Genomic DNA, 116,946 nt, shown 5'->3' with positions numbered 1-116,946 from the left:
AAAGCACTGAGCAGGGACCAGGCAGCTATTACTTAATTACCCTGAGGAGTTAGAGCCAGGGGTCTTGGGGCTGGCGCTGTGGTATAGCAGGTAAAGCTGCCGCCTGCGGCACCGGCATCCTATATGGACGCCAGTTGGAGCCCTGGCTGCTCCACTTCCGGTCCTTCTCCCTGCTAGTGCTTCTGGGAAAGCAACAGAAGATGGCCCAAGTGCTTGAGCCGCTGCACCCATCTGGGAGACCTGGAGGAAGCTCCTAGCTCCTGACTGGTAGCTTTGGGATCTGCAGGGGAGAAGGCCCACACTTCCGGGAATGGAGAGTCCGTACCCCCACTTCCAGGAATGAAAAGTCCTTGCCAAGGTCCCTGCAGGCACCTTAAAGGTCAACCAATGAGGATCAGGCCCGCCTCAACCTTTAACCCCCACACCCTGTACCTGTGTAAGGAGCCCTCCCAACCTCTGACACCTGACTTCCCCGGCCCCGCCCTGTTGGGCTGGGAACCTCGCCCAGGAGTGGAATCCCAATGAATGCCTGTAAACTGATTGATCTGGCTGGGAAGATTTGTTTCGCGCTGGACACCTTGCACTGGCTTTAGGTTAGCCCAGCCCTGGCCATTGTGGATGGAACCAGCAGATGGAAGATATCTTTCTCTTCCTCTCTGCTTGTTTCTCCTTCTCTGTTAACTCTTTCAAATAAATAAAGCTTATTTTAAAAAAATATGGTCAGAGATCTTATAGATGGTTTTGGGATTGAGAAGTGTTTTTCATTCTTGTGCTGATCTTTGCCCTTCTTTGATTGACCAGCAATATCAGGTTCTTTCGGGAATTTTGATGATGGCAAAATACGCTCCAGTTAGGGGGGCTTGTAGCAGACGGGCCGGTATTTTTTACTCAGGGCTTGGGACTCCCAAAAAAACCCTTGAAGACCAAGATCTTGGTCTTGAAGACCAAGATCCAGCAAGATGTCAGCTGGAAAAGAGGTCAATGAACTCACAAATCTTGTGATGTGGGACCCTGTGGGGCAGCAAGACTCAATGTCCCATTCCCTCAATTAAGTGAATTTAAGAAACAGTTGATTTGCAATCACATTGAGGCCGGGGAAGTGAGTTCTAATTTTTATTCCAGGCCCTGGAGAAGCAGTCTAACTACAGGCACATATGCAGCGCACAAAGTGGCAAACAAAGCTTTAAAAGGGAGAATGCAAACACGCACGCGGGTGGGCAGGGTGAGCAGAAGGGTCCTCGAGGAGAAAAGGGTGGGAGAGGGGAAGTAGAGAGGGTTGGCTTCAGACCCTGCTCCCGGCCCGCTCTGCACGGAGAGACGGCTCGGTTCTGGGGTCCTGGGCTGACTGTCCTGGGTCAGCAGAACAAGTAACCCTTAGGGCTACGGGAGAAGTCGGAGTGTGGGAGACTAAAGCGTGGTAGCAGGCAGCATCGACAGCCAGGCACGGCAGAGGGGCTCAGCGTCACATCCCCGTGAGCTACAAAGGAAGACAAAAGGGTCCCGGCGATTCCACCCTCCACTTAAAAGCAAGAAGCATGCCCCATGCTGTGAGCTCCCTGCAGAGGTAACCAACACCGTGCATGGCTTTGCATTGCCTCATTGACGGGGGCAAATGGGAGCACTTAGATTCCCGTTCGCCTGGGAAGCATAGTCCTAGGGCCTGCACTTTTGCAAACGACCGGCAGCCACCGTAAGCCTGAGCCTGAACTCAACAAAACAGCACGGACCCCGCCTAGCCACCCTCGCTCTCCAGGGTCGGCTGGCGGCGCAAGCGCAGTGGGTGCGGCGGCGCCGGCCAATGGCGTCATCCGGAGGCGCGGCCCGGGTGCCCTTGGCTGAGGCGCGGCGCTCGAGCCTGCACTTTCAGCGCCCGGAGCGGACGCCGGCAGCATGAGCGGCTGCGGGCTAATCCTGCGCACGGCGGCGGCCGCGCGAGTCTGTCGGGCTCTGGTGGCCTTCACGGAGAGCCGGCGCCCGCTGCGCACCAGCCCGCGGAGCGCGACTTTCGCCAAGGAGCTCTTCCTGGGCAAGATCGAGAAGGTAAGGCGAGCCCCGGGCCGACCGCTGCTCGCCGGTCACGGCTGGGCCGGAGCCCGCAAACGTGCCCGGCCAGATGTTCCCGAGGGGCGGTCCGTGCCGCAACCCCGGGTTCCGAACCCGCCGGAGCCTTCCCAGGGGCCGGGGACGGGTCCCCGGGCGGAGTGGCTTTGACAAGTCCCCGCGGGTTCTTTCAGGGAGTCTTGGGAGAGCCCTGGGGAGAGGTCACCGAGCCACGCTCACCCGGGCTTTGCCGGCCCCCAAATGTGCGGGTTTTGCTTGTGGTACCTGAATCCCGCTCTGCCCAGGGCGCTCCTGGCACCTGCGGGGCCCCCCGGGGTTTCCCTCTGCGGCTGAGCCCTAGCCCCTCGCCCTGCCATTCAAGTTCTTCCTGAATCTGGCTCCGAGGTGCCTTCCGCCCCCTCCCTTCCGAGGATTGCACCACGCCCACAGCAACAATGTGGCTGCTGAACACCATCCTCTTTTGAAGACTGAGGTTTGATCTTATCTCTGTGACTTTGAGCCTTGTCCCATTCGGCCTTAAAATGGAGCTGGTGGGTGTGTGTACCTCACAGATGTGTTGTAGAGCGACAGTAGGGTAGATAGTGCATGGAAATTCTTCAGCTACAAGGGGCTCATTCATTCATTCATTCATTGATGCCTCTGCTGGTTCACTCCCCAAAATGCCTGTAATGGCCAAAGCTCATTCTCGGTCTCCCACATGGGTGGCAGGAACCCAGTTGTTGGAGTTGTCACTGCTGCCTCCCAGATCTGTATCTGACCACCTTTAGGCTCACGCACAGCTCCTCCTCTGGGTCAGGCCTCCCTCAGCATTTCTGGGTCTTTAGTAGGAACAGGGCAGCGACTATTAGCCTTTTAGAATAGAAAGAGAACCCCAGGTTATTGAGGCTGGTGAGCATCATTCTGCCCTTAGTTGGGGCAAAATTATAGGAAGGAGTGCCCCAGGGGCTCCTGCAGGGTTGAACGGGAGGCTGAGTCAGTGAGATTTGGGCCTCTCTTCTTATGAGCAGCCTCAATCAAGTTGCCTGGCTTTGATCTGTCTTATGTGACTTCTGCCCTAGATTTATGGGAATAACAGGTCTCCTTGCTTTACAAGTTTGAAAACTGTCCATTGCAACTGAGTTCCCCTCCCGTGAGGCACACCTGTCAGTTTTTGACCATTGTTGTCCAAGAACTCTTTCTCCCTGGCACCCGGGGCATCTCCCTGTAGCAGTTACCCTTTGGTTGTGGTCCAAGGCCACCAAGTTACCAGGCTGTCTCTATTCTGTCACGTGGCCTGCCCACCGATGTCAGTGATTATCCCCCATCTCCTCCCATAGCCATTGCCCAGCTGACCAACAAGGCTAGGGAAGGGAGTGTGAGGGGGCAGTCGCCTCTGTTGGGCGGAGACAGCTTTGTCTCCAGAGGCTTGAGAGTGGTGACAGGTGTACCTGCCTTTCCTTCCAGACCCCCTTAGTAGAGGGTTGTGATAGAGAGGCAGGACACCGCTAAGTCTGCTGTCGCTTTTGGATAGGGTAGCCCCAATAAGCCTGCAGTCCTGGGGCCAGAGAGCTGAGGACAGATTGGGGAGTACGGTGCTGGAGTAGACAAGTCAGGTGGTCAATGAGATGTGCAGAGGCTGGGAACAAGGATGAGGACTTCTGTGACAACCTTCCTGAAGCCCTGGTGCCATGAGGACAGGCAGGGCTCCTGGGGCCTGGCAGCTTATAATAGGCACCCCCAAGTCCACTTCCTGGTGCCATGCTGGCTGCCGAAGGGTAGTTGGAGTCCCAAGGCCAGAGGGGCTTTTGATACTGTGGAATGCTCTCCAGGGCCAGCAGGAGGGAATCCTGGGCTAGTCAGGGATTGGAAAGAGACTGGCAGCTAAGTCACTTTCCAGGTCACCAGGTGGGACAACAGTGGAGCCAGAAGCTGAGAACACTTACTTTATGTCCTGGGGCACGTGACCGCAGTCACCTTCTGAGATAAAGAGAATCATCTGTGGGAGAGAACCGGACGGAGAGGGATGATGCAAGCTGCCCAGTCACCTGCGAGGAGTGGCTGTGCCAGGGTGAAGTTCAGGGCGATGTGGATCCACAGCTGGGCTTTGCTCTCTGATCCCACAGCACAGGGAGTGGCTGCAGCGACTGAGGGCCAGAGGCTCCGTGGTCAGATCTGGCAGCCACGCCGTGCTCCTGTCAGCAGCACCATTTTTAACTCAAAGTAACTGATGTAGGATTCTCTCCATTTTAGAAAAGACCTTTCTCATTCCGCCTTCCAGGATTCTCACAAGGAACTTGAGTCAACAGGAGCTTGGTGAGGTGAAGGGAGGTGGCTGCGGCCGCAGTTGGCAAGTGGCAAATCCAGGACCAGACTCAAGTCCTGGACTTCCTGTTCTATGGGACAGTCCTCATCACTTGTTATGGATAAGGAAAGTGGTGTGTGGGGAGGAAGATGGCCCTGGGACAGCCTGCATCTTAAGCGCTTGGTGTAGTCTTTATAACTGCAGTGAGTTGTGTCCTGCTGGCCAGATGAGGAATCTAGGATGCCCTTTTCTTTCCCCTTTCACCAATATTACTGCAGTAGGGGCTGCTAGGTATTAAATTTTCAGAGACTGGTGTTGTGGCACAGTGGGTTAGGCTGCCATCTGTGATGCTGACATCCCATTTAGGCGCCAGGCTGAATGGCTGCTTCATTTCTGATCCAGCTCCCTGCTGATGTGCCTGGGAAAGCGCTGGAAGACGGTCCAAGTGCTTGGGCCCCTGCCACCCACGTAGGGGACCTGGATGGCCTGCCAGGCTCCTCCTTTCAGCCTGGCCCAGCCCCAGCTGTTGGGGCCATTTGGAAAGTGAACCAGCAGATGGAATATTTGCTTTCTCCCCCCACCCCTTAACTCTGCCTTTTAAATAAATAAACAAGTCTTTTAAAAACTAACTATTTTTGTAAATGTTTATCATTTTTAGAAAGGAGTTTTCCCGTTTCCGGAAGTTAGCCAAGATGAACTTAATGAAATCAATCAGTTGGTGGGACCCGTAGAAAAATTCTTCATGGAAGAGGGTACGTATGGTTTTCCTTCTCATTGCCGATCTCCATCAGCAGAGCCATGATGCTGGTGTTTCTTTTAGAAGCAGCACACTGTAGGGGAAGCACTTTCGAGAGTTGTGAATGAGGGAGAAGTCAGTTTTATCAGAGTATCTTACTTTGGGATCATCTCAGTTGCTGATCCATTACAAGAATTCCAGTTCACTGCTTCTAGATGTGTCCGTGATAAAGGGCCACTTGTAAACATTTCCACGTGTATTGCAGACTTACATAAATTATAATGAAAATATAAAATGTCAAAATAACTGCACAACTGGGATGAAGAAAGCCAAGGACACACAGCCCATGCCAGTGAGTCCTGTGCAGTGTGAGGTTGCTGTAGGCGCTGCTGGAGGTCAAGCCTGGTTTTCTGTGTGGCCTTGTTGGGAACCAGTCATGGTTGGAGGACCTGTGGCACCTGCAGCCCTCAGGTGAAGGAGCAGCATTCTTGACTGCAGGGCCCCTCACTTGGAGTGGTTGGGGTCCTTCCCTGAGAGTAGGAGGCCACCCTTAATGGGAGCAGCTGCCCCTCCAGGAAGGGCCATGCAGAGTTCCCTGATGGCGGAATCATAGCAGCATTTCTGCATCACTGAGGATCCCAGAGAGCTTTGGTTTATGTCCATTTTCCCTGCCAATGTTTGACCTTTTTGGAATTAAAACTGAGAGGTTTAAAAAGAATACCATATATGTCATATATGACTTCATTTAAAAATAATTATAAACCCTTTATATGTTGATATAAACAATTTTTTTTAACGATTTCTTTATTTATTTGAAAGAGCGAGAGAGAAAGAGGGGTCTTCCACCCATTGGTTTGCTCCCCGGATGACCGGAGCTGGGCCAGATGGAAGCCAGGAGTCCCATCCAGGTCTCTCACGTGGGTGGCAGGGGCCCAGAAACTGGGCCATCTTTTGGTGCTTTTGCCCAGGCCCTTAGCAGGGAGCTGGATTGGAAGTGGAGCTGCCAGGACACAGATGGCGTTTCATACCTGCTATGCCACAGTGCCTACCCCATAAACTATTTTTAATAAATTCTTTGAAAGCTAGTGGAAAGAGTGACATTGTTTTTTGTTTTTGGTTTTGTTTTTTTTTTTTTTTGGTTTTGTTTTTGGTTTTGTTTTGTTTTGTTTTGACAGGCAGAGTGGACAATGAGAGAGAGAGAGAGACAGAGAGAAAGGTCTTCCTTTGCCGTTGGTTCACCCTCCAATGGCCGGCGCACCGCGCTGATCCGATGGCAGGAGCCAGGTACTTATCATCCTGGTCTCCCATGGGTTGCAGGGCCCAAGTACTTGGGCCATCCTGTACTGCACTCCCGGGCCACAGCAGAGAGCTGGCCTGGAAGAGGGGCAACCGGGACAGAATCCGGCGCCCTGACCGGGACAGGAACCCGGTGTGCCAGCGCTGCAAGGCAGAGGATTAGACCCTAGTGAGCCGCGGCGCCGGCCAAGAGTGAGATTGTTTTACTAATCTTTTTAATGTTTGTCTTATGAGATCACAGTTAGATTCTCATCTGTGTGTTTTGCTTCTGTATGTCATGTAGCCTCTGGAAGAGTCTGGTATACATTTTTTGAGAGAAGTAGAATCAGAAACGCAAATAGTGTCTTGCTGTTACCATTAGGATACCTTTGACCCTGTGGAGGCCATTAAGGCCACTCAGGTGCTTACAGACACTTTGAGAACGCCTGCTGTATATGTTACTATGTTGCTAGTTTTAAAAGTTTCCTAGTTGAGTATCAATATCTTTTGTTATTTAGAAACACTTGTTTCTGGTTTTTAGTGGCTATCTTCCTTCTTCTGTGTACCTTTTTTTAAGTTCCTTAGTCTCTTTTTCTTTTATTTAAACTTCTACTATCTGGTTTGTCAGGGGTATATTTTTTAAAAATTTATCAGATATGGGCCGGCGCCGTGGCTCACTAGGCTAATCCTCCACCTGTGGCGCTGGCACACCAGGTTCTAGTCCTGGTTGGGGCGCCGGATTCTGTCCCGGTTGCTCCTCTTCCAGGCCAGCTCTCTGCTGTGGTCCGGGAGTGCAGTGCAGGATGGCCCAAGTCCTTGGGCCCTGCACCCCATGGGAGACCAGGAGAAGCACCTGGCTCCTGCCTTCGGATCAGCACGGTGCGCCGGCCGCAGCAGCCATTGAGGGGTGAACCAACGGAAAAAGGAAGACTTTTCTGTCTCTCTCTCTCACTGTCTACTCTGCCTGTCAAAAATAAATAAATAAAAATTTATCAGATATGACTGACTTTCAGTATATTGCACAAGAGAAGAACCATTGACATAACCAAGATAATGCACTTGTCTATTATCTCTAAGTAGTTTCCTCCTTTTCATTCCTTCCCTGTCCCCAGGCAACTGCTAATCTCCTTTCTGTCATTGTTTGTATTTTAGCTTTTATTTATTTATTTTTTATTTGACAGATAGAGTTAGACAGTGAGAGAGGGAGATAGAGAGAAAGGTCTTCCTTCCGTTGGTTCACCCCCAAATGGCCACTACGGCTGGAACTGCGCCAGTCAGAAGCCAGGAGCCAGGTGCTTCCTCCTGGTCTCCCATGAGGGTGCAGGGGCCCAAGCATTTGGGCCATCCTCCACTCTTTCCCGGGCCACAGCAGAGAGCATCAGTAGTTCCTTACTTTTTAATGCTGTGAGTATTTCTTTGTAGGATTTGTTTAGTCATTCACATGTTGACAATGTGGTATTGTCAGATTGTGGCTATTCCAAAAGAAGTTGTTGTGACTGGAGCTTGCCTTTCTCTTGAATGGATACTAAGAGTGTGGTGTCTGGATCCTGTGCTAGGTGTATGTTTAAGTCTTTACAAAACTGCAAAGCTGTTTACCAAATTAGCCTCCAGTTTATGTCCCCACCACAGTGTATGCAGGTTCCAGTTGCCCCACAGCTCTACCAGTCTTTTTGGCCATTTTATTGTGTATATCAGGCATCTCATTGTGGCTCTGATTTGCATTTCACTACTGGCTAATGCTGTTGGACACCTTTTCATATGCTGATTTATTACTTGTATTTCTATTTTGCTGAGGTATCTTTCTTTGATAGATTTTAGTTATCTGTTTGAGAGATGGAGTTACAGATAGGAAGAGACAGAAAGGTCTTCCGGCTCTGGTTCACTCCCCAGACGGCCGTTTCCCATCTATTATTAAGGGATATCTCTCCAGTTATTTAGGTCTTTTCCCTTTCAGCGGTGTCTTACATGTGTAGTTAGTTTTTCATTTTACTTGAAAGACAATGAGCCAGAGACCTCACATCTACTGGCTCACTGCCTAAATGCTTGCAACAGCCAGGGCTGGGATAGGCTGAAGCCAGGAGCCCAGGACTCCATCCAGGTCCCCCATATGGGGGAAGGACTGAAGTACTTGGGCCTACATCTGTTGTCTCCCACCCAGAATGCGCATTAGCAGGAAGCTGGAGCCAAAGCAGAGCAGTCAGGACTTGAACCAAGCTTTCTCGGATATGAGATGCAGGATTCCCAAGTGGTGACTTAAGTTACTCTGCCTATTCTACCCTTTCGCATTGGTAGTGATTGTGTTAGAGTTTATAGGATGTCTTATCAAACCTGTCTTCAGCTAATATGCCATTTCACTTGGAGTGTAAGAACAATACTGTGTTTCCACTTTCCCTACCTGTGTGCTGTTTTATTTTCATTTTTCATTTATTATAAACCCTGCAATACTTTACTTTTTTAAAATCATGGTCAAACATACCATACAATTCTGCAGTGTTAAGTGCATTTACAGTGTTGTACAATCATTACCACTGCACATTTCCAGAATTTTATCATGCCATTATTTTTCTTTAAACTGGTTTATCTTCTAGAGAAACTTTCAAGGTAAGAAGCAGTCATCCGGTGGTTACCAGTCTAGTTGCGTTTCTAGAGGTCTTCATGCTGCTGGGTGGGACGGATTTTCTTTGGTAGTGTTGCTTTTCTCTGGGGAAGACGTCCTTGCACGCTCACGTCCCGCAGCGCCACAGGGAAGGAGCATTGTCGCTTTTCCATGTGTCACCGAGAGTCCCGGCATCAGAAAGCTTTCTCTGTTGAGAGTGCCTTCCGGCTCGTGCTGTTTCCGCAGAGAAGCCAGCAGCTGTTTTTATCTTCATTCCATTGTACGTGGTGTCTCTCATGTGTCTGGCTGTTTTTAAGCATTTTAGGGAACTTTTTTTTTCTTTAAGATTTATTCATTTATTTGAAAGAGCTACAAAAAGAGGGTGGGAAGGAGAGAGAGAGAGATCTTTACTCTGGTGGTTCACTCTCCAAATGGCCACAGTGGCCGGGGACGGGCCAGGCCAAAGCCAGGAGCCTGAAACTTTATCCAGGTTTCCATCGTGGGTGCAAGAGCCCAAAGACTTGGGCCATCTTCCTCTACTTTCCCAGGTGACTTAGCAGAGATCTAGATCAGAAATGGAGCAACCTGGGGCTGCCGCTGAAAGAAGCTCCTGGATCGTGGCTTCGGATTGGCACAGCTCTGGCCGTGGTGTAGTAAGCTAAGCCTCCACCTGTGGTGCCAGCATCCCAAATGGGCGCCTGTTTGAGTCCCGGCTGCTCCACTTTCGATTCAGCTCCCTGCTAATGGCCTGGAAAAACTGCAGAGGATGGTCCAAGTGCTTGGGCTCCTGCACCCAGACCTGGAAGAAGCTCCTAGCTGTGGCCATTGTGGCCATTTGGGGAGTGAACCAGCAGATGGAAGACCTCTCTCTGCCTCTCAAATAAGTAAATAAATAAATATTTTTTAAACATTTTAAAACTTTTGACTCTGGGATTGTATAATATGCAGAAATGGTTGTTTACTTTTATTTGTATTATCCTAGCTTATATTTTGTTTAATTGCTTCTTATTTCTTCTTCTTATCAGTGGACTCTCGAAGAATTGACCAGGAGGGAAAAATCCCAGATGAAACTTTAGAGAATCTGAAGAAACTGGGGCTTTTTGGGATACAGGTGCCAGAAGAGTATGGTAAGTCAGGGAAACAACCGCTCCGCTGCTCGGCGCTTGGGCACACTCTGACGTCTGTCCACAGGGTTCTGTTCAGAAGGGGGCTATGAGATGCAGCATCTCCACGGTCCAGTGGTATAATTGCGGGTGTGAATCAGTGTCCATCTTTACAGGGGGCTCAGTACAGGGTGCTGGCTGGTGGGTGTGTGCCGACCAGGGACCCATAGGGGTGAAGAGCTGTTGAGTCTTGGCGCTTTGTTTGTCTGAAGTGAATAAGGATCCTGATGTGATGTTTGTGGTCCATGCATTCTTAGGCCACGTGGGGATGTGGTGACCTCAGAGTTGCACTGACTGATTTCAGAAGTGGAGCTGCTAGAACTTGAACCGGTGCTCATATGGGATGCTGGCACCACAAGTGGAGGCTTAACCTTCTATGCCACCACACTGGCCCCTGTTACACTGTTTTAAGCTGTTAAATGAAAAATCATCTTTGTTATCTTGTGAAATACCTCCCACTACACTTCAAGCATATGCAAAAGGATGTCTCTACACCAGACCTGGTGTAGTGATGCTGCTGCCACTAGTGGTGGGAGTGCAGCACAGACCTGTGCAGGGCAGGTGCAGGTTGTTTGCGGTTTCTGTACACAAACAGCTGCCTCCAGGCTGGTGGGAGTGGAGGGAGAGAGCTGAGGCTTGTATAGTTGTGACTCAGCGGTATCAGAGGTATCATTTGTCATCATGTGTAGTCATCTGAATATTAGAAAAGAAAGGAAGTGTAGGGTAGAGCTGGGAATTAGTGGTTGGTTAGTTTGTCATCTGCTTAAAAAGCAAGTGCTAGCGACCAGCGTTGTGGCATAGCAGGTTAAGATTCCCTGTGGGTGCCAGTTCGAGTTCCAGCTGCTCCACTTCTGATCCAGCTCTCTGCTAATGGACCTGGGAAAGCAGTAGGTGATGGACCAAGTGCTTGGGCCCCTATACCTACATTTGGAGACCTGGATGAAGCTCCAGGCTCCTGACTTGAGCTCTGGCTGTTGTGGCCATTTGGGAAGTGAACCAGTGAATGGAAGATCTCTCTCTGTCTCTCCCTCTCTCTCTGTAACTCTGTCTTTCAAATAAATCTTTAGAAAAAAAAAAAGAGCTAGTATTTAACCTAGTAGTTGAGACACCTGTGTCCCACATCAGAGTTCTTCGGTTTGATTTCCAGCTCTGACACTAACTTTCAGTTTCCTGCTAATGTAGACTCTGGGAGGCAGCAGTGATGGCTTGAGCGGTTGGGTTCTGGTCTCCCATGTGGGAGAGTTGGGTTGACTTCCTAGCTCCTGGCCATTGCCGGCATTTAGAAAGCATCTGGGGAGTGAACCAGCTGATGAGAGCTAGCTCTTGTTCACTTGCCCTCTCTCCCTCCCTCCATCCCTCCTTTTCTCTTTCTCTCTCTGACTCTATCAAATAAAATTTTTAAAAAGAACTTGGTGAAATTAGAAATGACAGTATAGCATTACATATCCAGTTAGTATTTAATATATACTATCCAGTTAGTAATACTATGTATTACATCTTCAAGGCCAGTGCTGTGGAATGGTAGGCTAAGCCTCCACCTGTGGTGCTGGCATCCCATATGGGCGCCAGTTCCCCATATGGGCTCCAGTTCAAGTCCTGACTGCTCCTCTTCCAATCTAGCTCTCTGCTATGGCCTGGGAAAGCAATAAAGATGACCCAAATCCTTGGGCCCCCGCACCCATGTGCAAGACCCAGAGTAAGCTCCAGGCTCCTGGCTTCAGCCAGTCCAGCAGCCATTTAGGGAGTGAACCAGCAGATTGAAGACCTTTCTCTGTGTCTCTCTCACTCTGTAACTCTACCTCTCAAGTAAATAAATAAAATCTTTTTTGAAAAAAAAAGAGGGACCCACAACATAGACCTTATTGCTGCAGGATGTTGACCAGCATCCTGGCCGGGAGTCCAGCAGACACTGGTAGAAGTCATTCACAGCATGCTACATGGTCTTATATATTTGTTTGAAACGCAGAATTACAGAGAGACGGAGACAGAGATCATCCATCCCCTGGTTTGCTCCCGAAATGGCTGCAACAAGTGGACTGGGCCAGGCTGAAGCCAGGAGGCAGAAACTCCATCCTGGCCTCCCACATAGGTGGCAGGGGCCCTAGTACTTGGGCTGTCTTCCACTGCTCTCCTAAATGCATTAGCAGGAAGGTGGATTGGAAATGGAGCGGCCGAGGCTTGAACTGACACTTGTGGGATGCTGGTGTCGTAGGCGGTGGCTGCCACAATGCCAGCTCCAGCATGATAGGTGGTTTCATTGTGTTTAGGAGTCTTTATATTCAGATATGTATCTACATGTGCCTCTGTGCCTAGAAAAACTCTGAAAGGAGGCACAGAAAGAGTCTTCCTGAGTGATAGAATGTGGGCAACTTTTATTTTCTTTTTACCTTTTTGTATATTGTGAATTTTTTTCTTTTTAGTTGGTGGTCTGACATTACTTTATAATTAGAAAAGCATCGGTCTGCCCATACTGAGCTGGACTATGATGTTGCTGCTCTGTGTCTTGTAGGTGGCCTTGGCCTCTCGAACACCATGTATGCACGGCTAGGGGAGATCATCAGCCAGGATGGCTCCATCACTGTGACCCTGGCGGCGCACCAGGCCATCGGCCTCAAGGTCAGGCGGCTGGGGTTTCTGTGTGAGGGCCTTGCTCCCTTCTTTGAGAAATGGTCAGGCCTGATGCCTCAGGGTCTTGGAGGAGCGTGAACCCAAGCTGCTCTTGCAGGCCTGCCTGCAGTTCTGGTTATACCATGTGGTGCCCAGTCCCTGCCCGCAGCCTCTATTTGGCTCACATGGGCAGTGGTCCTTGGTACATACTGTCCCTTGCCTTTGAGTCTTCCTCCTGGTCCTGTTGTCCTTCACATTCAGGGCCCAGGTCTGATGCTGCTTTCACCTGGGGCTATAGGGGCTATAGGGACCCCCTGCTGTTTGCACATGCCTTCCTCAGCCTGTTGGACACCAAGCATGTGAGGGCAGGTGCAGGGTGATACAGCTCTTAGTAGCAGTCCCATTACTTGGATTATTTCTGCTCAGTGCAGATGGCAAAGAGCTGAGTGAGCAGCACTCCCGAGAGCTTGAGTCCTGGTTGCAGTCATGTGGTGAACACAGGGGACTAAGCCACTTGCACTGGCTGAGAAGTGGACAGCACAGCTCTGGTCTTGATCCAGCACCTTCTGCATGCTGGCTGTGGTTCTGGAAGTCCTGTGTTTTTGCGTGCCTTCATCCAGCCCACCCTGCCAATGGGTAGGAATGCCCCCAATCATAGATGACAAGATGGAGACTCAGAGAAGGGACGTTCCTTGCCAAGGCTCCCTGGCCGGGCCGTGGAGCAGCCACCTTGAAACATCTCAGACGCTGACTCTGAAGCTCTGCTGATCTTGCAGGCTTGTGACCCTGGTGTGTGTGCGGTAGGGGACCCCCAGTAGCCTGGCTGCACATGTTCTGCCCGAGGCTGCCAGCTCAGTGCTCAGGGGTTCTTCTCTTACGTGGAGTAAAGATAAATATTTTCTGCACAAGGTGGATGTGTTACATGCATGTGTCATGATTTCCGTCTAACCCATAGCTGAATTAGGCTGCTTGTGTTTCATTTAGGGGATCATCTTGGCCGGCAGTGAGGAGCAGAAGGCCAGATACTTGCCCAAGCTGGCGTCCGGCGAGCACATTGCAGCCTTCTGCCTGACCGAACCAGCCAGGTCCGTGGCATCCTGTGCCTCTCCCAAGGTTCCCTAGGACAAGGGACTGCTCTGCTTGTTGAGTAGCTGCCTTTACTTCCTCCCTACCTGAAGTCTTCCGGAGAATCAGCTCAGAAACTTCTCACCAGTTCTCTCTCTGGACCATATTTCTTTGTCCCTGGAAGACTGTGAAGTGAGATAGTGTACCTGACAGCAGCCATTGCGTCAGCTTTGTGGTTTACAACACACCTGTGTCTTTAGGCTACAGAGTATGTGGGGCAGGTGGCACTGCTCCTCTTACAGGTTAGAATCTGAGGTCCATTGAGGCTGTGTGGTCAGCCCGGGGTCACACAGCAAGGACAGCAGGGCTGGGACTGGCTTCTGCTGGCCAGTCCCTCACCTGGACATGCTCTCCTGCTTCCCTTCACCTGGAACCTGAGAACACGCTTCCTCCTGGGGTGCCCTAGCTCCTCCTCAGCAGCTCCGAGGAGCCAACGTAGAGCACACATTTCCACATTTAAACCTAAGCCTGCGCTGTCTTCTCTGCCACCTGCGTTCGTGAGTGAAGTTGTACTGGAACATGCCCATCTGTTTACAGAGGCGGCTGCCGTGTTCCAGCAGCAGGGTTAAGGAGGTGGGCAGGCGTCCTGTAGCTTAGAGAGCTAAACATATTTACTGTGGGACCTTTTTTTTTTTTTTTTTTCCAAAATTTGCCAAGTCCCGGGTAAATTTCTGAGAAGCCTCACTTTTCAGGCCCCCAAACCATTCTAATTTATTTATTGCCAGTATCTTTCTCTGTCAACTGTGTCTTTCTCTCTGCAGTGGGAGTGATGCAGCGTCCATCCGGGCCAGGGCTGTTTTAAGTGAAGATAAGAAGCACTACATCCTCAACGGCTCGAAGGTGTGGTCACAGCCACACAGCCTTGTCAGGGCCTCCGCCCTGACCTTTGCTGCCACTGTGTGACTGCAGTCTGTCCGTCATCTCTTGACCCCTCCTTGCATGGATGCTGCCCTGTTTTGGGAGAAGGGGGGAGGGCAGACACTGTGCTACACTGGGTTAAGCTGCCTTTTGGAATGCCCACATTCCACATCAGAGTGCCTGAGACTGAGCCCCTCCTGCTTCAAATCCCGCTTCCTTCTAATAAACACCCTGGGAGGTGGTAGCAGCAGGTGGTGGCTTAAGTACTTGGCAGACCTGGACTGAGTTCCTGGCTTCTGGCTTCTGGCTTTGGCCTGGCCTGGCTCCACCTATTGAAAGAAGATGGTAGTTGTCTGTCTGTCTCTCTCTTTCTCTCTTTTTCTCTGCCCTTCAAATAAATAAAAATTAAAAAAAAAAAAAAAAAAAGGTGGATTGTGGTGCAGCTGGTTAAGCCACATTCTGCAGTGCCTGCTTCCCATATGGGTGCCAGTTCCAGACCCAGCTGCTCCACTTCCAATGCCACTGCCTGCTAGTGGCCTGGGAAAGCAGTGGAAGACGTCCCAAATATCTGGACCCCCATCACCCATGTGGGAGACCTGGAAGTGGAGCCTGGCTCCTGGCTTCAGCCTGGCCCAGCCCCGGCCGTCATGGCCATTTGGGGAGTGAACCAGTGGATGGAAGATTTCACTCTCTCGCTCTCTGTCTCTTCCTCTATGTAACTCTGACTTTCAAATAAATAAATAAATACATCTTTAAAAAAAAAATAGAAGAGATTGAGGCTCAGAGAGGCTGAGTGACGTGTCCAGGTCCCATGTCTTTCTGGTGGCAGGGCCAGGACTGGAGCTCCAGAGTCTCCATGCTTCTGTAGCGCCAGCCCCTCCTTGAGCTGCGTTGTGGGTTGTTGTTGTTGTTGTTGTTGTTTTTGAGACAGGCAGAGTGGACAGTGAGAGAGAGACAGAGAGAAAGGTCTTCCTTTGCCGTTGGTTCACCCTCCAATGGCCACCGCAGCCGGCACGCTGCAGCTGGCGCACCGCGCTGATCCAATGGCAGGAGCCAGGTACTTGTCCTGGTCTCCCATGGGGTGCAGGGCCCAAGTACTTGGGCCATCCTCCACTGCACTCCCTGGCCACAGCAGAGAGCTGGCCTGGAAGAGGGGCAACCAGGACAGAATCTGGCGCCCCGACTGGGACTAGAAGCCTAGTGAGCTGCGGCGCCGGCCGTGGGTTTGTTTTTAATTCTTCTGGTATGCAGCATTTGAAATCTACGCGAGGGCTGGCCGCAGTGAACATCCACATGTCTGGCTGCCAGCATCAGCAGTTATTTTGCTGGGTCCCAGAGCCAGCCGTGTCTCTCTTGTCAGTGGCACCACGTCTGGATTGCGTCTGTGACAATGTCAGCAGGTGTCTAAAAAAAAAAATAAAAGCCATAGTGCAGTTATCACATTTAAAAAGCTGATAGTAAATTTGCTGTCTGGTCGTTGTTCAAGTTTCCCTGATTGTCTCATTCCTTCTTTTGTTTAGCAGTTTGCTTAATCACAATCCAGAGAAGTTCTATACATTGCAGTTTTTTGAACTCTTTCTTTTTCCTTCTCCTATTCCTTCTTTCTTTCCTACCTCTCCCTCTTCTTCTTTTAATTTCCTTTTTGTTAATTGGCAAGCATTATATGTTTTTGTTTTTTAAAGATTTACGTATTTATTTGAAAGGCAGAGTTACAGGGAGGGAGAGTGAGAGGCAGATCTTCTGTCCACTGGTTCACTCCCCAAATGGCCGCAAGACCTGGGGCTAAGCTGGGTTGAAGCCAGGAGCCATGAACTTTTTCCATGTCTCCCATGTGGGCATAGGGGCCCAAGGACATGGACCATCCTCCACTGTTTTCCCAGGCACATTAGCAGGGAGCTGGATCAGAAGTGGAGCAGCTGGGACTCAAACCAGTGCCCATGTGGGGTGCTGGCATTGCAGGCTGCAGCTTTACCTGCTACACTAAAATGCTGGCCCCCCCCCCCATTTTCTATAACTTCTTGGGGATCCCTTGTAAAAATGAATCAAATTTTTTGGTATCAAAATAAACTCACCTTTTAGTTCAATTTTCCAGAAGCTTTTGAAATACCTCTGTATGTTGTGAAATGATTAAATCTCTTCTTTCTGAAGAACTTGCTGTCAGAATGGACATGTAGAAGACACTCATGTCCCACATCAGAGTGCTTGAGTTAAATTTCCAGCTCTGGTTGCCGGTTCCAGCTTCCTACCAGTGCAGGAAGCTGGTGATGGCTCAAGTAATTGGGTTTCTGTCACCCACATGGGAGACCTGGATTGCATTCCTGGTTCCTGACTTCTATCTGACCCCACTGCATGTCTAGCAGAAGTTGGATGGCAGCAGGAGCTCACCGACAGCAGTGGCGCTCAGGTGTCACCTAGGAGTTTGGTTTTCTCCAGGGTCTTTTTACTTTCTTTCCTCAGGTCTGGATCACTAATGGAGGACTGGCCAGTATTTTTACCGTGTTTGCAAAGACTGAGATTGCTGATCCTGATGGCTCAGTAAAGGACAAAATCACAGCATTCATAGTAGAAAGAGACTTTGGTGGAATCACTAACGGGAAACCTGAAGATAAGTTAGGCATCCGGGGCTCCAACAGTAAGTATTCGGGGTGGGGGAGGGGTGGGGGGATACTAACCCACTGTTCCACCCAAGTGTCAAGATAAAACGAGATTTCAATAGTTTTGGTTTCAGTCATTTTAGCAAATCAGATTACAAATGCTAAACACTTCTGTGGCAGGATGGATGAATTCCTTCACATTGATTCATTAATTCAATAGACATTGACTGTGTACCTTTCCGTGCACTGAGCTTTGGTGATTTCAAGGTGAGGGACACTAGATCTGTCAGCTTTGCGGAGAGGCCATCGTGGGCAGGAAGGGCAGGATAGCGAGGTGCCCTAGGTTAGCATCCTGTTGCAGGAAACCCAGTGTTTCTACCCAGAACCTCCTTCCCCTCGCTCTCGCTCTCGCTCCACTAGCCCAGGCTGACCTGTCGTTGCTGGGGAGCGACTCTTCACTGAGCCTGATGTCCTGCAGAAGTTGTGCTCAGCTGCCCAGTGCTGCCAGAGAGTCCTCATGCCACTGTCTCCTGCGTCTCAGAATGTCCATCCTGGAGGGGACTACATGCTGCCCTGGGCAGCTTCAGGCCCAGTTCTGGGTGTGGCCGCGACCTCAGGGATCCTGCATTCTGGAAGGCAGTATCTGCCATGCCAGCTGCTCCAGCTTTGGGAGACAGAGGGCTGGGCTGTAACCCGAGTCTCACCTGTTAGGAGCCGTGTGTCCTGGAACAAGCTGGTTTGCTTCTCTGTGCTGCAGGTCAGCAGGAGGGGGGTAAGAGAACCTTCCTGTAGTGGTGACTTGAGGAGGAAGTGCCACAGTGTGTCAGGTACTCAGTACGCAGAGATACGGCTCTGACCTGTCCCCACGTGTCTTACCCAGAACGACCAGTGCTGCCTGTTGAGTCCTCAGAATATGCCCCCAGAGGAAGGGGCACGCGCACAGGCCTCCGCAGGCCTTCGGATAGGAAAGAGCCTGGTGGCAGGTGGTGGGGACAGATGGGGAGGGAGGGAGCTGCAGGGGCACAGTCCACCCTGGAGTCTGACCGATGGGCCTTGTGCAGGGGCCTCGCGAGTGGCACAGTGAGGTCGGAGAGGGAGGTGGGATCCTACTCACACCCTGCAGCCTGTGGGGGAACAAGAACCTTTGGCAGAGGGACCTGGTCTTGCAGCCCGAGTACTATATACAGGCCTTAAGCATGACCCTGGTAGTGGCCAGTGAGGTGACAATTTCATCCTGCTCCCCCCAGACTGTTGGGACACAGTTGTAGAGTAGAATAAAAAATCCGCGCCGCAGTTCACCCCCACCTGGCCTGGCCACCCTTGCGTCCTGAGCTTTTCTAGCCTGAGCCCTCGTTTTCTCTTGTGCCTGAGGGAGTGCAGGCAGAGAAGCACCACACGGTGATAAAATCTGACAGTGCAGAGCGGGCTCATGCCTTACAGAACTCTCGACCCTGCAGCTTATAGGGTTTATAAGGGCAAAATCCACGAGGAGGGGAGAGGAAATACATGATAAGGCTTATGTGGAACTAATATCACTTATGATCTTAGCGATACCAGTTACAGTCTTAACATTAGACCCGGGCTTGGGCAGTCATGCTAGACAATTTTGATGCATTCTGCCAGGTGGGATGCAGTGTACTGTTGTTATTGTCTAAGTTTTAGGCCATAGTTAGTTTCAGATTAACTATGGGGGGAGTGCTTTCTCAAGATGGAGTCTTGGGTGCTCTAAAATGGAGTCCCTACTGTCAAGATGTCCCTTTACTCCAGGATAAATTGCAGGAGTTGCTGTGTTTAAATGGCAGAATGTGCAGAACCCTTGTTAGAGAAAATCCCACTCAGCAGCTGCTCTGCTTTCTTCCCTCCTCCCACCACGCCATCCCCTCCAGCGTGTCCACTGCTGCCCACCACGCCGTTCCTGTTGGGGCGAGTACATTCTATTAGCACAGCAGGTCACATGGCCAAACCTACCATGAGCAGACAGGGAAAGGAGAGTCTACTCCTCCCTATGTTAGGAGGGACCTAGAGCAACATCACAGGGGTATGACCGTGTTAGAAGGAAGAGTGGGGACGGACGAGCCCATCTCCCTGTAGGCCTGAGGGAATCCTGTTCCAGTCAGCTTGGTTGGTCTGTTTCTGGCTCGTTCTCATCCTTTAAACAGCCAAGAAATGTCACTTAGAGAAGCTGCCAGAGCCTTGATGAAAGTATTTTCCTCCGCCCTCCGTCTCCCTGCCACAGTATCATCTCCTCTTGTTGAGACTCTGTCTCCCTAACCAGTGTGAGTCCCACAGACACGGGGCCTTTGTCTCTGTCCAGCCCTGGCAGGCGCTGAGTGAGTGAGTGAGTGAGTGACTCGCATGCCTGCTGGTCAGGTGCGCAGTGGCTTGCCGTTGTCAGCTGAGGTCCTCAATTTCCTATGTTTCAGCTTGCGAAGTCCATTTTGAAAACACCAAGGTGCCCGTGGAAAACGTGCTTGGAGACGTCGGAGGCGGGTTTAAGGTGAGTTGCCAGCCGCAGCCCCAGGGAGTGCTGTGCAGTTTCAAGGGGTTCAACTTATTGGGCCCCCTGTGAACACACAACCTTGGATCTTCTTGCTGCCAGATTTATTTATTTATTTATTTGCACATTGAGAGATCACTTATGTAACATAAAATTCACGGTTTTAAAATGCAGTCCTGATTGGATTTTAGTGTATTTGTTTTGTGACAACAGATCACCTGTGAATGATTTCCACCGTGCCGGACACAAATACAGCAGCCCCGCCCCTTACCCGTGGCAGCCACTGTTTGTTTTACTTTGCCTCTGTAGTTTGTTCAGATTCCACAGCATGGAAGTATAGATAGTATGAGGTCTGTGGTGACTGGTGTCGACCTAAAGAAAGTGAGGCTGTTTGAAAAACCAAAGTTGGAGTTCACTCCAGAGTGCTGGGTGAGGACCTGAGCCCAGGAGGAAAGGTTTTCCGGTGACCTGTACGGCTGCTCGCGGGCCTGGGTCCCTGGCAGCTGTGCATCGCCTTTCCCAGAGTGATCCGAGCCGGGATCACTCCCCGCAGTGTCAGTGCGCATCGAGTTATTTGGGATATTTGGTTATGGCCTTAGAGAGACGGACACTTGGTAGAGAAACACGGCCTTCCTTCTGATGCTGTCTGTGTGCTGGAAGACGCAAGCACACGGCCATTAACTGTCGCCTGAGGTTTGCCCGGAGCTGTGAGGCTCACGTGTCCACCCCGTTCACCGTCTGCCTTAAACTGCACGCAGGACTTCTTCAGTCCTGGGCTGAGAGGCTGGTCTGATTCTGCCGACTCTGGGAGACCCTGCTCCACGGCCTGCTCCCAGCAGAGAGCCCAAAGGCGTCATCTGAGTCGTGCAGCTTTTGCGTTTGGGCTCGCACTTCTTCCCCTGGCAGCCTGCTTCCCGGGGCCCTCCACGTCGTAGCAGGGACCGGCATGTCACTGCCTGTCACGCCTGACAGTAGAACTCTCACTTTATTTGCCCGTTCTTCAGCTGAGGGCACGTTACTGTGGTCAGTAATGCTGCCGTGAAATCCACATTGCAGTTTTTGAGTGGGAAGTACGTTTCCGTTCTCCTGGGTGTACACCTGCAGCTGCACCACTTTCACTCTGTCAGGCGCGTGTGAGGGTCCTGCTTTCTCATATTCACCAATGCATGTTAGTGCCCATTATACTTTATTTTTTTAAAATATGTATTTATTTATTTGAAAGAGCTACACAGAGAGAGAAGCAGAGAGAGAGAGAGAGAGGTCTTCCATCTGCTGGTTCACTCCCCACTTGGCCGCAACAGCCGGAGCTGTGCCAGTCTGAAGCCAGGGGCTTCTTCCGGGTCTCCCATGCAAGTGCAGGGGCCCAAGGAGTTGGGCCATCTTCTGCTGCCTTCCCAGGCCATAGCAGAGAGCTGGATCAGAAGTGGAGCAGCTGGGACCCAAACTGGCACCCATATAGGATGCTGGCACTGCAGGCGGCAGCTTTACCCACTACACCACAGCACCACCCGCTAGTGCCCATTTTAAACATTGTAGCCATCCTGGTGGATGTGAGGTATCTCACTGTGGGTTCATTTGCATTTCCTTCATAAGTAGTCACATTCAGTGTCTTTCCTTGTGTTACTGTATGTCTTCCTTGAAGAAACATCTATTCAGATCTTTTGCCCATTTTTATCTTGGGCTGTTTGCCCTGTCTTGATTTACTGCGTGGTGCTTACAAGTAGCTTTACCTTGTTGAACCCTGTGCACCTTGGCTGTGAAGCAGGGACCAGAACAATCCCTCCCTGCCTCCCTCCTTCCCTCCCTCCTGGGGTGTTAGGAACATCAGGTAAGGCTCAGAATAGAATGAAGCATCTGTAGCCAAAGCTCCTGGCACCTAAGGTTGCTCAGTGAATGTAGAATGAAAGTCTGGGGAGGCAGGAGGACAGACAAGGAACAGGCTGTGCGTGGTGACAGCTTTATTATTCGTGTGACCCGGGTGTCATTAGAGAATACGGACAGACGGGAGACAAAATTCCCGGAGCCTATTGCTTCGGAAGAGACTTGGCGCTCTTCATACTTCTGGTGCTTGTCTTTTAGGTAATACACCATGTAAATGTGGATGATGTGTCGTCTATTATAGCCTGCATTTATTTACTTATCAGTAAATCAGCCATCTTCTGGTACTGTTGAATATGTATATTAATAACGTTGAGTACTGTAGAGAATTTCTCCATGTCACAGTTCATTCTTATTACTTGGCATTTGACATGGTGTTCATTTCTTCCAAATCCAGAACCATATTTTGTGACATATATCCTTGGATATTGCCTTGCACACTTCTCTATTTAAAAAAAAATTTTTTTTTTATTTATTTGAAAGAGTTACAGGGAGAGAGGCAGAGACAGAAAGAACAAGAGAGGTCTTCCATCCGCCGGTAGTCTCCAGATGACCTCAATGGCTCAGACTGGGCCAGACTGAAGCCAGGAGGCTGGAACTTCATTTGCAATTCCCATGTGTGTTGAGGGGCCCAAGTACCTGGGCTGTCTTCTGCTGCTTTTCCAGGCACATTAGCAGGGAGTTGGGTTGAAAGTGGAATAATCAGAACTCGAATCAGCACCCTTGTAAGATGCCAGCATTGCAAGCAATGGCTTAACCTGTTGTTCTGCACCACCCCTTGTCTGATTATTTCTTGAGTTTAAATACCACCAGGGGAATTACTGGGGCATGGGTCTGTGACCTTTGTCTTCTTAAGTGCCCTTGAGCTTTCTGGATCTCTGCAGGTGGCCATGAACATCCTCAACAGCGGGCGGTTCAGCATGGGCAGCACAGTGGCCGGGATGCTCAAGAGGTTGATTGGTAGGTAAGTGGGGGCCAGGGGCCCTCTGCTACCCCACTGCAGCCTGGGAGACGGCCATCCCCTCCCTACTGTGCCCCCGGGGGATTGGTGTCTCCTCTGGGAAGCTTTGATGCCCAGCACCCCTTCCCCTTTGGGTGGCTGAGCTGGGCCACCTGGCTGGGTGGTCAGCACTGGTGGAGCATCTGATCCGTGGTTCAGAGCAAAGAAGGTCCTCCCCAGGGCTTGTATCTCAGCGTTCCTGTTTCTCCTGCACACAAAGGGCAGGGGCGAGGGAGGACGTCCTGGCAGGGGCAGGGAGGGGCTGCTGCTGTGACCCTCCCAGGTTCCCGTCCCAGAGGTGACTGGCCTGGGATCCTCCCCTGTCCCTCAGCTTGGATCTCCCTTTGTTCTTTGCTATCAGCACATGGAAAACCTACATTTTCGTTTGCCCATGAACTTAAAACAGCCCATCACCATTCTCATGGGATTGACTGCACGGAGCAGGTTGCTTAGGAACTGCGTGTTCCTTAGTGCACCGTACCTCTCGGTCAGGACAAGATGGACGCACACAGGCTTAGTCTGGGGTTTTCCTGCATGAGGCCTCTGCTTCCCCATCTGATAGACCCCTTAGTGTCCGAGTTGGGGCTTTCATGGTCAGCGTGTTCTCCAAAGGAGGCAGAACCTCTGAGGGATTCCCACAGCCCAGAAACGTGCTGACGCAGGGACTCATGCTGAGACCTCTGGGAGACTGGATCACGCCTGTGGGAGCATTTGGCAGCAGCGGGGGGGGTTGCAGAGCTCAACTATATGCCTTCAAGCCCAGGCCCTCCTGCCGTGCACGTGAGTACCCGTGCCACGCCTGGGCCACTCCACCTCTGTGTGGCACTGTTGGCCCTAACTTTGTGCGAGGCATCCCTCACCTTCCATCTGGTTTCATCTTGGCAGCAACTCAGTAAGCCGGGCAGTGTTCAGGGAGATGAGCGTTTCGGCCGCCTCCTGCCTGCTGAGGATGGTGCAGGATTCTAACCCAGGTCCCTGACCACGGCCTACTGTAAGAGGGCTCTAGTTGTTGGGGTATTGGTCTCAGCAGACACCTGTCTCCCAGTTGCTGCCTGAGTGTCAGAAGGGTAATGGTGATAGCCTATGAGACCATGCTGGCCAACCAGAGATATTCTGGTTCTTTGTAACAACTCTGCTCTTCTGCAGAAATGACCGCTGAATATGCCTGCACGAGGAAGCAGTTCAACAAGAATCTCAGTGAATTCGGATTAATTCAGGTACTCATGCTCACGAGTGCTGTGCTTCTTGACTTCACTTTGTAGACACGCAAAGTGTGCTGTCTGCCCTCCCTGCACCTGTGACTCCCATGCGGGGCGTGCAAAGATGGCTGAATAAGGTTTGATGATGAGGTCCCTTCCTTTTATTTAAGCATGGGTGTAGTTCACTCTCCCCCACCCCTTCTTGCTCTGTGGTTGTTTTTTTTTTTTTTGGAAAGAGTTATGGAGAGAGAGGGAGAGACAGAGAGAGAGGAGAGAGAGAGACCTTTCATCCAATGGTTCACTACCTGAATGGTCCTGGCTGAGCCAGGCTGAAGCTGAGAGCCTAGAACTCCATCTGGGTCTCCCATGTGGGTTCAGGTGCCCAAGCACTAGAGCCACTTTCTGCTGCATTTCCAAGTACATCAGTAAGGGGCTGCATATGAAATGGAGCAGCCAGGATATGACCCTGCTCGCATAAGGGACACTGACATTGTAGGTGGCGTCTTAACCCACACCACAGCGCCAGCCTGGGGCACGGCTCTCCTGAGCGGTGAGCCCTCTGACGTAAAGGCCTGCTCGGCTGATAGGCAGATTGGATCTCAGCTAAGCAGATGACTTGATGGGTGTGTGTGTGTGTTTAATCCTCCAGGAAAAGTTTGCACTGATGGCTCAGAAGGCCTACGTGATGGAAAGTATGTCCTACCTCACCGCGGGGATGCTGGACCAGCCCGGCTTCCCCGACTGCTCCATCGAGGCCGCCATGGTGAAGGTAATCCCGGCGTGAGAGCCCGGGAGCCGGTGCAGGAGGGACTCAGAAAGGCTCCGTCGCCTTGGCCTCCAACCGCGGGGCTGCCTCCTGCCTCCCTCCCGCCTCCCTCCTCTTGTCGGTTCACGGGCCAGCTCCCAGCGGGCTCGTGTTTACGACGCACCCCGGGGACCGCACCCCAGGGGTAGGCAGGCCCTGGGGTCGCGCAGGGGAGAAGCAGCAAAGCACAGGCCCGGCCGTGCGTCGGTTTGCAGGCAGCACGGTGCTCCCCAGGGCGGCGCGGGGCAGCTTTTCCAGAGGTCAGTGCTCAGCAGCAAGAGGAGACGTAGCCAGCCATTGCTGGGACGTCACAGCAGGGCGTGGGGCAGCGGGCTCGCTGGGAGGGACCATCTGTTCCCCCTACTTCCTGGTCCTGGGCTTCCTCGTGTGGGGTATTTGCAGTGGGAGATCCTGGGGCTTTCTGTTGGTGTTCGTAGGCAGGGCTCAGTGTCAGGTGGAATAAGTAAGATGGCTGCCCCACTTGGTTGCCCTGAATCATTCCCGCACTGGGCTCCGACTTGGGCTTGAGAGACTGGGTGGGAGACGCCCAGTGCAGGGCTCGCCCGGGCGGGGCAGGGCCTTCTCCCTGGAGGTCACACGGTTCCTGGCGCTCAGTGAGTCCCCTGTGGGTGAGTCTGTGTGTTGGTTGTGCCTCAGCCATCACCAGCGCCCACCCACGGAGGCTGTGCCTCTTCTGGGTGCCAAGCCTGGAGCTGAATCCGGCAGTGTCTCCTCCCCCAGTCGCTCGCGGTGTGGAGGGACAGAAACAGGGCCTGGCTGCCGGTGCGAGTGCAGAGGACGAGTCCCGGGTGGTGGGGCTGGTGCGGCTGGGCTTGCTGCACGAGGTGGAACCTTTCTTCAGTGGGAACTGAAAAACAGGAGCTGACGCAGGCATGGAGGCGGGCCCAGAGGTGTGGAAGGCCAGGGCAGGGATGGGCACCGCAGGCCGGTGGTGGGGTTGAGGAAGGCTGAGGACTTCCGGTCATGCAGCCAGTTCCTCCCTGGGTCAGTGTCATCCCAAAGCCCAGTCCGTCTCAGCCACCGCGCTGCTCCTGGTGCCTTGGCCGCTCTGCTGGGAAGGGATTGGGCCCCGGTGCCCCTGTGCTGACCTCTCCCTGGGTCCCTGCAGGTGTTCAGCTCAGAGGCCGCCTGGCAGTGCATCAGCGAGGCCCTGCAGATCCTCGGGGGTTCGGGTTACATGAAGGACTACCCGTACGAGCGCATGCTGCGGGACTCCCGCATCCTGCTCATCTTTGAGGTGAGTGCCCGGCTGTGGCCCGCTGTGGACCCCTGCCGATGCCCTCCCCTCCCCTCCTGACCCTCCCTGTCCTGGGGATGCTGCTGAGACCCAGCAGGGCCCCGGCGCCCAGGCTAGCCTGTGTGTGCTCACCCTGGACCCTCTCACAGCCCTGCTCAGCATGGGGAGAGGACTCCACGCAGGTGGCGCAGCTCACTCCTCAGCTCTCCCAGCCCGGCCCGTATGCCCAGGTGGCCCGCTGGGGCTTTTCCTTGCCAGGAGGCGTCTGACCTGAGGGGGTGGGACAGACATCTGTGGGAGACTGGGCTTCCAGTCTCAGCTCTGGCTCTGCCTCAAATGCACATTGTCTGGGTCTTGGTTTCCTTCCCAGTCAGCTGAGGCCATGTAGCAGGGCCCTCTGCTCTCCCAGGCCTGGTTCTCTAATTGCCGCCCTCCAGAGTTCACACTCCTGGTCAGGTCACTGAGCATGTGTGGGGCAGGGGTGGGGCCTCCCAGATGACCTGGGGATGCCAGGTCCTGATGGGGCAGTGTTGCTGACAGAGGGTGCTGGGACACAGGTACGATGAGAGCCAGGTGAGCGACTGTCCAGACTGGGCAGTGGTTCTGTGGAACTCTTGCACTTGGTCCTCAGGGGCAAAAGCACCTTGGGGAAATAGGCCATGCCAGGGCCAGACGGGACTTGTCCAGCACCAGGCGACTGGAGTGAGGGAGGAAGACGTGAGAGCAGCGGTTGGTCCTGCAGCTGGTGCAGTGGGCAGGGGGTGGAGCCCTGAGGATGGTGGGAAGGCTGAGATGGCAGCCAGAGGAGGGGGAGTTACTCAGTTGTATTTGTGGTCTGAGAATTTGCCCAGGACCTATGTGGAAAGAGACTGGTGAGTAGATGGCCAGGACTGAACCTTGGCCGGGAGGGGGTGGGAGCCGGAGCCACCAGCCTAATCATGAGGGGCATCCTTAGACTCCAGTCTTGAGTCCAAGCTCCTAGGCTGTCACACGCAGGGGCGGCCCCAGTGGCTGCTGTGTCCCCAAACAGACCCCGTGGGTCATAGCCATCTCCTCCCCCTTGGTGGACAGACCTGGTGTGGGCCAGCCTGAGTGGCCGCTGCCTAAGGGCAAGGATGGTTCCAGTCCTCCCAGGAGAGTGGGGTTCCTCTGTGCCTGGGAAGAGTGGTCAGCAGGGGGTCAGGAGGCCCGCCAGGCCATGGTCAGAAGGCACAGAGCCTCCCTGTGAGGCAGAGGCTCTGCCTGGAGACCCCGTGCTCAGAGCGCTGGGCTCTGCCTGGAGGCCTCCACGCCCCTGCTTCCTCTCCTGTGGGAGCCTCACTGCCCGTGGGGCCAGCCTGGCTGCAGGGTAGAGTCCTCAGTCCCTGGTGCTGGTTGTGTGGCCTGAGCCTGGCCTCGGCACCTGTCTGTCCCACAGTGCGATCGTGCCCAGTGGGCCAACAGCGGGGTGTGGCTGCCCTGGGGACTCAGGCCTCTATCCGGAGCTGGGGGTGGATAGGGGGCTCCCCAGCAATGCTGTGCCAGTATCAGTGTCCCTGTCTACCAGGAACTCCGGGTTCCATTTTTAAAAGGAGGTATAGCCCTGGAGGGAGGTGTTATCACGGTCATGAGCAGTGGTGGGTCCCAGTAGGAAGCCTGGGCCATCTGGTCAGCTTGCCCCTTTGTCCCCATGTTTCTGAGCCCTGGACACTGCGCTGCTTGGTTCCTTCCAGTCCTTGCATTGCCCTGCCCTGTCCCCACGGGGTGGTCTCTGATGTTCGCATTGCTGCCCTGTCCCCACGGGGTGGTCTCTAATGTTCACGTTGCTGCCCACAGGGAACCAACGAGATTCTCCGGATGTACATTGCCCTGACTGGACTGCAGCACGCCGGGCGCACCCTGACCGCGAGGATCAAGTAGGTGTCATTCTCTCAGGACCAAGTGGTCCACCTGCCCAGCAGAAGCCCACCTGGGGCAGCAACAGGAAGCGGCTTCCCTGGGCTGGGAGGGGTGTGGGCGGGAAGAAGGCGCAGTCTCGCTGTGCTCACTGCAGGCTGGCTGCAGGGCGGGGGCAGCCTGGGCTGGTGAGTAGGGGCCCAGAGAGCCAGGGGTCCTAGCTTGGCCTCCACCCAGGGGTGAGAGGAGGGGTGGGAACGTCTGGCCTGTGGCAAAACCATTTGGTCTGGCCCTGCCAATGCAACTGCAGGAGGAACTCGGTATTCAGTAATAAATTTGTAATAGGCCAGTCTTTAAGTTGATGATTTTGTGTGGCCCTCGAATGGTGTCACAAACATCCTTTGCACAGAGAGCATTCCTTAGCCCCCTGGAACCCTCTCTTCCCAGTAGCTCCCCTTTCCCACACTCTGGGGCTGGTTTCTCAGAAGCTGAGGGAAGGTGTCCCTCAAGCAAGTGCTGGCCAACATGAGATGGGCACGTGTCTTCTGTACTCCCTCCGCTTGGACCCAGGGGCAGAGCCATCAGAAATCATTGCTGGTGCCCACGCACAGGTGCTCATGGCATTTGGCGGACTCCTTAACAGGGAGCCAGCCAGGAATCCAGTGTGGCTATGCACCCTGTGGACAGAGCACATGTGAGCCCCTGGAGGCAGCTGGCCCTTCCCTGCCAGGCTGAGGGTGTTGGCCTGCAGCCAGAAGCCTCCCAGCCAGCCTGGGAAGGCCATGGAGCTCCAGGGTACAGAGAGACCACACTGGTGGGCAGTGGGAGCTGGTGGCGGTTCCTCAGCTCATAGGACTGTGGGCTCTCTGCAGGGAGCTGAAACGGGGCAACATGAACACAGTTATGGAGACCATTGGCCGGAGGCTTCGGGACTCCCTGGGGAGAACTGTGGACCTGGGGCTGACAGGCAATCTTGGCGTTGTGCATCCCAGTCTTGCGGTGAGTGGGCGCAGCGGGTGTACCTGCTTATCTGGTGCCCACCTGCCGGATGTCCCTGTCCCAGACAACCTGTGCTGGGCTCTAGGCCCATCAGGGGAGGTCGGGGAGGACCAGCTCAACCAAGGTTCCCAGGTGTCCCCCACCCACCAGTCTTGCCCATATCTGGGCCCCTCACCTTGGAAAATTGACCCAGGGTGATAGTGGGGGCTTAGGCCTCAGAGCCCCAGGCCTTGGAGCCCCGGGCTGTGTGCCATCCAGGTGGGACCAGTCTGGGTACCATGGGCAAGGAGGTGAGGTGAGTCCTGTCTCCTGGCCTGTAGGACAGTGCCCGCAAGCTCGAGGAGAACGTGTATTACTTTGGCCGCACTGTTGAGACGCTGCTGCTACGCTTTGGCAAGGTAGGCAGGCCCCTTGGCCAGGAAGCCAGTTTGTGCAGGGGCTTTGGGAGCAGGCCTGGGACAGGCCTCTGCCCCACGGGTGTGGCTGCATCTATGCTGCCAAGCAACCACTCACCTGCTGGGTGAGCTTTCCAGGCTCTTCTCCCTGGCACCTTTTAGGTGAGGGGAGGGCAACCCTGCCTGTGGCCCAGCCCAGTTTCTGGACCTTGGCCGTGGCCCCTTCCCGAATCTGCACAGAGCAGAGAACAAGGAAGATGGAAGGTTGCTGTGACCCCACCTCCTGCAACCCTAGGGGAAATGGATTCTGGGCCCTACTTTACCCAAGAACAGACTTCAACAAAGCCACGTGTGGGGCGAGGGAGATGGGTCCAGGGGAGGCAGCAGGGCAGGGGCAGGCTCTGCACTCAGCCCTTGTCTGCAGACCATCGTGGAGGAGCAGTTGCTGCTGAAGCGTGTGGCCAACATCCTCATCAACCTGTACGGCATGACGGCCGTGCTGTCCCGGGCCAGCCGCGCCATCCGCCTCGGGCTCCGCAATCACGACCATGAGGTGAGGCCCTGGCAGCCCTCTAGCTGAGGCTGGGAAGGGGGCGCTGTCGGGGAGTCCCAGGAGGCCACGACCACATGCTGGTCACTGAGCGGGAGGGGGAGTCCCAGAGACCTGCAGGTGTGGCCTGGGGGCGCTGTGCTCGGCCACTCCGTCATCTCCTGCCTGAGAGAAGAGAGGGGGCAAGGGGCAGGGCCCCCAAACAAGAGCTCTCAGCCCAAATGCCTGTCCATGCTGTAGGGAGGTGGATGAGGGCACTGGGCAGGCCCTGTGCACTGGGCCAGGAGCCCCCTGTGGCCAAGAGGCTGCAGCTCAGGCCGTGCCCCAGCGCTCGGTGCTCAGGCTTGCTGACCTCACTCCGGCAGGTCCTGCTGGCCAACACATTCTGCATGGAAGCTCATCTGCAGAACCTCCTGAGCCTGTCTCAGCTGGACAAGCGTAAGTGGGGCGGCCGCGGGGAGCGGGGGAAGGGCCTGGCTCCGGGGAGCTGTTCCTGGGGCCTGCTGCCTGCTCACAAGCTTCTGCCTTGAGGAGAGCCTGCGCCAGGCCTGGGCTTCTGTGCGACAGCACCTGCACGGCAGAAGCACACACAGGTGAACCTCACCTGTCACCTGTCACCTGTCACCGTGGCTATTCTGTATGGAGCAGGGCCCTCACACACAGCCTCTGTGCTGGCCCTGCTGGCGTCCACTGAGCAGGCCTGCCGCATTCTTGTGGCTACCTGGGAGGGCTCACACTGCACTGGACTCAGGAGACAGCATTTACCCAGCTCCTCCACCCCTGCACCCCAGCCAGACCGCACCACAGCTCTGCCCTGTCTCAGGCCCTGGCCCTGAGAACATGGGTCTGTGTGCCTGCTCCTGTTCGCCTGTGGTGTGCTTCCTCCTCCTAGCTACTGGCCTGGAGACTCGGATCAGCCCTGTTGCCAAGGATGGGGAGAGGCTGCTACCGTTGTGTCCCTTGATGTGGAGCGTGGCTGCCCTCTGGCCTACAGGGCGGTCACGTGCTGTGGAGGAGGATGTGCCTTCATTGAGACGCACAGACTGGGGGGTTTTCAGACAAGAACAGGATGAGGCCTTTTTATTCAGAATGAAACCTCTGTCCCTTTTCCTGTGGCCCAGAAGCGTCCCTGGGTGTGGAGGAGGGGCGCCCGAGGCTGCCTCACTGCGGGGGCTGACTGCCAGCGCCTGGCTTGTTCCACGTGATCACGATACAGAGAGATGACCGCCCTCTCTCTTCCCTCCCAGACGCACCAGAAAACCTAGATGAGCAGATTAAGAAAGTGGCCCAGCAGATCCTGGAGAAGAGAGCGTACATCTGTGCCCACCCTCTGGACAGGGCGTCCTGAGGTGCTGACAGCTCCCCCTCCTGCCGCTGCCCCCAGGCCATGGCCAGTGCTGCACACCGCTGTCTCCTGCCAGGAGGTGGAGAACTCTGGGTTGCCTGGCTGGAACGTTCATACCCAGGCTGCACCTGGAAGGCTCTCTTCTGGCCAGAGGAAGTCCTGCCGCTGTCCAGCAGGAGCCTGGCTTCCACATGGCGCGGGACAGCTGACACCTGCGATGGTTTAGAAGCCACCACAGGGGACCTGGGGCTGTGCTGCCACCTTGCTGCCTGGGGCTAGCGGGGACCTGTGTCAGGTGTGAAGAGCCCTTCCTGTGAGACCACACGTTGACAGCTGTGTGTGTGTCATTCACTCAGACTAGGAGTGCAGTGCAGTGACAGCATGTACCAGGAGCCAGGGAGTGAAGAACATAAAACATCCCGATGTGCAGGACTTCGCGCTCTGGCTGTGCTCATCACGAGGTTCCTGACTCCGCCTTTAGTGCATGGACCACCTTTGTCCTCAGCCTGAGCACTGAAGGGCTGGTGCCCAGTGCAGGGCTGCGGGGCCGCGGGCCATGGGCTCCTTCTCTGGTGACGGGGGACCTGCTGCCCGGTGCACAGCAGCATCCACCTCTTGCAACCTGGGGCTCTGCTCCCCGTGTGCGCAGAGGTCACGGGGCGGCTCTTGAGGTGGCAGCAGCAGGCGCTGGCCTTCCCTCGGGCTCCTTCCTGCTGCTGCTGGCAGCTGGGGGTGCTGAGGCTGCAGAGCCTGCTGTGGGTGCTGCCCTGAGGGGGAGGCAGGCTGGGCTCAGACTCCTCTACGCTGTGAGACTGCGCACGGGCCACTAGGTGGGAGCACTGAGTTGGCCTGGTGGGGCTGGTGTGCTCCCAGGGTCTGGGTAACTTTAATCTGTTTTGTTTTGTTTTTATGATTTATTCATTTATTTGAAGGGCAGAATTAAAAAGAGAAAGAGAAGGAGACAAAGTAAGATCTTCCATCTGCTGGTTCACTCCTCAAATGGCCGTGGAGCTGCACCAATCCGAAGCCAGGAGCCAGGAGCTTCTTCCAGGTCTCCCACGTGAGTGCAGGCGCCTGAGCACTTGGGCCATCTTCCACTGCTTTCCCAGGCACATTAGCAGGGAGCTGGATCAGAAGTAGAGCAGCCGGGATGCTGGTGCCACAGGCAGCAGCATTACCCGCTATGCCATCGCACCGGCCCCACCGTAACTGTTTCATCTTAAAGAGGAAAGTTGGGGGCCGGCGCTGCGGTGCTGCTGGTGAAGCCACCACTTGAGGCCCCTGCTTCCATGCTGTTCTGGTTCCAGTCCTGACTACTTTGCTCCAGTCACCTCTCTGTTCATGTACCTGGGAAAGCAGCACAAGATGAGCTGAGTGCTTGGGTCCCTGCTGCTTATGTGGAGACCTGGATGGAGTTCCAGGCCCTTGGCTCCAGTCTGGCCCAGCCTCAGCTGCTGCGGCCCTGTGGGAGTAAACCAGTGGATGGAGATCGATCAAGGGATCTCTCTGTCTCTCTCTCTTCTCCCTCTCCCCCACCCCACCACCTCCCTCCCTCCCCAGCCTTCCCTCGCCCTCTCCTGCCTTTCAAACAAACAAATAAATTTTTTTAAACAAATCAGTTGATAAATACGGTGACACTGGAAGTCATGTCCCAGTGAAGCCGGAAGTTCTGCTTTCGGCTGGGAAGCAGCGGTGGCAAGGAGGCACTGCACAAACAGAGCTCCTGTCTCCTGTGGACAGTGCTGTGGAAAGGAGGCTGCACAGAGCCAGTGTGCAGGGGAGGCTGTGGAGAGGCTGTCAGACCCTCCTTCCTCTGGGCAGCCTCTGAAATGGCTTCCCTCTGCACCCGGTGCAGGGAAGGCCCTCATCAGCCCAGCGTCTCCGTGTGTCCAGGTGGATCTAGGAGGCCCAGTGGCCAGTTTGGGTCTCCCCCTCTCATCTGCAGTTTCAGGTTTCTCTCCAACCCGGTGAGAGAAACCTGGGAGACCTGGATGGAGTTCCGGCCTCCTGGGAGGCTATGGCTATTGTGGCCTTTTGGAGAGTGAACCAACACATGGAAGATCTCTCTTTGTCTCTCCCTTTTTGTTATTCTGCCTTTCAAATTCAAATGAATTTGAAAAAATTTAAAAGTAAAGCTTGGTGTCTCAACATGAAACAAATCCACTGATCAAGTCTCCCGAACATCCAAAAGCTTGTAACACAGAGTAACAGGTCAAGGACATTTCCAGACACATCTGGGGACTGCGCAAAATGATGCAACTTTCAGAAAAACCACCTGGCAGTAGCAAGAGCCTACAAAAAGTCCCCACTCACAAATCACTCAGGACGTGGAGCAAACAAAGGGTCCCAGGGTGGATTTACCTCGGCACCTCCGCGTCCAGCCAGGAGAGGGCGCCGCGGAGCAGCCTCAGGTGCGCGGGCTGCAGAGCCGCTGGGGAGCGCGAAGCTGGTTAGGAGCAGGGCTCCGGGGCAGGGAGCTGTGCTGGCTGATGTCACGTTCAGTGTCGGGCACCTGACACTGTAAGATCTGCGCCTTTTCCGTGTTTCGGCGGACACAGTCATGTCCCTTCCACCCCAGAAAGGGCATTTGCATCACCAGCAAAGTTCCTTCCTGTGGCAAGATGGTGGGTGATTTTTGCTTCAGCTTTGTGAAATATCTGAAATGGCTCCAACAGTACTGACTTCAGCAAATTGAGGTGTTTTTGTTTTCCTCTGGGGCCTGGACTGTCCCCCATACCAGCCACTTCCCATCCTCCAGCTCAAAACAGAGGGGCACAAGGAGACGTCTGACTCTGCTCACACTGAACCTTAGACAAAAACCTTGTGGATCCAAGTGGAATAGTTTCAGGGCTGCCCGACAACAGGCACACAGACAGGCCTGATCCCCCACCCCAGGCATGGGGAGCTGAGACAGCCAGGGGTCCTCTGGCGGCTGCACTGTGGAAAGCCCTGCGCATGACTGACCCAGCGAAGTCAGTGTTCAGAAGATTCCGTCCGGGAAAGCAGCTCCCGTACGATGGGGATGCGGTAGGGGTGGGTGTCACTGTCACTCTTACCTGAGCACCACCTTGCTGTAATCAGAGTCCTCTGTGAAGTCCAGAGCCACATGGAGAACTGGTCTGCTGGTGGGAGGGGCCCAGCCCTGGCCAACTGCAGGAGAACCCCCCTCTGCTGCAGCTCTCCTGAGCTATGGTGGCGGACCCCCCACTCGTGCCTGAGGGTCGGGTGGCCCGTGTGCCCTCATCCACCCCACCATGCCCGGGGCTCACCTGCACACCCTCTCTGTCAGCCTGTGCTTGCTTCTCTTTGCTGTGCAGTAGGAGCTTGCTGGCGATCGTGTTGTGTTAACATCTGGGTCCCATTGCAGTCACTGCTGTAGGACACAACACCCTGCACGCAGGGGCTTAAGACAGCGGCTCCTTTGCTCTTCACTCTGCAGTCTGGGGAGGGCTTGGTGGCAGCAGCTTGTGTCTGCTCCACACAGCGTCAGCCCAGGTTGCTAAGTGAAGTCTGGAGTCTGGCTCTCAGGTTTCTGAGGTTGGACCTGGCTGTCAGCGGGAAGTGCAAGCGGGGCAGCTGCCTGGGCCTCTGCAAATGGCCGCTCTGGCTTCCTGGCAGCATGGCGGCCGAGCACGTGCGGTGTGTGCCCCAGAGGAGCGAGGCGGCTGTGTGTAAGATTTATTTATTTATTTGAAAGGCAGAGTTACAGAAAGAGGGGAAGAGACAGATCCGCTGGTTCACTCCCCAAATAGCCACATCGGCTAGAGGTAGGTGGGTCCAAAACCAGAAGCCAGGAGCTTCTTCCAGGTCTCCCACATGGGTGCAGGGGCCCAGGCACTGGGCCATCTTCTACTGCTTTCCCAGGCACATGAACAGGGAGGTGAGCCCGAAGTGGAGCAGCCAGGACTGGAATCAGTGCTCATATGGGATGTTAACGTCACAGGCAGTAGTTTTACCCACTACACCACAGCACTGGCCCCAGATTCTCATTTCTGATGTGTTCAAAACTGGTGGCTGTATACACATACAGAAGTGGGCATTGGACCTTTGTCGTGCACCCACGGCCTCTCCCCCAGCTTGGGGAGAGATTGGCCATGGTCCCGGGTGATGACTGATCCAGGACCCTTTTGGGGGAAAACAGCCACAGCTACTAGGGGGCCTCGAGGAGCCAGAGCCCTGACTGCCCTTACTGAGGGGCCCAGGGGCAGGTGCATCCTAGTAGATGCGCCGTGGGCATCTGTCTTAGCACTTCGGGTTTCTAGATAGTGGTCCCTAGGCTACTGGGGCTGGGGCGTAGGTGGGTGGCAATGGCTGGCTGGCCCAAGCCCCCTCCCACGGGACGTGCTGTCCTGGCACAGCTGTTCTCTGCCCGGTTTTCACACTGGCCGAGCCCGAGCAGTACCAGAAGGCCCCAGCAGGTGTGCAGGATTCTGGAAGGGCCATCCCATCCTCTGGCCCGGGAGGTGTCCCTGGGAGGCTCAGGCCCTGGGTTCCGCCACTGAGCTCTGGGACCCAGAGTGGATCCTGTAAGAACCCAGAGCGTCAGTTTTCCCCACAGCCATGTGGGTGTGGAACCTCAGCTCCTGTTTCCCTGAGCCAAGAGCCGAGTGGGACCACGCTCCCTCCACAGAAAACTTGCCACGGCTCCCCAGTGCCACGGGCTGCCTGCCCTCCAGGCCATGTAGCAGGGGCCTGGCCCAGGCCTACAGCATCATCATCCCTTCCTTGTGCTGTGGGTGAACCTGTGCCTGGCTGGGAGACTGCCTGCCTAGCCCATGCAGGAGGTTAGCAGGGCGTGGCACACCATGCCTGCCTGGATGGCCTGACTGCTGGCAGGTGGCAGGAGCCCCAGGCACATCCCCCACCCTCCCACCCCTGTTGAAGGGTCTTGTAGTTGCCAATCAGGTAAACAGCTCCGGGTGTGGCCCAGGCCTATCGAGACCACCTGGAAAGCTACTAGGCTACGTGACCTCCAAGCTGATTAGAGGAGCAGAGCGGCACCAGTATTGGCTTTACCCTATAGAATTACTGTGGCCTTGACTTAGCTACGCCCCTCTGCCTGCCTTTAAAACGTGTGCTTGGCTGTTTATAAACAGACACGTTTGCAGAAACTTGTCTCCAGTGCTTCTTGTCGAAGAACTCCGTCGCCCCACCATCCCACAGTGCACAGGCCTTGCAGGATGAGCCTCCACTGCACTTGCCCTGGGCTTCCTCCCTCCGGGCCTTTGCACCTGCTATTGCCCTGCCGGGCACGCCTTCTCTGGCGCTCACTGCCTGGCAACCCCAACCTTTGGCTCTAGTCACCTGTGCCGGGGAGCCTGCACCCGTGCCCCCCCCCCCCCAGCCTCTCGGCTCTTTGCTGCGTGTGCTCCTCTGCGTCGGAGCAGTAGCCGGCCTCTGGGGGGGGGGGGGGGTAGGTGCTGCAGGCGAGCCCAGGCCTTGGAGTCAGGCAGTCTTGGTTCCCCTCCAGTGCGGCTGCTAACTTGCTGTGTGGCCCTGGGCCATCGCTTCACCTCTCTGAGCCGTGTGCTCTCTCTGAGTTGGGGCTCATGCTCTATGCTGGGAATTCTCGCCCTCTCCTAAGCACATCAGCGACAGAAGCATTAAGCCCAAGGAGGGCGGCTGTGGGCGATCTGACTTGGGGGCGCCCAGCCCTTCCCCTGCGGGGAGCCAGCAAACTCCTCTTCCTCACGCTGCAGGGCAAGGTCGGGCGTATACAGCCGGCGCTGCCGTTCAGAGCTGGAGCTGCTGCAAGACCGAATCGTTGAACGAGTGCACGAGTTAACGCAACTGGGTTCCGAATTTGGAGGCACCTGCTTGATAGACGTTCAGAGAAAGCCCCGCCTCCGTCTCCTAGCAACACCTAGCACCGCCCCGACCTCAGCCCCGCCCCCGTCTCCTAGCAACACTCAGCACCGCCAGTTGCTAGGGGCCTCCGAGCGTAAACGGACGCGCTTCTAGTTCAGGCCGCTGCGGAGCTGATTTGGGAGCTGACGCCGCGGTCCGAGCCCCGCCGCTGCCCAGCGCGGCCGCTCGCAGGTAGCTCAGGAGCCCGGGAGCCCCGCCCCCAGCCCGGCTGCCCCAGCCAGGTGTCCCTTCCTCCCCGGCCTGGCCTCCAGGGCCGGCTGCCGTCGCAGCCTCAGCCAGGGTCCTCCTGCACTGACCCCGGGGCCCTTTCCCGTCGTCTCGTCCCGCCCCGGGCCTCGCCGGCCCTGACCTCGCCTGGGGCGTGCAGGGGCGGGGCCCTGGCCTGCGGGGCCCTCCCCCAGACCGCAGGCGCCTGTGGCCGCAGCTCCCCGCCCCTCGCCCTCCCGTGCTTCCCGGGCACTGCGCCCACCTGGGGCAGGCGTGGCAGCACGCGGACGCCCACTCCGGGGTCGTGAGAGGAGCAGCAGCTGGGCTTGGGCCGGAGAAGCTGGGGTTGCTGTTGCCCGAGAGCGCCGCCCGCCGCCGCCCTCTGCGTCCGGGAGACCTGCCGCGTGCCTGGCAGGCAGAGATGCGGCCTTGGCCCGGACGGGGAGGGAGGAGAGGGTGAGTGTTCCTGGGAGAGGCAGGACCTCCCTGGGGGGAGCAGAGGGTGGTGCCGGCCTTTGTCTTCCCGCAGCCAGGAGAGCAGCAGGTGGGCCGCCCTGCAGCCAGGCCAAGGAGGATGTCTCTGCATTCTTGGGACAAGGAGTATGAGGACAGGACAAGCTCCGAGCCCACGTACTCCATCGCCAGTGTCTACCAGTTCGATGTCGACGAGGACCTGAAGGGCTCCGAGCGCCAGGAGGGCAGCGAGTACTCGGAAGAGCCTTCCAGCACCTTCCATTCCGACGTGCCCCACGTGGTCCCTTGGAAGTTAATCATCTCCTTGGCCTTCCCTGCGCAACTGAGTAGGTGTCAAAGCGGAGTGTCCCCACCCTGTGCAAATAGGGCACCCACAGGTGCCTGCTGGGTGGGCCCATGCCAGCCGGAGCAGAGGAGACCTAGGGAAGACATTTGGGGAAGTGGTTAAGACTCCAGCGCCACCTCCTGGCTCCAGCTTCCCGCAAATGCAGACCCTGGGAGGCGGCAGTGATTGGATTCCTGCCCCCAAAGCAGGAGACCTTGAATTCCTGGCTCCCTGCTCTGGCCTCAGGCTTGGCCCCTTGAGGGGCATTTGGGGAATGATTGATGAGAGCACTCTCTATGTCTCTTCATTTTAAAATGAAAAGAGAGGCCAGCTTTTTGGCATAAAGTGTAGAGACGCACCCTGCAATGCCAGTATCCCTTATGGTTGCCAGTTCCTGTCCTGGCTGCTCCACTTCCCATCCAGCTAGCTCCCTATTAATGCACCTGGGAAATCAGCAGAGGATGGCCCAAGTGCTTGGTCCCCTGTTTCCATGTGGGAGACCCCTAAGAAACTCCTGGCTTCAGCCTGGCCCAGCCATGGCTGGTGAGACCATTTGGGGAGTGACCCAGTAGATGGAAGATAGCTCTCTGTCTCTCTGTCTTCTCTTGTCTTGGCTCTGGGTCAGGCAGTGAGTGGTCTTTGGGCTTCACATTTTTAATCTGCTGAGCTGGCGAGGTTCTGTCTGCTCAGTACTGAGGAAGAAACCGCAGTTTAAGGAGCTGTTTCCGTGAGCTGGTGGGCAGCACCTGGTACCTTGTGTAGAAGACAGTTATCTCGGATCTGGTAAACCAAAGTCGGAATGCAAAGCTGTAGCCCAGGGCCAGCGCCTCGGCTCAGCCGGTAAAGGTCAGACACCAGCATCCCATGTGAGCGCTGGTTCAAGTCCTGGCTGCTCCACTTCTGATCCAGCTCTCTGCTGATGACCTGCCACCCATATGGGAGACCCGGATGGAGTTCCAGGCTTCAGTCTAGGCCAGCCCTGGCCATTGGAGCTATTCGAGTAGTGAAATAGTAGATAGAGGATTCTGTCTGTCTCCCTCTCTCTCCCTCTTTCTTCCCCCTTCTGTAACTCTGCCTTTCAAACAAATGTCTTAAAAGAAAAAGCTGTATTCCTTAGCTGATGCCACAAAATGCTGGAAAATAAACCCAAACAAGCCCCAGACCTAGCGGTCCCCAGCAGCACTCCTTTCTCCTGCCTGTGCACCTGGCTCATGTAGGCTGGGCCCTGGACAGGGCCCTCGTGTCTGTGATTCTGCTCCTGGCGAGGCCAGCCCAGGTCCCTTCTCACAGAAAGGCGGGCACAGGCCCACAAGTTCTCTACAAATCTTGGGGGCTTGCCACCTGCTAATGATAAGGACTCCCCAGGCCTCAGCAAAGGAAAAAGCAGTGATTAACTCTCCAGGAGCCCTGAGGGAGGGGGGACAGGAGGTGGGGAAAGGACACATGGAATCTCCAGCTGTGGTTGAATCTGCAGAATGGACCTGGTGGAGCATTTTGTACATTTCTGTGCAAAACAGGCTGCTCCAATAGGAACGCCATGGTCGGTGCAGCTAGCATGTGTCATTAGCATACACTTTCAGTTCCCTGATTGGTTGTTATCCCTGCCTTCTGATTAGTTTTTTAGATTGATTTACTTATTTGAAAGGCAGAGTTAGAGAGAGGCACAGGCAGAGAGAGGGGAAGAAAGAGAGAGGTCGGTTCTCCATCTGCTGGTTCATTCCCCAGATATGGAAGGCCTGTGGCTGGCTAACCGAGGATGCTGTAAGCAATCAGCTGAGCTGTAACCCAGGGAGTGGTTGACTGTGCTGTGGCCGTTGGAGTTGTTTTCTGCTCCTCACCTCTGTTCTGCAACTGCTGTCTGAAGGTGTCGTTGCCCCAGGTTCTCGGGACCTGCCTGGTTCTCACAGTTGCCCCAGCTGTGAATCCTGTTTCGTTTGATTTTGCCCAGATGAATTTTACACGATGTACTTGGCCCAAGGAGTTTGCTCTTTTTTTTTTTTTTTAAGATTTTATTTATTAATTTGAGAGGTAGAGTTACAGACAGTGAGAGGGAGAAACAGAGGTCTTCCCTCCACCAGTTCACTTCCCAAATGGCCACAACGCTCCGAGCTGGGCCAATCCAAAGCCAGGAGCTCCCACACAGGTGCAGGGGCCAAAGCACTTGGGCCATCTTCCACTGCTTTCCCAGGCCATAGCAGAGAGTTGGATCAGAACAGGAGCAGCCAGGACTAGAACCGGTGCCCATATGGGATGCCAGCGCTGCAGAGGATTAGCCTACTGTGCCATAGCGCTGGCCCCAGGAGTTTTCTCTTTTAATAAAAGCAGTGGTTTATTTAAGAAAAGTGACATGCCACTTACTCTGTTCTGCAACTTGGCTTTTAAAAATGGGACGTCTTCAATGTCTTCAAGGAAACAGACACCTGCTTGTTTTTCTTTTGCTGTTGTGTTGCCTTGTGTGTCTCTCACTGACCCTGCCTCTTCCTGGTGGACACTGAAGTCGCGTCCAGTTCTGCCGTTGCACTGCCTGTACGTATGTTTTTGTGCGTGTGTGGATGTGCACTTGTGTAGCCTGAATTCCAAGTGGCGGGGTTGCTGGGTTGAAGGAATACGTCTAACTTTTGTTAATAGATAGCCTCCAGTTGCCTCCCGGGGGTCTGCCCTCCCATCTGTTAGCCCACTGGCTGGCCCACTGGGAGCGGATGACACGGGGCCATGCAGAGCTGCAGGCTTTCTGGGCACGTACACCATCAGGAGAGTTCCAGGGCCGCCTCCAGAGGAACTTTATTCGGCACTCTGCACAAATGCTCCCTGTCCCTGTAGCACAAAATTTCAATACAGCAGAGGCCTGCTGGGGGTTAAAACCTTGAGCTTTAAAAATTACAGCTTTAGAAAAATAGTAACTACAGTCTTAAACAGAGTCACGTTTCTGTGGAACGACTTGGATTAAATATCCAGGGCACAGCAGAGACCGAGAGGTTAAAATGAACCTCGTTCATCTTCATCTTCTAGGTCATAAAGTGAAATACACGAGGCTGATTGAAAAATACAGGAAGCACCCTCGCCTGGAAAACCCAGCTGTGAAGGCTCATCGCTTCTGTCACATTGAGTATTTCCTGCTGCCGGACGACACGGAACCCAAGAAGGTTGACTTGGTGATTTTCCCAGCAGTGGCCAAGGTGTTCCTGGAGTCGGGAGTAAAGGTGTGTGGCCTCGCGTGGGCTCCGACACCGGGCACCTGCAGCTGTGCCTTCACCCTGAGCATCCTGGAAGTGCAGGCTCTCGGGCCCCACGAGAGCTGCTGAGTGGGAATCTGCACTCGCCTGAGACTGCCAGCTGTGTGGCTTTGCTTTTCTTTTTTAAGTTTTATTTATTTATTTGAGAGGTAGAGGCACAGACAGAGGGAGAGACAGAGAGAGAGATTTTCCATCCACTGGTTGACTTCTCAAATGGCTGCAATGGCCAGAGCTGAGCCGATCTGAAGCCAGGAGCTTCTTTTGGGACTCCTACGCAGGTGCAGGAGCCCAAACCCTTGGACCATCTTCCGCTGCTGTCCCAGGCCATTAGCAGAGAGCTGAATCAGAAGTGAAACAGCTGGGACTCGAACTGGTGCCTGAATGGGCTGCCGGCACAGGTAGATGCTTGACATAACACCATAGCACCGGCCCCAGCAGAGGGCTTTGATGCTCCTCTTTCCCAGGAACCCCGAGCTCCGACAGGACCCACTACATAAAGACCCATTCCTGCTGTGTGTTCCGAGCCAGGCCTGAGGTCAGACAGGTGCACGGTGGGGCACTGGCTCCGCTGCTGATGCAGCTCAGGCTGGCCGGGCGTGGAGGTCCACACCCTGCTGCCTGCCCTGCCGGTCACGGCTAACATCTCTGAATATTGTCCCACACAGATTGTGAAGCTGTGGGAAGAAGGGGACAGAGTCTGGGTGTCGTGGACCCAAACGTTCAACATCAATGTCACGAAGGAGTTGTTAAAGAAAATAAGCATTCACAAGATAACCCTGAAGCTCTGGAACACGAAAGACAAGATCTCGAGGAAGGTCCGGTACGGCTTGAAGACCGCTGGTTCTTTGGACGATTTAGGATCTGTCGGTAAGCCAGGTGTTCCAGTTATTTGCAGTGTCTCTAGAAACTTGTGGCTTCCCACTATGGACTGGGTCTTCCTCATCCACAAATCTGAGTGCTCCAAGACCTGAAACTCTGTTGGCGTGGACATGGTGCATGCGTGGAGAATTCCACACTTGCCCTCATGTGATGGGTCATGGTCCAAACACAGGAAGACCCGAGATACCGAACAAAACTGCTGCATGTCCAAGATGCCTGTGACACATCTGCGGGTTTGTGTTTGGACGTGGGTCCTGTCCCCAGAGTATCTCGGGAGCACACATGCTAATGTTTCCAGATCCCCCCAAAATCATAAACTAGGAGCATTTCTGGTCCCAAGCATTTCAGGTCGGGGGCACCCAGCCTGTGGAACCGAAATAGAGGCTGGTTCTGTCTCGGTGGCCTCTGTGCCTGACAGCCCAGCAATGCCACTGGAGGATTCCAGTCCTGGGTGGGCAGGGTCTGTGCCCTCGCCTCCTGTTAGGCCCCATGTCCACAGGCAGCCCTGACACGGCCCTGCACCAGAAGCCTGCCTCCTGGCCAAGTGCCGTGTGCTCACTGCACAGCAAAGACACCAGGAGACAGAAAACTGAAAAATGTCACTGTGGTCCAGGTGATGACATTCACTTGTAGAAATACGGTCTTGGCCAGTGCCACGGCTCAATAGGCTAATCCTCGGCCTTGCGACGCTGGCACACCTGGTTCTAGTCCCGGTCGAGGCACCGGATTCTGTCCCGGTTGCCCCTCTTCCAGTCCAGCTCTCTGCTGTGGCCCGGGAGTGCAGTGGAAGATGGCCCAAGTGCTTGGGCCCTGCACCCGCATGGGCAGCAGGAGGAAGCACCTGGCTCCTGCCATCGGATCAGCGCAGTGCGCCGGCCGCGGCAGCTGTTGGAGGGTGAATCCAACGGTAAAAGAAGACGTTTCTCTCAGTCTCTCTCTCTCGCTCACACTGTCCACTCTGCCTATTTAAAAAAAAAAAAAAAGAAGAAGAAAGAAAGAAATACGGTCTCCATATCAGTCTCTTGTGCTCCCCTTCAAGGAGAGAGCTGGGTGGGTAGACACAGACTTCGAGGGTGGACCAAATTCAGCCCTGTCTCCATCTTGTACCAGCGGTGACCTTGGTCATGGACCTGAAGATAAATTCCTCAGCTTCAGAAAAGGGAAACTAGACTGCACCTCCCCCCGCCCTGCCCCCCCCCCCCCGCCCTGCTGTGTCCTGCAGGCAGGTTGGTGGGAGTGGTCCGTCAGGGTACAAGCAATAAGGGGGGGGGTGCATATGATTAATAGGAGAATTTAAAAACAAAAACAAGATTCTGCCGATTCAGCTATGACATGGCAGTGCTCTTAGGATGCATCTTGATGTTTAAAGATGTGAAAAAGTTAAGAAAATGTGCGCTAGAATTGAGACGTTGATCTGTTGATCCTGTCGTTGGCTTCCAGACAAGTGTAATTACCCTCAGTTATGGCCTGCAAACAGTTCTATTGCTTGTTTGAGTCACAAATCAGAACCTGGTTTTGTGTGAGTGAAAAACCTCGGTTTCTCCGATTTCCTAGTCTGCCTTGCTTGGGATTTGTAGTTTAGAAAATGTTCATTTATTTGAAGACAGTGACAGAGTGAGAAAGCAGAAGAGCCCTTTTCCACCCACTGGCTCACTCCCCAATGCCTGTGACAGCTGGGACTGGGCCAGGCTGAAGCCCGGCGCCTGGAACTGTGTCTGGGTCTCCCATGTGAGTGCCAGGGACTGAGACTTGAGCCGTCACCCGCTGCTTCTCGGGGTGCCCATCCACAGGAGCTGGCTGGGAAGCAGGGGGCGTGGGACTGAACCGGGCACTTCATTATGGGATGGGTCTCAAGCAGTGGCTTAACCCTCTGTGCTAAGGTCCACCCTGGGCCTTGCAATTTCAAATCTTTGATTAATCCAGGCTTCCTTGTCCTGGGCACTGTTGATGCTGTTGGGTCAGATGCTTCCGGGTGGGGGTGGGGGTGGGGGAGGCTGTGCTGTGGCCTGCAGGGTGTTGAGCAGTGTCCCGGGCTTCTACCGACTGGACGCCAATGGTAGCCTCCCAGAGTGGCTGTCAGTTTCCCGCAGGCCCTGCCAGGTGTCTCCCCTGTGGGGCGGGGATGATGGCCCATTGCTGACAATCACTGGTCATGTCTGAACAGCTCAGGAGAGTTTCCTGTGTGAGGGTGGGCTCCAGGGGAACTCTGTCCTGGACCTGTGGGCCCTCAAGTGGGGCCTTCCCAATCCTCCTGCCTCAGTGTGCAGTCCAGGAGCCACTGGGCGGGAATTTCTGGCTGACACCCGTCTTGTCTGCAATAGGCTCCCGTCAGAGCGGGGGTGCCCGGGCAGGGGCTGTGAGAGCAAGGGTGATCGGGACAGGGAGCGGAAGGAGTTCTCGCCCTGCAGAGAGAGCCCATGGACCTTTGGCTGTGATCCTTCTTGAAACCCCAGCGCCTGCTCCTCTCAGAGAAATGCCTCCAGCCTGGCGCCGCCGCTGCCTCTCATTTTAATACGTGTTTTCCTCATTAAAACAACAGCGCGTGTTCGTTGGCTTTGTAAGACAAGTTACTAACAGACTAGTGAAAAGAAGCAAACATTGAGAGGACGCAGGGGCAGCAGGTTAGCAGCCCCGTGTGACATCCCGTCTGAGTGCTGGTTTGAGTCTCTGCGGCTCTGCTTCCCATCCAGCTCCCTGCTAATGTGCTTGGGAAAGCAGCAGCAGACGGCCCAAGTCCTGGGGCACCTGCGCCCCTGTGGGAGACCCAGATGGAGTTACATTTCCTGGCTTCAGCCTGGCCCAACCCCCGCTGTCACAGTCATCTGGGGAGTGAACCAGCAGATGAAAGATTTTCTCCCCCCCAACACCAGCTCTGCCTTTCAAATGAATACAATAAATCTTCAAGTATAGAGAATTGTTCCAACACAAAGCCATTTAAAATAATTATAAAAAGACGTTTTATAGAAATGCTTGTCTGTCGTGAGTGTGGACAGTGCCAAGGGTGTCCCGAGTCACAAAGAGAACAGGAAACGTATCAGGATGCAGGCAGGTCGCCTGCCGGTCAGTCGGCTTCCGGCCTCCTGGCCTTGACTGGAACATCCCGACGAGAGGGACCGTTTCTCTTCTCTGCTCTCTGCCCATCTGCTTGGTTGTCAGCGGTGGACAGAGCTGGAGTCAGCGTTGGTCCTTCCATGGTTTCAGTGCTGGGCACCCGGCACCTGGCTGGTGGCCCCCTCCTGTCAGTTGTTCTCTGGCAGTTGCTCTCTCCCAGCTGTGTCCTCCCCCAACTCTGGCCCTCTCTGGACCCAGATCCTTTTCCATCTGTGCTCTCTAGCCACTCTTACTTCTTTTTTAAATAAATTGTTAATTTAATTGAGTCAGACAGAGAGCTCCAACCCCACTGGTTCACTCCCGGAGAGCCCACAGCAGCCCACGTCCGGGCCAAAACCAGGAATTCCATCCAGGCCTCCCGAGTACCTGAGCCATCAGCACTGCCTCCCAGGGTGCGAGACCGCAGCAGTCTAAAGTGGGACTAGGGGCTGGCGCTGTGGCAAAGCGGGTAAAGCTGCTGCCTGCAGAGCCGGCACCCCGTGTGGGCACCAATTTCAGTCCCAGCTGCTCCACTTACGTTCCAGCTCTCTGCTATGGCCTGGGAAAGCAGTGGAAGATGGTCCAAGTCCTTGGGCCCCTGTAGCTTTGTGGGATACCCGGAGGAAGCGCCTGGCTTCAGATTGGCACAGTCCCAGCCATTGCAGCCATCTGGGGAGTGAACCAGCGGATGCAAGACTGACCTCTCTCTCTCTGTCTCTCTCTGTCTCTCTCTGTCTCTCTTTCTCTCTCTGCCTGCCTTTCTCTCTGTGTGTAAACTGATTTTCAAATAAATAACTGAATCTTTATTTTTAAAGTGGGACTAGGACATCTTAACAGCCATGCTCAGTGCCTGCCCCTTTGAGTTTCTTATTTTTTTAATATTTATTTTATTTATATGAGTTACAGAGAGAGGTAGAGACAGAGAGGTCTTCCCTCTGCTGGTTCACTCCCCAGATGGCCACAATGGCCAGAGCTGTGCCGATCCGAAACCAGGAGCTTCCACTGGGTCTCCCATGTGGGTGCAGGAGCCCAAGGTCTTGAGCCATCTTCCACTGCTTTCCTAGTCCATAGCAGAGAGCTGAATTGGAAGTGGAGCAGCCGGGACTCAAACCGGTGCCCATATGGGATGCTGGCGCTGCAGGCCGGGGCTTTAACCCACTGCATCAGAGCACCAGCCCTCTTTGAGGTCTTCAAAAGAGGGAGGTTGGGGAAGGTGTGCTGGCTGCACCCCCTGGCCTGTGCTCCAGCACACACAGCATTGAAAGTGAGGCTGCTCTCGCACCTGTTCAATTGTTATGGGATTTCATCCAGGACACAAGATCCACACCACAGTTACACACGAGCTCCTCAAGGCAGTGTCAGCCCCGTCTGTCAGTGCTCCAGGCCCTGCCCGGGATAGATGCACTGGGAGCCTCGGGTTGTGGCCGCCATGTCTCGACTGTTGATTCTTGCCTTTGACCCTGGCGCTTCATGGCTTTGTGACTTTCCCTGGCTGTCCAGTTCTGTAGGGGAGCAGATGTGGACTTCTGTGTCTGATTTCCAAGACCTTTTATAATGTGCTTCCCAAGGCTCCTTAATTTTTTTAAAGAATTATTTATTTGAAAGGCAGAGAGAGAGAAACAGATAGACATCTTGTATCCCCTGGTTCACCCCCAAATGGCCACAACAGTTCGGACTGGACCAGCTGAAGCCGGGAGCCCGAAACTCCATCCAGGTCTCCCATGTGGATGGCAGGGGCCCAGACACTTGGGCCATCTTCTGCTTTCCCAGGCGCATTAGCAGGGAGCTGGGATCAGAAGTGGAGCAGCTGGGACTTGAACTGGTGCTCTGATAGGAGGTGCTGACGTTATCCACAGCTTAACCCCCTGTGCCCCAATGCTGGCATCCAGGCTCCTGTCAACTCCTCCCACCTTCACATCCTGGAGAGCTTCCTGGTCCCTGAGGACACCAAGTCCTCCTCCCATGGGGCCTGCCTGCAGCAGCCGGCTGTACTGCTGGGCTCTCTGTCTCCTCTTTCTCCTGGCACTTTATCTGTTCTTCAACACTGGGTACAGTTGCACCTGTCCCCTGCCCTGTTCTTGTAGCTTTTGTGAGCTCAGTCCATTCGCTCACTGCCTCCCTAGGTTAATGGTTCCACACAGGCCTGTGGTGGTCAAGGCCCCACCCTGACAGTAGTGAAGGCATGGGAGTGTCCGCTCCCTCCCCAGTCACAGGAGGCTCTGGTTCTGGCTTTGCAAAGGACCGGGTCTGTGACTCAAGTCCCTGAGCGTGAGATGGCTCTTGTGCGAACTGGGGCACGTGGCAATCAATGCCTGTCTTTGGTTCCTTAGCCTAGGAGTTGGTGCAGACTCTGACGATTGGTGCAACTCCAACTGTGTTGACTGCACAGAACAACACAGATCAAGTTTGGAGGCAGCTGTTGCCAGTGGAGGGCTGAGAGCCCGTCCCAGAGCCACGCACGTGGTTTCCCTGCAGGTTTCTGCTGACGCCTCCCATGGCTTTAGCTCCCTCCTGGGGACGTGGCTGCCATGAGGTAGGCGGTCGCCTGAGTTGATGGTGTTTTGTCCCGCCTCCTAGAGGAAGTGCGGCGATTGGTCGTGAGCCAGCGGAGTCTGTCTGCTACGGGCTCGGAGAAAGCCAGCGCCATCAGGATGAGCTGGGAGCAGGAGGACCCTCCAGATAAACAGGACAGAGCGGAGAAGCACTCCAGGTGCCCACACGGTGAGTGGAGACGGCGTGCATGACCGCGGCGGGGAGAGCTGTGTGTGGCGCAGGGCTCTGGGGTCATTGCCACCCAGCAGCTACCAAGGACACGGTGCTGGCCCGGCCCGTGCTGCACCGCGCTGCGAGGCTCGCCCTGTGTGGTGAACTCGTTTCTTTGCTGAACTTCTATTTGTCTTGTAAGTCAGAGACACTTTTTCTGACTGTAGGAACACACCTGTGTGGTACCTGGAGAATGCAGTGGATTCAGAAGAGCGTAGACCGAGCAGGGGAATCATCGGGGAGCCGCCGATGCAGCGTTGTGGTTTTCATAGTAATCGGCGTGTCTCTGCCTTTGCTCTGGGATCTCTGACACAGATGAGGGTATCCTGGATGCGTATTACGTGTCCTGAGGGTATTAATCTGCCATCGTCTGTACTTTGCTGTTTGATTAAAGCCTTTCCTCTTTCATACTGGGTGCGTAGTAGTCGTCTGCTGATAGGACGGTCACTTCCTCCACCATCCACTGTCTCCACTGGGAACGGGGAGACCTCGGCAGTGACCGCAGCTCTCTGTTTAACCGGCCTTCTCTTCTACGGGGCGCTGCCTAGGAACCCGAGGCCTTCTCTGGCCTCTCGTGCCCACCAAGCCAGTCTGTGTATTTGTCACTCACTCACTCCTACGCTCGAGACTTTTGTACGGAAGGCTTGTCACCTGCCGGGCTTCTCCCTGGAGACTGACCTTACAGAACTAGAGGGAGGGGCTCATTTTTGAGTGATCTCCATGGAATGCGAGGCTAGGAGACATTTGCTGCTGTTTTCAGGTTCTCGCCAAATAGAGGCTGAAAGTTCTCCCAAGAGTTGCGAAGAACACGAAAAGTCCGCCTCAAGGTATGGTCTCCCACGCGCGGGTGGGATGGAGCCGCCTTTCCTTGGTGGGCGGGAGGGGCCTCTGGGCCTGGCCCTGAGATCAGTCAGGGGAGAGTTCGCAGCAGATGAAACTCGCATGGAATGAAAGGAACCGGGAAAGGGAGCTGGAGCATGCGCATGCGCACAGGGCGGAGACCAGGCACCTGCGTTGTGTGTGCATCGCTTCCGCTGTTTAACACTCCCCGAGCGCTCTCAGCGAGGGCCTGTTTCTCTGGCCATTTTCCACACAGGTGGCTGAGTGCCTAAGTGATTTGCACAGTCACTGCTCTGGGATTCTGGGGGCCCCCTGGGTCTGCCGTGCCTCCTCCTGTGGGAGCAGCGAGCTGCTGTTAGGGCTCCTGCTAGGCTGAGAGAAGGGGGCGCCTGGGAGCTGTGGAGACTGGGGAGAATAGGAGCCCCGCTGGTGTTTGGGGAAATGGGACGGAGAGAACCAATGCTGGTTGTTAAAAACTGCTTTGGCTTTGAATTGGCGCATGGATTTGGGAAGAACTGACATTCTCCCATTGTCAGGTTCTCTCTCCATGATCGTGGGGTCTCCTCTCCCTGAATTCACATCCTTTCTATCGCTTAAAGGTTAATTCACATCCTTTCTATCGCTTAAAGGTTACTGTTTCCTTCTATGGATGTTGTGGATAATTTCTCTAAGTGAATCCTCAGGTGTTTCCAGTTTGGGTGACTTTCCTAAAAATATGAATGCACTTCAACAAGTTCACTGGAAAATGGCATTGAAAGATATGTTTATTTTTGTGCAAAATATTTTGAAATCCTTGCATAGAGAGGGTCTTTAAAGAGTTCATGAAAAATATGTATTAAAGGAAAATAGGGATTTCAGAATTGTTTCACACCCAAATAAACTTCTAAAATATTTATTTATTTATTTGAAAGGCAGAATTAGGAAAGGCGAGACAGAAGAGAGCTTCCTTCCACTGAATAACTACCCAAATGGCCAAAGCCAAGAGTCTGGGTCTCCATGTGGGCACAGAGACCCAAGCACTTGGGCCATCTTCTGCTGCTTTCCCCAGGCACATTAGCAGGGAGCTGGATGGGAAGTAGAGCAGCCAGGACTCCAACTGGCACCCTTATGGGATGCTGGTGTCACAGGCGGCAGCTTAACCTGCTATGCCATAATACTGGCTCCCAAATAAACTTTTTTTTAAAAAGATTTATTTATTTATTTGAAAGTCAGAGTTACACAGAGAGATAAGGAGAGGCAGAGAGCAAGAGAGAGAGGTCTTCCATCTGCTGGTTCACTCCCCAATTGACCGCAATGACTGGAGCTGTGCTGATCCGAAGCCAGGAATCAGGAGCCTCCTCTGGGTCTCCCATGTGGGTGCAGGGACCCAAGGACTTGGGCCATCTTCTACTGTTTTCCCAGGCCATAGCAGAGAGCTGGATTGGAAGTGGAGCAGCTGGGACTCGAACTGGCACCCATATAGGATGCCAGCGCTTTAGGCCAGGGCTTTAACCTGCTGCGCCACAGCGCCGGCCCCTCAAGTAAACTCTTAATTCCGTTTTCTGTACTTTGCTGCACATTTTCTGTACTTTCTGAAGTCCCCTCATGAATTATTTTGCATTACACTTCCCAGTTTGTCAGATGCTCAGATGTGCACATGTGATCTGCAGATGAACCGCGTCAGCCTCACTGGGGCGGTGGGAGGAGTGCAGCCTCCAGGCCTGCTGCAGGATCACCTGCATCGAACTTGACAAGACCCCCAGGGATTCACATGCGACTGAAACTTGAGAAGCATTGAGTTAGAGGAATCCTGTGTCATTAAGAAAAAATCTGCTGTCATTTAGTACAGTAAAGACATTCCCAGGGCCAGCATCACGGTGTAGCATTTGGGTACAGGTTCAAGACCCGGCCGTTCGACTTCCAATCCAGCTTCCTGCTAATGCTCCTGGGAAAGCAGTAGAAGATGGCCCAAGTCCTTGGGCTCCTGCACCCAGGTGAGAGACCCAGATAAAGTTCCTGGCCCAGCCCCAGCCGTTGTAGCCGTTTGGGGAGTGAACTGGCGGATAGAAGATCTTTGCTCTCTGCCTCTCCTCCTCTCTCTGTAACTCTGCCTTTCAAATACATAAAAAAAAAATCTTAAAAAAAAAAAAAAAAGAAATTCTCAGATCTGGCCCTTGATTTTTTTCATTAACTTTTCTTCGTGACTTTTCTAGGGGGAATAATTCAAAGGCACAAACTATGCCCCTGCCAGAGGTAACCATGATGGAGATCAATGAAATAATTGAGAGATCGTCATTTAGCAGCTTAGACAGGCAGCGAACTCAAGGTAAGTTAGGGGTTGTGGAAGCTTGTAACATAACGAGACTTGGAAAATAATGAGGCATTTCGGATTCAGGGTATTTTGATGAGATTCTTTGATATTTGGCCAAATGTTACTTGAAGGTAAGTGCTAGACACACTTTCACGGATCCATCTCATCCATTCATCCATCTCCTCTGTCCATCTGTCCGTTAGTCCCTCCATCTGTGTCTCCATCTTCTCTCCCTCTATCCCATCCCTCCCTCCTTCCTTCCTTCTCTCCATTCTTCCACCTGTCTTATCCCTCCTCCCTCCAGCCATCCACCCCTCCTCTCCAATATAACCTTTTTTTTGACAGGCAGAGTGGACAGAGAGAGAGAGAGAGAAAGGTCTTTCTTTTGCCGTTGGTTCACCCTCCAATGGCCACCACGGCTGGCGCATTGCGGCCGGTGCACCGCGCTGATCTGATGGCAGGAGCCAGGTGCTTCTCCTGGTCTCCCATGGGGTGCAGGGCCCAAGCACTTGGGCCATCCTCCACTGCACTCCCTGGCCACAGCAGAGAGCTGGCCTGGAAGAGGGGCAGCCGGGACAGAATCCGGTGCCCCAACCGGGACTAGAACCCGGTGTGCCGGCGCTGCAAGGCGGAAGATTAGCCTAGTGAGCCGTGGCGCCGGCCTCCAATATAACCTTCTCTTTCCTCCCTTCCTCTCTCCCTCCCTCCGTCTTATTCCTCCCTCCATCTGTCCATCCCCCGTCTCATTGCTCCATCCATCCGTCCATTGTCCGTCTAAGCATCCGTATCCATCTGTCCATCTCCTCCATCTCCCTCTCTGTGTCCGTCTCATTGCATCCACCTCATCTCGTCTCATCTCACTGCCCATCATCCCCTCTGTCCATCCGTCAGTCTCCTCCATCTCTTCCCCCCAAGTCATCCATCCGTCTCCTTCCTCATCCCTCCCTCCCTCTCTCCTTCCCTCCCCCCATCTCATCCCTCTCTCCACTTCCGCCATCTTCCATTCACTCGCCCTCATGATCCCATCCATTTCCCCTGCCCACTTCCCCCCCTCCTACTCCTCCACTTGTTGGGGTTATTGATCCATGGTATTGTGTATATGGGAGCATGAAAATGTCTAATGGAAACTTTCAAATAAATTGCAGTTTTGGTGATAGATGCTATGATGGGGTAGGTACATGGGATGTTGGGGGAAGCGTAAAAGAGTGAGTGTTGGGTCCAGCGTTGTGGCACAGCGAGTACAGCTACAGCCTGCAATGCCGGCACCCCTTACGGGAGTTGGTTCAAGTCCTGGCTGCTCCATTTCTGACCCGGCTTCCTGCTAATGTGTCTTGGAAAGCAGTGGTGGATGGCCCAAGTCCTTGGCTCCCTGCACCCACGTGGGAGACCAGCAGGAAGCTCCTGGCTCCAGTCTGGCCCAGCCCTGGCTATTGCAGTCATTTGGGGAGTGAACCAGCAAATGGAAGATCAGTGTCTCTCTCTCTCTCTCTCTCTCTCTCTCTCTCTCTCTCTCTCTCTCTGCCTTTCGAGTATGTATGCATCTAAGAGTGAGTGTTATGGAGGAACTCTCCATGAAAGACAATAAACTGTTTGCTTCTGGTGGACTGAGGCCAGCGCATCCCACGTCACGGGACCCAGTCATGCAGTAGCGTGTGGTCTTAGCTCCCAGACTGAGTGTCCCCAGACACTGTTCTCGTCCGTGGTCCACATCCGCTCACCAAATTCTCACTGAGTGGTTGGGTTTCTAGATAATTCGAGGTAATTCTAGATCACCTTCAGCTGGAACTGCTACAAATCATTTTCTCCTCTCTCAAATAGTGAGTTTGATCTTGACCCTGGGCTCGTTCTAGTTCAGCCGTCTGAGGCCATGGAGAGCAGTGACTGCTCTGGTGAGGCCCTGGGGGTGCGGAGATGCAAATGAAGAAAGCCCACTCTTGCTTTTTCTTTTTTAAAGATTTATTTATTTCAATGGCAGAGTTGCAGACAGGGTGAGAGAGGGGAAAGAGAGAGAGCTTCCATCCACTGGCTCACTCTCCAAATGACCTCAATGGCCAAGACCAGGGCAAGGCAAAACCAGGAGCCATGACCTCCATCTGGCTCTCCCACATGGATACAGGTGCCCAAGGACTTGGGCTGCCTTCCGCTGCTTTCTCAGATGCATTAGCAGGGAGCTGGGTCTGAAGAGGAGCGGCTGGGATTCAAATGGGCGTTCACAGGTGATGCCGGTGTCGCAGGCGGCAGCTTAACCAGCCACGCCACAGCGCCGGCCCTATTCTCCTTTGTAAGGTCCTTACAGACAGTCCACAACGTCACACCCGAACCCTCTGAACTCCTCTGAGTTTCCTCCTTTTCATAGTAAACGGCCACTACTTTAGAAATGTGCTAGCATCATGATGAGGTTTTTGTTTTCAAGTCATCTTATTAAATCTTGAAGTAAAATTCACAGAAAAATATAACAACTGTGTACCTACTATTGATCTTTCTATTTTTCTGTTTCTTTCATTTTTCTTTTTTTTTTTTAAGATTTATTTATTTATTTGAAAGTCAGAGTTACACAGAGCAAGAAGGAGAGGCAGAGAGAGAGAGAGAGATCTTCCATCCACTGGTTCACTCCCCAATTGGCTGCAACGGCCAGAGTTGCAGCAATTTGAAGCCAGGAGCCAGGAGCTTCCTCCGGGTCTCCCACACGGACTTGGGCCATCTTCTACTGCTTTCCCAGGCCATAGCAGAGAGAGCTGGATTGAAAGTGAAGCAGCCAGGTGTCGAACCGGCACCCATGTGGGATGCCGGCACTGCAGGCACTGGCTTTACCTGCTGTGCCACAGCGCCGAGCCCTTTTTCCTTTTTGTAGGAAAGAGAAGGGCCTGGGTCAGTGTCAGCCCCTTGGCTGCTATCTCTTTGGGGCCGTGCCCATCCCCCACATGGAAGTTTCTCTGCCCCCCACTCTATCGCACATTGGCCCGGCGTTGCGTTGGTTTTTGCTTCCCTGAGTCGCAAAAATGATCCAGTGTGCTTACCTCCTTCCTGCAGCTCATCCTGTCAACACAGTTCATTTCTGAGGTTGACTTGGGTTCTATACAAAGGGTCTCCAAAGACCTCAGGAACAGTTCCTGTCATGGAGAAAGGATGCGTGAATTAAGAGAAAATTGCACCAAAATAAATGCATGCTGACTTGGTGCCTCAGAGTAGACCACGTTCCGGCGTGTTCTAAGTGGGGGAGACAGCCCCTGCCTCCCGGGGCGTGCAGAGCAGGAAGTGAGCAGGTGCATGAGTGCCGAGCTGGGAGCCACCTCAGATCAAGAGGAGGGAGGAGATCTCCGTGCACACAAACTCCTGACCGTGAACTTCATGATTCAGTGGTGCGAGGCCAGCTGAACCGAGGCTCAGAGCAGTCTGGGGGCTCTCACAGAGAGAGCCCCTCTCCTTTTAGGAGGGGCTGGGCAGGTTCCAGAAGCAATTTTGGTCAAACCTCAAAGCAGGAACCTCAGCCTGCCTCGGTGGCTTAGGGCCAATGTGGGGAAGCAAGCTGCAGACGGGGCGGTGCGGTGGGGATGGGAGGAGGACCCACTCTGTCTCTGATGCCCAGACCTGACACTTGCCTGCCATCTGCAGTTTTCCCCTTTTTTTATTAAAAAAAAATTTTTTTTTTTTTTTTTTGAAATTTACAGAGAGAGAGAGATCTCCCAACCATGGTTCACTCCCTAGATGGCCATAGCAGTCAGGGCTGGGCCAGGCTGAAGCCAGGAGCCGGGAGCTGCTTCTGGGTCCCCCACACAGGTGCAGGACCATCTTTTGCAGCTTTCCCAGGCCATAGCAGAGAGCTGGTTCAGAAGTGGAGCAGCCAGCACTCAAACTGGCGCCCATGTGGGATGCCGGTGCCGCTGGTGGTGGCTGTACCAGCTACACGATGCTGGCCCCATAATCTGTGTTTTTGTGCTTCTGCAGTTTGCTGGGAATACACAGCAGCACAGGAACACCCCTGCCTTCTAGATGCTTCCAGAACCTTCCCAAATCTTGGAAGCTCACAGATTGACAAAAGGCAACCTGGACTCAGTCTCTTCTGAGCGTGTGCGTGTTTTCTGTGACTTCACAGCTAGAGGGAAAGATTCCGAAGGACAGAAGAAAAGCCAGAAGAAGAAGCCTCCGTCTGGGATGGAGGAGGCGGCCGGCCGGAAGCTGGTGGGCCACTGGAAGCAGAGCGCCTTCTCCATCCAGCTGGCGGTGATGCCGCTGCTTGCCGGTAGCTAACTCCATTCCCAGCAGTGTCCGGTGTTCTTGTTGCATGGGGCTGGCGTGTCCACACCCCGATGTTCACGGTGGCTGGGCCCCTGCTCTGTGGCTCCTCATTCCTCTGCCCAGCCCCTCAGGAAAGCGTGTATGTGGGGTGGGGGTGGGGGCTGGGGGAGATCATTGTCTTCACTGAACAGAGGAGCCCATAAGGCCCGAGAAGCCAAACACGCAGCCCAGGGTCACACGGCCGATGGTCAAACCAGGGCGGGAGCCAGGGCTCCTGGACCCCGTGGTGCGAGGAGCCCTGTGCGTGATAAGTGTCCTCCTGTTGTCTGCCAAGACGACACTGCTCCCCAGGAGCCCTTGCTGCGGGTGCTGCACGGCATCTGGGCGAGGGAGCCAGGTTTCACCGAGAGGTGGACATACGTGCTGCGGGGCTGTGGCACACGCGTTCCAGCTGCTGTGACTGACTTCCCATATCAGCTGCTCCGCTCCTGATCCAGCTTCCTGCTGATGTGCCGGGGAACGAGGCGGAAGATGCACCGACTGCCCTTGCCACTGAGTCGGGAGAGCAGCCTGACCCAGGCCTGGCCAGTGTGGCCATCTGGGGAGTGAACCAGCAGATGGAAGGGGTGTGTGTGTGTGTGTGTGTGTGTGTGTCTGTCTGTCTGTCTGTGTTGTCTATGTCTTTCTCCCCCCACCCCCATCCTGACGGTCTACCTTTTAAATAAAAAGGGAAAAAATTCACATAAAATGCATATTATGAACAAACTGCATGGGTTTCAGCATTGTTTTGCACCAAATGTATCTTTAATTTCATTTTCCAAGACTTTTAAAAAAAAAATTTTTTTTGACAGAAAGTTATAGACAGACAGAAAGGTCTTCCTTCTGTTGGTTCACCCCACAAATGGCCACTATGGCTGGTGCTGTGTATCCAGGTGCTTCCTCCTGGTCTCCCATGCGGGTGCAGGGGCCCAAGCACTCAGGCCATCCTCCACTACCCTCCCGGGCCACAGTAGAGAGCTGGACTGGAAGAGAAGTAACTGGGATTAGAACCAGCACCCATATGAGATCCCGGCACCACAGGCAGAGGATTAACCAAGTGAGCCATGGCACCGGCCTCCAAGAAGTTGTTTTTTTTTTTTTTTTTTTTTAAGGTTTATTTTTACTTTAAAGATTTATTTTATTTTTTTTTTTTTTTGAAAGACAAAGTTACAGAGAGGCAGAGACAGACAGAGAGGTCTTCAATCCGCTGGTTCACTTCCCAGATGGCCACAATGGCCAGAGTTGCACCGATGCGAAGCCAGGAGCCAGGAGCTGCTTCTGGGTCTCCCACGTGGGTGCAGGGGCCCAAGGACTTGGGCCATCCTCCACTGCTATCCCGGGCCATAACAGAGAGCTGGATCGGAAGAGGAGCAGCCAGGACTACAACCGGCACTCATATGGGATGCCACGCTTCAGGCCAGGGCTTTAGCCCCCTGCACCACAGCGCCGGCCCCAAAGATTTACTTATTTGAAAGGTGGAATTAGGGAGAGAGAGAGATCAATCTTCAGTCCATGGTTCACTCTCCCACTGACCTCAACAGCCAGAGCCGGGCTGATCCAAATCCAGGAACCAGGAGCTTCTTCCAGGTCTCCCATGTGGGTGCAGGGGACCAAGCACTTGGGCCACCTTCTACTGCTTTCTCGGGTGCATTAGCAGGGAGCTGGATTGGAAGTGGAGCATTCAGGACACAAACCAGCAGATGGCAGCTTTACCTGCTAGGCCACAGCTCCCCCCCACCCCCGTACCCAGGAACTTTCTGACATCCCCTGGTCCTTGCGGCAGACTCTGGTCTTGGCCGTGAGGCTGTGCAGTGGTGGGGTTTGGGGTGTTCTGTCGGCCCTGTTACCTCACCAAGGAGAAAACAGTCAGAAAGGGGAAAGAACCCTGACAGGGCATTGGTGGCCTGGTGGGGGTGCGTCTCCAGCCGTGTGCGATCTGTTCTGTCTGTAAACCGCACTCCCTGCCGTCGGGGACACTGTTGGTCTCTGTCCCAGTGGGAGATGAGCCACACTTGCGTTTGGCTCTGATGTGCCGGTTCTGCTCTCCGGCACCGTCTCTGCCCTCACCATTGGCTCACAGCTGTCAGAGCACACGCTGGCAGCGCTTGTCTGTCCTAAGGGGATGACCTGGAACAGCACAGCCCACCCGTGCCTTCTGTGCTGACCCGGACAGTGGCCTTGGCCCCCGGGGATACTGAGCACTTGGGATGTGTCATGTGGTGAAGGAGCTGCATCTCAAATTGTGTTTTAAGTTCGTGGAGCTACGTATGGCCAGTGGCTACTGTAGTGGTTCTGGAACCCCCAGGGGAGCTTTTAAACCTCCCAGTGGGTGCTGGCGCTGTGGTGCAGTGAGTTGACGCCCTGGCCTGAAGCGCCGGCATCCTGTACAGGCGCTGGTTCAAGGCTTCGCTGCTCCACTTCTGATCCAGCTCTCTGCTGTGGCCTGGGAAAGCAGTGGAGGATGGCCCAGGTCCTTGGGCCCCGGCACCCATGTGGGAGACCAGAAAGAGGCTCCTGGCTCTTGGCTTCCGATCTGCCCAGCCCTGGCCATTGGGGCCATTTGGGGAGTGAACCAGCAGATGGAAGACCTCTCTGCCTCTCCTCTCTCTGTGTAACTCTGACTTTCAAATAAATCTTAAAAAAAAAAAAAAAAAACACACACCTCCCAACGCATAGGCCACACGCAGGTCTGTTTCGTCAGACTGAGGGGCCCCCATGCGTCAGCGTTCCTTGCTGTGTCCCAGGTGCTGCAGGAAATGCTTAGAGTGCTCGCTGGGAGAGGGCTATCGGGAGTGAATCGGCACAGTTGAGCTGGTTTGGGAGCTCCCTTTGAAGTGTGTGGAACCTTTTTCATGGGCTCCCTCTGTGCTTCGGGGGCTGGCAGGGTGGAGGTTTAACACTGTGTGTGTCCCCCAGGGTGGCAGACCATCATGAGTCGCAGCAGTGAGAAGTCTGCCAACGTCTTGGATTGCCTTCTAACACTGAGGACGGAAGTTCCCATCATGACCGAGGAGCAGAAGCAGGACTTAAACCCCCTGATCATAAAGATTGAGAGCGCCTCCTGCCTTCCGTCGCAGCCTGTGCCCATTCCCGAGCTGGAGGTGAGAAGCAGCCAGGCCGGCGGGCGAGGGCTCCTCCTCCCCCCCAGCAGCTGCCCCGCACCCAGCACCCTGCTGCCCCCATGTCCTGACGTGAGCGATGTGGTTAGCGTCCACACTTGACCATTTAGGATCCCGCAGTGAGACGTGAAGTGCTGAGGGGCTGCAGCACCCAGCTCAGTGGCTGCTCCTTGGGAACCCGCGAGGGGCAGCAGTGCTGCTGATCTGGGAGTTGTTTCTTCCCTCTCCTGATGGGTCCCTGTCTCCTGCATTCCCTGTCTGTCTTTCCCTTGGTTTCCCCTGTGTTTTTTCTGGAGCACAGCTTGGAATAGCTGTGCTTGAGTGAAGGTTGTTGGGAGACGTCTTTCCTGAGATTTTATGTCTACAAATGTCTGTGTTGTACCCTTAGATTTGATTGATAGTTTGGCTGGGTATACAATTTCAGATTAAAAATGATTGTGCTTTACTGTTTTGAAGGCACTGGTCTGTTCTTTTCTTTTCTTTCTTTCTTTCTTTCTTTTTCTTTCTTATGTTCTTTGGTGGATCTTTGTATGTAACCTGTTTTTTTCTTCTCTTAAAGCTTGTAAACTCTTTTTTTATATTTTCTGGAATTATTATTTGTGTGCCAGTCTATGTACATATGCATAATTTAATTTTGAAAAAAAGATTCATGGGAACTTGCAAAGACACTGCAGTGAGGTCCTGTGTACCCCTCATGCAGCTCCCCATGGTTAATGTTACATAACCAAAGCACAGCGTCAAGATCGGGACACTGACAGGGGGCCAGTGATGTATGTAGTTAGGCCGTTTTAGATAGATTTTATGTGCTCTGCAGACTAACTGCATTCAGGATACAGAAATATTCTGTTACCACGAAGATAACTCTTAGGGCATCCTCTTACAGTCCCAGCGCTGCCTTTACTACATCCCACTAGTGCTCACCACTAAGTGGTTCTCCATCTGTGTGATTTTGTCAGTTTGGGAATGTTATTGTTGTGGATTGAACTGTCTGTTCCCAGAAAGATCCACTGAGCTCCTAAGTCTCAGTACCTGAGAATACGGCCTGGGGCAGGAAGAGGGTCTTTACACGTACAGTTCAGGTGACATGAGCTCGTTAGGGTGGGCCCTGACCCAGTATGACTGGTGTGCTATGAAAAGGGGAATTTGGACATTAGAAGCAGGTGTGCACGGGGTAAGATGATGTGAAGAGATGTAGGGAGAATGCCGAGTGCCAGGTGTGTAGGGGAGTTAGGCTGCCACAGCTCAGGAATGGTCTGGGGCTAGCAGAGTTCAGAAGAGGCCAGGAAGAACCTTCCCTGGCACCTCCGGGGGAACACGGCTCTGCCAACAGCCTGATTTCTGACTCCTAGCCTTCAGAAATGCTGGACAATCAATGTATGGGTTTTTAAAAATACCTTTTTGACAGCATTCTTATTTATTTATTATTTTTTAAAGATTTATTTATTTGAAAGGCAGAGTTACAGAGAGACAGAGAGAGAGGTCTTCGATCTACTGGTTCATGCCCCAAATGGCTGCAACAGCTGGAGCTGCACTGATCTGAAGCCAGGAGCCTTCCCTGGGTCTCCCATTTGGGTACAGGGGCCCAAGGACTTGGACCATTTTCTTCTGCTTTCCCAGGCCACAGCAGAGAGCTGGATTGTAAGAGGAAGAGCCAGGATTTGAACCGGCACCCATATGGGATGCCGGCACTGCAGGCAGTGGCTTTACCTGGTACATCTCAGTGCCAGCCCCATAAATACTTTTTTCAAAGATGTATTTATTGATTTGAAAGTCAGAGTTACACAGAGAGAGAAGGAGAGGCAGAAAGAGAGGTCTTCCATCTGCTGGTTCACTCCCCGGGGGCCATAACCCCAGAGCTCTGCCAATCCAAAGCCAGGAACCAGGAGCGTCTTCTTGGTCTCCCACGTGGGTGCAGGGGCCCAAGGACTTGGGCCATCTTCTACTGCTTTCCCAGGCCATAGCAGAGAGCTGGATCGGAAGTGGAGGAGCTGGGACTTGAACTGGCACCCACACAGGATGCCAACACTTCAGGCAGCGGCTTTACCCGCTATGCCACAGCGCTGGCCCTCCCATAAATATTTTCTATCAGTGTGGGACTTGGCTTTAGTTTTTTTAGTAGTGTTTTTGATGAAATCTGGCTTATCAACTTTTTCTATTAATCATCCTTATTAGATCCCATTAAATCTTTCTCACCCCAAGTTCATGAAGACCTTCTCCTGTGCCTTCTGGCAGAAGATTCCCTGTGATTTTAGCTTTAGTGTTATCTCTGTGATGTGCTTTATTGACCACAATAATGCTGTATTTCTCTATTGAGAGCTGCTTTAATTTCCCTCTGCATTATCTTTTAGTTGTCAGTTATATTTAATTTCTTCATAAGTATTTTCTGTTTTTATGCTAACGTAAATGGTAGTGTAAAAATTCTACTTTAAACTGTTCTTTGCCAGCATATAGAAATATAAGGAGTCTTCAAAAAGCATTTGGGAAATGATTACTATGGAAAAACTATGTTTGCGTTTCAGGGTTTTGTCAGCACGAAAATTAACTTCTCCTTTAATTCCGTCCCTATGAAGTTTCTGAAGTACCCTCCCCCAGGTGTGGGAGGACACGAGACCTGTCTGTGCGGCCCTCCCAACAATACTAACTCGTATGAATTGAGCCCTTGTGTCCCGCCAGCCCCTCCTGCCACGCACGCGATGCCGTCCTGACGATGACCTTGCACTGGGGGCACTCCTGGGGGCCTTGTGCAGAGGAGGGCGCTCAGGCTCCCAGGCCACAGGCAGTGAGTGTGGCCCTGGGATTTGCATTCCTCCTGGGGAGCCTCACTTCCTGGGGGAGCGGAGTGGCTGCGGCCGCAGCCAGGTGACCGGCTGTCACCCTGCTCTCCCGTAGAGGCTGTGTATGCCTGTGTACTGCAGGTACCAGTTCCACGACACTCCGATCCACACGACCGAGGGGGAGCCCCACGCAACCCACATTCATTTCCAGGATATCAACGTCGTCTTCCTCGGGGCGATGCACCCCAGTGACCTGAGGGAATACCTGGAAGGCCCCCCCATGGTGGTGGAAGTTCATGACCGGGACCGGAAGTCGGAAGACTATTCGCAGAAGCCCAGTGTGTTTGGCGAGGACCCCCTGGATTTGTACCTCAACCTGCCTTCCATAATCTCCCCTAGAGAGACAGAGGACAACCCATTTGAGTCCCAGAAGAAGATGTGGGACCCTTACGGGGTTGCCCGGGTCAGTTTTGCTGACCTCCTTCTGGGCCACAAGTTCTTGGACCTGGATGTCCCTATCCACAGCTGCGAACCCAAGCTCATAGACCCCAGGGAAGACAGTAGCCTCAGGAAGGTTGGGGGGTTCCGGGTCCCCAAAGATGGCCTCCACCATGGCCCAATGCCCATGGGCAACTACCTGGATGCTGAATCGCAGCTGAAGCTTCGGGTGGACATCACAGTGCCACTGAAGGCTGGGGCCAAAGCCTCCGACCTGGACCTCCTAGGCTCCCCGTTTGGCCGCATCGTCATACTGTTGGACCACAAGAAGCTGTTCCTCCTGCACAGCCTGCTGGAAGACATCACCATGGTCAACGCCAAGGCGCTGGACCTGGGCTCCTACCCCGTCAAGAACATCCAGCAGATCCTCTCGGCCTTCAAGGTGCGGGTGAAGATCCAGGAGCAGCAGCACCTGGACGTGCTCACCGGCTTCCACCTGCTGGATGGGGAGATCCACCTCTTTGTCCTGGAAGGCCTGGCCGACCAAGGCCTGAGGCAGCTCTGGGAGGGCCTCCAGCACCGGTACGTGGCTGGTTTTGCATTCTGCATAAAGGTGATAGGTGGATGGGGCTGGGCGGAGGGGTGGGGGTGGGGGCGAGTGGAGAGGTCTCTTGAAGCCAGTCCAGGATCAGTGTCGTCAGCTGTGAGGGGGAGAAGTTGGCTCCGTTCCGGTGTTTGATCAGGGATTTTCCCAGGGCTCAGTGAGTGGGCTGGAGGACGGGGAGAGGGGATTGCCTTTGGTGGAAGTGAGGAATGTGAGGGTCTGCTGAATGCAGAGGGGGCTCTGGATGGCAGAGCCCAGGGTCACCTCAGCCGTAAGGGAGCAGAGCTCTCTGTATTGTGTTTTGACTCAGCGCCGGGAAGACGACTGGGATTCTTTGGAAGGAACAGGGCCCTCTAGGCTGTGGGCAGCTGCTGTTTCCCAGATACCTGCAGGGGCACCGTGGTGGCCGCTTGGCAATAATTCTCTGCCTCTGCAGTTCACAGGTGTCTTAGTTTGGGAAAATAGAGTCTCCCTCGTTTCCTCTGGAGGGCCCCTCTGCTCTCAGAGTGCAGGTGCCCCAAGCCCTAGATGTTGATGGCAGGGAAGGCAGAAGGGGTTTTGTTGTTGTTTTGTTTTTAGTAGAAATTTTATTTATTTGAGAGGTAGAGTTAGAATGAGAGACAGAGAAAAATGTCTTCCATCCATTGATTCACTCCCCAGGTGGGCACAAAGGATAGAAGTTGGCTGATCCGAAGCCAGGAGCTTCTTCCAGGTCTCTCACGCGGGTACAGGGACCCAGGGACTTGGGCCATCTTCTGCTGCTTTCCCAGGCCATAGCAGAGAGCTGGATAGGAAGAGGAGCAGCCAGGACTAGAACCTGCATCCATATGGGATGCTGGTACCGCCAGGCAGAGGCTTAGCCCACTGCACCACAGCACTGGCCCCCATGCAGAAGTTAAGTCTGTCCACCCAGGAGGATGTGGCAGTCCTGCTGTGCTGTTGGGCCAAGAGGCACCAGGGAGAAGCTGGCCTGATGTCATGTTCTCTGCCCCAGAGAACTGAAAACCTAAGTCCACACAAAACCCTATACACCAGTGTTCATAGCAGCACCATGAATAATAAAAAAAGAGGAGGAGGAAAGGACCCACATGTCCATGAACTGGTTAAACAATATTAGTAATAGACATGCGATAGAATGTTACTCATTTATAAAAAAGAATGGAATACTGATCAACCTGGATAAACTGAAAATGTTATACTGAAAGGCCACAAGTCATGTGATTCTGTTTCTATTCAACGCCCAGAATAGGTAAATGTGTAAATAGAGAAGGATATCAGTTGTTGCCAAGAACTTGTGCAAGAGGCAAGGGTGGATGAGCGGTAAAGAGTTTATTTCTGGAGTGGTCGGATGTTCTAGAATTGCAGTTTGCAGTTGCTCTGCCTCGTGAATGCACTACAAACAACTGTGCACTTTGAAAGGTTGGATTTCGGTGTGTAGTGAAGAGTTTGGCTCCAGGGGAGACGAGCCTTTGCCCTCTGCTCCTGGCAGGTGATCTCTGTCCCAGCTGATCTGAGTGTGTGTCTAGGACGGTGGTGGACTGCCCGCCTGCATCTTAGGGTTGGATGACCACACCTGCAGTCATAGGCTGGAGGCCGGCTCTGCCAGAGAGGCCAACAATGTGACTTAGCATGGACTCATTAGTTTTCAGGCCTTTTTTAAAAAATTTCTAATATAAGCAGTAAAGCTACAAATTTCCCTCTTAGGTCATGCTATAACTTCATCTCCTAAATTCAGATGCTATGTATTTTCATTATTAGTTCAAAAATACATAATTTCCATTACAATTTTTTTCGACCCTCAGGTTATTTTGAAATATGTTTAGGTAGCAGGGTTAACTGATTGATGATACACTTGAATTCAGTCTCCAAGTCAACTTATACTGCATGATCTGAAGCCCCCAGCCTTGACATGTGATTTCTACAATGTTGCAAATCTGAGGGGAATAAACACACTAAAACTACTGAACTATACACTTTGAGTAGGTGACTTTTCTGCAGTGAGATGCTTGAGAGCTGGCTGGAACTACAAAGTCAGATAATAGTAAGTGCTGACAAGACGGTGGCGAAATTCAAACTGTCACTCACTGCTGGGAGGAGCGTAGGTGCAGCCACTTTGCCTGGAACAGAGTCTGGCAGTTGACTGAACACGGACTCACCTTATGACCTAGAAATCTCACTCCTAGATTTACACCCAAGAGAAGGGAAAGCATAGGTCCACACTGAACGTGAATGTGAATGTTCGGAACAGTCGTATTTATAGTAGCTGCGGTGGCTGCTGAGTGGATAAACAAACTGTGATATGTAGATGCAAGGGGATATCATTGGGAAGTAAAAGGAATGAAAAATGGAAACATCGTACCCCATGTATGAACCTTGAGATAATTATGCTAAGTAGAGGCCGGCACGGTGGCATCAGGGCTAAGCCTCTGCCCACAGTGCCAGCATCCCACTTGGCACCCCGGCTGTTCCTCTTCCAGTCCAGCTCCCTGCTATGGCCTGGGAAGGTAGAAGATGGCCCAGGTGCTTGGGCCCCTGCAGCTGAGTCTCCCACATGGAAGAAGCTCCTGGCTTCTGGTTTCAGATTGGTCCAACTCTGGGCCGTAGCAGCCATTTAGGGAGCGAACCAGCAGATGGAAGACCTTTCTCTCTCTGCCTCTCTCTCTGTAACTCTACCTCTCAAATAAATAAATAAAATCTTTTTAAGTATGCTAAGTAGAGACAGCCCAACGAGGTATGGGAAGGGTGTGTGCAGCAGCCCTGCAGGGATGGTGGCCACAGTGCACAGGGTGGGTGCCAGGGCTGGGGGTGGGGGTGGGGCGGCGAGTAGCGTTTCCATCACCCCCAAACCCGCTTCCGGACCTCAGGCTCTGAAAGGTGTTCTCTACCTGACAGCATTTACCGCACGATCTGCCTCTGGTTTGTTTTCTCAGCAGCTGCGATGACAGCACAGCACAGAGGCTCTGGCAGACAGCGGAGGCCCCCAGAGCCCCGAAGCTGCAGCGCGAGGTGCGATCTTATCTTGCAGGATCCCCGAGGAGTCGGAGAAGGGCAAGTACAAGGTGCTGTACAACTCGGAGCTGCGCTTCCGTCACCGCCTCTACGGGGACCTGGACACCCTGCTGTGCCAGGTGCACCTCTTCAAGCCCGTGTCGCTGCTCATGCGGCAGGCGGCGCTCTACGTGCGCCACCAGGTGCCCAGGAGCGTTTTCCGGGCGCTGGCCAGGTGGGCCCTGCGGGCACATGGGCTAGGGAAGGGCGGTGCTCCCTGTGCAGGCAGTAGATGCCCAGCCAAAGCGCTTGCTGCGTCCCAGGGGGCCAGGGCGAGGATGGCTTCGTTCCTATCTGAGAGGGGAAGAAGCCGAGCTGGGAAAGGCCAGGGGGCAGGCTGGGTCCCTCAGCCAGTGACAGGCGGAGTCTGTGAGCAGCAGGCAGACCCAGAGCTAGTAACCTGGACAGCGTCAGTGGCCCCAAACGCCATGCATGCCAGGCCCCGGGGAGGGCACCAAGGGGCAGTCCTCGGGCGATGAGGCTGTGTGCACAGGAGGCTCCGAGGTCCGCACTGCTCACGGCGTGGTGGAGGTGGGGCAGGTGAGAAGTGAGGAGCAGGTGGGAGAGGCCTTGGCTTGTGGGGCCCAGAGGGAAGCCAGGGAAAGGGGTGTCTGCTGGGAGTCCAGGCTCGTCAGCTGCAGTCCGAGGTCCTCATTGCGCTTTGTGAGCTGGCACCAGCTGCGTGGCACCTCGGCGATTTCGCTCCTGCTGTCACACAGGGGCCGTGTACCTTGTTGCAGGCAGGTGAGGTGAGTGGGTGGTGCTTCTCCGTTCCAGGATCCACGACATCTGCTACAGCAGCACCAGGCTCAGGGAGGTGATTGTGGGAGACCTGCTGCCGTCCTCCGCCATGATCAAAGACCTGAGCCAAGAGTTTGGGATCCCCATCTCGCGGGAAGAACTTTCGGAGGAAACACTGTCGGCCATACCCCTTGAGCCCAGCCCCAATCTCGAGGACTTCCGAAGTCGGACCTCCACCCTCCCCGAAGAGATCCACGCCCACCAGGAGAAGTACCTGCGGTGGCGGAACACGGTACTCAAGAACAGAGGCCAGCACAGCCTGATCCAGGTGGGCCTTCTCCCCGCTGATGGCGTCAGGGTCCCCCGGACCCCCTGGGACCCCGGGCCTGGGGCACCAGGCCGGGTGGGCAGGAAGTGCGGGGTGCGGAGCCGTGCCGGAAGCATCTCGTCCTGGCCCTGGCTTACGAGGCCATTCCTGAGAGCTCGGGAGGATGTTGTCGGGGTGTGACCGCACGGCTGCTCCCAGGGTTGGTGTCGGGGACTGTCGGGCCCCGTGCAGAACATCCTGGCGGGGGCCAGCAACACAGCAAAGAATCCGGTCTTTGAGACCAGGGGAGGAGAGAGGGTGAGAACGGGGAGGTGAGGGGAGCTGGGTGCTGCACGGTCATGGCGGCGGCGCTGTTGGCCCGGCCGCACTCCCTGCCCCCAGTCTTCATTGGAAACAGCAGCCCCCTGCCAGCCAGGGCTGGGGCCGGGTCCCTTCTCTGTGGGACACAGAGAGCGGTTTTTCATCTTTAAAAAGGACCAGTTCTTGGGTTTCCTCGTCTTGTTTTTTCTGTCTTCCTGATTCATGTGCTTCAACTTTAATTTTTATACTTAAAAACTTACTTTAGTCCTTTCTGCGACTTCCTTTTTATTCTTTCCTGTTAGTAATGCTCGTACTCAAGGTTGTGACCTTTGCTGTGTGCATCCCCGGCCACATTCAGCAAAGGGCACTAGGTACTGTCTTCTGGTTGTCACTTGCCTTAAATTTCTTAGAAATTATAGAGCAAGACCCAAGTATGTGCCTGTTAGAAAGTCTAGCAATAGTCGGAATATTCCTCCCCCCACCTCCTCGCTCCATTACATATGCACAAGCAGACGTTATAGTCATTCATGGGTTAATCCCATCTTATTTGTTTGTTAGCACTTTTTATGCTCTAATATTACTTGTACATACGTATGGAGCACAGTGTGGTAATTTGAGAACATGTGCCCATCGACATTATGTAACGATCAAATTAGGATAGTGTTCCATCTTCCTAAAGCACTCTCGGAATCCATAAATAGCTGTGGGTGCAGTGGGCTACTGCAGGCAATGTGTGCTGTGTCCTGACTCAAGCAGGTGGCTCCACCTCCTTGTCACCGTGCTGTTGGGGCCTTTGAGCTCCCATCTTCTGCTGCAGAACGCGCGGTACCGTGAACTGCAGGCACAGGGCTGGCACTGACTCCTGTCCAGCTGTGTTTCAGCGCCCACTGCCCAGGCGCCCCTGGCCTCTCTCTCCTGCAGCTTTCCCAGCCTCCAGCACTCACAGAGGGGCCTTCTTCCCACCTCAGCGTCCACATGAGAGAGAACGTGTGAAATCTGTCTCTGTGTCCACCTTACTTCCCTTAACATGCCAGCCCCCAGTTCCGTCCTCATTGCTGCAAACGATATCATTGTTTCTGATGACTGGCAGTCCGCTGTGTATGTGCCACGTTTTCTTCTTGCATTCACCTGCTGGTGGGCATCACGGCTGATCCCATATCTTGTGTATTGTGCTGCATTAGACATGGGAGCGTGTGATTCTCTTTGAGACACTGATTTCATTTCCTTCAGATAGATGCCCAAGGAGGTGGCGTGGCCGGATGATGTGTTAGGTCTGTGGTAGTTTTTTGAGGAACACCACTACCATTCTCCACAATGCGTGTTCTAATTTACACTCCTGCCAACACTGTCTGTTTCCCTTTTTCCCCACATCCTTGCCTGCATTAAAAAGAAAAAAATCAGTTCTTCCAATCCAGAAACAGGGGAGGTCTTAACATTTTTTCAAGTGCCGCCTTTGGGGCTGGCGCCATGGCTCCCTTGGTTAATCCTCTGCCTGGCATCCCATATGGGCACCGGGTTCTAGTCCCAGTTGCTCCTCTTCCAGTCCAGCTCTCTTCTGTGGCCCAGGAGGGCAGTGGAGGATGGCCCAAGCCCTGCACCCACATGGGAGACCAGGAGGAAACACCTGGTTCCTGGCTTCAGATCGGCACAGCACCAGCTGTAGTGGCCATTTGGGGAGTGAACCAACGGAAGGAAGACCTTTCTCTCTGTCTCTCTTTCTCACTGTCTATGACTCTACCTGTCAAATTAAAGAAACATAATAATGCCTTCTTCAGTTTATTCTATTGGTGATTGATTTTCATTGTTGAGGTTTCTCTCCTCCTTTGTTCCCATTATCCTAGGTAATTTGGTTATTTTTTGTAGTTATTATGAATGGGCCTGTTTGAGGAATTTTTATAAATGAGTTCATTACTTGTGTATAAAAATGCTACTGCTTTTGAATGTTGATTTTGTATCATACAACTGTACTGATTTTTTTCTCAAAGTCTTTTGGGGGAAGTCTTGAGGATTTTTTTCCCCCATGCAGAATCACACATCTGCAAGCAGATACTTTGACTTCTTCCCCATTTCTGTGCCTTTTATTTTTCTTGCATACTTGCTGTGGTGCAAAGACTTCTGCTATTATGTTGAGTTAGAGGTGTGTGTGTCCTTTTGTAGTTCCAGAACTGAGACATGCTTTCCGCTTTTCCCTACGAAGTATGATGCTGGCTGTGGGTTTGTCATGTGTAGCCTTTATTTTGTTGGTATATGATCCTACCATATAAGAAATTACTCGGGATTTTGATCATCAATGGATGTGGGATATTTTCTAGAGCGTTTTCAACAGCTGGTGATGTTTATGCTTCACTCTGTTGACGTATTGTGTAACATTTTATTTCCATATGGTGAGCTATCCTCACAGCCTGGGGATAAATCCACCTGATCCTGGCGAATGATCTTTTTAATATGCTGTTAGATTCCATTGGTCCTTTTTTGAGGATTTCACGTTCATGTTCATCAGAGCTACTGGCCGTAGTTTTCTGTTGTGTCCTGGTTTGGTTTGGCAGAGGTAATATTGACCTTGTGGACAGGAGTTGGGAAAGGTTCCCTCCCTTGGCATTTTTTGGAATTGTTTGAGAAGGACTGGTGTTAATTCTTGGAAAGTTTGCTGGAACTCAGCAGTGAAGCATCTGGTCCTGGATTCTTCGTCGGAAGACTTTTTTTTTTTTTTTTAAGATTTGTTTATTGGAAAGTCAGAGTTACAGAGAGGAGAGGCAGAGAGGCAGAGAGAGGGAGGAAGAGAGGGAGGAAGAGAGGGAGAGGGAGAGGGAGAGGGAGAGGAGATAGAGATCTTCCATCTTCCATCTGCTGGTTCACTCCCCAGTTGGCCGCGACAGCTGGAGCTGCACCGATCCGAAGCCAGGAGCTTCTTCCGGGTCTCCTATGCAGGTGCAGGCCCCAAGCACTTGGGCCATCTTCTGCTGCTTTCCCAGGCCACAGCAGAGAGCTGGATCGGAAGTGGAGCAGCCGTGTTGACTCTGCAGGCAGCAGCTTTACCCACCACACCAGAACACCAGCCCGATCCTTTGTGTTTCTGTGACATCCATGGTAACAACTCCTTTTTCATCTCTCATCTTAGTTATTTGAGCTTTCTCTTTTTTTTTCTTGGTTAATCCAGATAAAGATTTCTTGGGCCGGCACCGTGGCTCACTTGGTTAATCCTCTGCCTGCGGCGCCGGCATCCCATGTGAATGCCGGGTTCTAGTCCCGGTTGCCCCTCTTCCAGGCCAGCTCTCTGCTGTCGCCCAAGTGCTTGGGCCCTGCACCCACATGGGAGACCGGGAGGAGGTGCCTGGTTCCTGGCTTTGGATCAGTGTGGCTCCGGCCGTGGCAGCCATTTGGGAGGTGAGCCAACGGAAGGAAGACCTTTCTCTCTGTCTCTCTCATTGTCTAACTGTATCTGTCAAGTAAAAAAAAAAAATTTCCCAATTTTATTTTTTAAAAAACTATTCATTAATTTCTTTATTTAAATTTTTGCTTTGATCCTTGTTTTTCTCTCCTCCCACTAATTTGAGGTTTGGCTTTGTTACTCTTCTAGCTTCTTGAGATGTATCATTTAGGTAGTTAATTGGAAATTTTTTTTAAATGTAGGTGCTTGTTACTGTAAACTTTCTGGGTACTGCTTTTGCTAAACCTCATAAGTTTGGCTATGTTGCATGTCTGTTGTCATTTCAAGAAATTTTACAATTTTGTGATTCCTTCAACTTCCACTGATTATCATGCTGCTCACTCTGTGTTATTTGTATGACTCCTAAAGTTTGTTTTGTTGTTAGCTTTATTCCATTGCGGTCATAAATGATACATGACTCAAGTCATTTGAAAATACAGTAGCTACTGACATTTTTAAAGGTGTATTTTTTTTATTTGAAAGGCAGAATCACACAGAGAGGAGAGAGAGAGAGAGAGAGAGAGAGAGAGAGAGAGAGAGAGAGAGAGATTGATTGAGATAGATCTTCCATCCATGGGTTCACTCGCCAGATGGCTGCCATTGCCAGGGCTGGGCCAGGCTGAAGCCAGCAGCCAGGAGCTTCCTCCAGGTCTCCCACCTGGGTGGCAGGGCCCACACATTTGGACCACCTTCTGCTGCTTTTCTCAGGCCATTAGCACAGAGATGGATTGGAAGTGGAGCAGCCGGGACAGGAACTGAAATCCATATGGGAGCCTGGCATTGCAGGCGGTGGCTCCACTCGCTAGGCCACACACTGTTCCCTAAGAATTTCGTGAGACTAATTTTGTGACCAAATATACAGTTGATTATGGAGAACGTTCTAGGGGATGAGAGTTGTATTTGGTCGTGCTAGATGAATGTGCGATGTTTGTGCATTTGTCTGTGGCAGAGTTTAACTCTGATGTGTCTACGTTGATACTTTTGTCTGGATGACCTGCCCATTTATGAAACAGGGATGTTGAAGTTCCCCACTATTACTGCATGAAAACACTTTTCTCCATTTAGAGTTGATGTATTTTGTATAAAATTGGGTGCTGTGGCATTAGATGCATGTATCTTCTCGCTGAATTGATTGCTTGATCAAAATACTCTCTTTTTGCCTTGAGACTCTGGGTGTCTCATATAAGGATAGCTGCTTATCCTTACCTGTTCTGTTTTTAACTACAATGAAGTATCCGACACAGGTTCTTCATGAAGCGGAGAGGTTTGTTCTGGCTCATGGGTCTGAAGGTTCAAGTCCGAATTGGACAGCACGGTTGGCTTGGCTTCTCTCAGGCCCAGAGTGAGGGAGTGAGTGCAGAGGAGGGTCACATGACGAGACTCGGGCTTCGATGACTGACTCACAAGAACGACCTCTGAGGGCCGCTCCAGAGCCCCGGGGACCTCGCACAGAGCCCTGGGGACCTCGCACAGAGCCCCGGGGACCTCGCACAGAGCCCATGCCCCCAAATCCTAACTGGATTGTTTTTACCCCGTTACCTTGTGACGGGGATACTTGTGACTGCAGTTTAAAATCCTGCAGGAGTTTGGGACGCAAGCCACGTTCAAACTGTGGCAGTCCACAGCCATGGGCACAAACCCGTGTCCCTGCACACGCAGCATGCAGTCATTCGGAAGTCTTAACTCACTGCCGCAGCAACTTCAGAGTTCAACGTCTCTTGTGCAAGCCGAGGCAAACTTCTCCAACTGGGAGCCTGTAGAAAGCCGAGCTCTGTACTTCCAGGAAAAGGGTAGGCACACACACTTTTTTTTTTTTTTTTTTTTTTTTTTGACAGGCAGAGCGGACAGTGAGAGAAACAGAGAGAAAGGTCTTCTTTGCTATTGGTTCACCCTCCAATGGCCGCCGCGGCCGGCGCGCTGCGGCTGGCGCACCGCGCTGATCCGATGGATGGCAGGAGCCAGGTGCTTCTCCTGGTCTCCCATGGGGTGCAGGGCCCAAGTACTCGGGCCATCCTCCACTGCACTCCCTGGCCACAGCAGAGAGCTGGCCTGGAAGAGGGGCAACCGGGACAGAATCCGGCGCCCTGACCAGGACTAGAACCTGGTGTGCCGGCGCCGCAAGGCAGAGGATTAGCCTAGTGAGCCGCGGCGCCGGCCACGCACACTTCTTTTAAAGATTTATTTTATTTATTTGAAAGACAGAGCTACAGAGAGAGGTAGAGACAGTGAGAGGGGTCTTCCATCCGAGGGTTCACTCCCCAGATGGCTGCATTGGCAGAAGCAGTGCCAATGCGAAGACAGGAGCCAGGAGCCTCTTCCGGGTTTCCCACATGGGTGCAGAGGCCCAAGCACTTGGGCTATCCTCTACTGCTTTCCCAGGCCATAGCAGAGAGCTGGATCGGAAGTGGAGCAGCCGGGACTAGAACCAGTGCCCATATGGGATGCTGGTGTTTCAGGCCAGGGCGTCAACCCACTGCGCCACAGTGCCGGCCCCTAGGGCACACGTTTGACTTCCAGAAGTGGGTAACAGAAAAGTAGAAAGTGTTACTCAGGCCCAAGGCAGTCTGAAGCCCAGCAGGCAGCCTTGACGTCCTCAACCGCGCATCCTGGGCACAGGGTGGTCAGGCCTCCGCGCCCAGTCCCGTCACCGTGGATCTGCTTGTCTCCAGCTCACTGGGTGCTTCCTGGGGGGGCGCCCATTCACTGCTCTCACCCACGCTGCCACTGGGCACTGCCCTAGTCTGGGCTCTCTGCAGGGGCACCACCCCAGAACAGGTCTGTCCTGGGCCCCCAGGACGTCAGAGACATCCTTTGAAATCTAAGTGAGGGGAAGTGAGGGCCAGCACTGTGGCGCAGCAGGTTGATGCCCTGGCCTGAAGCGGCGGCATCCCATATGGGCACTGGTTCTAGTCCCAGCTACTCCTCTTCCAATCCAGCTCTCTGCTATGGCCTGGGATGGCAGTAGAAGATGGCCCAAGTCCTTGTGCCCCTGCACCCACATGGGAGACCAGGAAGAATCTCCTGGCTCCTGGCTTTGGATTGGCACATCTCTGGCCATGGCGGCCATTTGGGGAGTGAACTATTGGATAGAAGACCTCACTCTCTCTCTCTCTGCCTCTCCTCTCCTCTGTGTAACTCTGACTTTCAAATAAATAAATAGATTTTTTTTTAAATCTAAGCAGGGAACCTCCATGGCCCTGTTGGGGTCCACCCACGTGGCTGCCCTTGGAGGCAGCACACAGGTGTCTCTGGCTTTCTCCCGTGGTCTTTCAGTGTGTGTGTGTGTGTGTGTGTGTGTGCGTGCGCGCAGCTTTCCCAGAGAAGTAAGCTTCTTGTAGGAGCATGTCACTGGGTCTGGGCCAATTTTGTATTCATTCACGCTGTACCTAACTGGGAACTGTGGTCTGTTAACATTCAAGGCTATTGTTGGAAAGTAAGCACAGAATCTTGTCATTTTAAAATGTCGTCATAGTTTTTGCTCCTGGACTGTGGTGGGGTGAGCGTGACAAGGTTCGCTTCTGCTGTGTCTGCACTCCTGGTGGCTCTACACTTTGACCTGCTTTCCCGGCAGCGTTATCTGGCTCCTTGATCCTATTTCTGGTGTGGGACTCCCCGCAGCGTCCTTCCCATGGCCACTCTGCTGGTGGTGAGTTCAGTTTCTGCTGGTCAGGGAACGTCCTTAGTTCTCCTCGGTGGAGAAGAGTTTTCCGGAGTGCACTCTTCTCGGCTGGTACCTTTGTCCTCTCAGAACTCAGCAGTTGTCATTGCAGCCCCATCCCCGCCCCATGAGCAGGGTGCTGGTGAGAAGCGCCTGGTGGACTGGCGAGGGCGCCCTTCCACATGCCCTGGTGCTTTTCTCACACAGTAGTAAAAATTCTCACTTTTGTTGTCTTTTTCTTTTTTATTTATTTATTTGAAAGAGTTAAAGAGAGATGTACAGCCAGAAAGAGTGAGAGATCTTGCATCTGCTGGTTCACTCCCCAAATGGCTGCAACAGCCAGAGCTGCGCCAATCTGAAGCCAAGAACTAGGAGCTTCCTCCAGGTCTCCCACATGGGTGCAGGGGTCCAAGGACTTGGGCCATCTTCTACTGCTTTCCCAGGCCACAGCAGAGAGCTGGATCGGAAGTGGAGCAGCCGGGACTTGAACCAGCGCCCATATGGAATGCCTGGACTGCAGGCCAGGGCTTTACTCAACTGTGCCACAGCGCCAGCCCATTACACAGAGAAGGAGAGGCAGAGAGAGAGGGAGGTGTCTTCCATCTGCTGGTTCACTCCCCAGATCTCTCATAATGATGACTATCTCTGCTTCTGTGTGTAGTATATCCTTAAGTATCATTTGTAAGGCTGGACAAGTGGTGACATTCTTTCAATTTCTATTGTGGAAGGTCTTTTTTGTTTTTTTTTTTTTTTTTAAATTTATTTATTTATTTGAAAGAGTTAGAGAAGGAAAGGCAGAGAGAGAGAATGAGAATGAGAATGAGAATGTCTTCCTTCCGCTGGTTCACTCCCCAATTGTCTGCAACAGCCAGAGCTGTGTCAATCAGGAGTCAGGAGCTTCTTCCGGATCTTCCCATGTGAGTGCAGGGGCCCAAGGACTTGGGCCATCTTCTTCTGCTTTCCCAGGCCATAGCAGGGAGCTGGTTTGGAAGTGGAGCAGCTGGGACTTGAACTGGTGCCCATAGGGGATGCCAGCACTATAGGCAGCGGTCCCACTTGTTAGTCCACAGCGCTGGACCCTGTTATTGTGTCTTGATAAGGGGCTTTTCTGGTCGTCCCTGTCTGGAGCCCTGTGAGGCATTACATCATTCCCGTGACTGGAAAGTTTTCACATGTTGTTGGATTGAGTAAGTGTCCATGCCTCCCCCTCATCCCCTTCTGAGAGTCCCAAAATTCAAATATTTATTCATTTACTAGAGTACCGAAGGTGCGAGAGGCCATATTAAATTTTTCTTTTTGTGACTTGGATATTTCCTATCTTCAAATTCAGATTCCCTTTTTTCTGCTTAATCTAGTCTCTAGTTAAGGCTTCCAACTATTTTTACTTATTATTTAGTCTTATTAAGTTTTTCTGAGATTTCTGTTTGGTTATTTTCCAAACTCTGTTTTCTCCTTCATATTATTCACTGGTTTCCTAATTTCATTAAATGCATGTGTATTTTTTAAATTTTTTAATTTGTTGGAAAGGCAAAGTTAGAGATGAGGAGGGGCGGAGAGAGAGATCGATCAATCTTCCATCCTCTGGTTCACTCCCTGAATGGCTGCAATAGCCATGGCTGTGCCAGGCCCGTTCTCTACTGCTTTCCCAGGCACAGTAGCAGGGAGCTGGATCGGAAGTGGAGCAGCCTGGTCTTGAACCTGTGCCCCCACAGGGCCAGCGTTGCAGGAGGCAGCTTAACCTGCACCACAACGCGGGCCCCGTGTGTACTCTTGTGACGACTGAGCTTCCTTACAGTCTGTTCTTGGGAAGTCTTTATCAGACGCTTCACTGGCATCCTTTTTGGGGATTCTCTTGCTGAAGAGTTGTTTCCCTTTGGTGGATCAGGTTCATTTGCTTTTTCATACGTGGTCTGTTCTGATTTCTCCTGATCAGTTTTCAGCTTCCACTGCAGACACGTTCTCAGGGTTGGGCAGGCTCCCTGTACCAGCTCCTTCTGTAATTAGTGCTACTGGTGGCGGGGACCTGGGGTGCTCATTCCATTACCCATGGCGTCAGGAGTAGCAGCAGTCTCAAGTGATGGGGTCCCTTGGATTCCATGGGGCATGCAGCTGAGATGGGAGCACTGGTCCATGCTCCGAGCGGCAGCCTGGGGGCCAGTGGTAGAGTCGCAGGAGTGCCACAGCACCCGTGGGAGTGGCGCTGGAGCACCGGAGCACCGGCCTGCAGTGCCAGCACTGGAGCCACCAGCTGGGGACAAGGTCCTGGGAGCACCAGCCCGCAGCCTTGGTGGCTGCCAGTAGGGGCGCTGCTGAGAGTCGCAGGATAGGTCGCATAGCACCAGGATCATCGGAGCAGCTGTCCTTACTAAAGCCCATGCCACCCCTCTGAGAGTAGTGAGGAAGTGGCCAAGGGCCCACGATCATTGGCCTACCATACTGGCAGGAGGCGTGGGTCTTAGCAGGGGCGAGTGCTGACCCCCAGTGGCAGGGGGAGGGAATGGGCCTGCAGTGCAGGGAGCAGGATTATCCTGCTCTCATGAACCCGCAGTGCAGAGCATGGGGGAAGTGCTGGGGGGTGGGGGTCACCCTCACTCTGCTGGCCCCAGTCTTTGTTGCTGGGGGGTGGGCCAGCTGTGGGCTCTGGGATGTGAATAGGGATGGGCTTCGGGCTTGTAGGGTGGGATGCATTTCTACAGTGGCTCCTCTCTCAAGCTGGGGCTGAGTGGGAGACAAGGGCAGACCTATCGTGGAAGCCTGCACCACGTCTGACCTTTGGAGCTGTGAGTTCTCCCTGTAGCAGCTGGATGGAAGAACGGGGGCCAGGTGATGTGTGTTCCTGTGGCAGTGACCTTGGGCAAGCCCCATGTTGCCGTCCCTTTAGAGAGTGAGAGGGTGCAGTAGATGGCCCTCACAGCACTAGGGTTCAAGATCCACTGACACTTGTCCCCCAGATCATCTCGCTGCCCGGGAGCTGGCCGGTGGTGGGGAGGAGGGCCTGGTATGGGTACTGACTTGTGTCTCTTTCTTCAGAAAAACATCCTGGGAGCCCACCAGGCCAGCAAGAGGCCTCCGAAGCCCGTGATGAGGGTGATTAGAATTTCTACTCCTGCCCACCAGGCTGTCCACAACTACAGTATTCAGACCCTGAACTCCACAGAGCTTGCCAGAAAGGAGCTGTATCAAGAAATGGCCAAGGTGAGGGCAGGCCCAGAAAGGATGCTGGCAGGGGCTGGGCCAGTGAGCTGTGTGTTCTCCGGACAGGGGTGCAGATGAAGGGCAGGAGACCAGGAGGAAGCAGTGTGCTGGCCGTAGCAGCCACTTAGGGGGTGAACCAACGGAAAAAGGAAGACCGTTCTCTCTCTCTCTCTCTAACTCTGCCTGTCAAAAAAAAAAAAATTTATTTGAAAGTCAGAGTTACGCAGATAGAAGGAGAGGTCTTCCAAACGCTGGTTCACTCCGCAATTGGCCACAATGCCAGAGCTGGCCTGATCCAAAGCCAGGAGCTGCTTCCAGGTCTCCCACGCAGGTGCAGGGGCCCAAGGACGTGGGGCCATCTTCCACTACTTTCCCAGGCCAGGGCAGAGAGCTGGATCAGAAGCGGAGCAGCCGGGTCTTGAACCGGCACCCAAATGGGATGTTGGCACTGCAGGCGGCGGCTCTACCCGCTATGCCACAGCGCCAGCCCCTGCCCTGATTCTTACTTGTAAACCTGTTGGCCACGCAGCCCTAGCCGGGTTGCCACTGGCCCTCCTGCAGATCCGTCGGCCCCTTGTTTCCAGGAGCCAAGGAAGAGGTTCACGTACTCACAGAATTACCTCTCGGCCACGGTGGAGCCCCAGGACTCGGAGGAGGAGGAGAGGAGAGCCCGGAGGCGGTCCCGCCAGGCCTGGCTCACGGCCAGCGGCTTCCAGGTGACGGGCCTCCAGAGCAGCACGGCAGGCCCCGCCGAGACCCTCAGGCTGCCGCCCATCAGAGAGCTGGACGAGGTGTCCGGGAGAAGCAGGGGCTCGGTGCAGGCCGGGGGGTGGCCGGGGGCCCTCCCTGCCCCTGACGCGCCTGCTGCCTGACCAGGAATGGAAGGAGAACGCCCTGTTCGCCAACGTGCTGCAGCCAGTGCTGGACCGGGAGCGCTGGAGCTGGGACCGGCGCCACCTGGACTTCGAGCTGTACAAGAAGCCACCTCCTTTCTTCAAGCTGCCCCCGGCCGTGGCACTGGAGCCTGTGACAGGTACGCCCGACACCTCGGAGCTCGGTGTGCAGCACCGTCCATGTGGGAACTCAAGGGGGGTGGGCATGGCAGGTGGACGCCAGGCGGAGCTCAGGGGCGCTGGGTTCCATGATTGGGCAGATGCCCTTACTGCCTAGTGAGGGGGGAGGGGACACTGAGCTTCAACACTGTTGCCCCTGGCTGGTGCCTGGGGCTCTGGGCCTCAGGGGACCTTCCTGCTGCTTCTCCCAGGGTGGGGAGAGACCTGCAGAGGGGGTCTTGCCGCACCAGTCCCCCAGCATCCTCTTCCCTTCCGGCCCTGTGCGTGAAGTCGGACCTGGTGCTCACGCACAGGTTGATCAGAGCCCGCAGTTGTAGGTAACACGGCAGAACTTCCGCCGCGAGAGGGAGAGAGGAGTTCATCTCATCTCAGCCCCGAGCCTGGGTGCAGAAATCGTTCCTAGCAAGTGACACCAGACGCAAGAGCTGGGGTCCGCTCCTCCCCGACTCCTGAGGCCAGCTGGTGACAGCTCCACGGCCTGGAGAAAAGTGGTCAGAACGCTCCTGCCCAAGCCTGACCCGCCGTCCACTTCCCAGGGCTGCCTGCCGGTCAGGGCCCCCTTCTGGGTCCTGAAGGCCTCCTGTGCTTCCTGAAGCCCCCACAGCCAGGAGGTAGGGGGAGGCCAGAGCCTGGGCCCTGGAGGAGAGAGCATTGCCTCCTCCCCACAGCACTGGTCGGTCCTGTGCAGCCCCCAGGGCCAGGACCTGGCTGGCCTCTCTGCTGGCACTTAGCAACTGAGTGGGCTCTGCAGAGAACACTGACCCAGAGCCTCCAGGCCAGCAGGACCATGGGGGGCAGAAGGAGACCCAGGGCTCCACAGTCGAAGATGGGGCCGGCAGGAAGCACCGTGCAAGTGAAGAGGAGCAGGTACAAGGCCGGCCCAGGCCTGAGACAGGGCAGAGAGCTGCAGGTGCAGAGGAGCCGGGTAAATGCTCTCTCCTGAGTCCAGTGCAGTGTGAACCCTCCCAGGTAGCCACAAGGATGCGGCTAGGCCTGCTCAGTGGACGCCTGCAGGTGCATGGACGCCCACACCTGACCCAAGTCCAGGCTCTCACTCAAGGCAGAAGCTTGTGAGTGGCCCGTGGCCCAGAGCCGAGCCCTTCGTCCGCTCCCCGCGGCCACCCCACTTACGCTTGTCTAGCTGAGACAGGCTCAGGAGGTCCTGGAGATGAGCTTCCACACAGAACGTGGTGGCCAGGACCTGCCGGAGTGAGGTCAGCAAGTGTGAGCACCGAGCGCCCTGGGGTGCGGCCTGCGCTGCAGCCTCTCGCCCACACGGGGCTCCTGGGCTTCTACTGCCAGCCCTAATCCAGACTCGCGCTGGCCCCAAGGGCGGCCTCTCTGAGCCCATTTACCGCTCTGGGACAGCACATAGGAAGAGCCTAGGGCACAGTGGATCCTGAGCTGCTCCCCCCACCTGCACCTCCCATGATGGGGAGGTACGTGCAGGCAGATGGGGTCACTCACCCCCTCTCTTCTCTTAGGCAGGAGATGAAATGGAGCAGCAGGGGCCCTCCCGCGGCCTCGCCACAGAGCACCTGCCCGGCCTCCCAGCCTCCCCTGCAGACAGCAGCCTGGGACTCGCCCTCTCAGTGACCAGCGCTGGGCTTCGTGGCCCTGCCTCCCGCCGGCCCTGCCTCCCGGGACTGCCCAGTAGGGCCACACCACCCAGAGACTCCCTCTTTCCCACCCTCAGCTTCATTAAAGTGCCATTCGACAGAAGGCAGCAGGAGACTGTGTGTGAGGCTGCATAGGACGTGCCTCGGAGCCCACTCCGGGTCGAGGGGCTGGGCCCATGCGACAGCAGCAGCTGCTCCTGCCGGGGTTGGTGGGGGCTGGTGCCACGGGCAGAGCAGAGCCCCCCCCTCCCCCCGCCGCCTTCACCCAGATCTGAGTCCCACTTCGCTGCAGGACCTGCTGTCTGCCCCGCCCTGGGTCTTGCTTTGACCTCGGACTGAATCCCAGAGGCCAAGACGGAGGGTGCCCCACACCATTTTCAGTCACCAGAACTCCATGAAAGGAGGCATGGGGCTGCCCCTCTCCTGCTCTAGGGAAACTGACCCCACAGGGGTTCACACTGACCAACCGGTGATGCTCGCTCTGCCAGGCAGACACAGCCAGGCCAGCTCGCCGAGGGCTGACGGCCGAGGGGGCCCACACAGCCAGCCGAGGTGCAGCAGCAGCCTGCTGGCGGGCCAACAAAACAACCGTTTGTCGGCGCGTGCTGCCCCAGCCCACAAGCCAGGCGACGGCACTCTGCTCTCCCCTCCGCCCCACGGTGCCTGCTCATGGGTCACCTGGACAGGACCCAGCGCGGGATCAGCCTAGGTCCTTCCCCCAGTGTGAAAGGGCTGAAGGCCCAGAGGAGGCAGGATGGGGTGCAGGCAGCCCTGGTGTCTTCCCCAGCTTCCCTGGAAGAGCAGGTGACTTCCCCTAACCCTTCCCCCACCTCCCAGTGCTCCATATCTGCAGTTGTCTCAGCAGGGCCAGACGTTCCCCACCCCTGCTTCGAGGTCGGCCCCTCCTCTCACCCTGGGTGGAGGCCAAGCTAGGACCCCTGGCTCTCTGGGCCCCTACTCACCAGCCCAGGCTGCCCCCGCCCTGCAGCCAGCCTGCAGTGAGCACAGCGAGACTGTGCCTGTTCCTGCCTACACCCCTCCCAGCCCAGGGCAGCCGCTTCCTGTTGCTGCCCCAGGTGGGCTTCTGCTGGGCAGGTGGACCACGTGGTCCTGAGGGAATGACACCTACTTGATCCTGGCGGTCAGGATGCACCCGGCATGCTGCAGTCCAGTCAGGGCAATGTACATCCGGAGAATCTCGTTGGTTTCCTGTAGGCAGCAACGCGAACATCAGAGACCACCCCGTGGGGGCAGGGCAGGGCAATGCAAGGACTGGAAGGAACCAAGCAGCGCAGTGTCCAGGGCTCAGAAACATGGGGACAAAGGGGCAAGCTGACCAGATGGCCCAGGCTTCCTACTGGGACCCACCACTGCTCATGACCGTGATAACACCTCCCTCCAGGGCTACACCTCCTTTTAAAAATGGAACCACGAGGCCACCGCTGCGGCATAGCAGGTAAAGTTGCCACCTTCAGTGCCGGCATCCCCTATGGGCGCCAGTTGAAGTCCTGGCTGCTCCACTTCTGATCCAGCTCTCTGCTATGGCCTGGGAAAGCGGTAGAATATGGCCCAAGTGCTTGGGCCCCAGCACCTGCGTGGGACACCTGGAAGCAGTTCCAGTCTCCTGGCTTCGGATCAGCCCAGCTCTGGCTGTTGCGACCAATTGGGGAGTGAACCAGCAGATGGAAGACCTCTCTCTCTGCCTCTCCTTCTCTGTTTCAAATAAATAAATCTTTAAATAAAAAATGGAACCCGGAGTTCCTGGGTAGACAGGGACACTGATACTGGCACAGCATTGCTGGGGAGCCCCCTATCCACCCCCAGCTCCGGGTAGAGGCCTGAGTCCCCAGGGCAGCCACTCCCCATCATTGCCCACTGGGCACGATCGCACTGTGGGACAGACAGGTGCCGAGGCCAGGCTCAGGCCACACCCCCAGCACCAGGGACTGAGAACTCTGCCCTGCAGCCAGGCTGGCCCCACGGGCAGTGAGGCTCCCACAGGAGAGGAAGCAGGGGCGTGGAGGCCTCCAGGCAGAGCCCAGCGCTCTGAGCACGGGGTCTGCAGACATAGCCTCTGCCTCACAGGGAGGCTCTGTGCCTTCTGACCATGGCCTGGCGGGCCTCCTGACCCCCTGCTGACCACCCCTTCTGCACAGGCTGGCTGGAGAAGAGATTGCTGTGACCCACGGGGCCTGTTTGGGGACACAGCAGCCGCCGAGGCCTCCCGGCGTGGGACAGCCCAGGAGCGCCTGCGGCGGGTGAGGATGCCCCTCACAGCCAGGCCAGAGCTCCCGCTCTCACCCTGTCCTGGTCTAAGGGCCTGTGGCCGGCACAGCCCCAGCCAGGTCCAGTCCCACCCTTCTTCTCACCAACTCTGAGTCCCCCCTCCCTCCCAGCACGAAGGCCTGCAGGTCTCCTCCCTGCAGCCCACCCCCCACATAGGTCCTGGGTAAGTTCCCAGGCCACAAGACAACCAAGTTAATTCCCCTTCCCCTGTCTGCTGCCGTCCCAGCCCTGGGGCCGGGCCGGGAGAGCTGAGCAGTGAGCTGCGCCACCTGCTGGGGGTCCTCTGCCCATGCTGAGCAGGGCTGTGAGAGGGTCCAGGGTGAGCACACACAGCCTGGCCTGGGCGCCGGGGCCCTGCTGGGTCTCAGCAGCATCCCCAGGACAGAGAGGGTCAGGAGGGGAGGGAGGGCATCGGCAGGGCTCCACAGCGGGCCACAGCCGGGCACTCACCTCAAAGATGAGCAGGATGCGGGAGTCCCGCAGCATGCGCTCGTACGGGTAGTCCCTCATGTAGCCCGAGCCCCCGAGGATCTGCAGGGCCTCGCTGATGCACTGCCAGGTGGCCTCCGAGCTGAACACCTGCAGGGACCCAGGGCGAGGTCAGCACAGGGGCACCGGGGCCCAATCCCTTCCCAGCAGAGCGACCAAGGCACCAGGAGCAGCGCGGTGGCTGAGACGGACTGGGCTTTGGGATGACACTGACCCAGGGAGGAACCGCCTGCGTGACCCGGAAGTCCTCTGCTCTCCTGGATCCCACCACCGGCCTGCGGTGCCCATCCCTGCCCTGGCCTTCCACACCTCTGGGCCCGCCTCCATGCCTGCGTCAGCTCCTGTTTTTCAGTTCCCACTGAAGGAAGGTTCCACCTCGTGCAGCAAGCCCGGCCGCGCCTGCCCCACCACGCGGGACTCGTCCTCTGCACTCGCACGGCAGCCGGGCCCTGTTTCTGTCCGTCCACACCGTGAGCAACTGGGGGAGGAGACACTGCCGGATTCAGCTCCAGGCTTGGCACCCAGAAGAAGCACAGCCTCTGTGGGTGGGCGCTGGTGATGGCTGAGGCACAACCAACACACAGACTCACCCACAGGGGACTCACTGAGCGCCAGGAACCGTGTGACCTCCAGGGAGAAGGCCCCACCCCGCCCGGGCGAGCCCTGCCCTGGGCTGCCACACCCCACCCCGTCTCTCAAGCCCAAGTCGGAGCCCAGTGCAGGAATGATTCAGGGCAACCAAGTGGGGCAGCCATCTTACTTATTCCACCTGACACTGAGCCCTGCCTACGAACACCTACAGAAAGCCCCAGGATCTCCCACTGCAAATACCCCACACGAGGAAGCCCAGGACCAGGAAGTAGGGGGAACAGATGGTCCCTCCCAGCGAGCCCGCTGCCCCACGCCCCGCTGTGACGTCCCAGCAATGGCTGGCTACGTCTCCTCTTGCTGCTGAGCACTGACCTCTGGAAAAGCTGCCCCGCGCCGCCCTGGGGAGCACCGTGCTGCCTGCAAACCGACGCACGGCCGGGCCTGTGCTTTGCTGCTTCTCCCCTGCGCGACCCCAGGGCCTGCCTACCCCCGGGGTGCGGTTCCCGGGGTGCGCTGTAAACATGAGCCCGCTGGGAGCTGGCCGGTGGGAGGGAGGCGGGAGGGAGGCGGGAGGCAGCCCCGTGGTTGGAGGCCAAGGCGACGGAGCCTTTCTGAGTCCCTCCCGCGCCGGCTCCCGGGCTCTCACGCCGGGATTACCTTCACCATGGCGGCCTCAATGGAGCAGTCGGGGAAGCCGGGCTGGTCCAGCATCCCCGCGGTGAGGTAGGACATACTTTCCATCACGTAGGCCTTCTGAGCCATCAGTGCAAACTTCTCCTGGAGGATTAAACACACACACACACCCATCAAGTCATCTGCTTAGCTGAGATCCAACCTGCCTATCAGCCGAGCAGGCCTTTACGTCAGAGGGCTCACCGCTCAGGAGAGCCGTGCCCGGGGCCAGCATCATGGTTACGCTGCCCATGGTGATGCTGGCATTGTGTCGGATCACTGATTCGTCCTGGCTGCTTCACTTTTCACCTAGGCCCCTGCCACGTTCCTGGGAAGGCAGCGGAAGACAGCCCAGGTACTTGGGTCCCTGCCACCGGTGTGGGAGACTCGAATGGAGTTTCAGGCTCCCGGCTTCAGCCTGGCCCAGCGCTGGCCACTGTAGGCGTTTGGGGAGTGAATCAGCAGATGGGAGATCTCTCTGTCTCTTCTTATCTCTCTTTCACTCTGCCTTTCTAATTGATAAATCTTAAAAAAAAATAGAAAAAAAAGCAATTTGCTTTAGCTGAGCCCCAAATCTGCCTGCACAGAAGGTGACGCAGTCAGTGCTGGAGAGAGCCCCAGGCAGGCACGGAGGCAAGGCCCCTGCAGGAACACAGGCTCACAGAGCCACAGGGTCCGCCAGCAGCATGGGCACGGAAACACATGCTGTCAGCAGGTGATGTGCATCACGCAGGAAGTGCAGGAGAACCTTAGGACGACTCCTGAAGGTGTTGAGAGCGCAGCAGTGCAGGGGGCAGAGCACCCAGGCTAACAGAACGGCAAGTGCAAAGGCCCTGAGGTCAAGGAGAGCTGCAGGACTGACTCTGGACTCGGGTCTAGCTTCAGAGTGTGTTCACTTGTATTTGCAATGCTTCCTGTGACCTCTTCCCAGCTCACTAACCTGAGTGTGGGGCAGCCACCTGCGGGCTGCGTGAATTCTACTCCAGGGATTCACAGCAGACAGGAGCATAGGGGGCGTCAGCCAGGCATGGGTCAGGCCCTGGGAGGCTGGGAAATGGCCATGGTGGCGCGGCCCCTGCAGGACCAGGTTAAGGAGCTCCACTGATGTCCTGAGCCTCTCCCCCTCCCCCCATCTCCCTTCAGCCCCAGCCGACACTGACCTCCCATTACATCTTCCTCTGTGTCCAGCTCCTCCCAGACTTCTCTGCCTGCTGCTCCTGAATTTCCCAAAGCTGAGTCCGTCCCTTGCCCCAGGCCCGACTCCTCCACCTGAAGACCTGTGGATGAAGGGAGCCGTCAGCACTGCACCTGCGGCCTTGATGTGGGGCCACCCTTCCTCTGCACACACGCCAACATGATTTCAACGCTGGGGTGGGGGCTGGGCCTGTCCCTTCCTGCTGCAGCCTGCGGCCGCACACCAACCAGGAAGAGGACGAGACTGGCAAGGGCTCCCCCAGCATGCCCCGCTGCAGCCAAGCCTCAGCCTGGTGGGCTGCCCCGTCCCCACTGTCTGTTGGTGGATGCTCGCTTACTCACTCTTTAATTCACAAGTGTGGTTCCTACTGGGTGCCAGGCTGTGGTTAGGTGACAGGTGGCCGTTGGAGACCCAGCTCACGGGTCACCTCCTCCATCCTCAGACCTGTCAGCCCTCCCAAGTGCTGGCCTCACAGCCTGTGAGCTGTTTGAGGCCGCTGGGCCAGACGCTAGGGCTCAGAAATTATTACTGAACAATGACGTGAACAAACCCGGCCATGTAGCAGTCAAGTTCAACGAAGTGAGATTCTCTTCCCTCCCTGCTTCCCAAGGCAGGGCTCCCAGGGTCTATCTGGGACCCTTTGGTCACCCTTACCACATCTGTACCACAAATCTGTGAGCTGGATGACTCGGATGGGAACCGAGTTTCTTCATAGACACTGCAGACATGCCAGGACTGCCCCCTCAGGAGTGGCCACCTTGACCACTCCAAGGGCAGGGTCCATCCGCAGTCTCCGAGCTGAGACAGAACAGTGTGGAAGCACAGACATGAGGAGACAGCTGGCCTCGAGGCAGCCAATGATGGGAGGAAAAGACACGGAGGGAGGAGCTGCCTGGGCCTGCGGCATGGGCTTCAAACACTGTGCACCAGAGTAAACTTCTTGAATTCCCTTTTCCTTGAGCTTTTCCAAGTCCCTTGATGTAGCCTGAGCAAGGAAAGGCTGAGTTTCCACCTGGGTTGGACCTTAGTGTCAGTAAGGGAAGAGACTCTGCCCTCTCTTACTCCAACTGTTCCGCCCGACTCCTTTTGTGAGCAGCTGCAGGCTCCAGACAGGACAGAGGTGGCAGCAGGTACACAGGTCCCCCATCTCCGCTCAGGGGTAAGCGGAGACCTAGCTAGCAGGCACTCTACCAAAGTGAGGGGCCGGATCTCTGCACACGTATGTCACCAATAATTCAACACGGGCGTGAATCCCACCGGGAGCTCCTGAAGACACACACTCCTGGGCTCTGGACTCCAACCACACCGAATAGTGGATATTGCCCATCTGGTCCCGCGGCATGAGGGCCTGCGTTCTAACTAAGTGCTGCTTTCAGTGGCTTTGCGGATGGCTTCTCCCCAAGCACAAACGTGGGTCAGAAGGTTTGTCACATGGGCCAGGTGGCCGTGCAGACACTGGTGCCACACACACCCCCCCTTGCAGGGCAGGCCTGCTCAGGGTGAATGCAGATCCGGATACAGGCCAAAGCAGGTGTGGGGTTAAAGCCATGGTATGGTGTTCTTTGACAGTGTGGGTCTATCCCTTTTCAAGCCTTCTGGGAAATGGCACAGGGGAAGCATGAATCCAGCGTATCCGAGAAGAGGCAACAGCCACATAGTCTTTAATAGATGCAGCCCAGGGGCTCTGGTCTTCTCAGAGCAGCAGGTAATAAACTGTCCTCATAACACAGAACAGGCCAGCTCCAAACCCAGCCATCCTCTGCACACCCAGGAATCTGTCAGCGACGGCTGTGAGCAGGCACAGAGAAACCAGCGACTCTGGGAGGGCAGGGAAGAAGCTCCTGGCATTTTAAACTTGAGGAAAGAGGAGCTTTAGTGGACAGATACACACACACACACATTCATTCTCTCTCTGTCTCTCTGTCTCTCTCTCTCTCTCTCTGTAACTCCGCCTTTCAAATAAGTAGAACAAAAATTAAAACCAAAGGGATTGCACATGACCACCTGTGCTGGCCGGGCACATCCGTGCCCCTCCACAGACAGGGACAGCTCGAGGCCAGCAGAGGGCAGAGCCCGTGTGTGAGTCGCTGTGCTGACGCCTGAAGACAGGGCTGTCCAGCAGTCAGCTCCCGTGTGGTGATGCTGCCGTAACACACTCCTTCAACCAAGCTTGCTTTCTTGCTCCAAGTCCCATAGCAATGAAGTACAGGACTTTCATTCTCGCCAGAAAGAGGTGCCCCGAGTCTTACCATCGGACTTGCTACCGACTAACAAGTGGGCCGGGTGACGCACAGTACGCGCACAGTCAGTGTCTTGAACATGGATGGTTGAACTTTCTCAGTCTCCTGTGCTCTAGCGAAGTCTCCCAGGTTGGTGGGGTGGGGCGGATCCTATCACAATGTAAATGCAAAGCCGATGGCACCCATGCTATGCATCAATGGAGAAACGCTACAAAAGGTCATTTTAATGGGGCCTCCAATCACAAAATACTGACCTACCTGAGCCCAGGCAGAGGCACCTGGGGCTGGCCACACCCTGGTAACGGGGCAGGACCAGGACTAGCACAGAATTCAAGTGGGGTCAGTCACAGTGTTTCAGCGTCTCACTGGGATGGAAGTGCAGGGAGCACAGAGCGGGGTTCTTGTCCCTGCAGGGCGTCTAGGCTGGGAGGCGGGAATCCCGGAATTCTGGGAGCCGTCTCTCCTCCCGTGTTAAGAAAGCCTTCGTTTAGATCGCAAACACGGACAGAGATGTGACACAGGGGAAGGGGCAGTGGGAGGGGGGCTCTCAGTGGCTGGGAACGACTCCAAGTCCTGGAGAGCCTGAATCCCGGTTCTGCTTCCAGGGCTTGTTCACGAACTTCCACCCTCAGATCCTACGGGATATCTCAGTGTCTTCCTGTCTGTCCCAGCCCTTTCTCTTTTTCTGCAGTCTCTCTGTTGGTTATTTCTTAAACCTGCTGAATGGAGAGCACCGTGGACAGTATCCAAGTTAGCTTTCTGTCGTGCTGTGCACACTGTGGCCCAACAAACAGCGAGCCTGCTGAACTGACCCGCCGTCTGCCTCTCCGCTCATCTCCTGCCACGCCAGCCCCACCGCCACACACTCTACTTCTCCTCAACCCCACGCCCCAGGACCCCGCCCCACACACCCCTCTGCCACCAGGTTTGCCGCTGGGTCAACACAGGTCTCCCAGAGCTGTACCTACTTACTGCCTTCCAGGAAACAAGGACTGTGGTATGTTCATCAGGATACAGGGCTACCCCAACCAGTCTAACTGTGGAGTTAAACACCAAGTTTATTTTAGTTCAGATTTTTTTGAAAAGCATTTTTGTCATAATACACATTTCCATGAACTGAAATAAACATTGTTTTAATTCCATTTCCCATCAATTTTTGAAGTGTCCTTCCATGTCTAATGGTGGGACCTGACCGAAGATCTCAGTCACTAGAAAGTCACACATCTGGATCTAGAGTGGTGCCGTGTGAGCAAGCTTGTCCCCTATCTGCTCTCCCGTGAACAGACTTAGAAACGCCTCCATGGGCTGGCGCTGTGCCCCAGAGACTGAAACCACTGCTGAGAGGCTAGCGCCAGTTCACACCCCAGCAGCTCCACTTCTGACCCGGCTCCCTGCTGATGCACCTGCAAATGCAGCAGGAGATGCCCTAAGTGCTCAGGCCCTGCACCCGCGTGGGAGACCAGCAAGCTCCTGGATTCTGGCTCCAGACCAGCCCAGCTTTGGCCACTGCAGCCATCTGGGGAGTGAACTAGTGGGTGGGACACCTCTCTCCCCCCACCCACTCCTCTTTTAACTCTGCCTTTCAAATACATAAATACGTATTTTTTTCAAAGCCTCCGAAGTATATTAAGGACCATAAACCCCAACGTTGTGGAACCTCCTCCTTTTCCTGGGAGCCGCTTTCTGACTTGGAAGGAGGCCTTGAAGGCAGTGGCAGGCCTGCAGGGAGGCTCCCGCAGCCTGCTCTAGCACACTTCCTACCTGGAGCAGAGTACAATTCCCGGTCCCCTACGGTGGGCTAGGCGGGCCACGGGCTCCAACGTGGACTTTGCCTGAAAGCAATGCTACAAGCTGGAATACTTCAAGTGCTCGACAGAAAAACAAAGTCTCTACTTAGAGGTGCTAAGTGTCACAGCCTCCTCCTCCACCCAGGCCAGAGAAGCTAAGGCTCCCAGTGCCTCGCCCAAGTCCGACCCTAGGTGACACGGCCCTCTGGTGAGAGGGCTCTTTAAACATTAGACTCTTCTTCCCAAATTACTTCTCTATCGAAGATCACTCTCACTGCTTCCCAAATACCTCCCACTTACTCAGGATCTTACACACGGGCTTCCCTTTCCACTCCTCCAAATGTCTCCCCTTGTTCAAGACCCCAGGCCCAGGCTCTGTTTGCTCTCCAAGTCTAACCATCGTAGCTCAAGCTGGTGATGCCCAACCATGCGACACAGTGAAGCCCAGCTCTGGCCACTGCAGGCATCTGGGGAGTGAGCCAGCAAACCAGAGTTCTGTCTCTTTTTCTGATCTCTCTCTCTGTTTCTCTGTTTCCTTGCCTGTCAAATAAATGAAAAATAAATTCCAGTGACACTCACCCAGTATGCTCCCAACCAACTGGCTCCACACTCATTCCCACAATCCTTTATTTTTGTTTCCTGCTTTAAGGACTGTGGAAACCCACTTGCTTCCAGCGAAAAGAACAGCCTGCCCTGTATTTCCGCCAGGGCACGGCTGACCCACAGCGCCGTGAGAACAGGGGCTTGCCCGTCTCCTGCCCTAGCTGCTGCACTTGCCGCGATGCCCGGCTCCTCCGACGTAATTCACAGACACAGCACGTACTTGTGGGCCAGATGACTGCTTGTTTGTAGGACTCACAACAGAGTTGGTAGGCAGTTTCAGAAAAGTCTTGATTTCTCCCAAATGGCAGCACGGAGGAGCCCAGGGTTTGTCTCGTCTGCCACAAAGAGCCAGAAACACAAGTAAACCGTTGCATTTTGGGCGGGTTCCTCAGGGCGAGCACTGGAACTCAGCAAGGGGCGACAGAGGATGCCGAAACCCGGGATGACAGCGTCAGGAGAGGAACACGGTGTACCACTAGCAGTGACCCTGGCTCCACGCCTGGGGGATGCCCACTGCAGGGCAAAGAGGACAGAGGAGACAGCCAGGAGACGCAGCCCCAGGGAGGCGAGGCACGTGCAATCCATCTACAGGAGAGGCCGTGTTCATTAAGGCTGAGAGACCAGCAAAGGGAGCGTCCTGGAACCCCACGGCACCTCCATCTCGGGGGAGGAGCTCATACTGCCCCTCCCCACTTCGTGCCCCAGAACACGGGCTGTGCAGTGTGCCGCCGTCCTGAGAATCGCTGCTGAAATCCATACCGCCCTGGCAGTCAGAAGCTCCTGCAGATTCCCCTCTTAGGGCCCGTAGCCTTACAGACTGAGCCAGGCCCAGCGACAAGAGAGACTCCAGGGCCTCAGCCCAAGCTGTTCGTGTACTCACTACGTAGGTAAAGCGCTTCAGCACAGTAGGGCGAGTGTGGCACCCAGGACCTTAGGAGTAGGAGTGTCTGCTGCTGCAGACTGGGTGCTGCCTCCCCCTCCCCCCAGAGCAGTGCATGCCATGCTGGACTTGCGCCCCTGTCCTGCTACGGCTCCGGATTTGGAGCCCTGGCCACTGCCACAAAGGCCCGACACTCCGTGGCTGGGATGCTTCCCCGGCAACACTGCCATCCGTGGTAGTCGAAGGTCCAGAGAGACTGACACTTCACTGTCAGAGTTAAGGCTAAAGTAGCCATCTAAACCAAGAGCCAAAGACACATCTTCAGGACAAAGCCTTCCGCCCACGGAAGCTGCCATTTGAAATCAATGAGGGCTTGGTCCGCCAGACACTCACACATCACCATGGAGACTGGAAGAGTCAGCAGACAACAGGCTGCCCCAAAGGAACCCAACAGTGCTTTAGCAACAGATTGCACGGAGGGTGAAGTGATCCAACACCTCACAGACAATCCCAGGGGCCGGCACTGTGGTGTAGCGGGTGCAGCTGCCGCCCGCAGTGCCAGCACCCCACCTGGGCACCAGTTCCTGTCCTGGCTGCTCCACTTCTGATCCAGTTCCCTGTTAATGCACCTGAGAAAGCAGAAGATGGCCCAAGACCTTGGGCCCTACGCTCACATGGGAGACCAGGAAGAAGCTCCTGACTCCGATCTAGCCCAGCCCTGGCTGTGGCAGACATTTGGGGATGTACCAGCAGATGAAAGAACTCTGTCTCTCCCTATGTCTAACTCTGCCTTTCAAATAATTTTTTTTTTAAAAAGCAATGAACTCAGAAGTCAGAACATACAGTTGAAAGCCTCATCAACTGAGTAGGTAAAGAAAAGGAAGAATATCTGAACTTAAAAACAGGCCTTTTGAAAATTCCCAGCGAGGCAAAAATAAAAATACATAAACATGTGGGAATCAAGACAACATTTGAGTCCTCAGGAACACCATTAAATGAACAAATATTCACACTTTGGGAGTTGCCAAAATGATGAGCGGTGTAGAGGAATAGAAAGTCTCTTCAAGGAAGTAGCTGACAACATCACTCATCTGGACAGACGTGGAGGGCCAAGCACAGGAGGCCCTCGGACCCCAGAGGCAGGACCAGAGATTCTCACTGCATCTGTGAGAGTAGGAGGCTCAGCAGTAGCACAGACGGGGCCAGTTCCACCACCTGCAAGGCAAGAGCCCGAGTCCTGTGAAGACAGCCCCTCACAGGGCAGGACAGGTGCATCGCCGCTCCCTGTTCTGCAAGGCAAAACCACCAATGAGGAATAACGCAGCCAGCCAAGCTGCCTGTTGTAAACAAAACGGAAATACAGAGTTTCCCAAAGAAGCAAAAACTGAAGGCATTCATAACCGCCAAACATGCCTGAGCAAAGATGCTCAAGGGAGGCCCAGGTGAGGTGGGAGAAGGGGCTGCAGGCCGAGGATGCTCGTGTACCAGTGCCGCCCGCTGTACTGTGGGACACTGCAGGAGAGTCCCGGAGTCAGAGGCAGGAATGCGAGGTTGTCCTGGAAACCAGGGGCTGGGCTTCCACCTCAGCCCCGTGGGCTACACGGGGGCCTCCTGCGACCTGGATGCCCCCTTTCTGTTTCCTAAGGCTGTGCCTGTGGGGGCCTGCTACACTCACCTCATTCAGAAGCTGCCGCTGAGAGCTCCTGCAGCGGGGGCACAGGTGGTGCAAGGCTCGTCCTCTCTGTACAGGAGCAGTGACTCTGCTCTGTTCTCACTTAGGGCCCGGCCTCATCTTCCCAGGTAGACATGGAGGTCTTCACAGTGACCGTGAGGTCTGACACATCTCAGGAAGCCCGGGGAACCCAGCTGCATGCCCGGACTGTGAGCTTCCTGCACACGCAAGGGCCCAGGGGTGGCCTAGTATCTGTGGCAAACCAGATGGCTCAGTGTGTGTGGAGGGAAGGGGAAGTGGGAACAGGTGAAGGAGGGTCCCAAAAGTCAGAGGAGAAACTGAGTCCTGCCCCTATGGGGCTGTAGCCAGGCATGTAGAAGCACAGCGGGTACCAGGGGCCCCACACTGGGGATGGCGGGGGCGGGGGGGGGAGTGACAAGCCTGCCACCCTGGCCTGAGCCTGCTTCTCGCTTCCCCCCAGCCCTGCTCTCAGGGGGAGGGACACTCTTATCAGATAGGGAGGCCCCAAGGCCATCACTGGCCATAATCACTGGCAGCCATGGCACATTAAATGCCACGCACACGGTGGGGCCGGGCACTTTCCTGGCTGCTCCTTAGGGGCTTCCCAAACCACACAGTCACTGCTTACATGGCAAGATGGGGTAAACGGGACCCCGGAATCCACCTTTGCCAAGGCTCCTCCCTACCAGCCCTCGGGGCTGCTGTCTTTGACCATCAATGCTCGTTCTGAATCTCAGGACTTCTGGCCCACCGCTGAGCAGCCCTTGGACACTTGCATGGGCTGGAGGACACATAGCTGGGTCAGGCACCCCAGAGGGACTGCTCCAGGCCTGACTCCCAGGAGAAAACATCAGCGTGGACAGGCCCGAGACCTGGCCGACAGGAAACACAGCTGCACACACAAGTGACCCCTAAGTCTCCTGAGGCTGTGCTCGGGCCACCTCTGTGACTCCCAGCACCGCCCGGTTCCCGGGACGTTGTCATTGTGTTATGGACCTAGGGGCAGAATGCACACACGCCAGCAGGGCCTACTGCTCCCGTGGGACCTTCCGAGACTGGCACCCAGGTCCAGGAGGGCTCAGGACCTCATCCTCCAGGACCTCTGTCAGTAGCTGCTCGCCAGTGTGGGTGACCTTCCTAACTCTCGGAAGTCACGTTTCCCCATAACCTTCCTGACGCACTCCAAGTGCTCCCCGACCCCCGCCAAGCTGCAGCCAGCACAGCCCAGTCCTGTGCTGGGAGGATGCAGGGCAGCCCAAGGGCTGTGAGCACACTGGGGAGCACCCATGTTAGCACCAGACTTAGAAGATGGGTCATTCACCAAGAACCCTCCATTCCCCCGAGACATGGAGGAGAGCAGCGGTGGGAGGAGGACCCCATCTCTGCAGCTCCCCAGATGGGGCCAGCGGGACCCTCCCCGACGGCCTCCAATCCTCCTCTCAGCTCACCTCAAGTACTGACGGGAGCCTGTGGAAGGCCGCGTGCTGCCACGGGCCCTGTGCCCCTGAGGCCTCACAGAGAAGCCCCAGGCATTTGGCCCACCCCTGCTCTCTGCCTGGGTGTGCTGGGAAGCCAGCAGCATGGACTTCCTGCCTGGCTCCCACTTGTAACTGAGTCCACACCTGCTCAGGCCCACACAGTGTGACGTCAGGGCACACGGCACCCAGGGCCGCCTTCTCCATGGACGGTGCAGGACGTGTTATTCTGGCCTGGGAGCTCCCTGCTGTGCCGCGCGTCTCAGAACCTCCCCCTCCTGTGCAGGCTGTGAGCCTCTCCCCACCTCCACCTCCAGTCTCTAGGAACCTTCAGGCACGTCTGTGTTTCTACAAGACCAACCTTTTCGGAATCTCCATAGTCATCACATCAGGCAACACCCCTCTCTGGGGCAGGCCACCTGTCAGTCAACCCGGTGGAATTTTCCCATGATGCACACATACCCTGATGTCACACTGGACCCCATCTGTGCGTGTAATCAAGATTTTATTCATGAGAATCATGAGCAAAAGGCTGAAATGAAACAAAACCCATCAAGCTCAGCTTGAGGGCCCCTCCCATCGAGCAATCCCCCTGACTTTGGCTATGGGGGCCAGCAGGACGCAACGTCCCCACGGGAAGGAGGGAGTTCACTATCCTCCCGCCAGCCCCTTGCCAGTCCTGGCTCTGCTTGCCGGCAATGGCAGGTGCAGGCTTGCTGGCAGCTTCTTGTCCTGCTGCTCCCTGGGGGAAGTTTTCTTCCGAGTGCTCCTCACTGCTCCTGGGGCTGACAGTGCAGGAGCTGGCCACAGGGCCCTGCTCAGCGCTGGGGCTGGGCTGGGGCTCCTCATCTGCAGGCCAGAAAGGGCACCATCAGGCACAGGAGCTCCACTGCAAGCATTTTTCCTGGCTCCGGGCCCTCAGGCGCAGGCAGTGGAAGGAGAACATGGTGAAGACATGCCTGGCCTCAGGCCCGGGCTCTGCCTGCACGGTGCAGTCTTTGCTGGGAAGTCTGGCCGCCCGGCACGGGTATGTGGCCATGGCACCATCATACGGACATGTACCTTCACAAGGCTAACCATGGGTTTCATGGCTCAACATGGAGTCTCAGGGATTCTTCTGGCCCACAATGACCCACAAGACAATCCTAACGTGGGCCTCTCCCTGGGGCTGACAGTCAATATTCTTCTCTACAAATTTTCAATTTCAAATGTAAAGGTGAACCTGGTATTTTCCTGAGAATATGCACTCCGGCAACTGTACCAGTGTCTCTCCATCAAATGGCAGGGCGCCTGTCACTGTGGCGCACGGAACCCGCCCCAGGCTCCAGTGGTGCACTCTGGGGCTATTGTATCTCAGGCCTGGAACATTTCTTGAACACAATATGGGGCACTGCCACACAGTGTGCCTGGCCTCTGCACCTCGGTGACCTTGACCAGGCAGGGGCAGCGGCTTTCATGTTGAGAGCAGCATCCAGGACAATGCCCACTTCCACGTCCCACGCACCGCGCCCTTCGAGGCAGCAGCAGCGCTCCGCCCGTGACGGCTGCTCCAACACCGCCCAGGCAACCACGTCCCGCGGGAGGCCGTGCTCTGTCACACAGCTCAGCAGTTCTCTGCGCTAGCGTGCGCCGTGACGACGTGTGCTGTCTGCCGTGTTCTTCAGAGCAGAGCCGCAGGATGCTTGGCTGAGTCACGCCCTTCATTACAACTGCTTCAAGGACATCCTCCGGAGGCCGCAGTCCTGGGGATCTTTCTGAACGACCGTCACGTCCACCTGGGTCCCAGTTAACAGATGGCGGGCTAGCTCTGCATGGCCAGTATTTTTCAAAACCCTGTCATTATCGGTGAGAACCACAGCACCACACTATGCCATTAGTCTAGTGACCACCAAGTGTAGCGTGCTTACATTACTAATATAAGATACTAACTATACTAACTACACCAACAATTCTATTTAGTAAGACTAATGCTACCAGGGCTGGCACTGTGGCGTAGCAAATGAAGTCGCTGCCTACAGTGCCAGCATCCCATATGGGCGCCAGTTATAGTCCTGGCTGCTCCACTTCTGATCCAGCACTCTGCTATGGCCAGGGAGAGCAGTGGAGGATGATCCAAGTCCTTGGGCCCCTACAGCCACATAGAAGACCTGCAAGAAGCTCCAGACTCCTGGCTTCAGATGGGCTCCGGCCATTGCGGTCATTTGGGGAGTGAACCAGTGGATGGAAGACCTCTCTCTCTCTCTGCCTCTACCTCTATAACTCTGCCTTTCAAATAAATAAACCTTAAAAAAAACAACTAATGCTATCTAAAAAAATTTTTTAAAGAGGAAAAAATAAAAAAAAATGCAAAGAAAAAAAGGACTGATTAAAAAAAGCAGGGAAAAAAATGGGAGAACACAAAGTTTCAAAGTATTTTGTTGATTTTGGAATTTATGGTCATCAGGGACTACAGATGTACAGTCTTTTGTTAGATCCTTGTCTGGTTTTGAAATTCAGATAACACTGGCTTCCTAGAATGAGTTTGGAAGGTTCTCTCTCTCAGTGGTCTGGGATCGTCTGAGCAGTGTTGGTGTTAGATCTTCATCTTCCTCTACAGTTTGGGATGATTCAGACGTGCAGCCATCTGGTCCTGGGCTCTTCTTTGCTGGGCAACTCTTTATAACTGATTCAAATGAAAAAAAAAATTAAGAGATCAAAAATAATGACATGAAATAAAAGAAATTACCAAAAAAACTGACTAAAAAGGAACTGAAGAAAAGCATAAGGAAAATAAGTACAAAATAGGGAAAACAAAAAATAAAAATTGAGAAAAACAAAGAGGAAAATATAGGAAATTAAAAGAACAATGCAAACAGAAAAAGGAGGGCTGATACAGCAGTGTAGTGAGTAAAGCTGCCACCTGTGACACTGGCATCCCATAGAGGTGCCAGAGTGTGTCCCAGTTGTTCCACTTCCAGTCCTGCCCCTTGCTAATCACCTGGGAAAGGCAGCAGAAGATGGCCCAAGTAGTTGGGCACCTGTCACTCACATGGGATGGAGCCCCCGGCTCCTGGCTTTGACCTGGCCCAGCCCTCGCCAATGCAGCCACCTGGGGATTGAATGAGCAGATGGAAGATCTCTGTGTCTCTCCCTTTCTCTGTAACTCCAAGTTTCATGTATGTATGTGTGTGTGTGTGTGTGTGTGTGTGTGTATCTTTAAAAGGGGGGGGGAGAAAAAATAGAAAAGGGAAATGAAGAGGAAATGACCAAAATAAAGAAAACAAAGAAGAAAAAAGAAAAAGAAAAAAGAAGGGTGGGGCAGAAAAAAGAACAAAGCAGAACAAAATAAACACAGCAAGAAGTGGTCCAGTCACAGCCAGAGACAACCCACAGCGGTCTCCTCACTTTCAGCCTCAAGGATCTTTCCCCTTGTAAACAGAACAGAACCATCTCCCAGGCTTTCTGCTACGGCAGGTGACACAGGACGCTACTTCTTTTTTTGACAAACTAAATCCTGTAACACACTTCCATGGCATTCTTCTCATTTAAAATCCATAATAATTGTGGTTTTTGAAGACCTCCTAATGTCTATACTTAAAATAGTTCATTCCTTTCTCTTTCATCTCTGAATTATAGGTCTCAAAATAATGGTACAACTTCAATGTTATCAGGACACCTACAATCAAACGTGCTGCCCAAGACACCATCAAGTATAATATTAAAATCTGCAGAGTACAGAAGAAGAAATATTTCATCATCATCTCACTCTTAGTTCAACAGCATATTGCTCATCAGAAACCCTGGAGGGTAGAAAGCAGTTTGTTGATATATTCAAGGTGTCAAATGCAAAATACACATCAATCAAGAAATCTACACCACTAAAACTGTCCTTCAAACACAAGGGAGTAATCACTCCTCTGTGCTGATAGAATAAAATGTCTTGAATTCTCTAACTGAAGACAAAAATACTTATTTCTGCTATCCTGGAGTCTGGGAGTCCAAGATCGGGGGGCAGCAGGCTCAGGGTCTGAAACGCAGTCTCTGCTTCCACGATGCTGCCTTCTTCAAAGAACAGAGAAGGAAACGGGGAGCCTGCTGGCGTGCGCATGTGCTAACAGGCTGCACTCACCCCTCAAAATGTGCCAGAAGTAAATACTAACCCAAAAGTCAAAACTAATTTTTAAAAAAATAGTGCCTGTTGAGGTGTCCTCATATAATGGGGTCTGAGATAGAGAATATAGAAATTTGAGGAAAAAAATCATAACATGAATGAGAGGTTCAGCAAAGAGACAAAGATTTTGAAAAAAGAAACCAGAAATCTTGAAACTGAAGAACTCAATAAGCCAAATAAAAATGCAATTGAAAATTCAACAACAGATTGGAATACACTGATAAAACAGTATCTAGGGGCCTGCACTGTGGCACAGCGGCAGAGCCACTGCCTGCAGAGCCGGCATCCCATATGGGTGGGTGCTTTTTCAAGTCCCGTCTGCTCAACTTCTGACCCAGCTCTTTGCTATGGCCTGGGAAAACAGTAGCAGATGGCCCAACTCCTTGGGCCTCTGCGCCTGTGTGGGAGACCTGGAAGAAGCTCCCGGCTCCTTCACAAGGGCTCTCCAGTGGTCCTCTGGGAGTGCAGGGCCTCTTGTTGACTGACTATGGATCAGTCCAGCTCCCGCCGCTGCAGCTTTTTGGGGAGTGAACCAGCAGATGGAAGACCTCTCCCTCTCCCTCTCTTTCTCTCTCTCTCTCTGCCTCTCTGTAACTCTGCCTTTCAATTAAATAAATATTTTTTAAAAAATATCTAAATACAAAGACAGCTATTTTGAAATATCACAATCAGACAAACAACAAAAGAAAAAAAAAAAAAAAACAGGAAAATCACTAACAGTCCTTGACACACTGGGGACACCATTAAAGAAATCTTCAAATTTGCATCACTGAAGAAGAGCGAGGGGGTGCAAACCTACTGAATAAAACTTAACTGACACATACCCCCTCCCCGTTCTTGATACACAGACAGAGGAAGTCCACAGGACACTAAATAGACAAGACCAGAAAAGAACCACATCCAGATGTATTAGAGTCAAATGGTTAAAATGCAGCAGAAGCAAAGAATTCCCCAGCTGTAAAAGAAAAGTACAAGTTTCATCTAGGGCAACTCCCACTGAACCAACAGCAAATTCTCACCAGAATCGACACAGACCACGAGGCAAGACGCACTCCGGGTTCTGAAAGCCGGCATCTGCCAGGAAGGCTGAGGCACACAGAAGCCCAGCCTTCATAAGCGAAGGGGGAGTGAAGATTCAGCACAAGATCTGAAGAATTCATCAGCACCAGGCTGGTCTTACAGAAAGATGCCTAAAGGAATCCTACATCCAGAAGCAAAGACAGACAACTACACTCACAAAAATACGAAAATACAAAAGCCACCAAGAGAGTAAATACGCAAGAGGAAAACAGAAGAGCAGCAGACCTTATCAATATGATCAACCACAAAAGCAGAGAGATGAACAAGCGAGGAAGAAGATACACCGAAGAGTCTTTAGGGGACGGCCCAAGCGCTTGCTAACCTGCCTGTCAGCAGGCTAGAACACTCAAAGATGCAGACTGCCTGAATGGACACTAAGAACAGCGCCACTGATAACCGGCCTACAAAAACCTCACTTCACCATTAAAGACAGATACTGAGAGGATGAAAAATATATTCTCTACTACAGAAACCAGGAAAAAAACTAGCAGGAGGTAGTTCTCCTCCTCCTCCTGCCCTCCTTTTCTGTCTTCCTGTATGTGGGTGTGGGGATGCTCACGTGTGTGTGTGTGTGTGTGTGCACGCGTGCGTGCCTTTCTCTGTCACTCCATGCTTTAAATAAACACATGTCTAAAAACTCAGTGGAATCAAACTTCAGTATTTGACAAATTAACAAATTGACAAACCTTTAGCTACTTTAAAAAATAAGAATAGGGAAAAGACGTTAGGAAAAGATATAGGAAATATAATAGGGATATAGGAAAAAATATATAGGGAAAAAATGGAGGAAAAGATTTTGACCGCAGGAGGGTAACATAAAGAGAGGCCCTGCATTCCCAGAGGACCACTGGAGAGCCGTTTGCAGTAGAAATGCTACAGAAACAGGGAGACGCTCTAGCGCAGAGGAACACTGAAGAGAAGTGAAACCGAAATTTTAGAAATGGAGAATTCAGTATGTCAAATATAAAATACAATAGAAAGCACTAACTGAACTTGATGAGGCAGAATAAAGAATATCTGAGGTAGAAGGCAAATACTTGGAAAATCTCAATCAGAAATAAAGAAGAAAAATATAAAAAGCTACAAATGCTATTCAAGATTTACAGGGTACTATCAAATGATCAAACACACTTATGAGTTTGTGAAGGTGTGGGAAGAGGGAATGGATTGGATAACCCATTCAGTGCAGAAACAGCAAGAAGCTCCCTAATTTGGAGAAAGATGAGGACATCCAAGCACAGGAAGCACACAGAACTCCCGACAGACATCATCAGAAAAGATCTCCACCTTATACATTATAGTCAAACTTTCAAGAGTAAAACAAAGATTCTAAAATGTTCATGAGAGAAACACCAGATTACCTTAAGAGGATCTCTACTTAGACTGACAGCTGATTTCTCATCAAAAACCACACAGGCCAGGGGAGAATGGGGAGACATAGCCCAAGTCCTAAAGGAAAAAAAAACCTGTCAAACCAGAATACTGTACCCAGCAAACCTCTCATTTATAAATTAAGGTGAAATAAAGCCCTTCCACAGGGCCAGCACTGTGGCACAGGGGGTAAAGCCACTGCCTGCAGTGCTGGCATCCCACAGGAGTGCCGGTTTGAGTCCCAGCTGCTCCATTTCCAATCCAGCTCTCTGCTATGGCTTGGGAAAGCAGTAGAAGATGGCCCAATTCCTTGGGCCCCTGCACCCACATGGGAGACCTGGAAAAAACTCCTGGCTTCTGGCTTCAGATCAGAGCAGCTCTGGTCATTGTGGCCAATTGGGGAGTCAACCAGCGGGTCAAAGACCTCTCTCTCCCTCTCTCTCTCTCTCCTCTCTCCCCTTCTCTGCTTCTCTCTCCTTCTCCCTCCCTCTGCCTCTCCTTCTCTCTCCCTCTGCCTCTCCTTCTCTCTCCCTCTCCCTCTGCCTCTCCTTCTCTCTGTGTAATTCTGGCTTTCAAGTAAATAAATAAATCTTAAAAAAAAAAAAAAGAACCTTCCATAATAGAAATTCAAAGAATTTGTCACCACTCATCCATCATCCATCTCTACAAATGATACTTAAGGATATACTACACACAGAAACAGAGATAGTCATCATCATGGAAGAGTATGAAGGCAGAAAAATCACCTTGTAATAGTACAAAGGAGATCCAAACAATAGGAATATTTATGGAAAAATGACAGGACCAAGTTATCATTAACTTTGAATGTAAATGGCCTAAATTCTCCAATTAAAACATACAGACTGGCTGAATGGATTGAAAATGCAAGACCCATCTATTTGCTGCTTACAGGAAACACATCAACAAAGACACATATAGACTGAAATGAAAAGACAAGAGGCCGGCGCCGTGGCTCACTAGGCTAATCCTCCTCCGCCTTGTGGCGCCAGCACACCGGGTTCTAGTCCCAGTCGGGGCGCCGGATTCTGTCCCAGTTGCCCCTCTTCCAGGCCAGCTCTCTGCTGTGGCCAGGGGGTGCAGTAGAGGATGGCCCAAGTGCTTGGGCCCTGCACCCCATGGGAGACCAGGAGAAGCACCTGGCTCCTGCCATCAGATCAGCGCGGTGCGCTGGCCACGGCAGCCATTGGAGGGTGAACCAACGGCAAAGGAAGACCTTTCTCTCTGTCTCTCTCTCACTGTCCACTCTGTCCAAAAAAAAAAAAAAAAAAAAAAGACAGGAAAAGATATTCTAGGCTAATGGAAAACAAAAACAGTCAAGAATACCCATGCTAATATCAGACAAAATAGTCTTTAACACAGAAACTGTTAAGAGAAACAAAGGAGGGCATTAGGCAGTGATCAAAGGATCAATTCAACAGGAAGGGGTGACTATAGTAAATGGATATGCACCCAATGCCACAGCACCTGTTTAAAATAAATGTGAATGGACGTAAGGGAGATATAGGCTCCAATACACTAAGAGTAGGGACTTAAACACTCCACTTTTATAAATGGACAGATCAGCTAGACCAAAAAATCCGCATCAACAACAAAAAACAGAGCTAACCTACACTACAGACCAAATGGACCTAATTGGTATCTACAGAACACTTCATCCCAAAACTGCAGAATGCACATTCTTTTCATTAGTGCATCGAACTTTCTCTAGGATAGATCACATACTAGGACATGAAACAAATCTCAAGTTCACAAAAGCAAAAAATCATACCATGTACATATTCTGACCACAAAGGAATGAAGCTAGGAATTAACTAAAGGAACTCTAGAAAATATACAAACACACGGAAACTAAACAGTGTGCTCCTGAATGAATAATGTGTCATTGAAGAAATCAAAAGGGAAATTAAAAAATTCTGGGAAATGAATAAAGATAACAATACAACATAAGACAACTTAGCTGATACAGCAAAAGCAGTGTTAAGAGGGAAGTTTATACCAATTAGTGCATACACCAAGAAATTGGAACGGAATCAAATAAAGGACCTAACAGTAAACAAACCAAACCAAAAATTAGTAGAGGAATTAAATAGCAAAGAAATTAACAAAACTGAAACAAAAAATACATAAGATTGGTGAAAAAGTGCTGGCGCTGTGGCATAATGGGTAAAGCTGCCATCTGCAGTGCCGGCCTCCCATATGGGTGCCCATTTGAGTCCCAGTTGCTCCACTTCCAATCCAGCTCTCTGCTATGGCCTGGGAAAGCAGAAGATGGCCCAAGTCCTTGGGACCCTGCACCTGTGTGAAAGACTCAGAAGCAGCTCCTGGCTCCTGACTTCAAATCGGCCCAGTTCCAGCTATTGCAGTCATTTGGGGGGGGGGGGCGAACCAGCAAATTGAAGACTGACCAATTGACCAACCTCGCTCACTCCTTCTCTCTCTCTCTCTGCTTCTGCCTCTTTGTAACTCTGCCTTTGAAATAAGTAAATCTTTGAAGAAAAAAAAAAGACTGGTGAAATGAAGAGCTCATTTCTTGAAAAAAACAATATTAATACATCATTGACCCTACAAACCAAAAAAAAAGGGGGGGTGGGGAGAGAACAAATAAAATGAGAGACAAAAAAGGAGATGTTACAACAGATACCACAGAAACAAAAAGAAGCATCGGGAATTATTACCAAAAATTATATACCAACAAATTGGAAAATCCAGAAGAAACTCAAAGATTTCTAGACACATACAATCTACCAAGACTGAGTCATGAAGATACAGAAAACCTAAATATGGGGGACTAAGCCTTCACCTCGTGTCCTGACTGCTCCTTTTCCAATCCAGCTCTATGCCTATGGCCTGGGAAAGCAGTTGAAGATGGCCCAAGTGCTTGGGCCCCTGCACCCACGTGGGAGACTGGGAGAAGCTAGGGGCTCCTGGCTTAGGATTGGCCCAGCTCCAGCCATTGTGGCCCTTTGGGTGAACCCTTTGACTGAGACAGCAGATGGAAGACTTTTTGTCTCTTCTTCTCTCCGTCTGTAGATCTACTTCTTAAGTAAATAAATAAATAATTTTTTTAAAAAAAAGAAAGAAAATCTAAGTAGGCCAATACCAAGAAAGAGACTGAATCAGTAATAAAGACTCTCTCAACAAAGAAAACCCAGGACCAGATGGCTTCAATGCTGAATTCTACCACTTTTAAAGAAAACTTCCGAAACTTCCTGAAACTCTCCTGAAAACGAGAGAATGCTCCTACACTCTTATGAGGCCATTATCACCTTAATTCTAAAACCGGAATATGATAGAGAACTATAGACTAATATCCCAGGTGAACATAGATGTAAAAATCCTCAACAAAATATCAGCTAATCAAATCCAACAATAGATCATAGAGATCATTCACCCAGATCAAGTGGGATTTATCCCTGGTTTGCAGGGATGGCTCAACATATGCAAATCAGTAAGTGATACATTACATAAACAAACTGAAGAACAAAAACCACACATTATTATCTCAATAGATAAATTTGATAAAATTCAACATCCTTTCACAATAAAAAACCTTAAGCAAATTGGGTACAGAAGGAACACTCTTTAACACAATCAAGGCAACATATGACAAACCCACAGCCAGCATGATATTCAAGGGAAAAAACTGGAAGCATTTCCACTAGGATCCAGAATCAGACAAGCAAGCTCATTTTCACCACTGCTATTTAATACGGTTCTGTAAGGTTTAGCCAGAGACATTGGGCAAGAAAAAGAAATCAAACAGCTTCAAATTGGAAAGTAGAAAGTCAAATTATCCTTATTGGTAGATGACATGATCCTACACATAGGTAAATCAAAAGACCCCACTAAGAGACTATTGGAACTCATAAGAGTTTGGTAAAGTTGCAGATTATAACATCAACACACAAAAATCCAGAGCCTTGGGCTAGCACTGTGGCGTATTGATACAGCTGCTACCTACAGTGCCGGCATCCCATATGGGTGTTAGTACCAGTTTGGGCTGTACCACTTCTGATCCAGCTCCCTTCTAGTGTGCCTGGGAAAGCAGAAGATGGCCCAAATCATTGAGCCCCTGTACCCATGTGGGAGACCTAGAGGGAGCTTCAGTCTGGCTCAGCTTTGGCCATTGCGGCCATTTGTGGAGTGACCCAGAGGATGAAAGACCTCTCTGCATCTCTCCCTCTTTCTCTAACTCTGCCTTTCAAATTAATACATCTTTTTTAAAAAGGGAAAGATTCAAGAAAAAGATGTAATCATTATAAATGTATATGCACCTGATGCTGCAACCAATTTTATAAAATAAATCCTTTACATCTAAAGGGAGAGAAAGCTCCAATATAGTAATAGTGAGGAACTTAAAACATTCCACTTAGGGGCTGGCATTGAGGCACAGTGGGTAAAACCCCCGCCTGCAGTGCTGACATCCCTTGTGAGAGCCAGTTCAAGTCCTGGCTATAACAATTCTGCTCCAGCTCCCTGCTAATGCACCTGGGAAAGCAGTGGAAGATGGTCCAAGTGCTTGGGCCTTGGCCACCCATGTGGGAGACGTGGAAAAAGCTCTTAGCTCCTGGCTTCAGTCTGGCCCAGCCCTAGCCAATATGGCCATTTGGGGAGTGAACCAGCAGATGGGAGATAGATCGATCGATCTCTCTCTCATCCTGACTTTCCAATAAATAAAATAATTTTTTTAAAATAATCACTTAGACAAAACATCAACAGATGCATCAGCATTAAACTATAATGCAGACCAAATTGATGTAAGAGACATTTAAAGACATTTCACCCATAAGACACACACTTTTAATTAGTACATCGAACATTTTCTAGGACAGATAATATATTACGCCACAAAACAAGTTTCCACAAATTCAAAAATATCAAAATTGCATCACATATCTTTTCTGACTACAGTGGAATAAACTAGGAGTCAACAGAGAAAGAAAATTCAGGAATCATACAAATATACGGAGACTGAGTAACACAACTCTGAGTGAACAATGAGGAACTGAAGAAATCCAACAAATTTAAAAAGGCTTTGAGACAAAAAAATGTAAACACACGTACCAAAACTTATGTAATAGTGTGAAAACAGTACTAAGAGGGAAGTTTAAAGCACCAAGTACCTACACCAAAAAAAAAAAAAAAAGAGAGAGAAATCAAATAAACTTACTAATGCATCTCAAAGACTTAGAAAAGCAAAATCAAACCAAATCCAATAGTAGCAAAATGAAATAAAAATCACAGCAAAAATTCAATAGACTAAAAACATAAAATAATTGTTTTGAAAATAACAAAATTAAAAAAACTTTAGCAAGAGAACCAAGAAAAAAACTTATATAAATAAAATCAAGGACAATAAAAAGGAAATAATGAAACTGATAACACAAAAATACAAGCAATCACTAGAGACTGTCAGAAACATGAAACAAAACCTGAACAGCCCAGTAACAAGTGAGGCAACTCCATCAGTGACGAGGTTGGCCCACAGAGAAAACCCCAGGACAGGACGGCTTCACTACTGACTTCTATCAAACGTGTTTTTTAAACAAAGATTTATTGGTGCTGGTGTTGCGGCACAGCAAGTTAAAGCCCCAGCCTGCAGCACCAGCATCCATCCGGTTCGAGTCCCAGCTGCTCCATTTCCAACCCAGCTCTCTGCTGTGGGCTGGGAAAGCAGTGGAAGATGGCCCATGTCCTTGGGCCCCTGCACCTGTGAGAGAGACCCAGAAGAAGCCCCTGGCTCCGCCCTTTGGATTGGTGCAGCTCCAGCCATTGCGGCCATTTGGGGAGTGAACCTGCAGATGAAGTCGCCGCCCCCCCCCCCCCCCGTCTACCTCTCTCTATAACTCTGTCAAATAAAACTAATTTTTTAAAAAAAGATTTATTTATTTGAAAGACAGAAATACAGAGAGAAGGAGGGAGAGTCTGAGATATTCCATCCGCTGGTTCACCCCTCCAGAGCTGGGCCAGGCCGAAGCCAGGAGCTTTTTCCAGATCTCCCACGTGCATGCAGGGGCTCAAGCACTTGGGCCATCTTCCTCTGCTTTCCCAGGTGCACTAGCAGGGAGCTGGATCAGAAGTGGAGCTGCCGAGACTTGAACGGGTGCCTACATGGGTGCCGGCACTGCAGGAGGAGGCTTTACCTTCTACACCACAGCACCAGCCCTTCTACCAAGCTTTTAAGGAAGAACTAACAACAACTTTTGTTCAACAATTCCAAAAAATGGAAAAGGAGGCAACCTTACCACGCTTACTCTAGTTGACAAGTATTATCTTGATCCCAAAACAGAGAAAGTGGATCATATTAATAATGCATATAGGTGCCAAAATTCTCAATCATACCGATAACCTATCAAAGGATCATTTACCATGATCAACAGGGATTTATTCTAGAGATGCTAGAATGGTTCAACACATGCAGATCAATAAATGTAGCACTTAACATCAACTGAATGAAGGAGCGGCATTACACAATCATCTCGATAGACAAGGAAAACGCCTTCAATGAAATTCAACATCAAGTCACATTAAGAACCCCGAACAAGTTATCTGCTTCAACATAATAAAAGCTATAGACAATCAGCCCACAAACAACATCATATTGAACGGGATGGGATAAACCTGGGAATATTTCCTCTAGATCTGGACGCAGCAAGGATGCCCACCCTCATAGCTCTTATTGAGTATAGTGTGGGGAGCAACTCGGACTAGACTAAGTTACTGGAATTAAGACTTATTCTATGCATCTGCTCTCCCACAATATGGCGCTGGGAGAGGAGTAAACAGCTTCTACGCAGCTGCCTCTCGCCGACTTGAGTGATGGCCTGCAGGAGCTGATCCTGCTCCTGATTGGAGGAGAGCAGCGTACTCGGCATGTGGGTAGCAGAGTTGTGATTGGCGGAAGAGGACTATAAAGGAGGAGAGAGACAACATGCACCAGGAACATCTAAGGGGAACACCTGAGGAACATCTGAGCAGCCCCCGAGAGAGCCGGCTGGCGGTGTGCCGCTCCCCCGCAGAAGTGGGGAAAGTGGCAGGGGGCACCACCCTTCCACGGAGGTGGAAGGGATGGCAGCCAACCCAGGAAGAACCAGCAGCAAACCCAGGAAGGGCCGAGCAGACAAAAGAACAGCGCAGGGTCCCGTGTCGTTCCTCCGCGAAGAGGGGGAGCGACAGTATAGTACTGGAAACATTAGCCAGAACAATTAGGCAAGAGGAAAAAAGGCAAATAAATAAGGGAGGATGTAAAATTATTCCTTTTTTCAGATGGTATCATTCTATGTATTAAAAAAAAAAAAAAAAGAGGGGCCAGCACTGTGGTGCAGCGGGTTAATGCCCTGGCCTGAACCACCAGCATCCCATATGGGCGCCGGTTCGAGTCCTGGCTGCTTCTCTTCTGATCCAGCTCTCTGCTGTGGCCTGGGAAAACAGTAGAAGATGGGCCAAGTCCTTGGACCCCTGCACCCGCGTGGGCGACCCACAAGAAGCTCCTGGCTTCAGATCGGCGTAGCTCCAGCAACTCTGACTCTCAAATAAATAAATCTTTAAAATATAAATAAACAAAAAATAAAAAAGACTCCATCCAAAAGGCTATTAGAACTTACGAACAAATTCAGTAATATTGCAAAATACAAATCAACACACAAAAATCAGTAGTATTTTTATATACCACTAACTTGTTAAGAAATTAGAGTATAATCACATTCAAAAAGACTACGAAACAATCTAGGAATAAATTTATTCAAGAACACAGAAGGCCCTATCATGAAAATTGTAAAACAATGATGAAAAAAGTAGAAAAAACATACAGAAATGGAAAGACCTCCTCCAAGTTCTTGGATTGGAAAAATTAATATTGTTAACGTAGCCATACTATCCTCAAATTATTTACAGAGTCAATGCAATTCCCATCAAAACACCACTGGCATTTTTCACAGCACTAGAAAAATTAATTCTAGGGTTCATATGGAAACACAAAAAATCCTGAATAGACAAAGCGATCCTGAACAGAAAGAAGCAAGCTGGAGCTGCCACTGAGAGGGAGCGGCTCCTCCCAGTTTGTACCCTCCACACCGTGCTAGCCTCACCCTGGTCCCGCCGCTAAGATTAATAAGATTAATAAGATAAAATGGCAGCACAATGGGACCTTGCCGCAGAAGCAGGATCCAGTTTTGAGGTGCAACAGAGACTGCAGGAGTCAACTCTGCCTGGGGAAGATGGGAGAGGCCTCCCGAGGGGCCCTCCGCAGAGTCCTGTGGGGGCCAAGCTGGTCTCCTGTGGAGGCCATGCAGGCAGAGGGCACAGCCTGGCACACACTCAGCAGGAGGCTGCCCAGCATGGGGGAATGGGATGACAGGAGGCACTGGAGCAGCTCAGGGCTTCAGCCAGAGGCCGGGGGCTGCGCCGGGGCTTACACGGAACCCTCCAGGCTGCAGCCTTGCACTCTACAGGAAAGTGTCGTAGGAGCACCGTCAACAGCAAATCCACATTTCATCCCATGAAAATATCACTATCTCTAAGGCTGTACATTTTTGAAGTTCAAGATTTTTTTTTTCCACCTGAAAGGCAGAATTATAGAGACAGAGAGAGACAGATCTTCCATCTGCTGGTTAACTCCCCAAATGGCCACAGTGGCGGGCTGGGGCTGGGGCTGGATCAGGAGCTTCATCGGGACCTCCACATGGGTAGCAGGGGCCCAAATACTTATGCCATCTTCTGCTGCTTTCCCAGACACATTAGCAGAGAGCTAGACCGGAAGTGGAGCTGGGACTCAAATCGGTGCCCACATGGGATGCTGGCATTGTGGATGGTGGCTTAACCCACTGAGCTGCAACGCTGATCCCAAAAACCAAGATTTTTAACACCTGGGGCCACTGTTGTTACATGGTAGACAGTTGTTGCCTGTGAAAATGACATCGCATATGAGTTCTGGTTTGAGTCCTAGCTGCTCCTCTTCCAATCCAGCTCCCTGCTAATGGCCTGGGAAAAGCAACAGAAGATGGCCCAACTGTTTGAGACCCTGCCACCTATGTGGGAGACCCAGATGAAACTCCAGACTCCTGGCTTTGGCCTGACGCAGGCCCATTTGGGAAATGAACCAGTGGATGGAAGCTTTCTCTCTCCCTCTAACTCTTTCAAATAAATAAATAAGTCTTAAAGAAGATTTAGTCCCTGGTGGGCATCTGCTGCATTCATTCTGTGCTACAGAGACAGACAGGATTTGTGCAGAGTGAGGAATAACAAGCTCCCCGACAGTGCAGCTTGCCCACGAAGCCTGCAGCTCTTCATGGGTCTGTGTGCTCATCCCATCCTAGGTGGGCCAGCAGGCCACAAACTGGTCTTCTGTCCACAGCAAAGACAACTGTCCTAACCTTTTCGAAGGCATTTGATTGCATTCATCAAAAGGGTTAAATGCATGCCTTGGAACTCAGGCTACAGAAGCAGACACACACGCACAAGTAAGTACAGGGAGAATGGCAGAACTCTAACAGAAAGTTCCAAATAGCTATCCACCAGGAAGAGGTAGGGCCAGTTAGAGACAAGGGGACACTGCAGAGGGTTTGAACACAACCAACTGAAAACAAGTAGGTACTCACTTCCTTATTAAAGACATCAAAAAAATTTCTTTTAATTTATTTGACAGTTAGAGTTACAGACAGTGAGAGAAAGACAGAGAGAAAGGTCTTCTCTCAGTTGGTTCGTTCCCCATATGGCCGCCACGGCCAGCACTGCGCCGACCCGAAGCCAGGAGCCAGGCGCCCCCTTCTGGTCTCCAATGCAGATGCAGGGGCCAAGCACCCTGGCCATCCTCCACTGCCCTCCAGGGCCACAGCTGAGAGCTGGACTCGAAGAGGAGAAACCGGGATTAGAACCCGGGGCCCACATGGGATGCCAGTGCTGCAGGTGGAGGATTAACCAATTGAGCCACGGCGCCAGCCCCAAGACATCAAATTTTTAAAAGGCAACTTGTAGGATGCATAAAATGTCATTTTTGCTAAGTAAGCAATTTATATCAAAAGAGAAAAATTCCTTAGTCCAAGTATGTCTAGTAAAATCTGAGTAAAGAACAAGACAAAGCAGGATTCACAAATGGGCAGCTCCCAGAACCAGAGCAGGTCCTGAACCCCAGCCAACAACGTGATCAGACAGCGTGTGTAGGACAAAGAAGGTGACATACAGCAAACAACTCCACTGACTACAGCCCAGTGATCCAGTCCAGCCGTTACAGCTCAGCTAGGTCATTCTGTACATCTTTGTCAGGTCACTGGCTCTAAGGCTCTCTCTCTCTCTCTCTTTTTTTTTTTTGACAGGCAGAGTGGACAGTGAGAGAGAGAGACAGAGAGAAAGGTCTTCCTTTGCCGTTGGTTCACCCTCCAATGGCCACCGCGCTGCGGCCGGCGCACCGCGCTGATCCAATGGCAGGAGCCAGGTACTTCTCCTGGTCTCCCATGGGGTGCAGGGCCCAAGTACTCGGGCCATCCTCCACTGCACTCCCTGGCCACAGCAGAGAGCTGGCCTGGAAGAGGGGCAACCGGGACAGAATCCGGCACCCCGATCGGGACTAGAACCCGGTGTGCTGGCGCCACAAGGCGGAGGATTAGGCTAGTGAGCCGCGGCGCCGGCCTCTGAGGCTCTCTCCAACAGGCCAACCTCGGTCACCACGATTCAACTCCACGGGCTTACTCTGCTGGGGCCCTGCCCTCATCCACAGTCTCCCATAAGTTCCATTCAACACTATCAACACCTACTGTTCTATACGTCTTCAGCTATCTATAAATATTTGGGTCTTGAAGGCCACACAATGAGCCTCCACTGTTGTATCCAGCCAAAGCTATTTTGTTCACAGTTCGGCCACACACAGATCTACGTTGCAGATGCGTTTGGAGGCAGCACCCAGACAGGAAAAGCAAGTCTGTGAGAGGCAGCAAGAGCCATATGTGTGGGGAGCAACTTGGACTAGACTGAGTTACTGGAATTGGGACTTATTCTATGCATCTGCTCTCCCACAATATGGCGCTGGGAGAGAAGAAAACAGCTTCTACACAGCTGCCTCCAGTTCAGCCAATAAACTGTAGGACTTGCTCCTGATTGGAGGAGAGCAGCGTACTTGGCGTGTGGGCAGCCGAGTTGGGATTGGCAGAGGAGGACTATAAAGGAGGAGAGAGACGGCATGCACCAGGAACATCTAAGGGGAACATCTAAGGGAACACCTGTGCAGCCCCCGAGAGAGCCGGCCGGCGGTGTGCCGCTCCCCTGCGGAAGTGGGGAATGTGGCCAGGGGGAACTGCCCTTCCACGGAGGTGGAAGGGACAGTAGCCAACCCGGGAAGAACCAGCAGCAAACCCGGGGAGGGCCGAGCAGACGAAAGAACAGCGCAGGGTCCTGTGTCGCTCCTCCACGAAAACGGGGAGCGACATAATGGTGCCGTGACTCGGATATGAAGCCTAGGCAGGGTTTAGTGTCGTTCCTCCACGAAGAGGGGGAACGACATAATGGTGCCGTGACTCGGATAGGAAACTTAGGAGGGAAGAAACGGGAAGAAATGGGAAAATATCGGAGAGAGAGACTAGCAGACAGCCTAGGGAAAAGCCGGACAAAAAGGTGCCGGAAGAAGCTATTGAAAGCCTAGGCATAGACTCGGATACGGACTACGGGGGGAAGCTGGGAGAAATCTCTAAGGTCGAAAGCGAAAGTGAAAGCTAGAACAAACAGACTCGGATGCGGACTGTGGGGAGAGGCCAGGAGAAATGAGGGAGGAGTATTGTTGGAGGAAAGCTTGGGGAAACATACCGGGTAGAGAAAAATGTTAGGGAAATTGAAGCTGCGGGGGCAGGCTGAGGCGGAGACAAAAGCCACTTTGGGATTCTCAAGTTAGCCTGGGAATAAGGGGCGAAAAGTTAAAACCAGAAGCGGAAACGTAAGCCAGATTGGGATCCGTCTGATTAGCCCGGGGAGCAAAGGACGGGAAGCCAAATCGTGGGGCAGAGACGTGAGCTGGGTTGAATTCACCAGGTTACCCTGGGGAACTTAGATTGAATGCTAGTGGTGGAGACATAAGCTACGCTGTGTGACTCGCGGAGGCTGCCGCGTGCAGACAGAGCGTGCGGGGCTCAAGTAGATAGGGAACGCTGGGCTAGTGCGAAGCCGTGCAGATGAGAGAGGCGCGGGCTGAAGCGGCTCAGAGCCGGAAAGCCGTCGAGAAGCAGCCTCGGGGCGGGCGCCGGGAAGCCGCGGGGATAAGAGAAACAGAAGTTTAGAAGTAAAATGAGAGAGATAGGAATGTTGGCAGACAGAAGTAAAATGGGAGAAATAGGAATGCCCGGAGATAGAGAAATAGAGAAATAGAAAGGCCTCCCCACAATACTGCAATGAGAAGGCTTGGATTCGGTCTGCCTGATTAGTGAGGCGATGAGCACCTGCGGGCGGCTAGCAGCTTATGCGCCGCAGGTCACCGAAGACAGGCACGAATTAACATCAATAAGGCCTCCCCACAACACAGCAATGAGAGAGTTTGGATTCGGTCTGCCTGATTAGTAAGGCGGTAAGCACCAGCAGGCAGCTCGACCAGAGTATGAGCTGCAGGTCACCGAAGATAGGCACGAACCAACACTAATAAGTCTCCCCCACAATACGGCAATGAGAAGGCTTGGATTCGGTTTGCCTGATAGGGCTTGTAAGCCCCTGCAGGCAGAGCAGAGCATGCGCTGCGGGGCACCGAACACAGGCACGCATCAGCGCCTAAAAACCTCCTCACAACATGGCGAAGAGAGGACCCGGATTCGGTTTGCCTGATTGATAGGACTTGTAAGAACCTGTGGCAACTCTAGCAAGTAGAGCAGAGTGTGTGCCGTGGGACACCGAAGACAGGCGCGTATCAACGCCAAAAAATAAAAAGAAAGGGGGATCTGTGGGGAGCAACTTGGACTAGACTGAGTTACTGGAATTGGGACTTATTCTATGCATCTGCTCTCCCACAATATGGCGCTGGGAGAGAAGAAAACAGCTTCCGCACAGCTGCCTCCAGTTCAGCCAATAAACTGTAGGACTTGCTCCTGATTGGAGGAGAGCAGCGTACTCGGCGTGTGGGCAGCCGAGTTGGGATTGGCAGAGGAGGACTATAAAGGAGGAGAGAGACGGCATGCACCAGGAACATCTAAGGGGAACATCTAAGGGAACACCTGTGCAGCCCCCGAGAGAGCCGGCCGGCGGTGTGCCGCTCCCCTGCGGAAGTGGGGAATGTGGCCAGGGGGAACTGCCCTTCCACGGAGGTGGAAGGGTTGGTAGCCAACCCGGGAAGAACCAGCAGCAAACCCGGGAAGGGCCGAGCAGACGAAAGAACAGCGCAGGGTCCTGTGTCGCTCCTCCATGAAAACGGGGAGCGACATAATGGTGCCGTGATTCGGATATGAAGCCTAGGCAGGGCTTAGTGTCGTTCCTCCACGAAGAGGGGGAACGACACATATGGGCTACAGTTGATCAACGGAGCACTCGCTTTCCTTACGTTGGGATTTGCCAGGTGCCTTTTGCCAGACTCTCTGGCTTGATACCAAGAGACCTGATAAATTAAGCATCATTATGGCTACAGGTCTTCAGCACACTGCAAGTTCAATTCACCCAGAGGATGGATCCATTCTCAACAGGCTCTGTATGTACCTAACCAGTAGCCTCCCAAATATCAGAACAAAAGGAGAGAACTACACGGAAAAGTTCCAGCAGTCACCAAGGTGGGATAATTCAAGGACGTGAAAAAAACTTCAGTCTATCAGAAGGTGCAGTGTTTTCCTTTGGCCTTCGTGTTTGGGATTCAACCACATCTCAACTTTGGCCAAAAAAAAATTGTTAGCAGATACACCCACCCCAAGACCTAAAGAGCGCTTGTGGGATGGGGCTTGTCTCCATGTCCACCCTTCCAGAAGGAGGCCGGGGGCTGGCCCACGCCAGGACGACAGACACATGAGCCACTGTCCCAGAGCTCGGCCTACCAGAGCGAGCTGCACAGCCAGAACAGGGTCCTCACTGCGGCCTGCGGGGACTACTGCCCAGCATTCTTGTGGCAACAGCGAACTGGTACACCTCACATTCAGACTGATTCCATAGACCCGAGACGAGCCAACAGATGCTGCACAACCAATGCTTCAGCCTCTCCACGGGTTCTTCCAGACAGAGCCTCACCTGCTCCTTAGAGTGACTGAGGCTCAAGCCTCCACTTAGACGCCCGGCGCAAAGGTGGGTCCCCTGCAATGGCTTCTCGTCACCTGGTTTACTCCCCAGACGGCCCCAATGAGCCTAAGCTTGGGCCAAAGCCAAGAACCCAGATTGCAACCCAGGTCTTTCGTGGGGGTGCCCAGGAGACCAAACACTTGAGCCTTCGCTGCTGCCTCTCAGGGTCTGCCTTAGCAGGAAGCCACAGCGTGACCAGGTACCCAGCCCAGGCACTCTGGGACACAAAATCCTTACCCGCTAGTCCAGATACCTACTCCCAGCTGTATCCTGGCTGGCCTGAACCAACCCACTGGTGTTTGAGGGGCAGGGGCTGAGCATATGTGCCCTGCACTGCTGGGAGCCCCCCCCCCCCCAGGGCATCTCCTCTACCTGGTACCTCCCTGATTCAGGGGGGAAGGGCAGCCAGGCCCTGACTTTCCAGGGAAAGCCGTGGGGCACAGAGGAGCTGCAGGTGTAGGTAGGAGGCTCAGCTTAGGGACTCGCTGCGATCTTGGGGCTCAGAGTTCAACTCCAGGGCCCCCCACATGGGCTCTCAGGTCCCCCTCCAAGTGACACTGGCGGCCACGGAGGAGGCGCTCCCTGTCCCAGGTGTGCAGGGACCCACTGCAGGGCGCCCCACCTGCTGCTCTCCTGGCTGCGGGAAGACAAAGGCCGGCACCACCCTCTGCTCCCCCCAGGGAGGTCCTGCCTCTCCCAGGAACACTCACCCTCTCCTCCCTCCCCGTCGGGGCCAAGGCCGCATCTCTGCCTGCCTGGCACGCGGCAGGTCTCCCAGACGCAGAGGGCGGCGGCGGGCGGCGCTCTCGGGCAACAGCAACCCCAGCTTCTCCGGCCCAAGCCCAGCTGCTGCTCCTCTCACGACCCCGGAGTGGGCGTCCGCGTGCTGCCACGCCTGCCCCAGGTGGGCGCAGTGCCCGCGAAGCACGGGAGGGCGAGGGGCGGGGAGCCGCGGTCACAGGCGCCTGCGGTCTGGGGGAGGCCCGCAGGCCAGGGCCCCGCCCCTGCACGCCCCAGGCGAGGTCAGGGCCGGCGAGGCCCGGGGCGGGTCGAGACGACGGGAAAGGGCCCTGGGGTCAGTGCAGGAGGACCCTGGCTGAGGCTGCGACGGCAGCCGGCCCTGGAGGCCAGGCCGGGGAGGAAGGGACACCTGGCTGGGGCAGCCGGGCTGGGGGCGGGGCTCCCGGGCTCCTGAGCTACCTGCGAGCGGCCGCGCTGGGCAGCGGCGGGGCTCGGACCGCAGCGACAAGCCCTGGTCCGCTCCGCAGCCGCCTCTGGAGTGAGCGCGGCCACTAGGCAGCCGTTTAACGGTTGCTGGAGATGGGCGGGGCTGCGGCTGTGGGCGGGGCTTCTAATGGGGGCGGGGCTTTCCGCCTCCGCGGCTGCTCTGAACGTCTAACCAGCAGGTGCCTCCAAATTCGGAACCCAGTTGCGTTAACTCGTGCACTCGTTCAACGATTCGGTCTTGCAGCAGCTCCAGCTCTGAACGGCAGCGCCGGCTGTATACGCTCGACCTTGCCCTGCAGCGTGAGGAAGAGGAGTTCGCTGGCTCCCCGTAGGGGAAGGGCTGGGCGCTCCCAAGTCAGATCGCCCACAGCCGCCCTCCTTGGGCTTAATGCTTCTGTCGCTGATGTGCTTAGGAGAGGGCGAGAATTCCCGGCATAGAGCATGAGCCCCAACTCAGAGAGCACACGGCTCAGAGAGGTGAAGCGATGGCTCAGGGCCACACAGCAAGTTAGCAGCCGCACTGGAGGGGAACCAAGACTGCCCGACTCCAAGGCCTGGGCTCACCTGCAGCACCTCCCCCCCACCCCCCCACCCCCCACTGAGAGCCCGGCTACTGCTCCGACGCAGAGGAGCACACGCAGCAAAGAGCCGAGAGGCTGGGGGGGGGGGCGGGTGCAGGCTCCCCGGCACAGGTGACTAGAGCCAAAGGTCGGGGTTGCCGGGCAGTGAGGGCCAGAGAAGGCATGCCTGGCAGGGCAATAGCAGGTGCAAAGGCCCGGAGGGAGGAAGCCCAGGGCAAGCACAAGGAAGGGATAATGAGGCTGCAGGCGTGGGCCGGGCCCCTGCTACATGGCCTGGAGGGCAGGCAGCCCGTGGCACTGGGGAGCCATGGCAAGTTTTCTGTGGAGGGAGAGTGGCCCCACTCGGCTCTTGGCTCAGGGAAACAGGAGCTGAGGTTCCACACCCACATGGCTGTGGGGAAAACTGATGCTCTGGGTTCTTACAGGATCCACTCTAGGTCCCAGAGCTCAGTGGCGGAACCCAGGGCCTGAGCCTCCCAGGGACACCTCCCAGGCCAGAGGATGGGATGGCCCTTCCAGAATCCTGCACACCCACTGGGCCTTCCGGTACTGCTCGGGCTCAGCCAGTGTGAAAACCAGGCAGAGAGCAGCTGTGCCAGGACAGCACGTCCCGTGGGGAGGGGGCTTGGGCCAGAGACAGCCATTGCCACCCACCTACGCCCCAGCCCCAGCAGCCTGGGGACCGCTATAGAAACCGGAAGTGCTAAGACAGATGCCCAC

General features: G+C 53.6%; 2 protein-coding genes and 1 long non-coding RNA gene across 11 annotated transcripts; 2 read left to right on the top strand and 1 right to left on the bottom strand.

Moving 5' to 3' along the window:
* Nucleotides 1–1,797: 1,797 nt before the first annotated feature.
* On the top strand, nucleotides 1,798–32,712 carry ACAD9 (acyl-CoA dehydrogenase family member 9). 2 transcript variants are annotated; one of them, XM_002713167.6, is made up of 18 exons: nucleotides 1,801–2,040; nucleotides 5,001–5,094; nucleotides 9,975–10,076; nucleotides 12,622–12,728; nucleotides 13,704–13,804; nucleotides 14,606–14,684; nucleotides 17,160–17,334; nucleotides 19,720–19,793; nucleotides 22,556–22,631; nucleotides 23,818–23,888; nucleotides 24,520–24,639; nucleotides 25,805–25,933; nucleotides 27,749–27,828; nucleotides 28,681–28,807; nucleotides 29,128–29,205; nucleotides 29,627–29,755; nucleotides 30,118–30,190; nucleotides 31,000–32,712. In XM_002713167.6, exons 1-18 carry the CDS (start codon nucleotides 1,891–1,893, stop codon nucleotides 31,098–31,100), a joined length of 1,866 nt encoding a protein of 621 aa, XP_002713213.1. In that variant the 5' UTR covers nucleotides 1,801–1,890; the 3' UTR covers nucleotides 31,101–32,712. The 2 variants fall into 2 exon arrangements, 1 of the variants encoding a protein (XP_002713213.1); XR_016215051.1 differs by lacking the exon at nucleotides 31,000–32,712 and having other exon boundaries at nucleotides 1,798–2,040; nucleotides 22,556–22,635.
* Nucleotides 32,713–37,002: 4,290 nt separating this feature from the next.
* CFAP92 (cilia and flagella associated protein 92 (putative)) lies at nucleotides 37,003–79,772 on the top strand. 8 transcript variants are annotated; one of them, XR_016215050.1, is made up of 16 exons: nucleotides 37,003–37,136; nucleotides 37,702–37,972; nucleotides 40,981–41,171; nucleotides 41,870–42,071; nucleotides 47,751–47,894; nucleotides 48,697–48,763; nucleotides 50,969–51,081; nucleotides 55,160–55,306; nucleotides 58,258–58,442; nucleotides 61,350–62,254; nucleotides 65,210–65,499; nucleotides 66,102–66,393; nucleotides 76,809–76,973; nucleotides 77,558–77,764; nucleotides 77,850–78,006; nucleotides 79,531–79,772. XR_016215050.1 is itself a non-coding variant. In XM_008260341.5 (16 exons), the coding sequence occupies exons 2-16, from the start codon at nucleotides 37,747–37,749 to the stop codon at nucleotides 79,539–79,541; spliced, it is 3,114 nt and encodes a 1,037-aa protein (XP_008258563.4). In that variant the 5' UTR covers nucleotides 37,003–37,136; nucleotides 37,702–37,746; the 3' UTR covers nucleotides 79,542–79,772. The 8 variants fall into 8 exon arrangements, 6 of the variants coding, with proteins under 6 accessions (XP_008258563.4, XP_008258562.4, XP_008258565.4 ...); XR_016215049.1 differs by having other exon boundaries at nucleotides 65,207–65,499; XM_008260341.5 differs by having other exon boundaries at nucleotides 61,446–62,254; nucleotides 65,302–65,499.
* Nucleotides 79,773–94,064: 14,292 nt separating this feature from the next.
* Nucleotides 94,065–99,328, bottom strand: LOC138844132 (uncharacterized). The gene is made up of 2 exons (XR_016215047.1): nucleotides 98,746–99,328; nucleotides 94,065–96,238 (listed from the first exon to the last, which is right to left on the bottom strand). It is a non-coding gene; the product is annotated as an uncharacterized LOC138844132 (long non-coding RNA).
* Nucleotides 99,329–116,946: the final 17,618 nt, after the last annotated feature.

Source organism: Oryctolagus cuniculus, chromosome 10, assembly GCF_051225735.1.
Source record: "Oryctolagus cuniculus isolate XC-2025 breed Fujian yellow rabbit chromosome 10, ASM5122573v1, whole genome shotgun sequence".
NCBI classification, from domain to species: domain Eukaryota; kingdom Metazoa; phylum Chordata; class Mammalia; order Lagomorpha; family Leporidae; genus Oryctolagus; species Oryctolagus cuniculus.
This window is presented reverse-complemented; position numbering and strand designations above follow the sequence as displayed.

Bases quoted from the DNA above. Each gene is read 5' to 3' on its own strand.
- ACAD9 (XM_002713167.6), top strand. From the start codon at position 1,891: ATGAGCGGCTGCGGGCTAATCCTGCGCACGGCGGCGGCCGCGCGAGTC. The intron at 2,041-5,000 runs GTAAGGCGAGCC...TATCATTTTTAG, and splicing joins TCCTGGGCAAGATCGAGAAG to AAAGGAGTTTTCCCGTTTCC. The intron at 24,640-25,804 runs GTAATCCCGGCG...GGGTCCCTGCAG, and splicing joins TCGAGGCCGCCATGGTGAAG to GTGTTCAGCTCAGAGGCCGC.
- CFAP92 (XM_008260340.5), top strand. From the start codon at position 37,747: ATGTCTCTGCATTCTTGGGACAAGGAGTATGAGGACAGGACAAGCTCC. The intron at 41,172-41,869 runs GTGTGTGGCCTC...TGTCCCACACAG, and splicing joins TCCTGGAGTCGGGAGTAAAG to ATTGTGAAGCTGTGGGAAGA. The intron at 55,307-58,257 runs GTAGCTAACTCC...TGTGTCCCCCAG, and splicing joins GGTGATGCCGCTGCTTGCCG to GGTGGCAGACCATCATGAGT.